The sequence below is a fragment of the Chlamydotis macqueenii genome, chromosome 2 (assembly GCF_036417535.1).
Source record: "Chlamydotis macqueenii isolate bChlMac1 chromosome 2, bChlMac1.mat, whole genome shotgun sequence".
Taxonomy (NCBI): domain Eukaryota; kingdom Metazoa; phylum Chordata; class Aves; order Otidiformes; family Otididae; genus Chlamydotis; species Chlamydotis macqueenii.
The window spans coordinates 137,320,267-137,464,445 of NC_141557.1; the positions used below are offsets into that span (position 1 = coordinate 137,320,267).

Below are 144,179 nucleotides of genomic sequence, written 5' to 3' on the forward strand. Positions count from 1 at the left end.
TTCAACAGAATTGTAAAGGATATCTAAAAATTGGGTGGTTCTGTACAGCAAGAGTTTGATCCATCATCTTACTATTCTGCTTTAGATCTGCTCTCTTTCTTTGAGCTTGATGCCGTACTTCTTGCAGAGGTTCTGTTGATAAAAATGTAAAAGAATAGCAATGCCATAACAGTTAAGCACGAACTTACTGTTTCCATTACGAACATTTTTGCTCAATTTGAATAATTTTAAACCCAATTAAAATACTAAAGTTTATGTATTTTGCTCAGATGAAGTGAGTGTTCCACAAACTGTTAGTGACTGCACTGAACAGAAAAGCACCTCACCACACACTGGCACTCAACAAAAATTTGTAGTTCCCACTTGGAGGTGAGGATTTCACCCCAACCAGGATTTCACTGAAATAAAAATGTAACACTTTACCAGCCACAATTTCACAGTGGTGACGACACATTAATCAGGAACATCACAACTTGGAAAACTGGGAGTGGTTTTTTTTTTTTTCTTTTGGGGGATTTTTTGGCTTTGAGTTAAGTTCAGGTAAAAAACTTGCACACACAGGGCACTCTGTATTTTGCACAAAAAATGAACAGGCTGAATACTTTTCTTCCTTAACGTGACAAATCGTGAAAAAAACCAACTGTATCTCCTCTCACGTCCAGCCTTTCTGTTTAACAGGATTTTCCCCTAGTTGAGCTAAAAATACGATTTTTTTCGTAGCGAGGGCCCGTCCACGAGTAACATTGGACCGGCCAGGCGACCGGAGTAAGTAGCTCCGCGGTTATTTTTTATCAGGGGACAGAAACACAACCCGAGAACGGAAAAAAGGCCTCCCTTCCCTGCTACGACCCGAGCTGACGGCCCGGAACGCGCGGGCTTGGCAGCGGGAGAAGAGGCCGCCCGCTCCCGCCGGCGGGGCGGCCACACGGATACTAACTACTCTCAGCGGGCAGCACACGGGGAGGCCCCGTGGGGAGGGGAAGGAAAGGGACGCCGGGCCGCTTCCTCTCTTCCCGACCGAGACGCAGCCGAGCGGCGGCTGCCCTGGGCGGGGCGGCGCTACCGGAAACGCGGCGAGCTCCCGCCTGCCGCCGGGGTCGGGGGTCACGGGCGCCGGTGCGGCGCGGCGGGGTGAGGGCGTCCCGCGGGCGGGGGCCTGCGGGCGCCCATGGAGGACTGCGGGGATGAGGAGCTGGAGGCCGGCGGGCCCCTGCAGCAGCTGGCGAAGCGGCAGCGCAAGGAGAAGCGGGAGCTGCAGGGTGAGAGGCGCCGCGGGCGCGGCCGAGGGCGTGCGGGCGGGAAGGCTCGGGGGTGGGGGAGGGGAGATCAGCGCCCCCCGGCGCCCGCCTCGCCCGGGGAGATGACGGGGAGATACCCCCCCCGCTCCCGGCCGTCCCCTGCGGAACGCTCCGCGGAAGCCCCGCACAGCACCGGGACGCCACCGCAGCGTTTTGGGAAAGGAGCGCGCACCCGTGGGCTGCCCTCCCAAGGGGAGGTCGGTGGTGGGAACGCGGCGTCCTGTCAGAGGTGTCCAAGCCACGCTTTGCTGCCAGGCGTGGTTCTTGTCGCGCAGGCGGACCCCCGGGCTTCCCTCACTGTGGCCTTGGCAGCCTAACGGTGCCTGAGATCCATCACGTAACGCTTGACGCTGTGTTAGCGTTTTGTCACTTTGTTTTTAAGTTTAAAAAGTGTGGTTTTGCAAGGTATTTTCGATGAAAAAGCCTGCATGAATTCTTTTTTTTTCCTATGAAAAAGTCCTTGCTGCCCAGGCAGCTACGTTTCTTCGTTCAAAGTGCAGTTGGTCTGAAATGAGCCTGCACGTTCTGTCCAGGTAAAGTATCTATAGCAGAAGACCTGTGTGGTGTTACAGTGCTATGTGTGAACTGTTCATGAGCCACATTTTACCTACCCTACTACAGTAGATTAATATAATTAATTCTGTTAGCTGGATTCTGTTGAGTTTTAGAGGGTTGGAAGGGACCTTTAAAGTCCAACCCCCCTGCAAGGAGCAGGGACCAGCAGGATCTCCAACCAGATCAGGTTGCTCAGAGCCCCCTCCAACCTGGCCTTGAATGTTTCCAGGGATGGGGCATCCACCACCTCTCTGGGCAACATGTTCCACCACCTTCATTGTAAAAATTTTTTTCTTGATGTCTACATCCTTTTGTCAGGCTACATATTGTCATTAAATGTATAGGAACTTACTATTTTGAGATGTCGTTTCCTCCCTCAAATTTGGTTGAAGTTGAAAAGAGGGGTAGGTATCAAGCGTTGTTTCCTGATAAGTGCAATGATTAACTGTTTGACAGGCAGCAAAACAGTTTGTTATAATTAACATAAGGCACATCTCAGCATCTGAAAATCTAGCGTCTCTTCCAGCTGATGATCCTTGTCTCCAGCACCTCCCATATACTCTCCTTGTGCATTTTTGTGTGCTGCTTAAGTCCCAGATTTCCTTCTCCCTCATTATGTTATTTTTTGTGAGCTCAACTGCTTTTCTGTCAAACTCGGCTGATTCATCTGTGAGGCTGAATGCTTAGCGTAAATCTTTCAGTGTGAGCATCCGTGCTGCCTCCTCTTGAAAAGTTCCATTATCGTTGCCATCATCTTCAGCTCAATTGTGTCAGTCAAGGGTGAAGGACAGGGAAATGTACAGATGATGAAAAGCGAGCAGAGTGTTGAATAATTGGTGCTCTAACTCTGAAATGGTGAATACAGAAGTGGTGAGGGCTAGCAGGGTGTGTTCATGTAAGAGCACAGGCTGTGGAAGCTGTGTTTGTTCAGCCTGGAGAAGAGAAGACTGTGGGGACTCTGGTTGTAGTTTCTACTGCCTAATGGATGGAGCCAGACTCTTCAAAGTAGAATACAGAGAATGGACTAGAGACAATGGCTGAAAGTGATAACAAGAGAAATCTTCATGGGAGGGAAAATAATTTCATAATGAGAATGGTTAAACATTGGAAAAAAAAAAACTGACCAGAAAGGCTGCAGAATATTCATCTCTGGGACTTTGCAGTCATCTGAATAAATTTCAGATCAATCTGAAGTAACATAACATGATACAGCTTTGAATTCAGCCTTGCTTTGAGCAGGAGGTTTAACTACATGATCTCTGGACATCCTTTCTAACCAAACTATTCTATGATTTGCAAAATGGAGCCTTGACTTACAGCCTAAAAGTACTTAGGGAATTTAAGCAAGTTGAGCGATTTTTTTTTTTTTTTTTTTTTTTTTTCCTTCTTGAGTATACATTTTGCTTTTAGAAACTTTGTTTTAAGGAGAGGTAAACTCTATTTTTACTTTTAATCTACTGCTTGTGTAATTAAAAATTCACACATCTTTCCTGTGACAGGATTTGAGATCTCAACACCCAAATAATATTTTGGAAGGAAACAGGCTGAGGTTTGCTGTGTTGATCAAGCTCATAAGTATTTATAGTAGTAACCTGGCACAAGTTTTTCTCTTCTTCTGATGTAACGTTTGCATCTTTTAAGAAAAATATAGCTGCTTTAAAATGTGTTGATTGTAATGGGCAGTCTTATAGCTAAGCTATAAAAACATGCTGATATGTTGATATTTGTAAATTTTTTTCTATATGACTTGCAGTTCTCTATTTTACAATGACTGTAGAGTATTATATTTAGAGGTAATTTTGTATTACTCTACCTCTCTAACAGCAAAAATTCAAGGAATGAAAAATGCTGTTCCCAAGAATGATAAAAAGAGACGAAAACAGTTGGCTGATGAAGTTGCCAAACTAGAGGCAGAGCTTGAACAAAAACACAAGGAAGAATTAAAGCAGCTGAAGGAAGCTTCACCTGAGCAGAATAAGGTAGGTGCCTTTACTTTAGCTGAAGTTGTGCAGATACAATTTGTGTTAGGGCTTCTTTAACTTAAAAATTATAATGAAGTAACACTTCAGTATTTTTCCTTTTCCTTGCAGTATTAGTAACTCTTTTCGTCTTTGGAATGATTCAGCTGCCCATGTGGATGGGCATTACTAGAAGGGGCATTTAACAGTGAGGCTTTTTGTTGTTGTTGAGCAGTATTTAGTTTTGCTGTGAAGGCTGTGTTAGTAGCTCAGTTGTCTTTCTTTTATTTTTTTTTTTTTTTTAGTTCCTGTTATATTGTCACTCTAATTATCTTGCACAGACTACTAGAGTCTTCTTGGCTTTCAGTAGGCATTTGACTGATGCAGAGTGTTTGTCTTGCAATTCTGTCAACATTGTAACTGACCTTTGTGTAAGGAGCCACTTTCTGTGATGATGAGAATTGTCTTCTTAAATGCTGCTGTTCTGCCACATTGGCAACATACCTACATACTTTAATACCTCCAGTTTGCTGTTTGATGGCAAACCACTTAATTTTTAACAGAAGCTTAGCATTATTCAGATTTATCTGTGGGAAATACGACCACCTGAATAAACTAGATATACTATTAAATACTTGTGTGCCATACAAAAGTTCACCTGTGTTTTAGCACTTAATAAGTAAAGTGTTGGAAGCTCCTGTCATAGTGAATTTGCAATCCATAGACTTAATTGTGTATATCCAGTACTGAAAAGAACTCTTATTTTTGTTGTGCACCTGAATTTAAGGACTGTTTGTGCAAGTAGGCCTGTGCATATACTTTCTCCTATCTAAACAGGAGTAGGCCTTATGGCTGAATTGGTGCAATACAGTTATCTGTGAATGATGCTAATGCTTCATGCTCATACATCTCCCAAAGTGTTTCCCTAACAATGTGCGTCTTTTGACTATTTAAATCTTGTAAAGAAAGAAATGAAAACCCATCTGCCTGACGCTTTCCGGACTAGGTGTTTTCTGATTAGTGACCTAAAACAAGAGTGAAAACATTTCTGAGTGACTTTTAGGGAAACAGACTTGATTGAGAAGCATCTGCTGAGAATTCTTGTGGAAAAAAAGTTTTCAATTGCAAGAGTTACAACCCTATAACAGTCTTCCATGGTAATTTTTAATCAGATGCCTAGCAGATGATTAATGCATAAGCATTAAACATAATGCTTCTGTTTACCTGTATCTTAGATTAGTTTCAAGTGTTTCATTTTGGTAAATGAGCTGTCAAAACCTTACGATGGAGGACCTTTCAAGCTAAAATCCTTGCCATGGACATAGCTTTGCCTGAGAAGATTTTGTTTTGAGATGTATGGTTTCTTTAACTTCTCAGCTTTTTAATTTAGATTGAAACATGTCTGTGTTTCCAAGAGTGGCATCTAGTTCATACTGTTATGGAGTTAGCTTTGTCATTTTTCTTGGGAAGTGTCAACTCCCTGTCTTCTCCAACTGCTGGTTATGCTTTGGTATGGAAAGTGGAGCATTCTCCTGCTGTAATTGTCACAGGACTTGATAATGACTGTTTGGGTGCTTCGGTCAGCTGGTATGGTGAGGAAAACTTTCCCTTTCAGCCAGTAAGCCGTGTTCACACTTCAGTGTGGAAGCTTGTAAGCGAACATATACATTAAACTTGACATGCGCAGTTCATAACTGTTTCTTTATTGAGACTACAGAAAAAGTAATAAAATACATGACAGTGGTTTGGGATGTGAAATGCTTTACTTTTGTCTTTGACGGGTTCTGTGCTATACACAGATCTTTGTGGTTAAACTTCGTAAGTATATCGTGGAGTTACTTAGAAACAGAACTTAAAACTTTCAGGAGATGCACATCTCTGTTATCATTTATACTAATAAGAACATTTAACTTTTTTTTTTCCTTTTTAGACAGATTCTATAGCTGATGGTGTTGCAAATTTAGAGCTTGAAGGAGGAGAGCAACAGATTCAGCAACCTCGAATATCAAAAGCGCAGAAGAGGCGGGTATGACTTAACATTTAAAATTTTACAAATATTTGATTGAAGTTATATTCACTTTAACTGTAATATCCAAAGTTAAACAATCTTGCAGGAGATATTCCCTGGCTAATTCAATATTGATCCTGTACCTACTGGGTGCCTTGAAAATCTGTAAAGCCGCTACCTAGAGATATGTAAGCATTTTATAAATAGTTGTACTTTTTTACCCTCAGCCATGAGCTGAGAATCAGAATAGGTCAGGAGATGGGAGCCAGAAAAAACAAATTATATAAAGCAATTGATTTTAAAAGAATTTCACTAAAAATATTAATATAGAAATCAAATAATTGAATTAAAATAATGTAAAATACTACGTGGAAAATATGTGAGAAGTAGAACTTTACATATTTAACAAAAGAACATTGATACTGAAATTCTTGTAAATTTTGAGTTGTTAAGAACCACTACATGGTGTCCAGGCCATTAGGGTTAAATCTTGTTAGACTTCAGTTGTTAAACTGCGATGGATTAACATTCTTCTTGTACCTGCATGAATGTTGGTTCGGGGCCAGAGGAGCACTGCGGGGTCCATCCCCTGTTACATGATCACTGCTGCGGAACTGCCTTGTAACAAACATGATAAAAGGATGTTCTTCATTCATCGCACCATGTCTAGGCGAACTAGAAACTCTGTAGTCTAGTTTTCCTATACCAAGGTCACCTAAACCAGTCTGGTCTTGATTTATGGTGAATTTTAAGTATGAAAGTGGAAAGATCATTCTCTATACTGCTTCCTTCTTTATTTACTTGTTTACTTTGATTCTTATTCTCTTGTAAACTTAAGGGTAAACTTACAAAGCATTCTATAAAAGTAATTTTTAGGTTATATATTATTATGTCCTCTCTAGTATTCTCTGTATGCATTCTTATCTGTCCTCTAGGTTAGGAGCAGTCTTTTATGATGTATAGTACCTAGCCTGAAGGAGTTTCAGTTTCATGACATGAGCTCCATTATGCAATCATGTGCCTAAGTGGTAGATCTCACACTTATTGTGAAAGAGCAATATTTTCTGTTGTTTAATTAAAGTTCCCAAGTTTGAGTTGTTTGCCAATGTGGTGAAACAGGTGAATCCTGAAGAAATAATAGCCTTTGTCTGGGTGCTGTAAAGTGTTATTTTGCATGTTGATGTAATTAAGATTTCTCCTGTAACATAATTTTGGTTATGGTGTCAAAGGCAGTTAGGATACATTGGTCACGTACCATTTGCTAAAATTTGGGTTTAGGAGATCTCTAAGATTTGTTAGTACTGATTTGGGAGAACACTTCACAGATATGAATGTACTGAGGAAACATTTGAAGAGTTAGAAGCAAGCACTAAGCCAAGAACTGTATGGGCATCTTCTAAATTTTAACATTTGATTTAATTCTTACTTGTTTTTAATCTAAGGAAAAAAAAGCTGCCTTGGAGAAAGAAAGAGAAGAAAGGATAGCTGAAGCTGAGATAGAAAATTTAACCGGTGCTAGACATCTTGAAAGTCAGAAACTTGCCTCCCTGTTGGCAGCAAGGCACTTGGAGATTAAACAGATCCCTTCGGATGGCCATTGCATGTACAGAGCTATTGAAGATCAGCTCAAGGATCGCCAGAATTCCTGGACTGTTGCAACTCTGAGGAACCAAACAGCAAAGTATATGCAAAGTCACTTTGATGACTTCCTGCCCTTTCTTACAAACCCTAGTACTGGAGAGATGTATAGCAGAGGTAAGACTTGTGGTATAAGACATTTTAAAAACTGTTATAACTATTTCTGATAATTCTCAGTCTCAGTTACAACCGAATTGGGACTAACCTGTTGTGATGTTTGTTCCTGAAGTTTGTTACTTTGTTGGTTAAGCTGTGTTCTGTGGAACACAGAATTATGGTGTGCTATGAAACTTGGTACACCTGAACCTTTGTAATTTATTTCTTTCTTTATTTTTAAAGGGATCTAGGAAACATTATTCCCCTTAAAAAAAAAAATCAGAATTTGCATGTTACTAGATGTTAATCATGTTTGGGATGTGATTTAAGTTGTATTATAAACAACTTGTCTAACAGGTTAGGGATGGTTTTTTTTTGTCAATTTTCATACTGGTGTTTTCAATTTATATAGAAAAGATGTTAAAAATGTGTATGAAATTCATGCAAATCTGTTTTAGAATAGTTTACATAGATGCTTTTTCTTATTCTACCCTTTATTTTCACTACTTACACTAGGTCTTTTAGAGCCCTTTCTTATAAACAGACTCAACTACAAAATATAAAGGCATTTAGTGTGGAGCAATGGTGTAAGCTGAGTAAATGGTACAGTACATGGTTTATTAATTTCTTACTGTCTGTCTAGAACACCATACAAGTGACTTTTTTTTTTTTTTTTTTTTAACTTACTGCTACTTTCATTTAATGGTTCTTGCTGTGGATTTCATTTGGTGACTGGGGACTATTGTGAAGTAGGAGGTGCCTTTCCCATGTTGACAGAGATAATTGTCACAGGATAAATGTGCCCCAAGAGAAAACTGAAAGCTCTGCAAAGCAGCAGAGAGTTGTGGTTTTATGTCTCTTAAGTCTGTTATAAGCAAAATGTATGGAAAAAATTCTGAGCAGTCTTAAGAAAATCCAATGTTTCTGTGTCAGCATCTATTCATAAAGTTCAGAAGCCTAAAGGGTTGCAATTTATAAATTTGAAAGCTTGGTTTCTGTAGTACAGGATCTGCAAAAGCTTTGTTTAGTTAATAACAGAGGAACTATTGGGAATAAATACTTCAAATTAGCTGCCTTGTTTTTAAACTCTGGAAATGTAAAAAACAAGCAACAGTTCAACTACATACAGTTACAAGATTTTATAAACATACCTGACACCTAGCTAGTGTAAGAACTAAGCACACTACTTGCTATCACATTATTTTATAGAGTCTCAAAACAACACCCTCGGAATCTTAACAGGAAGAAAACTGTATGCAATTTCATGCTTCCTGTTAACAGTTCCCAGAATAAAAAGTTTAAAATACAAACCTGTGCTTCTTTATATTCCCATACTTGTTTTTATTCCTGTTTTCAGTCTGATTTTTCTTTCTAAAACAATTATGGGGTTTTTTTTTGCCTCTAGTGTTTTTCTTTTCCTTTCTCTTCAGTGAATGTAAATATTTTCATGTGTAATTTGTTTGGAGCTTTCAGGTTCTACTTGTTCATTGTACAATCAGTATTTTTCCTCAGTTGCATGTTCTCAAATAAGACAAGTACTAAAAGTTGTCTTTTTCTATCCCTACAGAGGAATTTGAAAAATACTGTGATGATATAGTGAATACAGCTGCATGGGGTGGTCAGCTGGAAGTAAGTATTGTATTGATAGTTTTTATTTGTGAAATTCCGAAGTGGGTGAATATACCTTCAAAAAATGGGCTTCTTAAGAAAGAATACCTGAAAGCATAAGGAAACATAGTCATAAATAGTTTATCAACAGCTTTTTCCTATTGTCATAAATTGTTTTCCCAAATTAGCAGCTTTTCTGATAGTGTGCTGCTGTTCTGATGTATTTGACAACATGTTAATTAACTAGTAATTCTAAATATCATTGCAAAGACTGACAGTATGAGAGGGAGAAGACTTTCTAAGGAGAAAGCATTTTATTATGTAGCCTTATGTGGTTGCAAAGCTGACTGGAGTGGATTTTTGTAATGTAAACCAGAACTTGAGCAAACGTATTTATTTTAGTCTTATTTATTGTTTTATGAAAGAGTAGTTACCAAATTACTGAAGCTAGCCTGATGTTGCCTGTGTTGTATCATCAAAACAATGATTAATTTAAGGCAACCCATTTTCAATTACAGTTTTAAACGTTAAAATAGTTGTGCTTATTTTAATAAAGTTTATTTTCTAACAGTATTTGAAATGTTATGCCCGAACTCATGTCTACTAAAACTAAATGCCATGTCTTCCTCTTTCTTCCCTACAATGGATTTAATCCTATTGTTGAATTGTTTTTGTGGTTTAAAAGCTAAGGGCTTTGTCGCACATTTTGCAAACACCTATTGAAGTAGTGCAAATGGATTCCCCTCCCATTATTGTTGGTGAAGAATATTCAGGCAAACCAATAATACTTGTGTAAGTATGTAATTTTATCCCTTCTTAAAATTAGTGCACTTATTTCTGTAGCAGAGGGCTCTGCTTTGATTTTCATATACTCTTTTATATTGTTATGTATCTGATGTCGAAACGCTGCTTGAATAATGATCTTGCAGATCAGAAATTATGCTTGTGATTGACACAATTAGTTTAAAGATATTGTAATTAGAGTTCTTAAAATACTGACAATCAGTCTGAAGTGTTATTCAATCACTGCTTTGTTGAATGCTACAAGGTCCTTTTACTTGTTAGATAATTACAAAATAATAGTGAAATTTATATAAGATGCAGCAGGAAACTTTATTTTTCTCTTCAAAGTTTATGTCAATCTGTGCTTGGAAGTCACCAGAATTAAAAACTATCTTTATTAATACTCTCCTATTTAATGACCCGATATGTTTTCTGTGATAAAACTTGAATTTATTTAAGCTGTCTTCCGGTGCTGTTAGTGTTTGAGATGACGTGTACTTTTAGTTAAACTGAACAATAATTCTGTAACTCTTTTTTTTTTTTTAGGTATATGAGACATGCCTATGGATTAGGAGAACATTACAATTCTGTAAAACTTCTAACAGATGCTGCTGCAGAAAATAGTAGCTAGCATACAGAAGTCCTAAATCCACATGGAAAACAGTTGCATCTTGCTGTGTTGGGCTTCAGACAATTCCCAGACAGACTGGAAAGTAAAACTAAATGGAACAGATTTAAAATGAAAAACAGACATACAAGGTTTGACTATAGATCAGAAACAGCTCTTGATTTAAAACAAACCAGACTAAAGCCACACAACACTATTTTGAATGTGTTGATATTAATCATGTTCAGAAGATTTTCTCTAAAGTAGTGGCTGTGTAGATCAGAAAATTTTTTTAGTAGAGCTTCATCCTGTACTGGAGTGAAAATGCTGAGTAGTATATGTTTTGGTTAGTTTTAATTTCTGATGAAGAGTTAAGGTTACCTGAATGTTCCTGTTACATTATTCTGAAAGATTTTGTTGGTAGTGGTAGAGTTAAGGCATTTAAAAATAACTGATTTTATTTTGATTAATGGAATATCCTCTACAGTATTTCTTGTGTTCTGTCAAGACCTAGCTTAATGCTGTAGTAGGGATCCCCTTCTTTACTTGGGCAGAGAAGAGCTGGAGGCAAATCCAGCAGTAGAATATCTTACTTGGCTGAAGGAATTGCACAATCTTTTTATTTTAAAGAATTTTGTCTCAGATTTTTACCAAGGTTTGAGGACTTGACTTTCTTTTTGGTTGGTTTTTTTTTGCAGTTGATAGTAGGAGCTGAACACTCGATGCTTTTCCTAGTACTGAATCTGTAGGAACAGCATTGTTGTTTATGATTATACATCATAACATTGATACAAGTGTGCTGTTCATCCTTTCATTTGTGCATTTCATTGATACAGAAATCTTAAAAATGGGAAGCTCCTCAATGTCCTCACTTCAGGTAGTAAAACTCATCTGAACTCATCACTTATGGATTTGCTGACCTAAGCACTTCATGATCTGAAGTGTAATGTTTTATGATGCTTTAAAAAGCTGGTTGCAGACAGGTGTAAAAATAACCACCTTGGGTTTTGTCAGTAACTTTAAAGGTGATCTGCAGAAGAATTAAATTTATTTTCATTGCTCCTTATGATGCACAGGCACTTGAAAGGTGGGGTTTTTTAATATGGCTTGACTTTTTACATTAGAAATGTAGATGTTTAGCCTTTAAGTCGCTGTAAACGTGACTCCAAGATTAGCAGCATACTGAAACCAAAGTTGTAATGCAATTTTTTTTTTTTTTAAGAGCCTTCATGAATAACATGATAATTGTCTGTATTTTAGTGCTGATGAGTTGGTTTGCAGAAAAGCAGTTCACGTCAAGTTTAAATACCTTTGCCCTGATTTGAGGATTATGAGCTAACAGTGTGCATCTTTTAGTCCTTCAGTAAAGCTAGCCAGCAGATTGACATTCCTGGGACTTATAAATTAGAGAGAAAAATCTACTCTTACTTAAGGAGGAGCAGATAAGTGTTCACTTTATGGATCAGATTATGTCTGAGTTAAAGCACTTTGAGAGAGGGGTAAGGGAAAAAACCCAGACAATTATAGCAGGTTTTGGACAAGCAGAATTTGAATTATGACTTCTTTAGACTAGTGCCTGGCAGGAAAACAAAGTATTAACCAAATCAGGAGTTTTTATGTCCTTATTTATCTGATACGGTATACCAAATACAACTGTATTTCTAGCAGCTGCTTTACTGTAGAATTTGGTTTACTAAGTTGATTGTATAAAACTATGTTTTTAATTTCAAACAAAAAATTGGATACAACAGTAAGAAAAAGTGTCTCTATTCCCAGTACCACTATGAATTCACTAAAAATAATAATCAGAAATACTGTTCTCTGTGTTGCTTAGACTTGATGTGATATGAAGTGCACATGCTGCGTTTTATAGATACCTTGTGAAGAAAGTTCTTTGGTTTATTGAGTTTTCACTCTTGTTTGATTAACTGACAGAGAAAAGATGCCAGAATCGTGGAACGCGTGTACCAACAGTTTGTTCTATTGAAGATGTTTACAATTTGTATAAAGTGAAATAATGTTTTAATATAGTGAGTGAAAGATCCTTGCTCACACTGTATGGGACTGGCCAAAAAGTAATAAATTGTTTTATTTGTGGCAAGTCTTATTGTGGTTGCTCTTTATTTTGTGCTTAGATTGTTCACTGCTTAATTCCTAGTATTAATAAGCTTACTCATTTAATTTTTGTTGCTTTAGGGTCCAACTGTAGTATGAATTCTCCAACAAATCAGTATTCCTACTCAAGTAGGCAAAGCTTGACTCTTTATGAAATGAAGTTGTTTCTAAACAAAATTTATCCTCAGCATTTTAGCAGTTAAACTTGAACTCTTCTGAAAAGCTGTTATTTGAAAATACTGTTGAACTTCTCCGTACATAAAAATGATCAAGTGAAACAAAGAGGTTTTTTTTCGGAATTTAGCTTTTTTTGTCAGATTACATTTTCTCTGCAGAAGAGCGGTACTTAGTTTGAGTGTACATGTATTTAAGTGGCTTTTCTTTCTTTCATCTGCAATTCATAGACATCAGTTTCTTCAGCCACTATTTGTTTTAGGTCTGTTAGGTAATTTTTTTTGCGAGTAGGAATGCTCACATGAATGGGAGGGAAACTGTCTAGTCGTCTGCATAGATTGCGTACGATATTCTGAAAGGGAAGAACCTACTTGTTTTTGAGAAAGCAATGGGTACAGAGGTGTAGGCCCTGAAGTCCCAAGGCGTCTCTGGGTTGATATGGAGCAAGCCACCTTGCCGTGGTAGGTCAGGGCGTAGAAGAGACCAATCTTCTCCCCGAGTCACACACGATGTTTAAGTGTTCATCCCTGTCCCTTCACTTAGTCTGCACCCACTCTCTGCTCTTCTGTGTGTCCCCAGTAGCTTGGGCTGCAGTCAGCCAGCCCCAGAAAGTGGGTGGGAGGCGGGTGACGGCAGCAGGGAATGCTGGACTCTCATAAATTATTTAAATATCCCATGGTTTTAAGGATTTTTAAAAAGAAATAATATAAAATGCAATAAAGCAGTAATGTTCCTTGTGCACATTTGTACAAATCTCATAACCTGTCGTGTTTGCATATATTAAAATATTGTACCAAAGCTAAAACACTATGAAGAGGGGAATTTGTTTCACAACCACTTGCCTTGGGGCAAAATTATCACTGTCCTTTTTGCCTCCTGTCCATGCTCTGTCCTTCCTGTCTCATCTTTTTAACAGGCAGTTTAGCAGGAGCTGTGACAGGCTTCAGAAAAAAAGCAATGCTGAAATTTTGGGTCTGTGCAGAGCACATTCCCTGTGCTCCTGCTCTGTCTCAAGGAGAAAGAAATAGGTGCGGGCAGCAGTGTGACTGGACAGATCTGATGCTGTGGGATGGTGCCCCCCCCCTCTGCTGTGTTATCCCCAAGTGTAGTGCTGTTATGAATTACAAAAGTGAGAATTATTGTAGCCATGTGTGCTGGTGGCTGGTGCAGCAGGGACACTACCTCTTGCAGTTGCTGTTGGGGCTGTGGATTTTGCCCATTTCTCCAGCCTTCCTCCACCACCGGCACTAGCCACCTTTCCGCTTACAAGTTCATTGATGTGACAGTTGAGTAAGCGGAGATAGGCAGCTGCGTCTCTTTCGTAGGGAGACTGCAGTGCAGACGAGTTGTGATGCGTGTTCTGGGAAGTCCAGATCAGACACAAGGCACAGGTATGCCTTGGAGAAGTGACATCTTCAGGGGTGCAGCAGCCTGCATGCCAAAGGAGGGAATGCTGAATGTCCCAGAGACACCCCGAAGGCTGTGGTGAGGGTGGATGTCAGAATGTCTCATCTGGGTAGTCTACAAGACCACGCTTCAGGCTATCAGCTTTCATAGGCCATGGAAGTGCAACAACTTTTTATTTTCAGTCCTTAAGATGCAACCTGCCCTCCTCTTTCCCAGCTGATCTCCTGGGATGTATTTATGAATGATAAGCAGCCCACGTTGATTACTTAATCTATGTAAGTAGCTGAGCAGACTTAAAAATAGTATCTGAAATATGGAAGGTATTTTCTGGGCATTTCTTGGCTCTGGTAAGAACACTAACCCACCAGTTCCTTTGTTTTGAGAGACTAATGAAAAGAGCAGATGGGTTATGATTAATCACAAGAGGCATATGGCATACGTACTTTTGAATACGACAAAAATCCATAGCAATTGCCTTCGTATGTTATAAACAGGTATATCATAAAAAGAATTGTTCACACACAAAAAAATCTTAATTAAAATTCCGAATAAGCAGATAGAATTTCTATGTTCCAGATTAAATAAATACATCAAAGATGTTGATGAAAAGATTTATCCTCTTTGCAAACTAGAAAATTAGAGTGCATTAGCTTAAATACTAACAAGATAAGATATGTTCCTAGGGAGCTACATTTTCTGCAAAGGCTCCCTGAACTTCATCAGTCCTGCAAATATTTTGTCATGATATCAGAAGAGATTAGATACATGAAGAGTCTGAAGGTGGTGTGTTTGTCCAGAGATAAACTTAAGGATCTTCCAGATAATGCTGTTTTATTTTTTCAAGCTTCATTTTTATTTTCCTTTTGAAGAATAATGTCTTATGAAAATATTTGAGCAATAAATCTTTTCTGGAAATGATTATGTAAGTTGTGAAAATGCACTTTAATCATTGCATTCTGGATGTTATCTGAATACTCTTTCGAGGAAGCTAAGGATGTGGAGATGTTAAATGAATAATTCTTCCTTATACACATACGTATCCTATAAAACTCAAATTATTAATAAAACTGCAGGCAGAACCAGGCAATAGTTTGTTGTTAAGTCTTAATAAGGCTCCCTTGGGTTAGGAAGCAGGAAGGGACAAAAGACAGCGTAGCAACTAAAGAACTATTTTTCTTTTAGCTGTATGCAGAAGGTTGGAGCACAAAAAGCCAAAACCAGAATAGGGAAAGTTGTTGCTAACTGGGGATACCTGAATGAAATACACGAAAGTATCCAGGCTAAGATCGGTGAGGCAAGAGAAAATCTGAACATGAGGGCTGGAACAGCTATAGCAGTAGCCAAGCTGAGAGATGGCAAACTCAGCTGGCAGCCTGTTTTCCAGAAATGAAGCATGAGCTGCCCAGGTGGGTTGTGTGTTACCCACAGTGCATTCATTCTTCTCATGGTGTAATTTCCTTAACCTAAGGTCCTCTTTTTATTTCAACAGAAAAGTTTGCAACAGTTAATAACTAAGCAGCTTTGCTGCTTCAGTTTACATCAACTGTTACAAATTAAAAAGCAATTTAAGGATAAAGAAATAAAGACATGCTCCATGCAGTATGCTAAGTTAAAGCTCATCTTGCTCTGCAAAAATTTAGGAGCACATGGTCTCCTCGTGCTTCTAATAAATAATTGTTCTATTTTAATGAGACAGCTAATCCTCATTTGCTCTACTAGATTAATCTTGCTGCCTGAGTGACAGGTTACTGGAGAGCTAGAAATTGTCAAACTCAGACCATTTAAGACCCAAAAGATGATCAGAATATCTGAGATTAACACATAAAAATGTCTTCTACCTGACTGATTTTAGATGTACTTTGATTTTGTTATCTATAAGTGTTTCAGTGCAAATCACAAAGCAGTTTTAATAGTACATTATCTCAGCAGTAAAACACTTCTTGCCTGCTTGCTTCTCAAATGAAAGTTGACAAAGTATGTATTAAAGCACTGTACGAATTAATTAACATTTTCCCGTGGCTGGGCTCCTCAAAGAGACCATACTTCTCAGAAATTCTTTAACTGAGTATTTCCTCAGTTTGAGCCAAGTTTTATAGCTTCTTCAGGTTCAGCCTTCTAGGTTATAGCAAGGGAGATGTTCGGGGTTTTCTGCTCCCTTCATCATTGATTGATAGTGCCAGCTGACAAACTAAAAGAGCTTTAAAGGTATTTCTGGTTATTCAGTCTATTTATGATGGTGTGTTGTATTCAGTAGGATTAACTCACCTGATGCTTATTCCTTTAGACAAGTCTTCCGTTCCATTCTTATCCTTAGCAGTGCATTTCTCCTATGAGCTATCATACTCAGGACTTTTCAGATAAATCATCTTACTGAAAAATAGTTCATCATGGCAGTGATAGACTGTAGTCTCTTTCTGCTGGGGCTGGGGACTGTTGGACATGTTACTGAGGAACTTCACTTGTTTGACCTCAGTCCTTACTTGAGACTCCCAGAGCTCTCACCTGTTTATCACGGAGGTTGTGAACACACCCCGTGCACAGAGGTCTTCTTACCACATTTGAGCAGACGGTGAGCAACGCACTCTTTGTTTTCCACTTGAATTTCAGTTTGTTATTTTTCATTTGTATTTCCAATGATCTTTTAATGATCACACCTCCCTCTGCTTTAGCAGCCGCTGCACATCTCATTAAAGCATCTTCTACTTCTTGCACCTCATTAAACGAAGGTTTATGTAAGACTGGACTGGACAGCAGTAAGGTACTTTGTCACACAGCATTAGCTCTCTCGCTCAGCGGATGCCTTGGCCTTTTGGAATTCACCCTGAGTCTCTCTGTGTCACAGGGTGCCAGTCCCAGCAAATACAGGCCGTTTCTGGCAGATTTTGTTTAGTGCTATCAGATACCTTGCTGTCTGTTCGGACCCAAATGACAACAATTATTACACAGAAATCACTCATTTCATAAGCGTTTCTCCTCTTTTGAAAGAACTTCTCCCTCTCAGAGTAGGTAATGATTTCTCTGCACGTGCAGTTCTTACTGCCTCTGCTGCAACTGCCAGTAAGCGTCCCAGCTGTATGATGATTTTTAAAAATCTGGACTTCATCCATGAGTATCTGGATTCAGGCCAGGGAGCTAATGTCAAATAGTTTGCAGTAACAACTCTCAATTATTACTCATGGAATACATAATGAAAAGAGTGACTTGGAAATAGAAGGTCTTAAATTCCATTGCCATCTCCCTCAGCCATCCAGTCCTCAAGACACACGTTCCTATATATTTACTTTCTGCAGCTCTGATAAACCTAGCTTTTCCCTAGATCCTCTTAAAGTTAGGGAGTTTGGGGAGTAAATGATTTGTGTGTTGAATAATGAACTTTCAACCCTGTGTTGAATGATGTAATGCAGTTAAACACTTCTCTTGAAAGGGACTGTGGATATGCCTCATTCCAAATGTGTGTGACTTAAAGGATCCCATTATGGAAAAATAAATGCAGCTTCAGAGCTATAATTACTTTAGCTGACATGTTTAGCTGAGCAGCAATAAAACATACATCATCTTAATATGTATTGTTAATCTTGCCAATGATTTACACCATGCCAGCTAAAATTACCTCACCAGGTTAGATAGAATGAAGTCAGTGAAAAGCAACCAAGCTTGGTAATTAAGCTAGATAAAGCGGCAAGCAGGTTTTTTACTGCTTTATATATATATATATAAATATATATATAATTTACTGCTTAATATATATATTATATTATATATATATAATTTATTTAAGTCCTAAAAGACTGTATGAAATTCCTTTATTTGAGCTATGATTGGCCTTGCTGTAGATGTGTTCAAACAAAACAGATATTTTAGATATTTTGTAACAGTAAATACACAGGTTCTTATTTCTTCTGGAGAGCTGCATTTAAATGTGCTACGATTTTAGGTTAAGAAATACCTCCAGCCTTGAAATTCTTCTGATAACTCATGGAAACAAAGCAACAAACAAGAGCGCTTCACTGTTTGTCAAAGGTTTTTTAATATGTTTCTGTCTGTAGTGCTTGGGAGAGGACATTTTTGTTCAGGGGTTTTTCTTGCTATCTTTTCTCATCTGAGGGAAGTCAGCCCGCTGATGACAGGAACTGGGAAGCTTTTTAATAACAGAAAAATTAAATTGTGTATTAATCTATCTTTTCCATTTGAAGATAATTATTTAGATTAAATGTACAGCATTTATACTTATAATGATATTTTCAAGCACTTTAGCATAAAATGCTCTAATTATATTTCATCAACTAACAATATCTTTTTAATTTGGCCTTCGGGACAGTTTTGGTAGTATCATTGTGCAAAATGGGCTTGTCAGATGAGCAATTTCATTTTAAAAAATAGAAACAGTAATGCAAACCTAAAATTTGGAGGAAAAGAAAATCCATATGGTTTTAAATTTTTTTGTCATTGTTGTTTGACATTCTGTAACAACTTGGATAAATATCTTGGTCAAAGACTTCAAACAGAACACAGTTGGCTTTTTAGTCATGGCTACACAGTCACTTAAGGGCACTAGCACGTACGTTCTATATGCCAGTGCCTATGGGAAAAGAAAAATCTCTTCAAAACAAAGGGCTGGTTTGATAACCTATTGGCAGTTAACTCTTATTTTTTGTTTATGACTGTGTTGTAAATGGTGTGCTCTTATACAAACCTAATCTTTATGAGGTGTTGTGAATTAGTGGTTGCTCTTTCAATGCTATCAGTTGAACACAGGTGCATCTTTGTGCTTGTTACACAGGCCACAGATCTGCTGTGGTAGATAAGGTCACAGAGGTTAAATGGTTTGCTGTAATGTGATGAATTGTACGACAGTAAAGAAAATTGGGTTACATGCAGGTGTGGGATGGGAAATTGAGATGGAGTTGTAATTCTCTAGGAAGCGTTTGGATGTGCAGTACTGAGAAACAGAAAATCCTGAACGTATCTGGTTCAGCATAAGCATATATTTCTTCAGAAGTAAATGGATTTTAAAGTGTCCAGAGTATTTGCATTTTAAAACTCTGTTGTTTATGATGTTTATGTTACGATGATCCTAGATAAGGATTTCATTGGAGGACTTAATGTTTTCTTGGTTTCTTATACAGCTGCCTAATCAAAGGCCTTACTCTGTTTTATAATTAATAGGTTTATAAGGCATTCTCAAGACGTCAAATATGAATGCATTTTAGGTCCCAACATAGGGGACAGAAATGAAGGTTGAAGACAGTCAACACCTTGGAAAACCAAATCTCTTAAGAGCTGTTTGAAAGTGGAACTGCTCCCAGCTAACAGTAACCGCTGGATTTCACAACAGCTTAAACAACTTCCCAGCTGGATGTTGCTTCTGCTCACATTTCTGTAGATGCAGTTTAAAAAAGAATGAGAAACCTGAGGATCAGTTTACAGCATCTGTATAGTGCTTACCTCGTTATTACCAGCAAGTCATCCATTTCATGGAGCTGGAGAACAGGAGAATCGTCTTGGTTGGAAGGGCTCTCCTGAGATCATCGAGTGTAACCCTCTGCTCAGGCAATTGAAATCTCTTGGTATGTTAACTACGGATAGAAATGGGGTTAAGTTTTTAAAGATGTTAAATTGAATGTTGAACAGGGAGTAATAGTAGCGGCACCTTGAATTTTGAAGGGAGCAGTTGCTAATCTGCTGGATGCATCAGGTAGCTGGACCTTGATGGGAAAGGCAGGGCAGAAGGCTCCTGCAGCCCACTGCCAGGAGTCCGCGTGGTCTTTCTGTGTTGCCACTCTGACTGTTTGTTTGTCCATCCTGTCTACTTAGACTTAGGCTATTCAGGATCAAAACTGCCTCTGGGTATATGGGAGGTCAGCCTGTGGCTGTGAAACCAAGTGGCACAGTTGGCTTTGGCTCTCTGCTGGGCCCCGCGCTGTGTGCCTGAGGCTCTAGGAAACCGCTGCTATTCTTTGTATGCTTCTCTCATTTTAAAGTTTCTGAAATAAATCGAGGCCTGCTTCTCCAGCTCACCAGGGCAACATGTTATATGATGGAAGTGAAGGTATGTAAGCATGTTTTAAAGTGCAGCACGAGGATTTTTAGGGTTTTGTGAGGATGGAAAAACAGTAGGACAGGATATGCAGAAAACGATAGAACTGACGTAACCTTATCCATACTGCCTTTTGGCCCTGGCCTTTTGAGGTGAACCCTCCTTTGAACTTTGCTCAGTTACTTGGAGCAGCCCAAAAGATTCAGGGAATGAGCAAAAAATGAAGCAGTATGGACACTGAAGTGTCCGATGCAGAAGTTCAATTTCTGTCTCTCAGTTATTTATTCATGTGGCAGTTTTCCATGAAGTCCAATCCCAGTTAATACAGGGATTTGTACTGCTGTACAAATAATGAATTAATTCCTTCTTCCTAAGTGAAAAATAATCTAAGTCACTTGCGTGGTCTTGGAAAAGGTTTGTTTTCTGCAGCAACATTACTGTCCACTCCTCACTCAGTGTTGCGTATGACATGGAAGATAACAGTGGTTCCTGTCCTAAGGATTTTTACATTTAAATATTAGTCTTGAAGAAAAAATTTGACATTAAATTGTGCCCTTGGAAGCCTTTGTGCCTTCCAAACTGTTTGAAAAAAAACCTTACACTTTACAGGATGTTTGTCAGAAGAAGAATTCAGCAGTATTTGTGGAAAGTAATTTTAAAATATGGGTGTTACAGCTTTTCTTCAGAAAGTATGCACAATGTCTCTTATTTGCAGGAGAAAATGAAAATAAGCTGACATATACACCTGCTACCTATAGGGACAGTGCTGTGTGCCTACCCGGCGTGGTCAGGGACTGTTGCTGTTTCTGTGCCGTAGAGCAAGCAAGGAATACACTCAGTAGATCAATTTGATTGCTCTCTTTGGTATTGTTTACAATAATTTTTAATTAGTTTCCTAAGATAGTACCTCATTTGTGGACAAAATAAAATGTACACCAGATGGAGAGAAAATTAATTCCAAAGTAGTAATCTATTCATATACGTAATTATTCCTTGCAACTCTGTAACGGTGGTGGTTTTGGCTGTTTAAATTCCAGCAACAGATAGATCAAGCAGATGACATTGCTTAAACATTATTCAGGGTTTTATTGAGTAAACTACAAACAATTGATATATGATTGCTTTTTGAACTGGCTTCTTCCATGTGTTGTAATGTGATATTGTGATTAACAATTTTTTGTTTAGAAACTTTGAGTTCAAATTTTAAAGTTGTAGAAAATGTTTGGATGTACATAAAGTGTTATTTCTAGTGTCTTTCAGCATTTTCATTATAAGTCTTCCTTTCCCTCAGTTTTGAAAATGGCTTTTAAATTTTGATGTATCGATGTCTTAATGTAGAAAGAGATAAATTCTTAAAAATGAAGAAAAAAGATCAGATTTGAAAAGTTTGGAAGTTTTTTTTTTTTGTTTTTTTTTTTTTTTTTTTTCTGGAACAACTTTAAACTTACAGAGGCTTTTGTACCTCATGGAAAACATTGAGAAACCATTAATTACTTTATATTTAGAAATTCTGTATTTATACTCTGCCTTTGTTTTTATTCTTATGGATGATTAAATGTGGAAGCAAGATTATTGTTAATTTCTTTGATGCTAAGAACCTAAACATTAATGTCATTTCTTTCTCCTGTGAAATTACAGTTGTCTCTTATTTCTCACCCTTTTGAAAGGATCATGATGTTACAAACGCAAAGCTAATTCAGGAAACAGTGGGATAGAGTGCACCCTCAGCAAGTTTGCTGATGACACCAAGCTTTGCGGTGCCATCGACACGCTGGAAGGGAGGGATGCCATCCAGAGGGACCTTGACAGGCTGGAGAGGTGGGCCCATGCCAATCTCATGAAGTTCAACAAGGTAAACTGCAAAGTCCTGCACATGATGGATCAGGTCCATCTCAAGCACAAATACAGGCTGGGCAGAGAATGGATTGAGAGCAGCCCTGAGGAGAGGGACTTGGGAGTGCTGGTCGACGAGAAGCTCAACATGAGCAGGCAATGTGCTCTTGTGGCCCAGAAGGCCAACCACATCCTGGGCTGCATCAAGAGGAGCATGGCCAGCAGCTCAAGGGAAGTGATTCTCCCCCTCTACTCTGCCCTGGTGAGACCCCACCTGGAGTACTGTGTCCAGTTCTGGAGCCCCCAACATAAGGAGGACATGGACCAGTTGGGGAAGGTCCAGAGGAGGGCCATGAAGATGACAAGAGTGCTGGAGCACCTTTCCTATGAGGACAAGCTGAGAGAGTTGGGGCTGATCAGCCTGGAGAAGAGGAGGCTCCAGGAAGACCTTATAGAGGTCTTATAGTACCTAAAGGGGGCCTAAAAGAAAGATGGGGAGAGACTGTTCAGTAGGGCCTGTTGTGATAGGACAAGGGGTAATGGTTTTAAAATAGAGGGAGATAGATTTAGATTGGATATTAGGAAAAAAATTTTTACACTGAGGGTTGTAGACCACTGGAACAGGTTGCCCAGAGAGGTGGTGGATGCCCCGTCCCTGGAAACGTTCAAGACCAGGTTGGATGAGGCTCTGAGCAACCTGATCTAGTCAGGGATGTCCCTGCTCCTTGCGGGGGGGGGTTGGACTAGATGACCTTTGAAGGTCCCTTCCAACCCTAACTATTCTATGATTCTATGAAACATATTCCTAAATGTAAGTACATAATTAGTCAGTAATTTCAGTGGGATTCTCAACACACTTGAATTTAAGGATGTGCCTAGTGAGCTTCTTCCTGTGATCCAAAGTTACTTATTTTGAAGTAACCCTATGACATCTACTAGTCCTATAGTAGATACTTGTAAGGCTTAAGAATAAGTAAATGAAAGTTCCATAAATAGGTGAGATTAAAAATAAAGAATCACTCACTGGAATGCAAACATTTCTGAAGACTTTTGACTGCATGATGGAGCCAAGGAGACTTTTTGGCATGATCTTTTAACTTTGAACAAAGAATGGCTGAGAAATTATGAACTTCTTTTATACTGCTGTGCAAACTGTGAGGGGTATCTTGGTAAGGCTCCAAATATTCTGACACCTTACTGCATCTGGACATTTCTGCAAGAGGATGATTTAAGTGACAAATTGGTGTTAGTACATGTTGGCAAAATTAGTCTTGTTTCTCATTCAAAATGTATAAGTAAGCACACTAGATTTCTTTGAAGTCTGAAAAGACACTCTCTGAATTAACCTAAGTTTCTCCCTCTCATTCTGGTAACTAGGTTTTCTGTAGATATTGTCCCAAGATGTGTTTTAAAGCAAGATTTTTTTTTTTTTTTAGTTATTGTATCTTGGAGAAAGCTTCCCCTCTCTCCAGTGAAATCCTATTACAATTTCAGCTTTGGCAAAATTAACTAAAAGTAATTACAGTTTGAAACAACAAATCTGTGCTACATATGCCTTACTTTATTCACTGTTCTGTCTAATGTCTAACTTATAAATATTCCAAATTTCTGAGTGAAAGATTCATTTGAGGGAAGTAATTCTAAACTGTGAAAGTGCAAAAGTAATCTGTGATAGAAAAAAAAGTCAGTAAATAATTGCATCAGCACATTTGAGCACATGGGACAGGTTTTAATGGGGTGGAAGGGAAATGCCTATATAGAGTTTGAGAGTTAGAACGTAGAAATCTTGCATAAGAGGATGGAAATGAATTGTCAACCAGTGGAAGTGGAATCAACATGAGCTAAAAAGTCTAGATTTCAAAAATAGCAATAGAAAAGGAACTATGAGGGGAAAAACCAAAAGAAATGATTTGTATCATTTGTGAAAATAAGGAGCTAAACAAAAGCAACTGCTAAGCACCAGAATCAGCAAACTATCCAGCCATACGCTCAAGTGCATTTTTATTTAACAAAGCACTCCACAGTCAATTAAGCAATCACTGAGGTCAGAAGAAATCTTTCCATAACTGCTGTAAGAATTAGTTTAATCTCTTAAACATTTTTTTTTAATTCAGTAAGATGTAGGTTTTGAGTTTCCATTGTTTATGAGATTACAGAAAATGAGGCTGAGAAAATTATAAAAAAGATTTTTTTGAAGTTTATTTGTAAAATTTTAAATGCATATGCAATGAAAGGCACAGTCTTCCTGATTAATTTCCAAAACGTATTTGAAAAATTTGCATATAATCAAGTCATGGTTTCTGTTTCGGAGATACATCTTAAAAATACAGGTTTTAAAGTATTTAGGAGAGAGCACTGGCATGGAATTATCTCGGTTGTCTGTGCTTCCTCACTATGACAAAGGAGGGTGACAATTTAATAAGATTTGGAGCTGTGTAGGGCAGATATTGATTATTTTGAAAAACAACTGAAGTTCTGCAACTGTTGTCCAGTAGCAGTGGTGTATTTCTCTTGCCCTGATGAGCACGTTTCAAACAAACTTTTCAAACATCTTAAAAACATTATTTAATTAAGGTTTGCACGATTCCGTAATGATAATGAATTGACTATTTCTTTTTAGCGGACCATGGCTGAAGGTCTTATTCTTCCTCCCTACTTCTTCAAGCAGGATGGAACAGCTTGCAGCCATGCCAAGCAAGTCATCCTATCTTTATCAGCTGTTCTCCACCCTCTAGTTGGTGCCATTTTCATAGTCCTATAGGGAAAACAAGATGTACTGTGTTGTGCAATGATGTAGATCATTTCTCTAGAACCCCAAGAAAGGCATCATGTTTTAAAGTCATAAGGCCTTTACTGAGACTACTGAATTTACTACTATCTAATGTCAAATTGTCTAATCTGAGTAACAGCCGATAACGTAAGAAAGCAGCAAAATGACAGCATTTTCTTCATCAATGAGGTCATTAGCAATCACATCAGAAGAGAACAGGAGTATATATTAGTATGTGAAGCAGAGGCATAAAGACAGAATGCATTGCTCAAGATCACCTAGAAGAGATTTTTCTGCAGTAATTATAGACTGGTAACTATTAGGACAAAAAGTACAAATGACAGAGTCCAGGCTGTACAAGTCTGATCATACAGGGAATTACTTTCTTGCATAATCAATTGCATAAAATATACACGATTGCATAAAATTTGCAAGTATCTGCATTGGGTTGGGTTGTAATCTCAATTATTCTGTATTTTTAATGCAAATTAAAATGAACTGTGTCTTGGGAATCAGGGAATATGGATCTGTGTAGTGAGAACTTTGGATAAAATTTACAGACTCATGTGGATGACGTCTTTGAATGAGCAGTCTCTCTTTTATGTATTTTCATGGCTTCTTAAGGACCTGGCATGCGAGGCGCTGTGTTCTGAGTTACTGTACACAGATTGGGCTGGTTTTACTCCTGACACTTAAGAAGAAAGTGCTGGAAAAGTAGAAACAAGGTTCCTGAACACCTGGCAAGTATACCAGGGGATTTAGTTTGACTTATTTCTAAACTGTTGGAATTTGGAATTTTTTTTTTTTTCATAAGCTGTGGATGCGTGTATGCGGTAGTTTAAAATACTTAATTTCAAACTCAGATATTTTGCGTGTGTCTAGTTCACTAAGTCACAAGCAAGGATGAGACTTTATTGAATTAAGGAAGATACTTCAGTACAACTGTATATTGTGTGAGATTTCTGAGGTTACTGTCCTTTTTAGTAAAGTTGTTTAGAAAAATAATGTTCTTATACCTCTATATATCTTTTCTGGAAACAGTAAAAGTTGATATTACAGTTCAGATGATTATTAGCACAGATGTTTTTGCCCTTCTCTCCAACTTCTTAGCCATGAGGGTGGCATTGTGTACAATACACTGGATTTTTATATGTACTTGCTGATGATTATTAAGTCAGTTTGGCAAACAACAATTTTGGGGAGGAAAAGTGCTTAAGTCTTTTTGGGCTCATGTTTGGAAAGCATTTATTTAGTGCTCACTGTGCATTTTTCATGTGAAACTTTCTGTAAAGTATGCAGATTACAAGGTAGTAGTCTCATAAAATACCTTTTCAGATATTTTAAAATAAAATGAGGAAACAAAGGATTATGTGAACTTATTACTGCTTTTAGATCGGGTTTTTCAAGAACTGTTTTAGCTGTCCCACAGGCTTCATGGAATTTGCTTGGCTGTGGCCCTGGAATTCCAAGGGTTTGCCGTCTCTGAGGGCAACAAGATACTGGCTATTTAAACGCCAAATTTCAGTTATTACACTTCATAGGCTTTCCTTGTTGAATGGTTGTATTTTCTATCATATGTTGTAAAATCTGTTAGCATTGTGATTTATATTACGACAGCCTACAGATCCGGATTGATATGCTGCTTTACAAATACATTGCTAACTTAGTTTCCTCAGTGAGGTGATTAAGCATCCATTTCAGCTGGATGAAATTAAGCCAATGGGAAAGTATATAGACACTCTAAATTTGTGGGTTTTTCTAACAAACACTTCACCGAACGCTGTGTCTGTAAAAGAGTGAGCAGCAGTCCAGTGCGTAGTAAGAGTGAGTAGAAACAAGGCATTTAGAGGCTTTCACACAGAGGAAAAGGAGAGTGGTAAGATTATCACGGGGTGCAAAGGAAGGGATTTTTATCTGCTGAAGGGCCTGGAGGCAAGGCGTTGCTGGTTATTCAGATAGTGGTATCTTCTGTCCGTAAGCGTGTCAGAACAAAATGTTACTACTGAAGGAAGGTTACCTAAATTAGGATAATCTTCAATTTAATACCTGTTCCTCTGCCTTAAAATGAAGTAACACTCAAGAGAGAGAATGTGAAAAACTTTTTCTGTTTTTCACAGCTGTGGCCTGTTTTCTAATAAGACTGCCTTATTTTTTTTGAGTCCGTTTCAAAGTGAAGTTAACTGAGGCAAAGAACTCTCATATCCGAGGAGCAAGTAAATGAAGTTAATTGAGAAAACAGAACTAGGCTGTTGTCAGTGTTGTATAGCAGGACAAGAGGCAATGGTGACAAGCAGTAGCAAGGGAAAATCTGTTTGAATACATACAGGGGAGAAAAGTGCAATGAGGGGATTAAGCACAAGAATAGTTTGTCCCAAGGGTTTGTGGAATCTCCATCCTTGCAGATTTGCAAAACACTCCTGAGCAAGGTCCTGAGCAACTTGATCTGGCTTTCAAGTTATCCCTTCTTTGAGAAAGTGTTTGGATGAGATGGCCTTCAGAAGTCCCTCCCCTCTTAAATTATTCTATGATTCTAAGGATATCTGGAGATAAAATTCTTCAGGAATGTTTGTTGCATTATAGTTGTTCCCAGATAATCCTCTCACATGACAAACTGTAATCAGTGAGCACCTAAATGTTCTCTAGTTTTGAGAACATTGTATTCATTCAGGTGAAAAGTAATTTGGTGAATGAACCCTTTGGTGGCTTGGGAACAGTGGGCTGTGCGTTTTGAATACAGTTACATTTTAGACCTATCTGCTGTTTGTCTAACTTGCAAGGTGATTGCACTTGAATTCCAGGAAAAAAATGGGGCCCTGTCATGGGAGGTCAGGTTTGGTCTTCCCAGATGCATCAGTGCCTCAATGTACCACAGCCTTTGGTGGGCCAGGTCCTTTACAGATTAGGTCACAGACACAAAGATGGATACTTCTTAAAGATGTATTTAAATGCTCAGTACCCACCAATTTGAAAAAGAAGGAGATCTGGAGTGAGCAGAGGTTTTGAACCTTGTTCTCTGGTGTCAAGGCTGGAATCAAAACTGGTGAAGAGGTTCCTCTGCAGTACAGCTGCTCCATTCCACACTCTGCCGAGCACACATGAGCCCATGAGGTATGCAAGGGAAGGGGCCATTTGAGTTTGGATCTGTCAGTTCTCAAAGTAAAATGGTCTCCTTTCATTATGTGGTTTATAGGCTGGTTTGTGTACTCAATAATTTGAAAATCTGTCTTATGCACTCTGTCTTAACATTTGGATAAGTGAAATAACATCAAGAAACTGATGCTTGTGATTTAAACATGTTTTCAAGCTGCATTTTTAATGTTGAGACTTTAAACTCCATCTCTCTTGGACAGATGAGTCTGTGTCAAGGCTAAGCGTTACCACAAAATATTTCTGTGTTTAATGTCAGGGTATGTATTTTGACTATGAAGATGCATTCTCAAATGTATGAATTAGCTAATTTCAGTTTACAGCCCATTCTGTGACACTTATATCTAGTTTAAAATGAAAAAAAAAACATTTCTTACTAATTTGAAGGTAAGCTGACCTTCAAATTGCTGTTAGAAACAATCTTAAAAGTAAATGAAAAATAGTATTTTCTTTACAGTTGTTTTCCCCAAGATATGGACACTGTTAGGTTTCTCATGCTTATTTTAGATGTGCTAAAATAATTTAATCTAATTTCACAATAATTTTAATTTTTTTTTTTTATTCATTAGCAACTGTGGAAATTTATTAGCAGATGGCTGTAAGGAATGGAGTTTAAGAGGATGGTTGCATCATCAGATTTTTTTGAGTCTGTTCTGCACCTGCATTTCTCATTTATTAGATGAGCTGAGAGCAGACTGTACCTAAGCATTAGGATCTCCTGTGATTCAGGACCGTGCTAATCTGTCAGTTGACCTCCTGTCTTGAATTTCTGACCAGTAAATACATTCGAAATGTAGTGATTAAACTTTTTATTGATGCTACAGATCTTTGATTTTTAACATGTTATTAAACTATGTAGTTAACATTAGGAGTTCGAAAACCATCACATCATGAGGCAGTATCAGATCTAGACAGTGCTCTTGGACTCTGCGAGAACAGCAGAAAAATACCAAGTGAAGCCACTCGATGGCAGTGTTGCTTCACGCAGTTCTGTAGAGCACAGCATCATCCCTGGAAAGGTTCAAGGCCAGGCTGGATGAGGCTCTGAGCAACCTGATCTTGTCAGGGATGTCCCTGCTCCTTGCAGGGGAGTTGGACTAGATGACCTTTGAAGGTCCCTTCCAACCCTAACCATTCTATGATTCTATGATTAACTGTGCTGAAAGATCTATTTACAAAGTTGAGCCCAAGACATCTGAGTTAGAATCTGACTTCTGTGTTGCCTGGATTTTCTTTATCTTTATCTTGTGATAATTCTGATTAGTCTGTGGCAAAGGAGGTATTAGTGTCACTGTATTGTCTCCTAAACGTCCTGTATGATGAAGGGATGGAAATTTTAGCTTAATCTGTTTTGTGAAGGGCAAGAATAATATCTTTTTCAATTTAGGTCCACATTTAAGTATATGATAATTGAAATCAGGAGTACTTTTACAGTTAGATATTACTGAAAAAAAATTCATTGCATCCAACTTTGGAAGATGTATTGGGAAGATTTGGAGTTTGTGAATGATGCGTGGATGTTTTGGGGAAGTTCCTTAAATTTCAGTAGCAATTAATTTGGATACTTAAACATGCAGATTCTATGGCCTAGTTTAGTATTTTATGTAATGCATGTGACAGATAACTATATTTTTTCAAATTCTCAAAATTCAGGAATGTTTTGTTTAAAACGTGGACTTCTGTTGCTGTTTTTGTGTTGTTCCATTTTTGTCACTCTCTTATCATCCCAGTAGCTTGTATTATATTCTCATGCACTGTGTTCTGCAATGTGTGAACTGCACAGATCGGTCTGTTTGAACTAGTACTTATCAACCCTTATTTTAAATCTGACTTTCGTTCCCATACAGCTGGGTTTTGTTAAACATACTTGGAATTTTTCATATGATTTCTCTTGGAATTCTATCCATCTTTCCTAAAGACACAATCTTTGTGTGACCAAGGTTTTTACCTGTCTTTTTTTTTTTTCTTAAACCTTTCATCTAGTATCCTCTGAACCCTTCAGCCATTTTTATCTGCATTTGACAGAAAGATAGCAGTCTCAAAACTAAGTTCATAGAAATCGTTGGTCAGGACAGAGGACAAGGATGAATGGAAATTTTTTACACCACTGAAGAAAAGTTAAGGAGAGCTCTATCTTTACTGGGCAGTGGCCGGCCAGTCAAAAAGATGCATGTAGCTTCGGATTAATGCTAGCATGTACTTTCCCTTGCCCAGGGAGGGTATGAACTTGGATGTGACTTGGATGAACTGAATGTTCTTGGGGGACAAATGATGTAAATCAGCAGGAATAGAGCAGGATGACACCAAGCTGAGTGGTTTGGTTGATACTCTAGAGGGAAGGGATGCCATCCAGAGAAACCTTGATAGACTTGAGAGTTGGGCCCATGCAAACCTCATGAAGTTCAACAAGGCCAAATGCAAGGTCCTGCACCTAGATTGGCACAATCCCAAACATTAATAAAGGCTGAGCAATGAGTGGATTGAGAGCAGCCCTGAGGAGAAGAACTTGGGGATACTCGTAAATGAAACTGAATAAGAGACAGCAATGTGCACTGTGAGCCCGGAAAGCCAACTGCGGCCTGTACCTAAAGGGGGCCTACAGGAAATATCGGGAGAAACTCTTCAGCAGGGATTATTGCAATAGGACAAAGGATAATGGTTTCAAAATAGAGGGAGGTAGATTCAGATTAGACATTAGGAAGTTTTTTTTTTTTTACACTGAGGATGGTGGAACACTGCAACAGGTTGCCCAGAGAGGTAGTGGATGCCCCATCCCTGGAAACATTCAAGGCCAGGTTGGATGAGGCTCTGAGCAACCTGATGTAGTTGGAGATGTCCCCGCTTCTTGCAGGGGGGTTGGGCTAGATGACCTTTGAAGGTGCCTCCCAACCCAAACCATTCTATGATTCTATGGTTCTACCCTAGTTGATCAGAGGGCTGGAGCATCTCTTCTGTGAAGACATCTGAGAGAACTGGGGTCATTCAGCCTGGAGAAGAGAAGTCTCCAGGGGGACCTTATTGTGGCCTTTCAGTACCTAAAGGAGGCCTACAGGAAGGATGGGGAGGGACTCATTATCAGGGAGTGTAGTGATAGGACAAGGGGTAATGGTTTTAAACTGAAAGAGAGTAGATTTAGTTTAGACATAAGGAAGAAATTCTTCACTGTGAGTGTGGTGAGATGCTGGAACAGGCTGCCCAGAGAAGCTGTAAATGCCCTGTTCCTGGAAGTGTTCAGGGCCAAGCTGGATGAACCTGGCTGGTCTGGTGGAAGGTGTCCCTATCCAGGGCAGAGGGATTGGAACTAAATGATCTTTAAGGTCCCTTCCAACTCAAACCATTCTGTGATTCTGTGATTCTATGAATATACGTGTAGTTAGTCCAAATTGATTTAATATTGGATGATTGCAAATATTTGATAATGGTTTGTCTTCCTGAGAAAAATTACAAACAGCAAGCCACATTCTTTCCATCATAGCATCTATGTCTGCCTAAGGTATGAATAACTTCAGTTAACTATAAATGTGAGCATATATAAACAAAATTATTATCCTTGAACTTTTCTGTCAATTTATGTGAAGATTAAAATTTCTCATGCAAGAATCCAGTGTTTTCTTGCAAAAGCTGCTTCCATATAAAGTGAGGATTATGATTTCTATCTCAGAGTTTGCCAGGCATTCTTTTGTTTGAGGTCTAGGTTGGAGTAAGGTGTGATGTGTTTTTTGTTTGTTTGTTTGTTTGTTTGTTTTTTAATATTTTGAGGACAGAGTCAGAGAATAAAACCTCCTAATTCCGTGTGTCCACCATGCATGCAAATATCCAATGTATGTAGATGTTAGAGGAGCTGATGAAAGTACTGACTGTCCCTACATAGGTTACCTCATTTTTCAGTGAACCTATTATAAACAATGTTTGAAAAGACCACCAGATCTCAGCTATGATGCAGTAATTTCCTTTTATGTACTATCTGTGTTCTAAATTTTGACTTACAATGGTAATCTTTTTAGCATTGTACATATATACACTATTAGAATGATGCTATTGGGTATTTTCTAGAAAAAAAAACAAATAGGCTTTACTTATATAAGCTCATCAAAAGAGCTAGTTGTAAATTACCTAATCTTACAACAGTATGTGTGTGAATAATGCACTAAATGCATTAAAAAAGAGGTTCTTCATGCTTATCCTTTGTGTTCCAAAGTTTTATCCACCTGTTTCAGGAAAGGAGAAGGTCTGACAGTCCTGGTAGCTCATGTACATCGTGATAGAATTTGAAGTATGACAAGTCTGCATAGTTTGGGGGTGTTATAGATTGTAGGTTTAAAGTTTAATGAAGGCCACCTGTTGGGAAAACGTTTAAACACTGTGTGTGTGATAGAGTATGTGTTTCAGTTAGGATATTAACGTGTTTTAGGAAAGTGGTTTTTGGTGTTTCTTTAAGATTCAAATGTTGGATACTGTGTAGAAGGTATAGGTTTACTGTTATGCATACATGTACACTATTTTCTGTTAAAATTTTAGATTGCTTTGTCTGGGTGGTTGTTGCTTTGTGGCATTGCTAACTAAAGGGACCTTATTAATTTCAAAATTACAACAAGAAGCAATGTTTTTCAAGACTAATGACAACTTTATCAACTCCAGATTTAATTATAATGCAATTTTTTTCTTATCAAAGTAGTTAGTGGAGTAAAACAAAACTTCCACATAAGTTCCACATCACCACGGATATAAAAAAGACTTTGCATGTGCTGTTCTGTCTGTGTCTAACAGGGCTTGTTTTCAAGTATTAGTTGTAAGATGTTTGCCCTCACACATGCACTCACCCGTAGAGAGAAACCATCCCTTGTTATTGGTGACGGACAAAAGTCTGTTGATTTGGCTGATCCTAGGAGTTCAGATACTAATCTAGGATTGAAAGTCCAAAGTTACTGACTCTGCAAATATGAGGTGGGAAAATCTCAATTGCAGAATTTTTCAAACAGCTTAAGCATTTTGATGTAAGAAGCTTGAAGAATAGGGAATATATTCTTGTGTGTTTCATGACGGTTCTTTGGTTTCATAATGATTTTTTTTTCACTATTTCAGAATATTCAGATCTTCTAGTGAACCATGTTTATTTTTTTTTTTTTAATTGGGCATTAGTCTCTCTTACACAAGTACTCACATTTGGGTGCATTTTTGTACATGCATATCTATGTGTAGAAATGTATTTTTTTTTTCCCCAGTAAATGCTATTACAGCTAGAGGTACTGAATATTTTATCAGAACTAAGCAGCCCCTGACAGCTATGTAACTCTCACTGTAGCTGGAAGGATTCCTGTCCACTTCTGATCATTGAAAGCAGAGAAAGGTCTGTGTTGTGAAACACTTGGCCATCATAAAAGCCTTGATTCTTAAGTCCTTGAACCACACTTTCACGCTAAAAGCAGAGACACACACACACAAAAACCTCCAAAACACATACCAAAAAAAAAGAAAAAAAAAAGAAAAAAAAAAGAAAAAAAAAAGAAAAAAAAAAGAAAAAAAAAGAAAAAAAAAAGAAAAAAAAAAGAAAAAAAAAAGAAAAAAAAAGAAAACAGGAATCAATGCTTAGAGATTTATTCTAGTGAACGGAAGTAAGGTAAACATGTTTCTTCTGTTCTACAAAAGGTGTAAATGGCTAAAGGGTGGGCAGGACAAAGAATAAGTATGGCTGGAACAGTTAAAAATGAGGATCTGTCTAAAGCAATCTTTTCCTCTATTTCTTTTTTCCCTTTGCACTTCTAAGGGACACAGCAGTGGACACCAAGTGTTCATTTACTCACTAGAATGAACTGTGGTGCATTTGCCCTTGCTGTTTTCTCCCTGTTGCATTTGGAAACAAAGTCTCATTTTTCTAAAGTTGTTTTGGGTGGACAATGCTTCAGGTTTCTCATCTCAGTCTAAATAACAAGTCGTAAAATAATTTAAATAAATGAAACTGAAATATTTGAAAAATATATTTATTTTTACTGCCTACTGCAGAATAGTGATTGGGAAGACACTTCACCTATGTGATGGATCTTACATTTTAACATAAATTTCTTTGCCATCAAGAGATACAAAAAACTTAGAGGAATGCCATTGTGTCCTTGTTCCCTATCGGATAAGGTATTTAAATGTCTTAATATTTAAACCTTTTCCATGCTCTTTGTATCTATCTGAGCACTTTGTGTCATGCACAAGGTGCACGAAGTTCTAAAAAGATTGAAAGTTACCTGGTGAACGGTCTCCACTGAGAAACCCTTTTTCCGGGTGGACTGCCAGAAGCAGAAGGGGGTAGCTTTGGAGAAAAATGATCGTCACAAACGTTTTTGGCGCTTCCCATGTGGGGATGACAGCTTACAGTCCTTCACTGCACTTTGAGCTTGCTACACTTCAGTCTGAAGCTTCAGCCCACAGAGGGAATCTGTATATGTTTTCAGCAGGACTTACTGCTACCTTGTGTTCTGAATTTTCTCCATAAATAAGCTTTTTACTCTCATTTAGAAAATATAACAGTGATGGGGTAAAACAAGTTTGCTAGCACCAGGGTTACTGAGGACTTCATGCCCTCTGACTGCAGCCAGAAAGGGTTCCCCCAGGAGAGCCAAGGCTGCTCTCCCGGGCTTGGCAGGGAGACGTCTGCTCCGCTGGGCACTTCCCGCTCATATTAGCATAGCCCAGCCTATATCGCACACACCCCCAGTAATACCTCATTTTGCCACTGGACTGAAGCCAAAAGCACAAGTATTACAGGGAATATAAAGCGGGAGGTTACTGGAAAGTATCACAAACTAACATGAGACTAGACCACAGTTTTGCAAAGAGCAGAAAATGTGATCTTTGCTAGAAAAGACCCTTGCATTTTGTGTAGCTGTTTATACAATTCAAGCATTTAATAAGCGTTTTTATTGAGTATAGTTAGAGAGCAGCTGCAGAAATCCTAAGTGCTTCTGTTTGTTTTTTTTTCTCTGTAGTTTTGGAACTGCAAAGTCTCAGAAAACAACTGGAGACTGACACAGAACAGGGTGATTCCTCAACTGCGCGCTCTTCTAGAAGAGGAATTGCTTTTGTGGGGTGGGAATGATGACAGGAGCAAAAAAGAAAAGAAGTGCAGTCTGCAGGAAGATCCAGGCTATTAGCTTTGAAGATATCAAAGTCTGGTGCATGAGAAGGCTGCCCATCTTGAAATGGGTGCCTGTCTACAATTGGAAGGAAAATTTGATTCCTGATGCGGTTTCTGGAATGATGCTAGCCATCCAACAGGTGACTCAAGGTATCGTTAACTCACTTCAGGTTCATATTTTGAAATCTGGTTGTGCTGAATTTGTCCAGTCTTATTTTTCTTTTTTTTTTTTTTCTTTCTTGTTTAATATTATCTTAAAGTTTTGGTTAAAACAAATATAAGCTTATATATCTAATGTTGATTTAATCTAAATAAAAATAGAAAGAAAAAATGTATAGTCTTAACTCTTACGTGTATATAGTGGATGCACAAATGTGGATAGAAATGCCTTGTGTTGTTGTAGCTAATTTCTGTGAGCTGGAACTTTACTATATATCCCATCCTTTTGACAGTTTTTCAAAGACTTAATATAGGAGATAGAAGAGCCGTAAACCTATTCACACAGTGTAGGGTTATATACAATGTTTTGTCAGTTAAATGACCATCTTTCCCTATTTCACAAGGAAAACAAAATACATCTACACGATAACTGCATTGTAAGACACACTGTTCTGGAGTAAACATTGATGTTATACTGTTACCTGTGGAAGCCCAGAGCGTAGCAGGAAAAAGTAGCAACCTTCTATATATAAAGGGTGTCTCTTCTACCAAAGACATTGCCCACAGAGAGGGTCTGCCTGCATCCACAGCTTGCGTACTTCAGCTTCTGTGTTGATTTAGTGCTGTGTTACTTTCCTGACCACGTCTCTTTTCAAGCAGCAATAAAACGTAGAGGTGGAGCTAGAGTCCATTTGGCAATTGAAAAAAAAAAGAAAAAGAAAAAGAAAAAACTTCCCAGACTAAAAGCCTGCAGAACCTGTAGAAACCTAAAGTCCCAGTAATCCAGGCTTGTAAAGTGATTGCTACTGGGAAATAAATGCTTTAGTCTGATTTTGTTGTGTCTTTGATAGTGTCATTTTCTTTTGGCAATATTTTATGTTTGTCTCAGGCAAATCACAGCTTATCTGCCTCAGATGGACTTTAACTTCTGGCTGATGTAAACTATATATATTATTTCTCAACGATTTTCCATGTTAGCTATGCTTAACTAACATTCATGCTGTTAAATTGTAAGCACTCTTTTAATTTAATTATGCTGGAGCTGGAAACAACCAGTTTGTATAAATATTTGTGCTTTTAAAGTAATTAGGAACATCTGCATTTGCATGATTTAACTTTAAGAACCTTAATACTGTAACACTGTATGTGTGTATAAAAGAATTGTAATTAAAATGCTGCTAATAACAGTATGTTGAAATTCATAAAAAATATTAAGTTAAAGAGCAGTTCTTCACTGCCAGGATTTTCTTGTTTGAGTCTTGTACCAAGAAGTAATTTAATGTAACAGATAAATTTAAGAAGATCCAGTGAAAACAGAAAATATTAGTTTTGTTTTACTAGATTATTTTTATGTAATCTATAAATAATTTTATCTTTATTTTATGCTATTTAAAAACAAATGTGTTGAAACTCTTCCCTCTTGCTGACCTGTTTTTTTTCTTTCTGTCTTTCCTCACTGCATCTCAAGATTTCTGAATGATTTTAGGGGATAGAAATGGAGGAGAGTTAGATACCAAAACATTTTGTCATGTTTGTGGTGCTTTAACATGGACACAACATATGTGTTTAGACCCTGCTTGTGTTAGCTCTTTTCTTAATGTTGTAAGCCTTCCAGTTGCCTGGACTATCCTTTAATGTTTTCACAGAGAGGATTATGCAAGAAAATCAAAAGTCCCTTTTGTCATATAGCATGAACGGAAAAGACTCCAAATTTTGAGAGGTCTTATTGTGTCTGTTTCTTTCACCCACAAAATAAAACAATAAATTTTGTAATAAAATGAAAGGCAGAAATTTTAGCAATGGTATGAAAAAAATAGTACCCAGTGATAACAGATATGCAGAGCACAGTGTAATTTGGTGTTGCAGCAACGTATTTAAGTAAATACAAGCATATGGCAATAAACTTGAGATAGGAGGTATATGGAAAAATCTGCATTATTCATATGCAACAGTTTTGTGAGTGATGAAAGATGCATACTCCAGGGTAGATAGCAGTCCAGTAGCTTTAAGAATAATTAAGAAAGACCTTCCCACTGAGCTGTGTTTTTCACAATTTCCTACTGTAAGATTTCTGGCATTGGCCATGTTTAGACTATTCAGGTTGGCAGCTGGTGTAATGTGTTGGTGTTCCAACTTCTGCTCTAAATTTTAGATTATATAGCTGGTTTCCCCTTGTAAAGGAAGGAAGGAAAGAGGAAAGTCACTGTCCTTAGTGTGTCATAGTGAATGCAACAAAGGCAATGCTCATAGCTGCTCCTCACTGACTTTTCAGGAATTGTTTCTGGAGAATTCCTATGCAATAGGAGGTGTCTGCTTTATAAGGGAGAAAAACAAAACAGTAAATTAATAGAAATTCTAGCAATTGATGTATGCAGATAATGTTTGCGCCTAAAGTATTTTATAAAGGCATAGGATAGCTAGGAGTAGCTGTTTGTATGCCATCTTTTATTTCGGACAAAATTTTAAAGAACTACTACCATTCATCTTCTGATTTTCAGTGTTAAAATTATCAGTTTCTCAAGATGACTTCAGCTTTCAAACTCCTGTAAGGTACCTTGAAGCCAGCTACTGGAGAATTGAAACACTTGATCTCATATATCAGTTTAGGTTTAAATATCTTTCATCACGACACACATAAACTAGAAACTATGTTCTATGGTGACAGACTCTAGGAATGGCGTACAAGAAAGGGATGCTACCTGAGTATTTATTTATCTTTACTTCCATGTACAGTGTGGAGGAAACGACTCTTTAGAAGGTCTTTCCTTGCCTAACACTGAGCTAAGGTAAAATGATATGCCTCTGTGCCTAAGGTGTTATCCTTACTCTCTCACTATATTGTCCAATGAAGAATATAGTAATTATCAAAGAATCCATATGAAATTATGTAATAATTTTTTGCAGAAAGTGAATTTTCTGACCTTGCTTTTCAAATATTTTTGCAACCTGTTTAAAACATGCTCAAGTTTTATTTGGCCATTCAGAGGGAACTCATTGATCAATAGCATTTGATACAACTAATGGATTTGGTACTGGGGCGGGGGGCGGAGAGGAGACTGAGAAGTGTAGAGAGATGGGAAGGAAAAGCATGAGATTATCATATTGTACTGCTTGGCATATGGGATGAAAGAGTCATTGCTGAAACCAAGCAGTCGTTCTCCAAGTGTTCCTATTTTCTGCTAAAAATGCCAAGTTAATCTTAATTCATGAATCCCAAACTTCACTGCTGAACTCTTCTGTCCTATTCACCTATTGAAACAATACTTGTATGGTCTTGTGTATGTGCTCTAATTTTAGACTCCTTTAGCTAATTCCACAGAAGATGGAGAAAGAAGTGTCAAATATAATTATGTTTCTACAAATTGTATAAAAATGGGCAATGGAAGCAGACTCTACAAGTTCTAAAAAGTTATAATAGAAAATCATATCTTGTTAGGCAGTAGATAATCTGGGGCTGGGGGGCGGGAAAGCCCTTTCAAATGGACCAGTTTCTGGAAATGTTCATCTGGAGCTTGCACTGTCTCAGGCTGCAAAGTCAGTCAACTGTGAGTCAAAAACAGTAAAAGAAATTGGACTTCATTAGTTCCTGTACAGAAAACTATCATTTAATAATACAGAGCTCAACACCTCATTTTTCAGACATAGAATCTCTATTGTTACTCTGATACCTAAGGCTGAAAAACAGACTTTGAATCTAAAAAGAACTTTGTCATCTGGTCTTGAAGTTTGCTGTATACTTTCATAGACAGTTAAGAAATTTGAGCTTTCATGTTTTGGTGATCACTACCCTAATTTGTCTGCGTTTCTCAAAAATCTGGTTTTTATAGACTAGAGCAAGATGTCTCTAAATTAACAAATAAATCCTTAATTTTCTTCTTGAACTACCTCAAGAAGGAAATTCATTCCTCTCTTCCCTTTTGCTTTAAAATTTATTAATACCCCATCAACAGTTACCATATGAAGATTTTTCTTTCTGTTTCATTCTGTGTTCCTTACCCATACACATAAATCTAATTACTAGGTTCATGCAGATGTCTCATAAGTGCCTAATCCATTTTTTTTCTCTCTGAATTGAAATTGTGCTAATTCTCAGCAAGCCACACTTGCATTCCTTACCAGTCAATGGAGATCTAGTTGAAAGGATTTAGTAAAATTTATAGTTTTCCATCTCTTGGCAGGAGATTCTTTTTCTTTCATTCACTTGTTAAACTGTCTTTATCTTGACCCACAAGTTTTCTCAGTTTTGCTTTTCTGATTCTTTCCCCCATCCTTTGAGGGGGAGTGGCTGAGTGGGTACTTAGCTGCTGGCCAGGACTAACCCACCACAGGCATGATTCATCTGACTAAATCTAATCATCTACTTTGTCAAGGTTGGGTGATTATATTGGTAAGATTTCCACTGAGTGTAACAGGGAACTGGCTTAGGTGTAGACACTGATGATGTAGACATCAAAATTTAGGTGAGATGTGTCTCAGTCATTATGGCTGTGGCATTGAGAGTAATAAACAGTACATGTTCAATGTAGTTAAAGGCAGATCTTACTGTTTTCTTTCTAGTCACTCATCTGTTGACCTGTCACAGTAACACTAGCTTTCTTTTGTTGCTTTTTCATGTGATCTGGACACCATGTACTTGTATGAGAATCCTACTTTGATCAGGGTGTGCCTGAATTTTTCTGAGTTTCCTTGCATGATAATATTAAGACGCATTATGATGCAGTCTTTCCATGGAGATAAATCTCATAAATCTGTCATCCTGTTTTTTCTTTAGCCTCCTGAACATGTGCTGTAGCCACTTCATATCTGTTCAGAATGCAGCTGCTTAGCTCACTTTCACAGTCTGTGGTAACTTTTTATTGCACCAAGCAAATTATTCATCTTTACTTCCAAGGCCTTTCATAGGTGATCTTTGCTAATATAATTTATTCATTACCAAGCTGTTGATCCATCTCTGATTAATCCATTTTATTAGACTTCTTCATCTAATCTTGTCTTTTCTAACAAATAAGTTTGTGCCTTCTCTCAGGATTTAAATTATGCAATGTGTATAACATCTCAGTATTGGGTTTTGGATTGTTATTTAGAATGAGTTTCTCTGTGGTTTGGGTTTTTTTTTTGGCTTTTTTTTTTTCTATTTGATTGATTGGTTTGGTTTTGTGGTGGTTTCCTCCACGGCCCCACCCCCAGAAGAACTATACATACTGTCCACGCAGACTAGCATCTATAAACCATGTAGGTAAAACTGCAACTCATTAGCAAGCTTCTTTGACTGCCATGGACTGTAAAAAAAAAAGTAAATATGAGCTTATCTGAAAAAGTCTATGCAAATATACCCTCTGTTATGCAGTTGAGTTCATCGCCAGAGAAATTATCCCCAAAGTTATTCTGCTTGAACATGTGTATTAGTGTATGTAACTTATTTAAGTACGTCTATTCTCTGTATAGTTAGAGGACACAAATGTATCTGAAGTACTTTGCTTAGGACATTATATAATGTGAAAATTAGGTGCTCTGATTAACACCTGAAATTGCCTTACTGTTTCTGGAAGAAAATTCCTAACATAGGTACCTAATTTCAAATAATGTCAATCCATTCATCTAAGCTCCTTCCAAGATCTTACTTGATGTTTTGATAAGTATAATCCTCTTCTGCAAGCTGTAATAACCAGAGAGACTCCTGTTTAGACAAATACATGACTTAATTTTTGCTTTGTCATTCACCAGGCAATGATAATACTTGCACCCTGCACTTTTCATTATGGCAACTTGGAGCTCTTTACACTGTCAAATAAGAGAAACGTATATGGGGAGGGAAATTAGAAACACAAAAGTGCTTGTTCTTGAAACACAAAAATTACTCATTCAATACTGTACTGGCAGTTTATGATGCAAAGAATACAGATTTCAATTCTTTACTGCTAATATGAATGTCCCACATCACAACTGAGTTGGACTCTTCCAAAAAAACCTAAACCCACAGAGGTTTTTTCAGCCTTAGGAAAAAAAGAGGGCAAAACAAAGTCATAGTACTTTCTGGATTAAGTATTTGATCAAAACTGAAGATATTCCTGCAGCCTCAATACAAAATTAGTACTTTGTCTCAGTTTCCCTGAAGGCTGATGACTTTGTCCAAGTGGGAAATGGTCAAGAGCACGGATATGTAACTGAGATAAATAACAGAAAATTAAACACCCTCAGATTAAGGGCTGAGATGGGTAATCATAATCTCAGAATTCGGAAAGAATAGGTAAGTGACATTGCAGAACCAGTAACAAATACCTTTGATGATTCTGTCAAATTTGGAATTATATCCTATGGTTGCATCATAGTGGGTATAGTGTATCTGAGTGACAAGCCTGTAGTGCAGATGAGGGACTAGATGAGATGTAAGCAATAAAGGTGTATTTCCCTTTAATAATAATAAAACAGTATTTGCATGTATAGCAATAAAGGATGCCAGAGTGATTGATTCTGCTACCCAATTCTGAAGCAAGGATCTAGAACAGATAGTGGGTTTTGCTTCAGATTTATATATGCATTCTAAAGACAGCTCTGCTGATGCTCTCAGTTAGGGGTGGTTTTAATAATCTGTTGGAAAAGAATTAGCTTATTTGAAAAAAAAATTAAAAATGTTAGGTGGGTTAGGAGCTGCAAAGAAGCTGATGACAACAGGTAATCCTAACTGTTGATCCAGTATCTGAAAGATAGTGTGTAATTTTTGTTGCCTGTTAATGGAAGATGATTTCAAACTTCAGTAGAAGAAGAAAAGGCTAGGAGAAGGATCTGAAAAATAAAGATTATATTTGGGAGAAGACTTAAATAGCCTGGACAGATAAATTAAAACCCAAGAAGGTAGATGATTGTTCCTTATCAGGAAAGGCGTTTAAAGTAAAAGACAGTTGCAGCACATGAACAAATAGGTATAAAGGAGCATGAGTAGATTTGGACTTAAAATTGGAAGTAGTTCTAAAATATTCCATTAAAATCTTGGGATAGGAAGCTGTATCTCCTTATCACACAATTCCATTCACGGATGTACTAAATTACGTATTTGCCTCTTGTAAGAGGAAACAGAACACAGGGCACAAGGAAGTTCCTTCACGAGTTTATTTCCTTTCAATATCTACTGCTGCTCAGAAATACTGGGTAGTTTTAAACTGAAGTGTGTGTATTAATAAATTAAGACAAATGTGGGGGTTTTTTTTCAAATTAAAATACTATCACTATATTTATGGATTCAGTCTTTATCTTGCTAAGTTCCTGGTATTTGCTCGGATTCATAAATACTATGCTATTTGTTTTGAAATAAACGTCTGTCAATGTGCTGTACTACATATACTGAGAAGTTGCCCATGTGGAAGCATGTAGGTATAAGATCTAGACTTTCAAATCTATCAGATTTGGGACTATGGCAGTGTTTGTAGTTTTTAAAAATATATTTTTTTTGTGGTCAGCTAGCACATGGATATACTTCATAGAGAATTTATATGTAGTGTTATACATTTCTTGCCTTTCCTATGACCTGTCACAAACAAGAAATGCTTTGGCTCAAACGAGTTTTGGTGAGCTGTTTTTGTGGGGTGGAGGGCCCTTGAGATGTGTTTCCTCTATAAGTGAAATACGTATATGGCATCTGATAAAATCAGTGTTGTTAGCCCTGCCAACTTCTGTTTCTTTTCATTTTTGCCATTCTACAAGCCCAATAATAACTCACTGAGGATTGGTGTGTTTTGTGTGTTTTAATTAATGTTAATTTAATCTCGAGATGGATTTATAGCTGAATGACTAATTCCTTAACATTGGCTGGAGACCTTGCCTTTAAAAAAATGAACTATATTGCCTCCATGCATTCCAGAACTGGTGCCCAGTGTTTTGGAAGGCATGATGCCAAAACCTTAAACATTTTAATTTTTTTTTTAGCTTTTCACAGAGGAACCCCAGCTATGTCTTCTCAGGGTTCATGGTTGCTGGGTTTTTTTTTTAAGCTTTGACCATAAATGTAGACTTAAATACACTCTGAGCAGACTAACTGGAGCTAATAATTTACTAAGGGGTAGATCTGTCTTGTAAATATACATCTGGCATACAGATAGCATGTGTAGATGAAATTGAACCAGTACATTTGGAAACAGAGCCAGAAAAATCTCCTAAAAAATGCACTGGAGAATCCATGTAGTTCATAAATGACTTGTGAGCGTCCAGCTGAACTCTGTTACAGTTCTGCCATGCAGAAAATAATGATGTAAGCTGATCACGAAATGTAACATGTTAGTGAGTAAATATAGGGCAATGTTTCATATTTATACAACTTTCCAACATATGAGAAAGGCACTGATGCCACTGTGCATGCAGTATTTCATTTTAATGTCTATTAAAATTCTTCCAAGTTACACATGTGCTAACAACAGACCTGTCTGACAGACTACTAGAAATGTGAATTCAGCTTCTGAATGACCTCTGAATCCTTCAGAACCTTATGTGCAGGTGCGCTTGTCTTAGTATGACCAGATAAGCTGTGCAGATGCCCGATCCCTGCGCCTGGGAGGTGCCTGAGCACCATGGACAGAGACTGGCAAACCCAGGAAGTGTTGATTCTCTGAAGGAAGAAAAAGAAATTACTTCACCTATAGCCTCCCAGGTCAGAGAGATCAGGAAAACTCTTAGTGTTGAGATCCTTGGCCACCATTTTGTCAAAATAGATGCCCTTTTCATGGATTTCATAAAGTTCAGGTCATCTTGATTAGAGCCTGTCGTCAGTCATGATCGGTCTTTGTTTCTCCACAGCATTGATGCTTTTCAAAAGGCTACCTCATAATTACCTGTTTGCCAGAAACTTCTTATAGGTTTCATTCTTTATTTGTTCTTATTGAGATACAGAGGAGTTTCCCTATAATCCACTTTCAAAATGCTACTTTCATTTTATTTTGGAGATGGCCAGATTTGTCAGGTATTATGGCTGACCAGTGTGTAATAGTTTATAAAATTCTCAGTATAATAGTTTTCAACATCTCTGTGGTGTTCAGATATTGTGTCAAATTCATCCTGTAGAGGTCTAAACATTTAGTATCTGATTGTCTGTCAATAGCTTTTTTTACAGGAAAAAGAAAAAATAATACCAGATATTTTTTCTCTCAGCTTTTTTTTTTTAATGTACAGAAGGGTCAAGCTGTCTTGAATAGAGGATTCATAAATGGATTGCACAGTTCACTTGTTTCTTCTACCACAAAACTTGGATAGTCTTTCTTTTGAATCTGTGAAGTGGCAGAATAGAACAGTGCTTTCTCAAACACATACCTTCACAGTAGTTTTCAGATGGTATACTGGAAGAGCTGCATTTCAGGCACTGTGAAGTACTGTGGATTCAGATATGGTATGACTAATACAGCTGGGATGCTTAATTCTCACCAGACTGAAGGAGACAGTTGCATGGGAAGGCACTGCACTGAAGCATCCTTCATAACAGAGAGATTGGTTGCTATCTCAAAATTGTGTGTGAAAGATTTATTGTATGTCTTGTAGCATCTGTTCTCCCATCTTGCTTTTAAATTCTTTATTTCCTTCAGACTTTGAATGACAGAAGAACTAAGGAATGATTTTAAGCATTTTGTACTTTGTCTTTAAATGAGTCAGAAGCTACAATCCACACGTGCAGCTCCAGCAAACGGTGCCATTAGGAAAGAGAGATCTTGCAAGCGTGAGGTGCATGTGTGCACCATCAAGAGAACCAATACTGAGCTTTCCAATTTTTGGAAGTAAATGGCATTATTTCCAAAGGATCATTTTGTGTTAATAGCTCTTTAGAGTCCAGTGTGAAATAATCTTCCAGAACTGTTGGTTTGTATAGGAAAATTGTTATTAAACATAATATTAAAAATATTTTCTGTGGTGGTTTTTTTTTTTCCCTTCAGTAGAAGTTAGCTATCCTGGGGTTAGAAATTACAGCCTGCAATATGAATCATCGAGTGTCTGATGACTCTCCAATAGGGATTATTAGGATACTCATTAAATATGTGTTAGTTCTGCATTTTAGGACATCTACTGGAAATACCTTTCTTACTGCATAGTTCAGCTTTGTGAACAAAGGGAGAAGTTGTCTTTTCTGAAGCATGAGAGATTGACCACAGCTGCATACAGCATTTTGAGTAAGATAAGATGTATTAGTGTCATTTTAGGTTCTCTAAACTTGGGGTCCGACCATCTTAATATATTCACATTTAAGAATAAAAGGTTGCAATAACAAAAAGTTGTTGTAATAACTTTGAATATACACTCTACCAGAAAAGCTTTTACATCTATAGCTTTTCACAGTAAATAGTAAATGATACAAATTTTGAAACTCCTCAAATTAATTGTAGACTTACTACTTTACCTGCTTCTTCATTTAAATTTCTGATTTGCTTATCATGTTTCCAAAAGACATGGTGTAGCTTTCCTCAGAATATATATGTGTATCATAAGCTTATTCCGAGATGAGAAAATTGGTAAATAGTTGACCTTACTCTGACAATTCATAGCTCTTTCTATGGAAAATGTTTTTTTTTAATTGCTCTAGTTTTTGTAGTAACCTCATTAGCAGAAACTATCAACATAACAAACTGAGAACTTTCTCCTGTGGTAGGACATGGCCTTGTTTCTATTTGTAACAGACTTGTTTTCAGTAGTTGTCTGCATTTGATTTTTACCAACAATGGTGCAACATCTCTTACTTTTCAGTGCAGCTTACCAGAAGATTGTTATGCCCCTGGTGCTAGTCAGAGAGCACGGTTTTCAATGAAACTGTATCACACAATGTTGTCTTATGATAAGGAGGTAGTTATAACAAAGAACCACAATATTAATGTACTGTATCTGAACTTACTGTTCATTCTTTGTTTGCATTTCTTTCCATGGAATTTATTTTCTTATTTGAAAACCTTAATGTCACTGCCATGGAGACTTCTCCATATTACCAGTGAAGATTATGTGGGATCCTTATTTAATGATCTATTTCTTTTGAGTATTAATACTGTTTGGAACAAAAAAAAAAAAGTTTCCTGTCTTTTGACTAGTTCTTGAGCATATGGAATGCATTGTAGCAAAGTTTAATATGAAAACTAATGAAGTGAGATGAAATATACTACTGATTGTATCTTTAAAAGTATTTGAACCTTGAACATTATATACCTAATCAGAAAGCCTGAAGTCTTTACTAATTCCGTTTTATAATGCCCCTCTGCTCTTGCACATGATTGACATGCCTCAGTCATGGGAACAAAAAGCTAACAAACAGAGCCAAGACCAGAGTCCAAGACTGGTAATTTAGCTCTATCCTGACTACCAAGACCTGACCATGAAAAGAACAAGACACTACTTCTAGAAATGTAATACAAGAAGACTGTGAAAGGGGAAAAACAAGGGCCAGATTTATGTTTAGATTATCTGCCTGTAAATAAGAGATATTTCTCAGCAGCAAGTCTGTGAGCAAAGAAAAATTCCTGTTGGACGCTGGGGGTTTGCTGTGCAAGATAACCCCTTTCCCGCAGTTTGACAGGAGTTGTGTCAGACTTCTGTTGACCAGTTCTTCTGGCCATAAAGTTTCATTCAGTTGTGTCCCTGTTCCCTTCAGCCTTCAGAGAGCTGAACTGAAGTGTTGACACAGTTTCTGTGTGCGTGATCTAGGGCTGAGTTGAGCTGCTTGGGCTCTACCCAGTTTATGCTGGATCAAACACAGTCTGGCCATAATTGTCAAATGTTTCACATTCAGAAGGTCTTAGGAAACATAAAAACAAAGTAAACACATGTAGAGGGGTGAGAACAGGCTTTTAAAGCCAGATGGTGACAGAATATTTTGCGGTAGCTGAACCCTTCTTTTGCTTGCAAATGTGAAAGAGGAAAGAACTATGTATACTGTTCTTGATCTTGTATTAATTGGAAATACTGAATAATAAAAGAGCTGGTGGTCCCTCTTCTGGAAATATTTCAGCTTAGCCTGTGGTATGTTACTGTACCCTTCAGTTTTGCTTTGTACAACTTCTAAGTTAACCTCTTAGTGAACTGGGTGATAAAGTGACTTAGAGTGAAAACCTGTTAAAAGTGAGCCGTGTAGATTTTATGAGGAAAGCTTCAACATTTAAAATTAACACAATGCAAACACAAATTTTAAAATAATATGAACATAATCTGTTTTCTGCAAAATTTACTTGATATTTTAAGACATTTATTTAAAAAATGTTAACCTTCCTAGCAAAGAGGGAGTAATAACTGATGGAGTTCAAACATTTTAAAAAAACCAAAACGCAAGGAGGAGAGCATACAAAGTAAGTAACCAAAGTGAGTTCCCTGTGCATTGTGTAGCTGTTCTGTAGCATGTGAATAGGAATTTTTTTAAAAAACGAATGTTTTCAGATGAAAATGTTCTATATTTGTAATTCTCTGGTTTAGTGTTGGAGAATTCCTTTCATTTAATGATTGTCTTAAAAATATAGAATTTTGCAGATCATCTTAGCCAGGATTTATAGATTTTTTCTCAAGAATGCTTTCAAAGGCAGTGGCTCAGTATTCAGTATCTTTTATATTCCACTTACTCTTGTCCACTCAGAAAGGCCATTTCACCTCTGTTATGTAGGTATAATTAAAGTGTGACTGAAGTTATATTGGTTTTGCTGGTTCCTTTAATTTTTGGAGAGAAATGTAAGCCAGCCTTGCATAATGCTTTGTTGTAAAATTGAAATGCATGTGTGAGTGATATTCTATAAGGTAGTTAATTATGAAGTGTTTGTTTGGCTTTTGTTTTTGTTAATAAGATAGTTACAATGGAAGAAATTTTCGGTGTTGAATAAGCCTTAAAAATTTCATTTTCCTTATCTCTTTCTCCCACCCTCCTGCTCACCTTTTTTCTGGATAGGGTCATGCAGTTCTCTCCTGTGCTGTTTTTATTCTCCTCAGGCACACCTTTTTGTGTTGTTCTTAGGTTAGAATCTTCTTTTATATCTATTGATCATGTGAACATCGATGTAGAACTATAATTTCCTTTCAAATATCTTTCTGGTTCTCGATAATGGTGTGCTAAAGAAGAGGAAAAAAGCAGAACTGATGATCAGTAGACAGGCTGATTGAAAGGTGAAAGAGCAATTAAGTTCATTTCTGTTTAAAAGAAGGCATAACAGTTTTAAAACAGAAATGTTTTAAAATATCTCCTCTCCTTTTTTTTTCTCCTCTTCCTCTCCTCTGCATGTCATAACTGATAGTGCTGCTTTGTTGAGCACACTGTGGACGGAGATGATCAATGTAAGATTGATCTCAGCAAAATCTTCACTGTTATGTTCCTGTAAGAACAGGTAAACTGCTAGGCCTTGTCTGCTTCACAGAGAGCCTGGCACTTCTGGCCTTTTGGCATTTTATTGCCTCCCCTCACCATGTGCTCTTTGTCACAGACTCAAATCCAAATTCAAAATGTTCTGAATTGCTGCTGAAAACATATAAGTAAAGTTACTCTTTGGCACTCTCCATGCTATTAAAACCTCACACACCTGTGCTTCATGTAAAAAATGCTTTCTGGAGCAGTCAGAAAAGTTTGGTGAGAACAGTGAATCCTACACACTTAATATTCTTTGGAGATTTCAAATGTACACAGAAGGCGTTTTGGTTTCACTGATATGAATCACCTTTGTCACAGACTATGTGTGGTCATTCTCTCAGTACACACATGTACACACCAGCTTAGGCTGGTCACTCAGGTTGAAGGTGGACTTCAGAAAGGCACCCCATATGTTTCACAAGCCAATCCTGTCTTTCCCTACTGCACAACACGAGATTCACCTAGATTTGCAGAGGAACTGTCCTGAGCAATCTCTCCTACTCTTAGTTTCTAGGAGAAAATACCATGAAATGGCAGTAGAGGCTGCTGTTCTAAGGCGTACTCTGAGGAGTCTCTCTTTCTGCTACCATGGAAGATGTCAATGTAGACTTGCTTGCTATCTTAGGTATCAAAAGTTGAACAGCAACAAAAGCTGCTACTTTGCAGGAATGTCTCTGTTAAAAAATGATTTCTTGGCATATTCTGAGACTTTCTAAGAAAAAGTTGGATCCTGTCTTCTATAGCTAGGCAATGAAAGCAACTAGTAAGTTTACAAAGTTAAATCCTAACCAATTCAGTTCATGCTCCACTTCAACATAAAGGTCAAATATTTTCAGTTTCTGGACCAACAGCTTTACATAAAAACAACAACAACAAAAATTAATATCTAAAGGATTAAAAACCTCAGGCACTTAAACACAATGAACTCTGGAATATTTTCTTGTTTAAGAAACTAGAAGAAAGCAGACTGAAGGTGCTCCATCCAAACCAAAATTATAGGTTTTGAACTGTTTGTAAGAAATAACCTTCTGACTGCCTGGAGCTCTGGCAGTCTCAAACCCATGTTTGTGACGATGAGGGTGAAATGGTGCTGCCTCCTCCTGTAAGAATTTTCTCTTGAAAAAAGACTTTGGAACCACTGATGAGACAACCTGGAGACATGGTAACTGATGCCATAGATCATATCTGTGACTCATTTGTTTCTGCTGGTGACAAAGACTAAAAAAATTGTGAGGATTTTGATGACAGGCAATAAATGAAAAACATTTCACAGTTCTTCTTGATCTTCATTGTACAGTGGTTGGCTTATGCTCTAGGTTTTTGTAAATTAAGGGGGTTTTTTTAATAGAATTGTAGACGTTTCCTCATTAAAAAAAAATTGAATGTGGAACAGTTTTGTTTTATCTTCATGCAGTGAAGTAATTATTTTTAACATTCTACAGGGCTGGCCTTTGCTGTTCTATCTTCAGTCCACCCAGTTTTTGGTTTATATGGCTCTTTCTTCCCTGTCATTATTTATGCCATATTTGGAATGGGACGTCATGTTGCAACAGGTAGGTGTCTACTTGCTAAAAACATTTTAAGAAATAAGGAATCAGAAATGGAATCTTTTATTTTTTTTTGTTATAATATCAGTGAAAGGAAAATTATCTAAGACTAAACAGAAATAAGATGTTTTTGTACTTCTCTTTCAACTATTTTTTTCCAGTTTAAGTACTTTAAAGAACCTCATTAAGAATATATTAGAGGTAATCCTGCCATTATAATTTAATATTCCATTGACACTTACTTTGTAAATGTAGTTTACTAAGGGCTTTTGTATTTTAACTTTACTTTAGAAATCTGCTTCCGGCTAAGATATTAACAAAGGGCTCAGCTGATGATGCATGCAAACAGGAATAAAAAAGACTCAGCTGCTTCTTAAACTATAGAAAATACACTGTATCACAGCATCATAGACTCATAAAATGGTTTGGGTTGGAAATGACCTTAAAGATCATCTTGTTCCAACCCCTTGCCACAGCCAGGGACATCTTGCGCCAGAACAGGTTGCTCAAAGCCCCGTCCAATCTGGCCTTGAACACTTCCAGGGATGGGGCATCCACAACTTCTCTGGGAAACCTGTTCCAGTGCCTCACCACCCTCACAGTGAAGAATTTCTTCCTTATGTTTAATTTAATTTAACTTTTTCCAGTTTAAAGCCATTACCCCTTGTCCTATCACTACATGTCCTTGTCAAAGTCTGTCTCCAGCTTTCTTGTAGGTCCTCTTTAGGTACTGAAAGGCTGCTATAAGGTCACCCCAGAGACATCTCTTTTTCAGACTGAACAGACCCAACTCTCTTATCCTGTGCTCATAGGAGAGGTGCTTCAGCCCTCTGATCATCTTCATGGCCCTCCTCTGAACTTGCTCCAACAGGTCTATGTCCTTCTTATGTTGGGGGCTCCAGAGCTGGACACAGTACTCCAGGTGGGGTCTCAAGAGAGCAGAGTAGAGGGGGAGAATCACCTCCCTTGACCTGCTGGCCATGCTTCTTATGATGCAGCCCAGGATGCGGTTGGCTTTCTGGGTTGTGAGTGCACCTTGCCAGCTCACGTTGAGCTTTTCATCAACCAACACCCCAAACCCTGCTCCTTAAGGCTTCTCTCAATCCATTCTCCACCCAGCCTGTATTTGTGCTTGAGATGGACCTGATCCATCATGTGCTGGACCTTGCAGTTGACCTTGTTGAACTTCATGAGGTTTGCATGGGTGTACCTCTCTAGCCTGTCCAGGTCCCTCTGGATCGCATCCCTTCCCTCTAGTGTGTTACTTCTCACCTATCTGAAATACAAACCTTGCATTTCTCGGAAAAAAAAAAAAAGCTTTCTATGCCTATTACCTGCTATTATAGTAAAGCCAGAGACTTTCCCAATGAGTTCAGTACAACTCCTGTCCACTTAGGTAGGCAGCAAAAGGTGCTCCCTGGCTACTGTGGTATGTGTTATTTGTTTATCCTCAACAGAGCCAGCAACAGCTACAGGAGTTGAAGGACTTTGATCTCCTAATAGGTTGACAAATGCTCTGTTTCTGACTCCAAAGAAACCAAATTATAGATGGAAATTGGAAATAATACTAATGAGATGGAATCACGAATTCTTTGGTGTGTAGAAGTGGGCACTTGGTGGCCTCTGACTTTTGCATAAAGGATGAGACAGGCCCAGTAATAAAGCACGGTAGGACTGGATAAAGGGAAGCAGTCTCTGTGATCGCCAGAAGGTTTAAGCAGGGAGGAGATATATTTTCCTTGTGAAGGAGAAAAACTCCTGAAAGAAAGAAGGATGGTACTGGGTAATTGCACATAAAATGAACTCTGCAGCATCCGATTGCTTGGGTGTATGCACTCGACTATATAAAATGTTTTAATAAAACTTAGCCACATATTTTGAGCACCTTTGTTGTTCAGAAATATTCAGTCCATTTATTAGAAATTGCTGAAAAGCTACAAATTGTCTTAGAGCAAAAGGAAAGTTGAAAGTGTGTTTTCCCTAGAGACATAGAAAATATTTAAGCCTTTTGATGTCTGAGAAGGATCTGTGGATGCTGTTTAGTGACCTGATGCTGTAATGAGTGATGGAATGTACTGAGCTCATGAGAAAAAGAAAGGCATTTGAAAAAAAGTGAAAATTTTCAATTTGGAAAATAGTTTTGACTCTTGAGTAGAGATAGATTAGTACACTTATTAAAACATGAACCTATATTTAAAAGCTGTTTTAAACCGGAGTAATTTAGCACTGTATTGTCAGCAGTTTGTTGGTGTAGGATTATTATTATTAGGAAGACAAGAATCCATCATATAATCATAACTAGGAAAGTAGATAAATAAGTATCTGGCTGATGTAAATTCTAGTAATGAAAACAGGTTATAAAATGGGTAAGTACAAGCTGTTAAGTCTGATGTTTTACACTCGAGAGGGAATACCATTCAGAGAATGATTTGGTGAGTCCCACAGCTCCATGGATGTGGATTCCTGCACCAGCCTTGGTGTGTAGCTTTCACAGATGTCTATTCTAGAATTTAATCTTAAGAAAAAAAGGAAACAAAACAGTTCTCTTGAAGTAATTTTTTTTTTTTAATAAATACGCTGTTGATCCTTTCATTAGAAATGTCTCATGTACTGATCTCACCAGCCTTGGTTAAAGTCTTATGGTGTGCTGGCTGAACTGGAGCTATGCCACCTGCCTTGGGTCCCTAAATGCTCCATAATTCCTCCTGTACATTGGTGACAATCTCTTCAACTACTAGCATTTTGTGTAAGATCAGTAGGGCTCTCCGTATGTATACAGGCTATAGAAGTGCCCTTTGTTAGTGAAGTCAGTCATGTTAATATGAAATGGGAATTTCGTCAATAGCCCACTTCTGTCAATTTTTACTCATTTGAAATGTCTCTTCTGTGAGGCAGGGGATCTCCTTAAAATGATTACTCACCTGAGCAACTAACCCCTACACCTTTTTCTTGATTTTTTGGGGGTATAATTGACCTTGTAGCATCCTCTGAGACTAGCTTCATATGTCATAATACCACATATAGATCTTTGTATGTAAACTGTTTTCAAATCCAATTTTATGCAGATTGTTGGTTTTTTTTTAAAAAAAAAAAAGTAAAAATGAGAGAACAGGTTTAAGGGAAAAAAAGAAGCAAAATATCTACAACTATACTGAGTGTTGCTTGAAATGAATGTGGTTTAGGCCCAGGTAAAATGTGTATTATGAATAAAAAAATAAAATGTGGTCAAAACCCCCCTTCACGACTCAATGGGAAAATTAAGGTGACTGTAATGGGGAAGAGTTTGGCACTTGAAAAATAAAAAGCTTGGCTAAATGAAGTGAGCAGGAAGCCATGAAATGTGGCAGGTCAAACATACGCAGGAAGTTTAGAAGGCTAAAAGAACGAATTTGAAGGAGGCCATAGAGAGGATGATCAAACTGGTAGTCAAAGTTTCTTTAAATACATCAAAATCAGGACACTGGGAAGGTAACTGATGGGACACCTTTCTGACAAAGGTGTAACAGGGACATTCTGTGACAAGGCCCTAGGACTGTCAAGTTACTAGTGTGATTTCACTGTCAGAATGGCTCTGGAAGGAATCCTGGGAACTGCAGACCTGTGTATAATAAAAATAACAATACTGAAAGATATGTGTGGTATATATATATATATGAGTCTGTGGGAGAGAAGTTAATATGACTCCTGTAAAGGAAAATCCTACTTCACTGCCCTCCTAGAGTACTGTATGACTGTCAGTAAGCACATGGAAAAAGGAAATATTTTGAATAGAAGATATCAGAATGGCCAAACAGCTACTGATAAGGTTCCACACCAAAGGTTACTAAAGAGACTAAGTTGCCCTTGTGATAGAAGAAAAGTCCTTTTATTAATTATTAGCAAGTTAAAGGATAAGAAGCAAAAGGTAGGACTTAGTGGTCATTTTTCAGGGTGGAGGTGCCTCTGGTAGGTTCCCAAGTAATTCATGCTGGGAGGTTTACTCTGTGAAGGCCAAGGTGAAAGTAGAACTGTGCTGACCAGATCCTGCAACCGTAGAAATAAGGAGAGCTCAGTGAAACTGGTGAGAGATCACGTTAAAAGTCTGCTAAAATATAGATAAAGAAAATACTGCATCACATGGTTAACTGCTAGAACCTGCTCCCAGAGACCATTGTTGAGGCAGAAAATACAAGCAGGTTCAAATAGAGCTTTGACAAATGAATGCTAGTCCATAAACAAAATCTAACAGTTAAAAGCATTTTTGATAACATAATATCATTGTGAATTGTTGCGTTCAAATCTCTTTTGTTAATATGTCTAAATGAATGTGCTCACAAAAGAAATTACATTTAGTTCATCTGTACAAATGGTATTTTACATGAAGAAGATTACATAAAAAGATTACCTTAAAAATTGTTCTTAGCATGACTGGAATGCAAAAAATGGCATTGTCACTCATAACAGCCAAATCTTTTACAAAAGAGGCTGTGAGTGATGAGTATAGACAGATATAAAATTATTGGTGACTAATATGTGGCTTTTTTTATAGGAACTTTTGCTTTAACTTCCTTAATATCTGCCAATGCAGTTGAGCGTCTCGTTCCTTCTTCAGCCAGCACTAATTTCACTACAAACAATAATTCAGGAGTTTTGGGCCTATCGGAATTTGAAATGCAGAGGATTGGAGTTGCAGCAGCAGTTTCGTTTCTGGGAGGCATCATTCAGGTATATATATATATACACAGATTCTATATGCTACTGATGCATTGCATTTGTGACAGTTATGACTTTTGCAATACATTTTTTTTTTCACTTCTCTGAGAAAAACTGACCATGGATCTGATCCGGTGGTCGTGAATGATGAAATTAATGTGTTTTAAGAATTTGCTGCTCCTCTGTTGAGATGTAGTAATTGTCTGCATACATGCTCTTAGTGTGTTGCAATATGGAGTAAAACCATATTCAGTCAGCTCTACTGTAACATTCAGTTACTGTTGGTGCTCCCTTTCTTTCTCCTTCAGAAACAAAACATGAATCAACTCCTGGTAAGCATTGACATATTCCTGAGGTTTTCTATTGCTTTTGGCTTGAAAATAAAATACTATATAATATTCCATAATTAAAAACAGGAGGAAAAACATCTTAAAACTCTCTTTACAGTTCACACACCCATTGTTAAAGTGAAATAAATTAGTAAAACAGATGTTTTCAAATGATTCTCCAAAGCTTATTCAAATGATCAGAGGTCTTTTAAATTTTTTCTCTTTTCCTATTCTGACCAAAAATGCTGAGATCCCTTATCCATTGCCAGTTGCTTAGGTCTTCAAAGAAGCCTTCCCTCTTTCCTTGTAAACATTAAAATGAAAGAAATGTTCCAGCACTCGACTTTGCAACACCTCCTGGGTACCTGGCCACCTGAAAGAAAGTTGGACCCCTGTGCTTGGTGATTTGGATCACTCTACCATGCAGAAGATGAGCTAAGGAGCCAAGAATGGGATCTCCAGTGGCCCACACACTTGGCAGGAACTGGGGCATATGCTTATGTTAATCAGTAGGAAGTATCAGGAAGTATCAAGAAGCATGGTCTTTTGTGTTGCATTTTTTTTTCATTTTTTTTTAATTGGTTACAGAATTATGATGGGATAGCAGCATGAGAGTAGCCCTGCAGACAGCATACGGAGTAGAGCTGATGGTGATGGCGCCTGGATGCTGCATGCGCTGTCCTGTTGCACCAGGGTGTGCAACACAACACTGCATCGCTTGTAACAGCCGAGTCCTCGGAGCGTGCCAGAGCTCTTCATGTTGGAGTGCTGTGCTTACAGCCTGACAAGCTCTTACGTTGTCCCCAGAGAGCTTTGCATGATAAAGACCAAAATCCCTTAAGCAGGAAGTTGGTGCCTGTATTTGATCTAACTTCAAAATATGATGCAGAAATTTCTTGCTTAGCTGCTGCAGATTCCCAATGGTAATGGTAATTACCATGACCATGTGTAATGCTAATTTACCATTTACCCTGGATAAACCCTCTGGACATCTTGCTCTATCATTCTGAAAAGTTCTGCTTTTTCATATGCCTTCAGCTGCACCAGCTGATTTATCTCAGGGTATGTCTTGTTTAAGCCTGATTGGAATGAGAAGAACTAGAAAAACTTCTGCCTGCCTCTTCAAAGCAGGTCTGATAGGGAACTGTGCCATGGGCATTGACTCCTGTCCCAGGTCAGTAACCTCACTTGCATTAGAGTCATGCTAATACAGCTGGTGCTTGTAGTGCTGCCACCAGTCCTCTATGAGGGTTTAATGGTTAGAGACTAGATTAAAATACTTGTTTCCTAGAGGAGTACCTTGAAGACACTGATCCACGATATTCAAGTGGAAGTCTGGATGAAGGCTGTGATTAAAATTTGCCATCATCCCAGGTGCTGTTAAGTGTGAGAATCCACATTTCTCATTATAATTCCAGTCTCCTGGCTAACAGTTGCTGCAATTCCCAGATAAGGCGACAGGGCACATCTTGCTGGTAATGGAGAGCTTAGTCAGTGACATGCTTCTACTTATCAGACTAAACTAAATATTAATGAATAGCTTGGAATAGATGAGGTGCCATGGGACAAGAACAATATGATGTATTTTGAGGCAACAGTTTTCTGTTGAAGACATGCTGGAATACAAAGTAGAATTGTCAGTGTAGTTAGGATGGTACTTCTCTGGGAGGGGAGCAGTTCTGTGTTATGGTGTCTGCCCATAAAACTGTTTCTTTATACTGAAAAAAAAAATGTAGTGCTCTAACCAGCCACTGATTACACAAAAATGACTGATGCTATGACTATTCCATACCTTGGTCAGCTTCCACAGGAGGATAGAAAGTCCCTTTCCAAAATAGCTTGTTCCTTCTCGGAAAGAGTAGGTAAAGATCTGAACCTCCTTGGCCAGAAAAGCAATTTGATACTATTTTTTTTTCCAGTAGCCTAGCTAAGTAATCTAATTAGCAAATAATGTTAAAGAAAAAAAGGAAAAAGCATATAAAATAGTGAGTCACAGAGGAAAGGCAAAGGGAGGAGGTGTGGTTTTGAGCCGAACTGCTGTTGGCTGCTTTGTTTTGTGAAGACTCTAAGTGTGCATTTGTGTGCGAGGCAAGCTCTCTGAGCAGGCTCTGTGAATCCCAGTGCTGTCAAGAAATGAAATAAATTGGAACTGGTTTCTGATGACTGGGAGCTTGCAAGATTTGAAATTTTGGGCTTAGTTGCCTAAATTTTTCAAGTAATTAATTTCACATTCCTGGATGTTCATAAAAGAAGGAAGGTATTTAGTTATCTTAAGAGGCATTCTGAGGAAGAGAACATAGTATTAAAACAGAAAATAAGTAAATATTAAAAAAACGCTACAGTTACCAAAAGCATTTAGTATAACACATTCACAGAGACAATTTAATTTTTAAAAGCAGAATGGAAAGTATAATGCAGATTTTTTTTTTAATGTTTATGCAACTACTACTCTACAAAGATAAATAAGGCATGGAAAAATAATCAAGTTAATGGAATTATTCCTTGATATTAAATACCTCAGTGGTATTGATGGGGAGAGGAAATGACAGAACATAACAAATGTCTACAGAATTATTTTATAATGAGAATTGGATGATGCCTTTACAGCATCAAAAAATCCTCAAAAAAAGCTTTCGGGTAAGATTTTTTTTTCCTATTAGTACACTATATGTGCAAGAATGCTTGCATAAATATATGTGTCTATAAAAAATCCCAACATACTAAAGTGAAATTCAACATTGAATTTGCTGAATAAGTAGAGTAAAGCTGCTTGCAGTTTAAAGTGAGAAAAAAAAATCCTAGGGAAAAAAGTTATATTCTCTTAAGAACCACAGTGTTACAAACTTCATTTCTGCTGCTTTTCTGTAAATGAGAAATAACTGGTTATTGCCTTCCAGACTTCTACATTTTTACTGGTAAGATTTTCAGCTACGGTATTTTGAAATATTAGTTGTTGATGCACAGTATTGGAAATAAAAAAATATTTCTGGTTATCTAGAGAATGAATTTACATGATCTATTATCAGTTTGTTTAATAATGAAGGAGCACATTTGAATACAAAGTGTGTTTTTGTAAGGCTAATAATCTTGTCCAAAGCTTTGTTTTTCTGTGGGGAAAACTGTGCTGCACTATTCTATGTTATACATAGTTATTCATGAAGTACAAACATGAGTCTTTATTATACAGTGGTAATCAGGAAAACAGTTCATTTTTCTTTCACAGTAGAAATAACTTCTTGCACGCTTATATTCCCTGTCTCGAAAAGGACAACCAGGCTGGATGGGAGTCCTGATTCCCACAATTGCAGTACACCATGCTACGTGTTAGTCCAGAAAAACCACATAAAGTATTTTTCAGGTACTAGAGTCAGGAAAGCTCACTCTACACACCATCAGAAGCTACCAAACACTCCCAAGGCACTCACAATGAACTTAAGAGCTGTAATTCAAAAGACCAAAAGCTTCTGATACAATGTCTGTTGAAACAAGCCATAAGGAGTTTTAAATCGGTGACTCAGTCAAGTTGAACTGTCCTTGTCCTACTGTTGGTCTCCAGACAGTCCATAGATGTCTTCCCTTTTGCAACCTCCGATTTTGAGATAACCAATACAACATATTGAATGAAAGGCTCACAGTCTGTACTGTTTCCTTCCAAGAGATGCTCCCTGTGGCTGACCTTGTCTTCTTAGCCTGGGCAGAAAATGATCAGAAAGAGTGCCATCACTTTTAGTTTGGTTTAATGGTGAAAAAAAAAGCTGCACCTTCCAGAATGTGGAGTTTTGAGGGGTTTAAAATTCATGCTCCCAAGCTGAATTCAAGCAGCAAGTAACGTAATACCAGCCTTTCAATTGCTGTGAACAGAAGGTTTGAGATTAGTGATTTCCAATAAGCCGTTACGTGATAAAAAATTTTACTGGCCATAAGGTTAGACTGACTACACAGTGAGAGTGGAATTTTAACAATAATAAACTGAGCGTGTTGTCATGGGAAGAAAGTATTGAAAGTGGACAAGAACCAAAAGAACTTGAACTAATGAACATAGAGGGCTTTGCTTTTTGCAATTACTCATTTCTTTTCTCAGGGCTAAATCCTCATTCTCTTCTTCTACTTGTCAGAGTAAAATTATAGAGCAGTAAAGACGGCAAGCAAGAAAAAGTTCACTTTACATTGTCTTTTTTTTTGCATTCTAAACTTTAATTTTCACTTTTTTTCGAAATTTTTTTTTTTAGAAATCCTGCCCTCCACCATTCTGTCTAATCACTTGTTTTTGTAACTTGTTTCTATGATGTTTTCTCCTTTACTGTGCATTAACTGCTTTCCCTCACCTTCTCTTGTGTTTTTTTTCCCTTATCTGACTGCTCCTGATTTCATTCACACTAATTTAATCAAGAATGTATACCTGCTAAAAGCAAAATTCATCTCAAGAAAGTTATTTGTTAATGAGCCTTTTTACATGACGTGATGTACTGAAAAAGCCTCACAAAGGAACAGTATCCGTGCATCTTTCAAACAATTTTTGTTACTGTGATTGTTTTCTCTCTGAAATATTCCTTCATCCCCTAAGAACTAAATTTTGAAAAATGAAGAATTCTGGGGACAATCCCAAAATATGTGAAAATTTTGTTCCTTTTACAGTTTAAGAAAAGGTCAGTATTAGTACAAATAACAAAAAGAGAAACTTATTTGCCTTCACTATTGTTTTTTTTGCTTTTTATTTTTTACTGTTTTGACACTTCACAGTCAATATTCCCTGTGGTTTTTCTGCATCAAGGAGGAAGAAAAATCATCCATTATATTAGATCAGAAGATGGGAAAATTGCTAAAATAAGCATCATGAACACAGCAAAGATAAAATAGATTATCAGAAATTTCTTTAAGAATATTGAATTTTCTACGTTTTTGTTATTGCTTAGTGGATGAAAGATTTTATGACATAACAGAACGTGATGCAATTGTGTGCTGTCAGCTCAGTTTAGTTTCAAGTGGTGTTTGCAGCAGCAAACAGCAGTGGCAGCCAAGCTATGTGCCTGTTGCATAGCACAGAGGGTTAACTGGAGAGATGATCTGGGCAGGTAAAAATGCTAAAAAATGTAAAGTATATCTGCCAGGGAAACTCATGCGCAACTACATGTGAGAAGCTTGTTTCAAAATAACTTTTTGTCCCCTCTTGATCTAAGCAGTTTCATTACGTTACTCATGTTGCAAGGACAGCAGGAGTTTCCCATACCAGCCTATGCTGAAAATTGCATCCTCCTCCCTGGATGTTTTCTGTTCTGGTTGTTTCATTGTTAGATCTTCACCATGGGTGCACATTATATTTATTTAACCATAATGTAAATAAAGTGTAGGATTATACTGATGAAGCATTGCCTTTGTTTCTGGAAGTCCTGAGCTACCCTCTGCAGTAAGAGACTGGGGACCAAGCGTAGGCTGCTGCTTGTTTAAGTCAGTGGGTACAGACGTTGTCTACCTGAAACCATACTCATGGTTTGGATGTGTTTTACATAACCCATGGTTATAAACAAACAATAACAACTATGTTTAAAATGTGACATTTTAGTTATTACCCGTGAAGTATCCGCATAAAATGCTGAAAATTTAAAACAAAAAAGTTAAAAAACTCAAAGTAACTGTGAGAGTGATGCTGAACTTATTAAGTTCTGCAATCATGACACCATTTCCCTGTAATTCACCATAATAACTTTCTTTGAAATATTATCTAATATTTCTCTGTGATATTACATAGTTTACAGAATTTCCTCTGGTTTTGATTCCACAGCTAAATAAACATCTATTTAATTCTCTGGAAATTAAGCTATTACACAGTTAGAAATTCCACATCCATACAATACAAACTGATCTTATAAAACAAACAGAAGTTGACTACGGAAGGGAGAATTTAATTCTTATTGAACTTTGCTACTGTGAACAATGTTTTAAATATGTGAATAGACATAATGTTAGAACAAACAGATAAACAAAATATCTGAAGTTAGTAATTATTGAGTTTGGGCCTAACTGACTAAATTACTACTCTCTGAGGGTATAACAGTAATTATTATTACTGGGGTCCAATCTTGAATAGCAATCAATATTCTGATTATTCATAGTGCAGAGCCGCTTGCATGTTATTAGTGGGAAACAGAAAAAAAAATTCTCAGATTTCATCTCTCAGATGGAAAAGGAAATTGCTCACTAGAGGTTTCTGTGGTAAATTAAAAGCTACTCACATTGGTATTTTTATTTCTTTTGTACTATTATACTCATAGCTCACTGCATGCAGGTGAGAAAAAATGATGTTCAGGCATAAATAATTCTAACATTTGGAAATTATTCTTTTAGCTTCAGAACAAAACAAAATAAAGCAAAGGAGACTGTAATATATTCCAGAAGGATGATATTTAGTATGGGAAACACAAAATCATCCTCTTAGAAAGTATTGTAACAAACAAACACCTCTGTGCCAAGAGCATGTAACTTCACAGGCAGAAGAATAGCAAATGCAAAAGACTATAGAAATAAGAAACTGCTTTTTTTTTTATCTAATGAATCTGCAGAACTCATTGTAAGGAGAGATAATTAAAATGTAGCTTAAAATCTTAAGACAGATCAGAAAAGGATTAAGTGTTATGCAAACCACTGTAGGTATGAAACAACCTTGTTCAAAGAATTAAGAGCTGTCAGATCTCATTCTTCAGAGGAAAAAGAGCGATTGCTGTCTGGGATAAGGGGCGAAAACACTATTATATATTATATATATAAAATATATATACAAGAATATTTTGGATATTTGTCCTATATTCTTATGAAGTGTCTACAGTAGTTGTAGATTCAGGTCTAGTCCAGATTGCAGGATTAGAGAGGAATGTTATTCTTTCTGCCTGTACTCTGAAATAACTTCTGTAAAAGTTGCCACAAAACTGAAATAATCTTCAAGGTCAAATATAGCTGAGCTAAAGTCTACTGTTTTTTTTTCTAGCAGAGAAATCCAGTTTATATATGGGATTATGTTTATGAAACTGGATGTTGAATTTTTCTTCCTGTTTTAAATTTTCTGATATATACAGATATTCTACTTTAAGTTAGTTCAAGTATTTATCAAGTGCACAGGAAGTAGATTTTAAAGGTCTTTAAAATAGTTTAGTTTTACTATAAATTTATAAAGTTTGTTCACACAGAACACATAATTATACAAACATCCCTGTTTCTCTGTAAAGAAGATAAGTATTTTTATATCCTCCATCATCTGAAGCAACTTCTGTCGCTCCCTTACCTGAACACCTGCAAACCCAGAAACCTCAACGTGTGAAACTGATGTAAGTAGAGGTAGCGGACTGGTGATACTTGACATATTTGATATTATGATATTGTAGCATCAGAGCACCAAGTATCACAGTATATCAAACCAGATGCACCTGGTCAGTGGGATATCAGGAGGGTAAGGGTCTGCCAGAGGAGCAAAGCAGTTGTGTGACGGCGTGGGGAGGGAAAACTGACGGTGCAGCAGCCTGGAGTGGGGCAGGGCTCTGCAGGACGATGGAACTCTCACCATAAGACTCACATCTCCGTAGTTCTAGCGCCTAATAAATCGGGTAACTGTTGAAATGACTAACATTAAGAATCTTGATATCGACATGTCGGCAATCAGTAAGCTGAACCAAGAACAGTCCCTTTGCCTGCTCAGGCTGAATGGAACTGAATGGAGAAGGAATGAGTCCTAGCACCACCCTCACCTTTGATTTACTTCACGTTCCTGTGTTGAGTTGATGTTTTTGTAGTGTTTATTGTGCTCACATACTCGAGGGGCAGAGAACACTAAGCATTGCATGAAGACAATTTTTCTGAGTCTGTTTTTGTTGCTAAACTAATGTTAGAGTCTGGTAAACCAATGATATGAATAAGACAACGCAGGCCAACCCACAGAGCTTCAGTGGGTTCTATTTTCAGCTAGAGTCATCCTTCAAAGGAATTCTGGTTTTTATCTTTATCTCACTTCTACTGAAGTTTATTAAAGTACCCTGGCTCATTGTCCTGTCACCAGGAAGCTACATTTGATTGTAGTTGCTAATATTCCTACCTTTGCCTTTTAGGTAGCGATGTTTATGCTGCAGTTGGGCAGTGCCACTTTCTTGTTAACAGAACCAGTGATAAGTGCGATGACAACAGGAGCAGCTACACATGTTGTGACTTCGCAAGTGAAGTATCTTCTGGGAATGAAAATGCCATATATATCTGGACCATTGGGATTTTTTCATGTGAGTTCAGTAAAAGAGATGGGTTATTCCAGTGGCTAACATTTTATTCAATCACAGCTCTATTTGGCTATATATAAGTGTAAGAAATTTGTTATGCATGTGTGTGAATGAATAGAAAATGTAATACCAAAACCTTCACCTTGCTAGGTGTGTTTGTAAGAACAAGGTAGGAAAATTTGATGAAGAATGGGTCTTATTTTGAAAGGATACAGTATTCAATTTAAAGTATATGTATTACACCATCAGTAATTCCATTCATTAGCTTAAGTAATTACACACTTGCACAGGGAAGGTTAGCTCTTTCTGGATCAACATGTGGGAAGGATATATGGTTACATATTCCAAATGTCATTCTAAGCATATTTTCTTCATATTTTGCTGAATGAAATCTGAACATCATTGTGGTAAAAGGAACATGATCCATGATTTGTGGATCTCCTAGGCAAAAGTTACCCTAGATATGTTAATCATTGCTTTATGACGTGATATCGCTTTGCCATAAACACAGCAAGTGAATAGCTTTAAAGTATTTTTTTCTAAAATGCGTCCAGCCTTTCATACAGTATAATGGTTACTCCCTTTGCAAGGTAGACAATGTTGACTGAAACCTTAAGGGCAAAGTTCTATAATCTTACCGCACAAAAGACATGAGAGCATATTTTTTAAGGTCACTTATTCCAGCACATGCTGAGTACAGGTGTTGTGAGCGTCATCTCTTTGCAGAAGCATTAGTAGTATTACAATAGTATCTGTCAGAATGATATTTTGCTCATAATAAAACTTTATTTACTTGCTGAAGTGATATTTACATTGCACTGATAGCAATTAGTTAATTGATTACCAGTTGAATTGAGGCTTCATCCTGTTAGCCACTGAATTAAGACACCTTATTTAAAAGTATGGACTATATATTCTTGCACTGCTCTGCTCTGTATTTTTTCATATTATTTTGGGAAAATTGTTAATGTGAACTCTGTGATAAGAAGATGCTGCTTTTTAGCATGTTATTTCATAGTATTTTATAAATTGGATAACATTTCACATAGATAATCCGTTGGTAAGATTTTACAGGAACAATTTATCAATGAGCATTAGCATGGAATAAACGGAAGTAATTTATCTTATAAGTAAGTCCATAACTAAAAGCATCATAGCCAATATTATGAGTAGTCAGTTGGCCTGTGAGACTATTACAAATGATTCACCATATATTAAAATATTTTTTTAATTATTTAAAAACCTTTTCATAAATACTTCTTAATATAAAATGTGACTAATCTCTTTTTCATGGCATTTCCATGGAAACTATATTTACATATAGGAATATTGTCATCTTGTAGAAATGACTGGTGTTAAGTACCACAGCCAAGACATAATCAAAACATACATTATGAGCAATAATAAAGAACGGCAGTGATATGAGGAAAGATTTCCACATTGGTGTGTGGATGATATCATAAATGAGGTCATTCAAATGCTTTGAAGGAAATCTATTCCCTTATCCCTTGTATTTTTTAATGTATCTGAAAAAATTATTTGCCTTTCACTTCACTTTTGAAATCAAACCCCTTTGAACATTTTCCAAATAAAAATATTCCTGATTTTTTTAAGGTTCTCTAGAATTGTGTAAAAACAAATGAAGAAACAAAAACCCCTATGTACAACTTAAAAGAATAGTTTAAAAGTCTCCATATTTAGAACGGACAATTTAACCATACAAGTGTTTTAAAAAGTTTCTGGTATCTGTTCAGACTTATGGATTGCTTTTAGAAGGTCCAGTATCTCAGCCAGAAGCACTAGATTCAGATTTTGACAATTTTTTTCTGTGGTGGTAGTTTTATACGAAAATTATACCAATTAGCTGTATGTTAGTGTGTACATGTAGCTAGAGAGTGAAATGCAAATTTGACATGTCTCCCCAGACAAGTTCTTTACTCCAAATTCTTGAAACTCGAAGACTGATATTTTTGCTTACAGCTTTTTTCTTTCTCCACTCCAAAACACCTCCCACTCACAAAGCCAATTGCTTTGCCTCAGGCAATCTTTGGGTTGGCAAAGTAAGAATAAGAATTTTTAATAAAGTGCGATAGGAGAGTTGAAAGTAAAGTAAGCCAGTGAAATGGATTATTTTATAGCAAGTGAGATCATGATTAAATATGTAAAAAACAAGCTCTGTGTATGGAGAACAAATCTACTACACTGGCGTTGAGTCTATGGGATTTTTGTGTTTTACACATAGTTTATGTAATTTTTTAAATTGCTTTTTCCCTGTACATGGTTTGTAACACTGCAATAGAGCTGCACATTGCAACATCAATTGGTATTTTGCAAATAGGAAAAGCAAGATGAAGGTGAAGAAGAAAAATGATGAGTGAAGACTACATGTGAGATCTAACTTTCACAAGGGATAAGAATAGTGTCAAGTTTTACTTAGCATCTGAAAACAGAAAAATATATCTATATTTGCCCTTTATCCATGTGTAGATATATTTATCCTTCCACAATTTTCTGAGAAAATGTATTACTGCAAAATGAACTGTAACATAACAAAGCCACTTTGCAAAATGAGATCTTTCGTGGTTGTGATGCAAGTTTGTTGCAAAATCCTTGTGATTGTGCTGCACTTAGCTGAAAAGAACTTTCACGTTCCTGCTATCAGTCCTTTCCCCTTTTTTTTTTCCCCCATTTTGTTCCCTGTACACTTCACAGTAGCTGCCTGTACTTTTTTCACACAGTGTGTTGTATTTGTCTAACAAACATTAGAATGAAACATTTTTGAAAATGCAATGAGGTCATCTATTCTTAAAATGTATTGAGTGTTTTAACTAATATGTTCCTTTAATTCTTTTGTTTGCTTCAGCCTCTGTACTAATTTTAGAACTAATCTTTTGGATTTTCATGTACACATTATGAAAAAAGAACTTGGAGAATTTAATTATTACATCAGAATACTCATTCTTTCTAGAATATAAACCATTACAATGTTCATTATTAGTCTAGGAAAGCATGTGAAAATATAGTGGAACTCAAAGTAATTAATTTCCCATGAGAGTAGGGGCATTCAGTGTCTGTATACATACGTGTGCAAAGTTAAAATATTGCTTTTTTCACTTTCACTTTGCACTTTTCACATGTGCAAATTTGCACTCATTGCCAAAATGTTCGCTGATTCCTTATAATATTGCCAGATAATTTCCATTAAAAATCTTAAACAAAACTAGCAATAAAAATAAAAAACAAGAGTCAAAGAACTCAATTAATATTTTATTACTGTATTTTTAAATTTTGTTAATTATGTTATGACACAAAAATTGCTTTGTACACTGCAATGTCAAACTAAATTCTGCTACACAATTTCTAAATTATTTCAGTTAGTGCATCATAAAAATATATAAAATACTGAATTTGTAATGATGTTTGTGATGAAAACATTTGAAAATATTTCTTTTGAATCATATGTCAGGGCTATTACAAGCTTGAGCTTTAGATTTTTACATTTAGGATTGACATTTTAACCTTGGATGAGTACAGTAATGGACTGGACAGTATAATGCATGAACAGCATAGTATAGAGAGATAGCTATAGTATATGTTAACTAAATTCATGTTAAGCACCAAATGCTCTTTTTTTTTTTTTCTGAAAAGTCTGAGAGTCATTTGTGAAATCATCTCCTGACTTTGCTAGTCATATAATGAAATGGGTCTTTTTAGGTTTTCAGAGAATGGTTACTCAGAAACATACTAGTCGTGGAAGCTCTTTAGTCTGATGTAGTAATTGATTTAATATTAATGAATTACTGACAGAATTGTTTCAATGTATGCTGCAGACACTTTGGGGATAGGACTGTTGGTGCTACTGAGCTCATTCGAGCTACAAAGAATTGACAGTCTTATTCTTTTTCATTTATTGGCTGATGTAGACTACATACTGAAGGATATGATTTGAAGAGAAACACTAAAGAATACACTAGGAAGTTCTTACGAAGTGTTTGTTGAAAAGTCTGAAAAAGCTGTGACGAAGGTCCACAAGATTTGGCTATATATTTTAAAAATTAAACGGAAGTTTTGTTTTAATCAATTTGTAAAGACAGACATTCTAAAAGGTTATGCATATTTCTTTGTAATCCTTCATTCAGATTATATTGGTTCACCCAATCTCATGTGTTACTTTGTCTAGGAAAATTAAATTAAATGCCATAAACACAGATAGCTAATGCTGACACTTCAGTAAACACAACTCACTTCAAAATAAGCCCACATCTCTTTGTGTTCAACAATTAGGAATCAATCAGTTTCTTCCCTTTTCTTTTTACTTCACCTTAGATCTATCTCAGCCTTTGGTGAGTTTAGGAGCACAGTTTGCTATATGGTTTTCCAGATTGCCTCCTTTTGTCTTAATTAATCATACCTTCTGCTTGGGCACTGGGCCAAGTTCTGTGCTCTCTTGCAAATGCATTCATGGAAAATTATAGGTACAGAAACTAGTCCCAATCCACTCAAGACACAGTCAACATATTGTCTGATTACAGTGGGGCAATATGTGGTTCAAAACTGTGGTTTGATTACTATCCTTCATACGATCTACATGATCTACGACGTATGTAGATCATGTTATTTAACAAGTTGATTTTAAAATATTTTCCTCAGTTCTGACAAAAGTTTGTGCTGAGTTATATTCTACATTCTTAATGAAAAGTTCAAGGGCTGAATTTCAAAGGACTGGACTAAATCTTCCTCTTTATGAGAAAAGTTACATTTTATCTTGTTTCTGCAACCATTTTTAGAGGGTTTTTTTGGGGATATTCTCCCCCCCCAGTTATTATTATGAAAATATTCTTAGAAAGGACAAGAGAGGAACAATCAGGAAGTTATTTTAATTTACACATTCTTCATAGCAAGCATCATCTCTTCAAGGAGTGGCAGAATCAAAACAGTGGGAAAATAAATTATCGTCGTATTGACCTTTCTGCTAGAACAGGGATTTTTCCTAAGATAATTTTTCTAGTACTTTTTCCTGTCCAATATAAATACATGTATTTAAGCTCCAAATTGTCAAACCTTGTTAGCATTATATATGTATTTGAGAATAGGTTCTCTGGGGCAGAAAATTATTAATCTGTATTTTGATAAAAATACAAGTGTCACTTTTCATTTATTTTAATGTTCGTCTTAGTTGTTGCCCGAGAAAACACCTTTTTAAATATATTATTATATCAACACTCAGTTACTTGATTTTATTATCCTTAATGTTATGGTTTAAAAAGAAGTTAGTTGTGATGCAATCTAAAGCTGCATCCTAGATTTTAACTTCTGTTCTCTCTATAGTTTACATTTAAGGCTACACAATAGTTCCCAGAATAAAAATGCAGAATTCAAGAGACTGAGTCTACCTTGACTTTTTATCCCCTACAGCTTTAGTAAGCATGTGTATTATAGCTATTTTCATGCCTCTTTGTTCCTCCAGGCAATAGGCTATTGCTTTTACTCATGAGGCCTAAAGATGACCTGTAATAGGTATCTTATTATTTCTTTATTTTTTGGAACAGAAGTTCCCCCTAACTTTCTTCAAATCTTCTAACCATTCCAGTAAAACTGTAAATTTTTTCATTGCTTTCTGTTAATCTGTTATCATACTGATTTATGCCTCATTTTCTGGACCCTAAAATTGACAGTAGAATTGAAATTAGAGTTCATTGTGTCATCTGTGCTGGTGTGAAGGCAACTGCATTTTTCTGAGTATGTTACTTACAACATTGTATTCGTCATCAGAGATCCCTGTTACTCATCACCATTGGTCATTCTATTCCTATTCCATATTTCTATTCCACATGTTCCTTATATTTAGCATTATATTTCCTTTCTTCGTCATAGACCCAACTATATTTTTCTAAACATGTTTTACGGCATGTTGCACCACACCTTCACCTTTCAAAAGCTGAGGGCCTCCCGTCTGCAGCTCCATAGCTCTGCTCCAGTCTCCTCTTTCTCTTTTAACACTGCAGTCTGCCTCTCACTTGCAGTGATGTAGCCATTCCCCAACACCCCAGAGCCTGCTGTGGCACAATTTTGAACCTTGTGGTTCAGTGTTCCCCATCTCTTGCAACCTTGCCCCTGCAATTCCTCCACTTTGCCATGGAAAGTTTCCCCTGGAAAGCACTTGCTGCTGAAGTGTGAATCACTCCTTCTTCCCCTACCCTCTTTTTACCTCTTGCTTTGTAGCTTTTAATTTACAAGTTTACCCTAGGGAAATAAACAGGGCTTAGTAGATAATATTAGTTATTTGAATAGCCAATATCACACGTACAAAAAGCTTGACAGCTAATTAGTGTGTGCAGCATCTGGACCTGATCAAAGTATGCTCCATGGAGCACTGTTTGTGTAATGGACAAGAGCAACAAACAGGGAAACTGAGTGCGCCCTGCTGAAGCTATACAGTTACTCTGCAAAAATACTTGGACAGACCCCCCTCATGCCCTGGAGAGGATGCCCTGAAAAGGATGTTCTCCTGGGAAGATTCCTGTTGCTTCTCTTCCCATCCAGCCACTACTGCATTTTTTCTTTCCTTTTTCATTTTTCCTCCCTCTCCTTCTTTCCCCCCCTCCTTTCTGTCTTTTAAAATTTTTACTCAGAAGTAACTTTTACTATTAGAGTTGATGAACGTTACGAGCTATGGACGCTGAAAACAAATCTTTGTGCATGGAAGCTTCTCTCAACATTTTTGTAGAGCACTCATTTAGCTCACTGAATTTAATGAGACGGAATAAGAAAAGGATACATATAACATTTACTGGGATTTTCTTGCTTGCTTCTACTGATAGAAATCTGTAAATTCATATATACAAATATTCACTGCATTTTTTGAGTTTTGAAAAGTCCACAGTATTTTAGCAATAGTAAATTTGTGATTTTTCTTCCTTGCAAAATCTTAAGTGTAGGCCCATCTGTCAGATGACTCAGTTCCTGCAGTATTGATTTAGGCCTCACGCATTGTCTGAGATGTCTGAAGTTTTGTGAAATATGCCATAGGATGTGACCCAAAATGATATATTTTTGATCTGTGATTGTTATTTGTCATTCATTGTAGATTTATGCCCACATATTCGAGAATATCAGATCAGTTCAGCTGGAGGCTTTACTTCTCTCCTTGCTGAGCATTGTGGTGCTTGTTCTTGTTAAAGAGCTGAATGAGAAATTTCAGAGAAACATTAAAGTTGTTCTTCCCATTGATCTAGTTTTGGTAAGTACAAAACCAAACATCAGACTTTTTGCTTTACAAAGCTTTCGGTGGTTCAACTAATCTGTTGCAGTTTGCTGTTGTCTATAGTTACCCACAGCCACACCTGTCTCTTACTAACTGGATAGCTATTTTTCATGGCTGTATGTTAAATGTAAGAACAGGAAAGAGTTTGGCTAAACAATTAAGAAACAAGGGACATATGTTCCCAATTGGTATAATATTTTTCATGTATTTACTACTTTTTTTTACATAATCACAAGACCATGAAGCCTAGAATGCTAAAGTGTAAGAAGTTTGAAATAGAAAATGAAAAGTAACGGGCACATTGTAACTCCAGACAAGTCTTGCGCTGAGTAGTTGTGGCTTAGATGTTGCTTGTTATTTATCTGCAACAAAGTCAAATACCTAAGCTATTGCTTTCTATAATTTTACTTAGAGTTTTCCTTCCACATGGCTTATGCTAAACTTAAATTGGCTATTGCATTGTAAATCCTTGCTTTGAGGATTATGCTGTAGTCAGATAAACAGCACCAGGACAGAAGATTTCTTGTTTTCTCTAGACCTCTAAAAGAAAATTTTAAAAGATGAGGGGCAGCTGCTTTTCAGAGTGGATCATCACAGAGTGGATCTCTTCTTTTGCTGGAAAAAAAGTTAATTACAAAAAACCACAATTTTTCTTGGGCAAAATGCTGGAAAAGAAGGTAGTGTGGTTGTGGTCCCTGCTCTAAGATCTATTTCAGTGTTGCCTCTTAAAAAGTACCAGCTAAAATGTACCAGCAAACTGAGAATCACAGACTGGAACCTGTGCCTGTTCTATTGGGATTTGTGTATTCACCTCATAAAAAACATGAGAAGTGAGTCGCCATGTCGGCGACATGAACAGTGGGATAGAGTGCACCCTCAGCAAGTTCGCCGACGACACCAAGTTGTGTGGTGCCGTTGACACGCTGGAAGGGAGGGATGCCATCCAGAGGGACCTTGACAGGCTGGAGAGGTGGGCCTGTGCCAACCTCATGAAGTTCAACCAGGCCAAGTGCAAGGTCCTGCACCTGGGTCATGGCAATCCCAGGCACAAATACAGGCTGGGCGGGGAATGGATTGAGAGCAGCCCTAAGGAGAAGGACTTGGGAGTGCTGGTGGATGAGAAGCTTAACATGAGCAGGCAATGCGCCCTTGCGGCCCAGAAGGCCAACCTCATCCTGGGCTGCATGAAGAGAAGCGTGGCCAGCAGGTCGAGGGAGGTGATTCTCCCCCTCTACTCTGCCCTGGTGAGACCCCACCTGGAGTACTGTGTCCAGTTCTGGAGCCCCCAGCACAAGAAGGACATGGACCAGTTGGAGAAGGTCCAGAGGAGGACCACGAAGATGATAAAAGGGCTGGAGCACCTCTCTTATGAGGACAGGCTGAGAGAGTTGGGGCTGTTCAGCCTGGAGAAGAGGAGGCTCCGGGGAGACCTGATAGCGGTCTTCCAGTACCTCAAGGGGGCCTACAAGAAAGATGGGGATAGGCTGTTCAGTAGGGCCTGTTGCGATAGGACGAGAGGTAATGGTTTTAAAATAGAAGGGGGTAGATTTAGATTAGAAATTAGGAAAAAATTTTTTACGATGCGAGTTATAGAACACTGGAACAGGTTGCCCAGAAAGGTGGTGGATGCCCCATCTCTGGAAGCGTTCAAGGCCAGGCTGGATGAGGCTCTGAGCAACCTGACCTAGTCAGGGATGTCCCTGCTCCTTGCAGGGGGGTTGGACTAGATGACCTTTGAAGGTCCCTTCCAACCCTAACCATTCTATGATTCTACGAGTTTGAATGTCCTCAGGGACAAAGTTCCACTCCCTCAGCAACATTTATACCTATAGAAAAATAAATGTTAGAGGCAGTCACATATTTGACTCTGTTTTGTGCTGAAGTCGACACTGCCAGTCTGGATTACACGTGCTCAGAGAACATCAGCTGAATCAGGCCAATCAGGAGCACCTAAATGATGAATTATTTTAAGCTGCTCACATGAATGGCAGTGATCTGGGGCACGTGCTGCATAGAGGCAGTTTGGACACCGATTGGCAAGAACCTTGAGGCTTTACAGAGACTTGTACAGATCCCTTTCATTACCACAGAATGTCCAAACTCCACCATAGTCCTTCTTCAGTCATCTGTTCTAAATTCATTACTGTGTCCAGATCTTCGTTTCTTTTTACTCTCTTCCACATTTATAAAAATATTCATAATAATATTTCTCTGTCTTACTGGATGAATCTAAGGATAAATGCATGAGCACTGTCATGTGCTTAAGTATGGCAATAACAGAGACCATATGAGAAGCTAAAAACAATAGAAACATAATATCTTTTTCTGTATTGTATCAATAGATAATTGCTACATCCGTTGCCTGCTACTATGCTGATATGGAATACGTCTATGGGCTAGAAGTTGTGGGACATATTCCTGAAGGGTAATGTGTTTTTTATTAGCTTGTGGCTTTTAAGTATGTTTACTTCTGAGAACAATCTCTGAAGAAGTTAAAGTAATATTCTGAAATAAGAAATGGCAAAAAGCTACCATGTTCTTTTCCAAGCTCCTCAAATACTCTGTCACAATTCAACCCCATGTAAATAAGGTATATCTGTATATATATCATAATAAAAAATCAGATTTTCTTGTATATTTCCATAGCTTTTTAATTGCTTTACATAGTGAAAAGTAGGTACTAAGTACCTGATGATGGCTGATGGATGTATAACAGGAGGACAGAGCACTCTCTACAAGATTATTGCAACCTGCTTTTTGAGGGTTGCCTTGGCTTATTGTAGCAGAAAGGACTTGCAATGCGATAAGGCTTGTAAATCACTACACTTCATTTTTCTCCACTCATTTTAGAAAATGTGGTTTCTGAGGAAATGTAAAGGATTTAGATACGCTCAATCTAGAAAAGAGCATTCTGACTACAGCTAGTGACTCATTTTTCTCCATGGCCTTGAAGTGAAGGAAAAAAAATATGCAGTATAATTAGCTGGAAAGAGAAATTAGATTAGAAGTCAGAGAGAATGTTTAAACTCTAAGGGCTGGTAAGGAATAGCACAACTGTTGTGTAATCTCCCTTTTGGAAACTGTACAGTTTCCCTAAATTTCACAAAGTACAAGTCCAAGACAGCATGAGTGCATATGTGGCAGCTTGCAGTGACAGAAATAAAATAAGGGAAGTCACCGAGAAATAAAATTGTTTTTAAGTATTTAGGGGATGTTATTGCACATTATGTATCTGAGATTAAACAGGGCTAAGCATGCCCTTTCAATATGTGTTAGGAACAACTAAACTGTACTGGTGCAGGTTTAATTGGGAGCTTATTTTCTGTCTAACTTCACAGGAGAAGATTCTGTAGTGTCGAAAAACACAAGCAGAAGCCAGGATCATTGCTATATATTTTTAGGCACTTACCTGAAATATCTAACTAACTGCCTTGTCACTGGACAGTGTTAGAAACCTTCAGAGTGCTGTTTGGCTCTTAGGTGGTGTGATTTGTGCTCTGGAGAGACTGAAGTCTATTCAAGGAGTACAGAGACAATCTGAGGTGATTTGCTTCTTACTTGAGGCATTTCATTGCAATCCCCATTAGAAGGTCTCCATCAGATGGATCAAATGTCCATACTGTCCACAACCTACAGAATACTAAATTGTTTGAAAGGTTTAAACTTTGCAGGAAAGCCAACTATAAAAAAAAAAAAGAAAAAATATACAGTAGAGCTTCTTTTATTACACATTACAAAATTAGGGAATGGTTGCTGATTTTATCTGTCAGTGAGGGAGGATTTATAAGGATCCTTTCATAATTTCTCAAACTGAAGTTTACAAATGGAATACTCCGTCTGAAACTATTTCATCTTCCTGTACAAATTATCTCCTGCAGTTCTCCACAGATCTTATAAATATAAAATCTTGAAAAATGTCACCTTACAAGTATTAAAAAACTAGCTGTGTATGCAAAGATTGTGTCTCTTGTAATTCCATGAATTCCGGATATGTCAAGGTTATGTTCCAGACTTTGTAAAAAGGACTGTTTTGTTGGGTTTTTTTTTAATAGATTACCATCACCGAAAACACCACCAATGAATGTTCTGCCTGCAGTAGTCACTGAGGCTTTTGGAGTAGCACTGGTTGGTTATGTAGCATCATTAGCTCTAGCCCAAGGCTCTGCTAAAAAGTTTAAATACACTGTGGATGATAACCAGGTAAAACTCTTTCTCCTCATTGTCAGTAAGCCTTGAAATTGCTTCACCATTTTGGAAATGTATTATAGATGAATGCCCAGTAGGAAAGGGTGAGTTCCATATGGCATCCTGAGGCCTTCTGGTGGTTACCCCAAATCTAGTCCAAATCAGCTCTGCAGAATGCCCTAGGTGGTCAAGTTGCTCCTTTTGGGGAAGCACATCCTTCAGGATAATCTCATAATACCGCATTCAGTGCAGCCAGCAGCCAGTTTGGGTGTTAATGCATTTTTTTTCAGTGCTCTAAGACAAGGCAGTTTCTCCTCTGGCAGCTCAGCTCTTGAAGACCAGCTAAGATGTTAAATCAGGCACCAATGAAAAAAACAAAGCAGTTTTAAAAATAAACTAGATACTTCAAGCCCCAGGACACATCTGATACTATAAAACAAAGCTTATGCAAAGTAGAAGTCTCATCTGAGAGAAAGGTTTATTTGTATAAAAGAAACAGAGTAGGTTCAGACAGTGCTACCAAATTTGCAGCTGTAGGAGCTTTCTGTGCAGAGTTCCACTTTACAGTGGACAAGCTTAAATAAGAGTGGGATGTTTACTTTCTCCACTACCCCACTGCTGGTCATAGCGGGTGGGTAACTCCAAGCCAACGGGAAATCCATGGAGACATTTATTCAAGCACTGCAGTAAGAAACACTCCATTTTAGATTACTGGCAATAGTGCTATGTGATGAAAACGCTGCCCCCACCTTTCTCTTAAGTGATTTGGGATAAATGACGTAAGGTTGAATGAAGAACAGTTGGGTTTGTAGCTGAAGGTCTATTTGAACACCTGATCTAGACAGGTCAGTCTTGCTACATCAGTGCATGTCTTCTGCAACTCTTGTGTTGTTGGAAAATACGGTGGGAATGTTCTTGTCTAATCAGGTCATTTTTAAGAATGAATACATTGTGCCATGAATTTCTGTTCATGCTTCAGAGACACATTTTCTAGGGAGCAGAGGGAAAAAACTTTGAGCTTAATGCAGGCCAGGCTTCAGGGTGATAGGCTGCCTTGTCTCAAAAACACTACATGGAGCACAGCAACCTCTGTGTCTTTCTGCACCTTTGGAAAACTCATAGCTTACACAGCTTGGCTACTGAGGTGTTGGAAACTAAGTGCATGTTTGCATCAAACAATGAAGCAAAAGAGCAAAACCTCCATAGATGAGGCTACAGTGGCAGCAGGGTGGTGGAGCTGTGTTTCATTCAGGGGCCAGGTGCAGGGCTTAGCGTGGTGGCACGTGTGTGTGCGAGGCTCTCTGGTGCTGTCCCTGCTGTGAAGCCAAATGTGTGATCAGGTGTTGCCCTGGCTGGATACAACACTGTTTGTGTCCTAAGAACTTCTATCAGTATGGAGGTATTTTCTTAAACATCACCCTCAGGAGACAAGTGAGCTCCTTATAGTCTGGGGAAGAAAACTGATGCTGGGGACCCAAGCTGGGCTGCTTTCTTAGAAAACACTGTTCAGCTCAGGCTGCAGATACAAGGTGGCTTGCCCACTTTTTCTTCTACAAATCTTTCTTCAGACATGTCTGCATTTTGACTGTGAATAAACACCAAAAAACTTGCAATGAAACACAGCATGCAGATAGTATTGCTACCATACTTCACTTTCACTAAAGCGTGCTGTAAAAGAAAAAAAAAAAACAAAAACCACTGGCTGTCTTTTTTCAGTAGAGTCATAAGCCAGAAAATACCTGGACACTGTCCAGATGCCATTACTGGAGACTCTGAATATTAAAAAGCAGATGTGGATCAAGATGTAAATATTTTGGCAGAATTTCATCCTCAAAACTTAGCAATACCCTTTATTCTGTGAACAAAATGTGCCTCCTGCTTTTGATGAATCTGATTCAGCAGCTCTGTCATTCAAATTAGTTCTGAGTTGTGAGAAGATATAGTACATTGGGAGATCTTTTATCATGTACATGGGTGAATTTTTTTTCCTTCAAAAACATGGCCATCCTTTGTCATTGCTAATATTTACATAGGAGACTTCTTTGTCGACAAGAAGCATTGACATGACAGGAAAACAGCAAAAAAACATGTTCTGTTTGACAACTTTGCAGGAATTTTTGGCTCATGGCCTCAGCAACGTGATTCCTTCATTTTTCTTTTGCATACCAAGTGCTGCAGCGATGGGACGGACGGCACTTTTATACAGCACGGGCGCCAAAACACAGGTAATGGGTTACAGTGAAGTACGCAGGAGAATTAAGGCTGATGATAGTGCTCATTGAAACTTGTACTGATTTATCCATTGTATTTCCCTGTTCTCACTTTCCCTCTGTCCTGGGAAATTACTTTGCCCTGTAATTTTAACAATCTGCATGGAATTGCAGCTGATCAGCAATTGTCTTCCAAGAAAAGCTGGTGGTTCCACTTATATATTTTTACCTGTTTAATTCAATATAAACTCTAAAGTCTGTGACAGTAAGGAGGTTAGGAGTTGTTTTTTTTTTTTTCAGACTGCAGGAAACTGCACACAAGCCCTTTTGGTTTTATGAGAATTTGTCAGCGCTGTAACACAAGTGCCCTCTAATGGTGTTTAATGGATTTAATGGTACAGGCTAAACTGAAGTTTTAGGAAGAAAATCAGATTTAATTTAGTGCTTCTATCTGATTTTCAAAATAAAGTGAAAGTAACTTTAAGAGCTACTTGTTAAAAGAAACCTAGTCATCTCCCAATTTCTGCCTTGTGACATAGTGTACTTGTTAATTACTTGCTAATCAGCCTACACAGTACTCTGAACTTGATTAGTCATAATGAATAATTTATCCAATAATAATATTTAAAAGCATTTTATGGAGATAGTTTAGCCACCACTTTGCTATTAGCTATTTTATATCTTTAAGTCGGATTCAACGACACACCATGTGCCCTCGTCCTCACAGAGAGTCTCTTCCATTACCTATTCACCTATTGCCTGTACAATTTGCAGTTGTTCTATATCATTGCTTTTCCAAGGAACTTTAAGGTAACCTGAAGACGTATACCTAAAAACCTATACCTGAAGACCTATAACCTGAAGTCATATAGGGTTGTCTGAGCACTTAGGCTCTGGTACATGTAGGCAAAGGCCCCAACAGAACATTGTTCAATATATGAAATGGAAAAATAAACCACTATAATTGGATTTCAAGGTAGGAACTATATAGTAAAAATAACAAAGATCTACATCCAAAAGTTGGAGTGTTAGTGCTGGCACTATGAGAGTATTTTAATAAACATAAAATTCTCTCTCCTGCCTTCTTTTTTGGAAAGCAACACATCCACTCAGTCCTTTACTTTGGAGACTGTCTAGGCAGAAGGAAGAGATGAGAAGAACATCACTAATAAATGTTGGTCAGATCATAGGCAAAAAGAAGACTGAGGGGTTGCTTTGACTGAATAGAGAGAAGTCAGTTGACTTTGGCATACATCATGAAAGAAATGCAAAGAGCCTTTAAGGGGCTCAGAGCAGCTCTTACTTCTCCAATGGGCTTTGATGACAACAGTCATCTCCAATGACCTGTGATGTAATTTTGTCTTCAGTGACATCTTTTCCAGGGAGAAAACAGAAATAAGGGACTGTATTATGGGCTAGAAGTGTCCTTCAAGTAGAATCAAGACTTTTTTTTTTTTTTTTTCTTTCTGGGAAGGCAGAAAGAGGGAAAAGTTCCTTGTGACTTTACCAGCAGATTTTGTGTCCCTTTTTCTGTAAACACTCTGGCTATCCTTCCTGATGGTATTTTTAAGTACACCATGGCTTTAATTTCCTAGTGTTTTAACAACTTGTCTGGTTTTGTTTTTAACAACTTTTCTCTTAAAATGAAACTGAATTATTTTAGTAAAGAAACATATTATCGATATAAAAATAAAGTGAGCATCTGTCTACTTATCGTCAAAAACCTTCTGTGAACCTGGACTGTATCTCAATGAGACTGGAAGTACCCTACTTTGTGAGCAGAGTGGAGTAGGAGACTGCAGTTTTACTGTAGATTAATACCATATAATACTGTGAAGAAACATAATTCTTAGATCATATATTTGTCTGGATTCATGTCACCTGCATTAATTATAATTTTTAATATATTTTAAAAAGTTGTTCCTATATTTTCTAAAGTAGAGTCCACTAATTTTAACATGAAATCATTGGTGATTTCTGACTTATACAATAATTTCCTTTTAGTGTTGATCCCCCCCAAAAAAAAGTTAGAAATCTTCTCTTGTGCAAAAATAAAACACAGTTCTCCATATATTATTTTTTGCTCAGTGCTATGATAGATCTGTAATTTAGTACAACATAGGGTGCATGGCTATAAATATGCCACAGAATGACAGTGGGCGCTGCAAAACTTCTGGGGTGAGATATTGTGCACACACGCTTCATTTGATAACCGAGTGTGTAAGTGATACTGAGTCTGCACTGTCAGCAGGGTCATGCACAGATGCAGAGATCTCTTACAATGTTTTCACATTAGTTGGCTGAAGGTAGTTACCAGAGATTAAAACTGAAATTATATGCATCTGCAGTCCATAGATACGTTAATATCTACCATCTTAGACATCTCAGTCTTGACTTTGTCTACAATATTTGATAATTAGTCTTTTTCACATATTTTAATTTTTTTTTTTGTTAGACTGAATGATCTGCTTCTCTTGTTTATTATTTTAGGTGGCTTGCCTTATCTCCTGTGTATTAATTCTTGTGGTAATCTATGCAATTGGACCTATGCTGTACTGGCTGCCTATGGTATGGTACTTAACTTTTTTTTTTAAAGATTATGTCAATCATTTTCTAATTACTTAATTTATTTCATTGAAAAAGAGCTCTATTTAATTTAAATGGGAGAAAGAATAGTAAGGGCACAGTAAGCCTCAAAATAATAAAATACAGAGCTGACAACATAATACATACAATTTTTACTCATATATAGTTGCATATATAAGGTATCATATAAATATATAAGAAAGCATTTCTCTTCTACTTACTTTGGTGCATAGTTTATGAAAAATATATATCCAGATTGCTGTGGATTTGTAAATTGGCAAAGTGTGGTAGAATTAATGAAGATCTACAATTTTTCTCCCGTTATGCATATGATATATGACTTTGCTTTTGAAATAAATTTGACACAAATGATTGTAGATAATGATCTAAGCTTACTTACAAAGATTATGAGGTATTCTTGTATCTCTGTCATGGAATACATCTTCTACACTAAGACTCTGTAAAGCAATGTGGTGTGTTTTCACAGAAGCTATATCTAACTTTTGGTATTACAAATTAAAGGCAAGTCAAAGATGCAAAATATAGCTCCAACTCACACTCAACTGTGTTTTAAATTTACTTTGTGCTATTGTTTACAAAGTGTCACATGAAGGTTCTCACTTTTCAAACACAGATCCTTCCAGAGCTTATTTTAACCACACGAAGTGAGGACACTTGAAGACAAAATATGTCCTTGTTCTTACTACACTGCTTTCCTTTCTTCAATTTTATATGGATTATATGTAATTTTGGCTGGTTTCCATATTTAAAAAAAACCCTTTTGTATGTTGCTTTCTTGAGATTTTATTTCTTTTCTAATATGCTTTTTCAGCCCTCCCCACCTGTGCACTGCAAGTACACCACTTTGTACTCCATCCTTTTTGGCTCCAGATGATTTCTTCATCCGTCTTGTCCCCCTTTCTGATTTGGAGGATAATAAATTATTTTGTTTGCCTCAAAGTTAATAGATTTTTTGCTCTAGAGGTCTTCTCTAGGTGGTAAAGAAGGGGAGTTAAAATTCTTCACTGTGTAGAAGCTGAGTGCTGATTTGCTTCTGAGTCTCCCAGACTATGGCAAAATTTTGGTCTGGTGATGCATGGAGAATCTTGGGGAGTCCTGAAGTTTCTGTCATTTTTCTCACAATTAAGTGACCTATAGATTGCTTCAGGAAAATTGCATTTGATATTGTTATGTTTGTGTCACAAGGACACCTGTACTTATCTCATTTTTTAACCACTAACTTTAGGGTTTTTTTTTTATAAGTTAATTATAATATTGACTGCTAAACTGAAGAAAGAACATTAATTTTCACTACCAATTCTGCAAGTGGCTTTTGTTTTTTATTTCTTCACAGTGTGTGCTAGCAAGCATTATTGTTGTGGGCTTGAAGGGAATGCTAATGCAGTTCCGTGACTTAAAAAAATACTGGAATGTGGATAAAATAGACTGGGTAAGTGAAACTTAATCTAAGGAGATTTTCCTGAGACCCTTTAACAAATATGTGCTAAATAAACTTTAATAGTTCTGTGGCCCTAGTAGAGATAAGTGCAAGCCATTATTCTTAGGGGTTTTTTTTTGTGTAATATCGACTTATTTCCTGCCTGAGAACAACAGCATCTGTAATGTCAATTGTATTACAAAAATAGAATTTTAGCAAATGATAAAGAAATAAATCTAATTTAGTGCTAAAGACGTGTATACAGACAGATCAGGTTAATCTGAGCAGATGTGTGTCTAATTTTATATGCCTTCTCTAGTTGGTCAGCATGCCTTTGCTACTGTAGTCCTACTGAAGAGATCCCGGTATCTTTGTCCTCTGGGGATACAGAATGACCGTACAGGACAAACAGAACTGGAAACACTAGAAATGCAGAAAGATACATGTCCTAGGGTGCTGTAGGTAAATTGCCTTAACTCTTTCAGGTTTTGCGAACAGACTATCTACTGTTTAATCATAATGAAAGATTCTGCAGCATGAGAGAAGGAATACATCAGAAAAAGCAGATAGATGGAAAGAGACACAGTACAAAAATGTAGTTTGATGCAATCTCTGAATAGTCTGACATACATTTGCCTAGAATTCCTGGCAAATATTAAAGATGAGTCCATGTTAAGGAAGACTCCTAGATTTCTCTTCTGTGGGAGTTTTTTAATGTATTGCCCAATTAGGGGAACCAAAACCTCTAAGCACTTACATAAATACACACTGACATCCCGTAAAGCTTTTAGAACTTCTGCTTCGGTTACCAAATATTCAGAAAGGTATTTTGGCCATATCCTTCTCCTCTATGGTGGGACATATAGGTTACTGGAGGTAATATTGGACTTTATTGAACTCACCAGTAACCTAGTATTCTACATACCATAGTAATGGTAAGTCTAGACTGAATAAAGCATTTTTATAGAGTATTGGATTTCAGTACAGAAAGTAGAGCTGAGTAAACAACATCAAGTTTGCCTGTGTTAAAATATTTTCTACCACTTGTAATGTATCTGGTCTTCAGCTTGGCCTAGATTTCCAGTGTCCCAAGGGGTGGATGATGTGGATCAAGAATTATTTCGGGGACAGCAGACTTAAGAAAATTGGTAGTTATGAAAGAGAGATATAGCTTCTCTATCAGTGCATTGAGGTAATAAGTAGTTAAGTTTTCCAGCAGGATATTCTGGACTTGATGTGTCTTCATAGGTAGACTAGCTGGAGTGATTTTTGCTTTTGTGGTTTTGGCAGAAGAGGATGGATAAGTAGTCAATTACTACATCTCAGGTATCTTTCATTATTTCTAAGAAAGGTTATAAAGAGGGAGAGTTTGCTGAGTTTATCTTTGTGACTGGATATACCTGAACAATGGTTTATCTTCGAGTAGTTGCATCATAAGTCCTTAGCCTGACAGGGTAAATCGTCTTGTTTTAAATAGCACCATTTAAAGTAAGGCTATAAACGTTGATCTTGCATTGCTGCCTGATCTGTGGAGCCCCACCAAGCCCAGTGATTTGAGTAACTCAGTGGTGATGATTTTGGCCTGAAAAGATTCACTCAAGCAATTGACAGCACATTGGAAATGAATCAGTTCCATTACCCAGGTTATCCAAAGTGTTTTGAAGATAGAAACTCTAAAAAAACATTTGGAAATAATTAGCTGCTGTCCTTTCTGGAACTGATTCTTTGAAGGGCGTGTGTCATGTAACATAGAAGTCAGGTTTGTTATGCTCATAGGTCTGGCAAACAAGAGTATGGGGAAATAGAATACTAGAGCTTTTGTTGTCTTTTCCTTTACACTTCTTTAAGCTTCTCATTGAACACAAACAGGATGAGTAATATTTATTTGTTGGTTAGTTCTTTATATAACATAATCCTGTTAAATTAAAAAGCTCAGGAGTTGAACTGAGCTCAGGAGTTGAACTCCTCAGACTTATAGACTTGTTTGGGCATTCGTCACAGAAGGACCCTGATTCACGAGACAGCACTGAGGGCTTTGCTGTATAAACAAATTTCCAAAGGGTAGGAAGCTATCTCTTCAATTATAATAGTTTTAAACAAATGCTTCCAGCTTATGACATCCTAGGGAGATTTTCTATCCTTCCCACATTAGAGAATATGCTACCCTGAGTTATATTGGTTTTGCCATAGTTAGTTTCAGTGAAGCAGGAAGGAATTTGCAAATGCTTAATCCATTGAAAATGTGATTGCTTTATAAATTCTTTTTAAAGAATAATGTTTATATCAGTCTATTGGTCTCCAGGGCAGTCTGTGCAAACAAATACTTTCTCAACCATTGCGTATGGAATGTTTGTGAAAAATTGTATTAAAGAACCACCGTACCACTTCACTATTAAGCAGTTCCTGTTCTGTGGCTGTAGGGGTCCTCCCTTCAGCACTTGAATCACAAGTTTTGACAAAGAGTGCCCTGATAATGTATGCACCCATCAGCCATTCATCTGCAGAAAGATGTGGGAGCACGGGCATGCTATGCAGCCTCCCTGGAGACAGAGCCTCCTCCTGGACTCCAGAGTCTTCCCTGACAAGGCATTCCCTGAATGAACAAGACTTTTTGGCTATGTGCTGGTGACTGCAGCATGGACCTCTACTTGAGCAAGTCATTGCAGCCTCACCTTACGCTCAGTACAGAGCTGATCAGTTGAGTCAGGTTAGGCACTAACATAAGCAGGTAGGAGTTAGACAAACCACGTCCTAAATTCCCCTCACTGTAATAACCAAATCTCCATTGATTATGGTGGGAATTCAGACAGCTCACCTTGTTGTAGATGTTTGTGCTGTAGATAATGCCAAGAGAAATGAACTCCGCCCATACAGGCAGTAGCTGACCATCTTCTCAGTTGAAATGAAAAGGGAAGTTTATAATCTGGTTTCAAAGTGATACAGATTAATTTAGTATCACAGAATCTCAGTATTGCGTTATTTAGCCATTGGCTCAGGGAGTATTCTCCCACTTCTCCTATTTATATGCTTCTTTCCTCCAACAAGTTCCTATTTCACACTCCCCTCAATGGTGGATGGGTAGACCTTACAAAGTGAAAAAGTCTACATGCAAACACACTGTCCACAGAGCTTCAGAGGCAGCTTCTATATGTACAGTCACAGTACCTCTCAATGCTTCTGATACTTTCTGTTATATGCAGAATTCAACATAAACCCATATCTGCTACTTGTTTCTCTTCTCCCTCTTTAGAATTTTTTTAAATTAATATAGTACAAGCATGTTTTGAAATTGGATTTTGCTTTGACTTTTGAGAATAACATGTGCCTTTAATATATTATTGCTAAGACTTGAAGAATGATTAGTTTCTATCTGTCCTGGAGTAGAAAATAACCATCTTGAAGACAGCTGCCAAAGAAAATATTGATATTTTTATGACTTCTTTGTTGAACTTTGTGACAGCCCATGAATTTAAAAAAATATCTATCAGATCAACTTCTTTCTACAAGTTTGATGCTACCCTACCTAAAAATGTACTGACTCCAGGCCAATAAAAAGAACTGAAAGGGTGATTGACAAATGAGAATATGATTGTTTTGGCTCATCCTCTCCAACAATGGCAGTTCTCTGGTTACCGTTAAGATGTAAGATACTAGGCTGCTAAAGAGGCATTAAATTACCTTTTTCAGTACTCAGCAGTACTTAAACATTTTTGGCTTTGATTCTTCCTATGTAGACTTTGCAGAAGAATTTTGCAGGACTTCCAGCAGTAATTTAGTTAGATGTGATGAGCACCAGGTGTGCAATGGAAGTGGATTGCTTGATCTCAGCTGTTGTCAAGGGTTCAGCCTTTTCAGAGTGGGCTATTCTTGATCCCATCTGAATTTCATGTTTGTAGTACTTCTGTTAGCCCTTTCATGTCCAGTGAGCTCCTTTATAAATATATATTGGATTTGTAAATCTTAGAATTATTTTCTTACTGATTAATCAGAACTCAGCGTTTGCTGCTTGGTGTCGTTGGTGAACTTGCTGAGGATGCACTCTATCCCACTGTCCATGTTGCCAACAAAGATGTTGAACAGGGCCGGGCCTAACACAGACCCCTGAGGTACGCCACTCGTGACCGGTCTCCACTTGGACATCGAGCCGTTGATCATCACTCTCTGAGTGCGGCCATCCAGCCAACTCCTTATCCACCGTGTGGTCCATCCATCAAACCCACGTCTCTCTAGTTTAGAGAGAAGGATGTCATGCGGGACAGTGTCAAAAGCTTTGCATAAGTCCAGGTAGATGATGTCAGTTGCTCATCCTTTGTCCACCGATGCTGTCACCCCGTCATAGAAGGCCACCAAATTGGTCAGGCACGATCTGCCCTTGGTGAAGCCATGTTGGCTGTCACCAACCACCTCCTTGCTTTCCATGTGACTTAGCATGGTTTCCAGCAGAATCTGCTCCATGACCTTGCCAACCACAGAGGTGAGGCTGACCGGCCTATAGTTGCCCGGGTCCTCCTTGTACTCCTTTTTAAAAATTGGGGTTATGTTCCCTCTCTTCCAGTCATCGGGGACCTCACCAGACCGCCACGACTTCTCAAATACAATGGCCAGTGACTTGGCAACTTCAGGTGCCAGTTCCCTCAGGACCCGTGGATGGATTTTATCAGGTCCCATGGACTTGTACACCTTCAAGTTCCTCAGATGTTCCCGAACCTGCTCTTCCAGTACAGTGGGCAGTTCTTCATCCTCGCAGTCCCTGCTTGTGCCTTCCACAGCTTGGGTGGTGAGACAAGAGCCCTTATCAGTGAGGCAAAAAAGTCATCGAGTACCTCAGCCTTCTCTATGTCCTGGGTAACCAGGACACCGGTTTCCTTCTGGAGGGGGCCTACATTCTCCTTGGACTTTCTTTTGTCCCCTACATACCTATAGAAGCTTTTCTTGTTGTTTTTTATATCCCTGGCCAGATTCAATTCCATCAGGGCTTTAGCCTTCCTCATCTGAACACTGGCCACTCGCACAGCCTCTTTGTAGTCCTCCCAGGCTACCTGTCTCCGCTTCCACCCTCTATAGGCTTTCTTCTTCAATTTCAGTTGGTCCAGGAGCTCCCTGCTCATCCACGCAGGCCTCCTGGCCTTTTTGCCTGACTTGTTCTTCGTCGGAATGCACCTCTGCTGAGCTTGGAGGAGGTGCACCTTGAATGTGGACCAACTTTCCTGGGCCCCTCTTCCCTCCAGGGACGCCTCCCATAGCACTTTGCCCATCAGGTCCCTGAAGAGGCCAAAGTCCGCCTTCTTGAAGTCTAGGGCAGAGAGCTTGCTGTGTAGTTTCCTCGCTGCCCCGTGGATCTTGAACTCCACCGTGTCATGGTTGCTGCAGCCAAGGTTGTGCTTCAGTTTCACATCCCCCACCAGCCCCTCCCTGTTGGTGAGCACAAGGTCGAGCATGGCACCCCTGCTTGTCGGCTCGTCTATCACCTGCATCAGTGTATCCACAGAAGTGAAAATACTTTCCATTCTTCTTTAACACTTTTTATATAAAGATTAGATGGCAGTCTTTGCTTAAGGCTCCCTCAGATAGAGAAATATGTGCTGACAATAAGTTGTTAAAAGAAATAAAGTAATTTGTACTTTTCTCCTTTTAATTGTAAAATCTGTATATCTCTCATATGCATCGTTGTCATATGAAAATACGAGTAATTGTTTCTGTTTAGAAAATAATTAAGAAAAAAATTTGAAATGTTAAAACCTTTTGGTTTTTTTAATATTTTAAATTCCTTTTCAAAGTGACTTCTGTTTCACATGTGCTTCTTGGTATTTTTTGAAATTGTATTTAAAATGCATCCAAAGATTTATTAATCAAATATTGAAAGATGGGGAAGTAATCTGAAATCTTACCATTTCCATGTGAAGAAATTAATTCCCCAATAATTTTTATTTGTTATAGAGCTGGTTTAGTCAGCTGTTCTCTGATGAATGCCACTTTTAATTAACCTCCTTGCAAATTAGATTTCCCACTTACAGAATTAGTGGAGGAATAGCTCTCTGTACATGACCCACAGGGTACCTCATTGTGTCAAAGGAAAGGTGGATTTTAAATACATGCGGTGAAGAAGGTTGGAAAAAACTTGCAATGTGAAAAACAAAATATAGATTTCACAAAACAACTGACTTCATTCTGAATTATGCTGTTAGCACAACTACATACGCTATTTTAAGTAACTCTGAAAGGAACCTCTGTGAACATTGGGATAAGTAGTCCCATGTCATACGTGTTCTCTTATGGGGTGGCATTGTAATCACTAACTCAGTCTTCAGTATTTGTCAGTTCAAAAATGTTCACCTCTGTGGAACTATTTTCGTTTTAAAAATCTTTATTTCTGATTCATAAAATACACATTGTTACAAAAATTGAAACTAATCACCTCTTTCTGTTTCCGTCCTTAAAGAGCATATGGGTTAGTACCTACGTGATTACAATATGCTTTGCTGCTAACGTGGGACTGTTGTATGGCGTTGTCTGCACTATAGTAATTGTGGTTTTCCGCTTTCCCAGGTGAGAAATAAATTTATTGAAATGTTCTAGTAGCACATCATTATGCCTTCTTCCTGGCACATTGCTTCACAATCAGGATAGACATACAATACACTAAATTTAACAATGAAATTTCAGTTTTTTGGCTGCAGAAAATTACTAGATAAGACAATTCAAAGGGAAAAGTCACGTCTATGCATTTACTGTAGACTAAGGATCTCTAAAGCATTTCATACTATGCCATTATTCTCCGATTAGTCTTAGCATTACACATCTCTGTGACTCATTACGTGAAGGTAGCGTAAGATCAGCAGAAAAATCAATAATATAATTTTTTTTCCATTACATATTTATTTGTACGTTAAGGAGAAAGTTGTCTGGCAAGCCTTAGTAACTAAGAATCTTTATAAATTCCTAGATGCTCTGTTGCACAGGAGTTTGTAGTTGACATTTGCACTGTTGATATGTATTAATGAAACATAACTGCACAACTATTCTAATGTCTAATGAGAAATACAAATTCTGTGTATGAATTAGAAAAGAAACTAGAGCTAACACAAATTCATATATTCTTTCGTGTATATTACAGTTACTACTTTGGATCACGACTAATGGAAAATATCAGCTGAGGTTCATGATTGTTTTGTGCTATAAAATTAATCCACAGCTCACCAGTTCTGGAAATGACTTGCTGCTCACAGGCAGTTGTTTGCATGAACACTGCATCCCACTGAAATTAAGCACAATATATTGATTTAATGCTTGTTAAAGTTAACAGGTTAACCATTTGTGCATAGCTCTGTTTTCATAGAGTAAGTTGCAGAACCAGCATGAAAATAGCTCAAAATCACAAGGCAATTACAAATTACAGAAGATGGTTTCTTCTTGAATCAATCAGTACCTTTCTGGTAACCTTCTGCTGCTCAGCAATCTAAAGTTTTGGTAAATTCTGCTAGTAAAGGAAAAGGCAAGTTTTTGTGTTGTTTACACCCTGTGCCTGGATGTCTGAGGTTCTCCAACAGCAGAAAGCGAGGGATATGTGACACAAAAGAGCATGATCCTCTGTTGTCTGACCTGACAGAGACCTTAGTCTGAACCTGCACTAATTAAAGTTAGTAAGACTCTTCCCAGTGATTTCTTTGGCCTTCACCCAGGTTGCACGTGATTATCCATACAACCCAAAGGCGCTGAGCAAGCTCACAGCCTTGAAATCTGTGCTGCACACGTGAGGTTAGCAAGACAACATGCCATAAGCCACCCAGTTTTGGGCAAAAGTGTCAGCAAAAGTGAATCAAGAAAAACACTGTAGATGATGCATTGTGAAGTTTCTGTTCAGAAGACAAGAGTTGGACGTGGTGTATGGATCAGAATGCATTAAAACCAGCAGCAGCTACAGCTCGCTTCATGCAAACAGGAGAGAACAGCTGACTTGTGCAAGCCTCCTTTAGCCAACCCCAGTACCTACAAATACTCCCTGCACATTGACGCATCTATTAAATGTTTGTTCTCTGGAATTATTTCCATTGCCTAGCGTTAGGCACAGAGCTCAGATGACAGCTAGTTTTGTAGACTTCTCATTCTGCAGTTAAATATGCTCCTGCAAGTGATGTGTTAAAGCAGAAAGTCCTACACAGAGCTACCTTTTCAAGGCACCTTTCTCTTTCTACTGACTGCATAGAGGGCATAGGGATACTGGCTTTTCCAATTAAGTCTTCCACTTTGATAACTAGAATGCAATATTCTGCTTCATCATACAAAGACACATCAATTTTAATGACAAATAAAATATCCTTAGTTTTCATAACCCACAGCTATTCAATATATTTTTTCCCTTTCCTTACAATATGATTTCACAGGTAAAAAATATTAATTAAATCTCTGTACTTTTGAAGTTGTAGAATATATATTAGCTACCTTGACTTAAGAATATCTCTCTGTCCAGCTACAAAACAATAATGAAACTTAAGATTTTGTTTACCAGAAATATCCATTATTCATATTTTCAAAGTGATATATTATACTTTTAAAATGTACTTTTTAATTTTAACTAGATCATTATCACAAAAAATAAGCTCTATGTGCACAAAAATACATACGGATTGCATCATTGCAACTTTAAACTTCTGCACTGTAGTTTTGCAATATGTCTCTTCCTATTTCTGTTCAAGACTACTAACGGTTTGCCTTATAGATTTTCTCTGTGTATTGATTGCAGAGCAAAGACACTGAATTTGAAAAATGTGAAAGAAGTGGAATATAAATACAAAACAGAAGACAATTGTGTAAGTTAAATTATCTTTGTGTGTGTGTGTGTGTGTGTTCCACTAATTCATATTTGTTTATTTTCTTTAGTTGGTTGCCAGGCTGTAATCAGTGAGTCAAGGGAACATTTTTATGATATGACCACTTGAAATCTAAAGGCAGTATGATGTAGTAAATACAAAACTAGTCTGGGCATCTGAAATTAAAATATTTTCCTGGTTCTGCTCCTTGTTCACAAAGTAAAGTTAGGCAAGTCCTCTTAGATCTGTATATCTTAGTTTATTTGCTACTTTTAAGTTAGGAATTGCTCTTTGTAAAAGTTTCCTAATTCCTAAGTTTAAGGAAATATCTCGGCACCAAGGGGAAGAGCCATCTGAGCAGACAATAGCTGTCCCTATATTCTTATCAGATTTCCTCATTTCCTGAAAGACCTTTGATACTCTCATCATCCACAGTCTCTTTTCTGACCCCTGTTCTGCCACCAGCCCTTTGGGATCGGACTGTCCCAACAGGATACACTGTGTTTCTGGGGGAGGAGGGACAGCAGCATGAAGTTGTCACAGACTATTTCACACAGCTCACCAGCCTGTACTCCAACAAGGGTACCCTCACATGAAAAATGGATGGAAGTATCTGTCCCAAATACTATACTTTTAAAATCTGGCTTCTTACAAATGTAAACCTACCAGTCAGAGATGTTAAATTATTTCATTTATTTTTGTTGCAATTATCATCAAGTTGCTTGTGGTCCGGCCTATGGTAAGAAGAGAACGGTAATGACCCAGAGAGGTGAATTCCCTCCTCTGAGATGAAACAGTAGGTCAGCAGCCAAGAGAGAAGTAGAACCATGTGTACTTTCAGCACAGAGTCCCATCACTAGGACATCCTGCCTTCTCCACTGTGGCAGTTTCTACTATGTCCACTTTCCTTTCCTAATGCTTATGAAGGGTCTTGTTATCAGTAAGCAACATGCTCAGCAGTTATTACCTCACCATCAAGAAGCCCTCCTCTAAGTAATTTATTTTTTTCTGCAAATGTTTTCCATTAGAGCTATCTTGGGCTCAAAATCTGAACTTGGCTCCTGGGGGTTTACTGTTTTGGCACGCTGAACAACACTGGAATGTGAAAGGTACATGAGAATGGGGAGGACTCTGAAATGTGAATTAAAAACATGGTTGTTGAGGCTGGCCCAGCTGTCAATTATTATATCACTTTTCATTCTTAAGAAAAATGTTGGAGTAACTTTGTCAGAGATGGGTAACCAAAATTTGATTTGCCTGCTTTTTTTTTCATATCAGTTCATAAAATATTTTGTACAAATCCCCATGCGTCTTTTTTTTTTTAAGCTAACTACTCCCCTGCTTTTTTTCCTTAATCATTAAGATTAATGCCAGTAACCAAGTAATAACAGACTAGTGTCTGCAGACAGTGGGGAAAATAACATTGTGTTAAGAAAGCAAATTGCTCAAGAGCTTATTACACAAAACAAAGGAGGAGAATATTTTTAAGATTTAGAAAAATGCCTTTAATTGAATTTAGAGTCACTGGGTTGCAGCAGGCATTTAGGGTAATTTTTAATGTATGAATGTTAGACTGATCCAAGTTCCCCCAGTAAATAACAGCTTAGACATAAACAATAGGACTTTTAAACATGAAAATATGCAAGTTTAATGATCTAGCCTGTCATTAAGGTCTGTGGATTTATAGGGGTTATTTCATCAATAGGAGAAAAGACACTTTAATGTGGAAAAAATCAAGAGGGCATTTAGAAGCTTATGTGAAACACATTGCATTGACAGGCCTTCCCTGAACTGAATTCCTACCCAAGCCTCGACAGTGCTGTGTAGAGGGCAGAAGGCAACTGCCGCTGTCCTTTTAAGTGACAGCAGGAAAAGGCCACCTGAGATTTTTTTTTTCTTTCTTAGCAAGGACACGACAAGGAAGTCCATTTTTCTCAGAACATTTCACATTAAGCGAGGAGCTAGAACCAAACCAGAGCCAGGAATAACTGAGCCAAATTTGGCACAGTTGTCCTTGCCCATTGTTGACAAAAGATTATAACCAAGTCTGCCATCTACTTGATCTGGCCTCATGATTTGAGTCTTTCAAGATTTCCACCTTGTATTTTTGGAAGCTTATTAGTTTCTTGATCATCACAGGCTTTGATCTTTGCACATCAGTCTTCCTTTTTCTTAGTTTTCATCTTTGACTTTGCCAGTTCTGGTACGGCACCAAAAAGTGACCACTTTTCTCTGCACCAAGCCATGTACAGTATTGTTTTTAAGGGAATCTGTGGGATGTTGGAGTATTTCTCCACTCAAGCATATATTGCCTCCATTTTGTCCTTATTTTAGAGCTCTCTTTCATATAATCTTAGCCATTTTAATTGCCAATTAGGCTTTGCCACTTCACTGACTGAGGTATGTTAGTGATGTGATATTTCTCACATTCACGTTCAAAGGTAAATTGCACAAAGTCCCTATACATAGTCTGGGGTTCATTTCTTCAGTTTTGGATGTTTGAAATGTTTCCTTGGTCTGTACAATGGTTGCTGTGGTGGTGTCTGAGAGATTGTCTGGTTCCCACAAGTCTGAATAGCAGTCTACAATAAGGAGATAGTTTGTGTGGTTTGTGGTGAAGATTTCCATTCCTATTTTTCTTGAAGGTCTGTTGGGAAAACTGTGTATCTTCAATGCAATCCCACACTTTTTTGAACTACTTAACAAACAATCTGTGTGTAAGCTCCACTTCCTTGTGTTTGAGTGCGACCTTGTTACATGTCTCTGACTTTTGTCAGGAAGAATAGAGGCTTTTTGAACCTACATTCCCTTGTGAATTCTTGGTTTCTACTTCCAGTTGTCACAAGTAATTAATTTTTCAGAGCTTACACTCACATAAATCAGACCTTTTATTTCAGTAATAAATGGATATTTTCTGTATCCTGATCTATTTTACACATGGCGATAGGATACTGTATTGCATATAGGAATTTTGTGGACTGAAATCCTTTTGTAGAACTTCTCAAAATCAGATCTGTTGATCTGCCCTCATGGTTTGCTGCTGAGGCCTTGTCAGCTGCAGTGTTTACCCATTAAAAGCAGCAGAATGGTATCTCTCATCTTGTTTTTATTCTTCCAAACTGGGGAAAGTTTTTTTTATGAGACTGTTGAATCTGACACTCGGTGATACCATGTTTTGCAGGTGAAAATACCTAGCGGGAATCTTTGCTGTGCAGTGTTTAGGTAGTGCATTCAAGCATCCTCATTTCCTTTCACCTGGAAGGAGAACATTGAACTTCCACATGTAAACTAGAGATCCCCAGCTTCCATAGAAGACTTGCCTGAAATGGAGATCAATCCTATTACATTTTTGGCACCTGGCACTTATGAGCAGTGCTGTTCTGACTATTTGAGATTCTCTAGTGGCATGCATTCTTGTGAAGTGAAAAAAGTAGAAAATGGGTCTGAAGGTTCTTGTATAGATTATTTATTGTATGGGTTGTAAATATGTGCTGGCAAAGTTTTAAATGTGTCACTCAAGCTTTGTCTGGATCCACTAAGTATTTCCATGGACAAATATTCCTGTTGTACTAAAGTCATCTTTAGATCATTGAGATGAACATTTTCAGCATTCCCCAAACCTCTTGCAGTATTTGCCCCAAAACCTTTTGTACTTTTTCCAAAACGTGTGTTTGTCTAATAAAAGATATGTCCTGTCTGCAAACTTTGTCTTGCCTATGTTTGGGGATCATACCAACTGAAACAGTGCTACTATTATTAGCAGATATAGCTCTTAGTATCATGCATCATAATGAATATGATGTTTCTTTCATGCTGACTTGAATTAAGGATGCTTTTCCTTATAGGTTACTTATATTTCCTTTTTTACTTCAATTTTATGTGAAGACTGATCAAGACATTTATCTGTTAGATTATTCTCACAATCCAAAGCTCCTTCTGTGTTGATTTACAGTAATTTTCAGGATATTTAAAGAAATTAGTTTGGTTTTTAGTCTCCAAACCCAAAATAATCTTTTCCGCATTATGTTTCTTTCATTCCACAGGAATTATTAAAACAGCTAAAGATAATTTCAGTCAACAACCCATTAGTCTTTCTGAATGCCAGGAAATTTCATGCTGACCTGATAAAGATAATCCGAAAGGATAGCACGAGCAGCCAGCCATGTGAAGATGTAAACAAGGTAGGATGTGCTATATACTTCAGTAATCATAGTGACAGTGTTGACGATGCTTTCTTTGCATTTCTTAAAGAATGCAATCAGATACTGAAACAGATATTAAAAGATAATGTTGCAAATGATTAATTTAGAATAGAATAAAGTTAAACCTTATATTAATCAGATTCAATATGGATTATTTTCTAATTATTGCTTGAAAAGAATATCTCTACTATTTCTGTATATGATTCTGTAAGAGACATTAAAACACTCATTCAAAACTCTTCAAAATTTCTGGTAGAACTTACATTACCTCAGCTAATATGAGGTTAATGTGATTTTAAAAAGACAACGAGTAGCTGCAAATTTACTTGAATAAAATGTGGGGATTTTTTTCTGGAGATGACTCCATGAGAGATAGACACTTCATTTCTGTTTCTAACTATAAATAATTCCAGGAGAATTAGGAAGAAGGTGCAAACTGGTTAAAGTTTTTCTCAAAGGTAGTGTTTCTTTTTGATTTTCTGTGCTGATTATATTGGAGAAATAAACAGTATACAAATTATGTATAACTTGCTTTTGGAGAAAATCTCTGTAAGTAGAGTATTTTTAAATTTTATCTGCACATAACTACTGCAACTTCCTACAACACTCCTTAAAAGGCAAAAAAAAAAAAATCTTATTTTTTTCTGTCATTACAATGAAGACATTCCAATAGCATACAATGCTTACTGTAGGTAATTTCATCCAGTTTGGCAAAATGGACTGAGAAAATCACAGACATTTCTTAAATGGTCTGTTAAGACGGTGTTCAGTAGTATGTCTCTACCACCTCTGCTGTCTCTTGACAAAATGCTGTGCTACTGATACCTACTTTGATGGGTGGCTTCTCCTCGTTGTTCAGAAATTCAACTCAGAAATTGTGCTGGTTTTTTTCCTTGGTTCTGCTGGGCTAACTGATTTGGATTAGGATGATAACAAACCTCAAAACAGAGAGAAATTACTTAGGATTTGCATGGAATTAATTTATGAGTTAATTTAATAAGTGTAATAAGTTAATAAGTTAATTTAATAAGTTAGTTTAAAAGTTACTTAGGAGAGAGATTTTATCCTTTGTCTCTTCTGTAACGTTCTTGGCAGTACAGCTGCCTGAAATACTGTACATAATTAATTTTTTTTAGTGCAATAAAGATCTTTCTGTAGCACATAATGGTGGTGGAAAAAAGCACTGAGGATTTTGGTTTTGTGCTGTATTTCTGGTTTTAACTCGTATTTCTACTGAGAACTTAACATTCATATTGAAATAATTATCACAGAATTTCTCCAGATAAAGGTAATTCTTTAATAAATTTCCATGTCAAAAATGTTCTCACTAAAATGTAACTGTAGCAGATGAGTTTGCAGCAAGTAGAAAATTAATCAAAATTTAATCTTATTAAATCACTGGGCAGAATTTATCTTTTCAAGAACATCTTTCCTGTCTTTTTGACCACTTCTTAACCAACCTCTGCTTCCCCAAAAGCTTCATGTTCATAATACGCTTTCTAGCGAATCCAAACAAGACAGAGGTTGAGTCATCTAAGATGAAAAGCAAAATACCAATTTGGTATAACTTTAGAAGACTATTGAGAGACATACTCAGCAAATATTATATATCTAATAGGCTGTTACATACAACATGATTTTGGAGGGAAGGAGTTAACTTCGATATTGAGAAATAGAATACTTATGTATTGTATTGATTTTATCTCATTACTATGTATTGGACTAGTTTTCCACGGTATGTTAATAGTTTGTTGCTTTTATTTCAGTGTGAGCAGAACACATTGCTCTGTTCATTTTCCAATGGAAGTTGTCATGGTGAGTTTATTATCTACAAATTATATTAAATATATTAGTGTGCAAAACAGCTCCATGCTTTTCTGTTTATTTCTAGGTGAACTCAAGTTTTCTGGAGACTAATATTTTCAGTTAGACCAAACATTCAATGAAGCATGAGTGCTAAACCGTTTCGAAATCTATTAACCTTGGCCTAATGGGTCCTATTTTTATTCTGGTTTTGATTGACTTTATAAGATTTCAAAAGTAGGGAATCCATGAAAAAAACCTTTTCTGCAGGAATCCCTGCTTATTGCACAGGAATCACTGTGTGTACACTGAGACAGGGATGCAATGGCGGGAACCACTTCCCACATTATTGCCTGGACTGGTCTTCAGACAAAGGCCTAAGAGGCTGTTTTGCTGTGCTCTGGTCTTGTTTTTTTTTTTTTTTTTGCATTCACAGTGGGACTCAAATACTAGTATGCAAGAGTAAAAATAGGATAAAATTAGAGCCATGTTAAATCTTTATGATCTTTAAAGCCACTTAGGAGAAAATATCAGAAAACATCAACTCAACTATCAGTGACACTGTGGCCACTGATATTGTACTGTACAGGAACAGAGGAGAGAATAAAGAAAAAAAACTAAGGATTTGCTTTCAATTAAGGATTAAGTCCACTCTTCCCACATTTTATAACACTTGAATCAAACCAGAGCACAGACATTCCCATGGGAGAGCTGCAGCAACCTTTTGCAGAAGATACTTTATACAGGGGACTTCATTGTGGATGGAATTAAAATATTGTGTTTATTTAAAACACTTGTAAGCATTAAGGCCACAGTAAAGAATCTGATTTGGGGGCTGTTGTCTGAATGTTTACATTTATTAACTAGACATGACATTTTTATGATACCGCAGTGTTTAGTTTACTTAGGGGTGATGGAGTGCTTTGCTGTAACACATAGCAACGCAATGATAATGGCTACTGAAGACTGTACAGGGCTATACTGTAAAATACCAAAAAAGTGCGAAGCACTTTATATATGAAGAGATTTTTGGAAGGTCTTAGCAGTACATATTTCAGTCTTCTTTTGAATGAACTGTTTCCTCATCTTACTGAAGTGATAGACAGCAGAAGACCTCTTCTCTGATTGCTTAAGTTTTGATCTGAGGACTTAAATGCTGTGTTATTGTTTGTACAAACCAGTCTATGGTGACTTTTCATGGGAGATTTACAATAAAAACAAGAGAGAAAAAAGAAAAATCCCTATAAAAATTTAAACAATATGGGAGTCTTAAATTTTTAGAAAGGAGTAGAGCAGGAAGACATAATCCTTAACCCTTCCTGAAAGGTGCGGCAATGTACATCTTTGTCAAAATCTTTCCTTTCTCCGTTTGGGGGATACTGATTTGCCATTGGTCTGTATCAGCACCAAATTAAACACCTGCTGTTGCCTTTGACACCTGTTCAGAGAAGGAGCAGGTCTGTACCTACCCCCCATTCAGAAGCCAGAAAGCCTCTACTGCGATGCAGGGTGCTGGCTGGGTGGGACAGTGGCACAAGTAACAGGGAGAAAAACTGAGTTGTTTTGTTTAAGAGACAGAGAAGGTGCGTGGAAAAGATCAGTGAGTAGACTTGCAGATCTCAAAAATCCTTGCTGGTTTTCCATCACAGTAATGTCAGGCAGGAAGTTTCCTTTGAAATTCTGTATTTTTGTTTGAAATTTATCTATTAATGTACATTGGACAGCACAAAGCCAGCAAACCTCTGGAGCTGCAAGTCCAAAAGGCTCTGGCTCTCAGACTACTGTCAAAAAGGAATTAGCACCATTTGTAAATCTGCACCATGGGGAAATTCTAAGGGCCCTCAAGAGCTTAAAATCTTTTCCTCTACTCTGTCAAAACCATTCAGCTTATCCCGTCTTTACATTCAGAATTTTTTTCCTTCATCTTTTTTTTTTTTTTGAGTTTTGTGTGCTATGATCACTAGCATTTGTTCACAGAACACTGTAAATAAGATGTGCATTATTTTCTAGTTTTCCCTTTCTGAAAGCCAGGAATAATTATCTATGTGCTAGTTCAGGACACATTTAGTACAGAGTGTCCTTAGTTCAAGCACAAGATGGCCTGACATTGAAGAATGAGTATAAGTCCTTCACAAATCTTACAAAGATCTTTTTTTTCTCTAGGATCAATACATGACAGTATATATAAAACAAACAAACAAACAAACAAAAAACAGCACAGTAAAACTTCAGGAAAATGAAACACTCCACTTTACTTATTTTTCTTCCTTACAGGAGGATATCAGCTAAGCCATAGGCAGGCATTGAGGTACTACAGGAATGAGTGTCGTATCAGAACTTAAAAGAGAGATACATTCTCTGTGTCTCCCATGTAAACTTTTCCAAACAAGCCAAACTATTATCCTAACTCATTTAGAAATTCAAATCTGAAGAAGTAATTCTTTAATTCTTGAGAGACTATTCCTGTCTAAACCATCTCACTAATAATATGTTCTGCTTGACTTCACTTCATCCTATTGCTCTGAAGGTCCTTCATTTGTGCTTCTAAAACATGCCATTTGCTTGACTGATACCCTAGTACATAATAGTAAAATTTTTGTCATGATAGTTTGGGCTTATTTTGTTGAACTATCATTTGTCTTATAAGCATTTCTTAACTATTCTTCCTTTTAATTAAAGTTTTTCGTTTATCAAATGTGTAGGTGAGTCGTTGCAGTCATGTCACAGGGAGCGACGTGTTTTGATATTAGACTGCAGTGGACTGAATTTATTTGACTACACTGGAGTCTCAGTGCTGCTTCAGGTACACATGGCATCAGACAAATTCTGCACGTAGAAATACAATTACACATACAAGTTATTTGGGCCAGCTGCTAGTCACCTCATCTATATCAATGGATAAACATGTTACTTGTGGAAAAGTTGGACACCTATTTGGTATTAAACTGCATTGTCTTTATATATAAAATTGTAGAAAAAAAAATCCTAAAAATTTTAGGTGACATTCAGTGCAAATGTAAGTATCTGTATGTAATGGAGACTAGTTTCTGAACTTTTTAATTATTATTATTTTAAAGCTATTTTAGGTGATATTTGACCCTACCATGTCAGTTATGTCAGTTGCAGTGGAGCTATGCATGGATTTACCCCTTTAAAATTTCAGCTTTTACTTCTGTGATTTTATCTGTATGTTCTGCTTTCCACTAAGCTAGAGGTCTTAATGATCTCCATGTTTTCCCCTGTGGGCTCCATACCTAGCAGGCTGGGTTCCTCAGGCATTGCAGGAGCTCCAGAAAGCTCCCAGAAGACAAAAACCAGCAACCACATAATTAGCAGTTCTATATAGTGGATGAAAAGTTACATTCAGAAGCTATTTCTTATGTTTCCACTGGGTCTGGCATTTAATATTGTGTAGTGGGTACAGACTTAAGTGGGTATGCAAGGTTTGGTTCATATAATTTTTCTGAGTAAGGCTGAAGACCAGATTTGAACTTGGGTCTCAGCCAGGCCTTTTCTTATCCTAACTCAATTTACTGCAGTGATTAAGCAGTGAAGTAAATTTTGCCTTAAAATATTAAATTAAAACTATATATAGTTTTACATAAGAGGAGTAGGAGTTACTTTATTATGTCGCACCTCAAAAGGCAGAGCACTCAATAGAATTAGTAGATAATGCATTAATTTAAAAAAAAATATTTGTAAAACTGATTTCCAAAGCATCTTAGAGACCTCAGAACTGAAAATTATATCAAAGAAATGTTATACAAATTTGTGAGAGAAAAGTCTATCATGGGCTGTGAAATGCATAGGTTGGGAGTGCAGCCTTTGATAGAATGACTGGTCCAAAACTGAGTTACCCAGAAGAAGAACACACAGAATGTGTCCACTTCATCGCACCCCCTCCTGAATTACCATCACCGTTGTTGGAGTTACAAGGGATTTTTAGCTGAGTCTGGCTTTTGGTTTCTTCTTAAAAAGGGTATTCTGATGTAGTTATCAATAAATCTCTTCTCTTAGAATTGTTCCAGTTTACATGGATTATTTAAGCATTTTTTGAAGCAAGGACTGCTTTGGATCCTCCATCTCCAGAAAAGGCCTGACTCTGATTCTAGAGATATTTTCACTTATTTGTTTTACTTTATAGCTTATTGACTATTTAGTTGCTGTGAAGTTTAACATTTTCAAAGAAAGAATAAAGGACAATAACATTTTCAAAGAAAGAATAAAGAACAACTTAGTGCAGCATGTAGCATGACGGTTATGGTGCTTTTCTGACAGACTTCTAAAAGTCTCCGTTTCCCAGGTCGTATTCCTGTCTGTGGACTGGTAGGTAAGCGTGTGGAGAGGAGATGGGGAAACTTGCTAGAAAAGGAGAACTGGAAAAAAAACCAACCTTTAAAATGTAGTAAAAAAATGTAAAATCAAATTCAGACGTAATTCTCAGCAGGGCTGTAGAGTATCTTGGGGAGAGGGGAGGAAATCAGTGAGGGTTTGTGGGGTTTGCGCTGCAGAAGGGCCCGCTCTCGTGGCTGCCTGCGGCATAGCAGCAGCAGCAGCGCTCCCTGCTCGGCCGGCCTGCAGCGTGTTCTTGCACATTTTATTCTCCGTTGGTATTTTAAACACTTTGGTTTGTTTGTTTGGTTTTTTAATTTCATGTTTTCACATGTATAGATTTACACGGACTGTAAAAACAGACACATCGATGTGTTGCTAGCCCACTGCAAAGGCAAGTATCAGCTTACAGCAAAATTTTTAACCTGATGATTTGTATATCCTTGCTACCTTACCCGTATGTTCTTTTTATTACAGCTTCCTTGATAAAAGCAATGCAGTATGGTGGAAACCTCGAATCGGAAAATCCTGTCTTCTTTGAATCTATTTCTTCGGCCATTGATGCCGTGCAAATTCACAGCGTGAGACTTACAGCAGGGGTAGGTGAAGTCTGGAGCAGCCATTTGTTAAAGTCTGGGGAAATCTTGCTTACCTAGCGAACCTTTTGTGTAGAAATCTTTTATCTGTCTGTTCTCTACAAATGGTCCTCAGCCTGTGGACTGCAGTTACCAAGTTTTTCCTACTAGCACTCTCTTCCCACCACTGTCTCTCCTTTAGCAACAACTTGTCTGTTTTCTATGCTAGATCCAGTGGTGCTGTGTTGTGCATTAATCTGGGTGCATTCTCCCCTGCAAAGTGTAATGTCATCTCGAAACACCTAGTGTAGCTTCTTGGTGAGGCAAAGTAACTCATGCCCTGTTCTGCATTACTGAAACTGCTCCTCCATTCCTCAGCCCAGGTTGCTTAAAGCTGCTTCAAGCAGCACCGCACTGTTCCGATCATAATGCTTCTGGATCCTCAGCAAGTTTGTTTCAAGCTTGTTCAATAATAATTCTTGCATTCCTTGTTAAAAGGCTGTAAAGCTGAGTTTTCCTCGTAAACCTTGTGAGCCTTTTCCACTGTAATCCCAGCGTAACTGAGCATGCATTACAAGTAATGTGCTTTCCCATGGTTTTATTTATGATTCCAAACATGGCTAGGGCTTGGCTCAGAGCCTTCTCCAAGAGACATTAAACTCATCATGGTCTGTGGTTTTGATTTTTTTTTTCTCCACGTTGTATTCTACTAATTAAATTAGAGTTGCCTATGGACAGAATCGTTTTCCATTCATTTATCTGGATAAGGTGAGTTGGCACTGTTAGTCTAGTGGATTGACCAGAAAAACATGTTCTCTTCAGAGCTTTACAATATTTTTCATTTTACTGCAAAAAATAATTTACTGAAATGGTAACTGAAGGGCAAAAATAATGGGCATGACTATTGTATATTTTGCCTGGGTCTGATTAGATGAGTTAGGATGATTGTTGTGTTATAAAATGTCTATATTCTTTATAGACATTAATTAACTTTCCTAACATTCTTATAAGATACTTACTTATTGGCATTCCCATTTTATGGAAATGGGACATGGAAAGACCTGGACAAATATCCAAAGTGAAAAAGGGGAGTTAGAGCCCAGAAGCACCGTTTTCTAGGAACTGATCCCATGTTTCTACCGGAGCTACTAAACAAATCAAAACTCTGTATAGAAGCTTACCAGATTAGTCCAAAAAGCTTGCATGCAGCCTCAGTTTTTAAATGTAATTGTGAACAGTGTATATCTGCTGCTGATGCCTCTTCAGAGTGTTCAAAGCATGTGATCTGTGAAGATAGGAGAAGATGGACAGGAGTATAAAGGCAGCGTGCCAGCAATAGCAGTGCCACACTGCAATGGACACAGTTTGTCTAAGTACTCTTCTTGTCCCTTTTTAAGATGCTGAGGTCACAGGAATTTTGAGTGTTTACAGGAAGGAAAAAAGACAGGTTAGGCTGGGATAGAATAGGATAGGATAGGATAGGATAGGATAGGATAGGATAGGATAGGATAGGATAGGATAGGATAGGATAGGATAGGGTAGGGTAGGATAGGACCGGACCGGACAGGATAGAAAAGAACAGAAGGAAGGAGTTGGAGATTTATGGAAAGTGATTTGTTCAGATTTACATTTCAGCTTCCTTCCACAGCAAAAAATAGTCTTTCCTGGCAGAAAGGTAGAGGCAAGAGGGCTTCATGGTTCCTTTTCATCTCTGCTGCTGTTCAGAAATGCGAAGGTGCTCTTATTTACATCCTCCAAGGACAGTGTCATGTAATTCTAATTTTTATGTTGATAAGTTGATAAGAGACTCATTTGTTGCTTTGTGCGGTTCATCCTCATCATAAATAATTTTTTGATTTATAGTCTTTATAATGGTGCCATTTTCAAACTAGCACTGTTTCATCTGCTAATTTTGTGTGGCATTCGAGGAAAACATTATAATACACTTTTTTCTGTTTCTCCCAATTTAGAATTACAGCAAGTTCAGTGAACAGAGTGAGGTCTGATGTCAACCCATTGAATATGGCTAGTTTGATCTGCTCATTTTCAGCATGAACTACACCATTGTTACTCCTTAGCTTTTTTCTCCAGGGGATCTCATAGATGATTTTTGTATGCCGCATATATTTACTACATTCAGTAATGACAGATCTGCCATTCAGAAAAAAAAAAAATCTGTAAACTGCCGTCACTCTGAGACTGTTTATACAATTGTTCTATAGTGGTTTTATGTAATATTTTTATACATATTTAGGTACAAATTATTAGGAAACAGACATGAGGTACTGACTGTGTCTACCAGTGAAGTATATTATTTTAGATATCTTGTATTTTAACATTTGTTGTAATATGCATCTGTATTTTTGTCCATGGAATAATGACACATTATAAATTCTTAAAAACAGTGTGTTATAATCGATAAAGTATATGCAGGAAGCCATATACCAGTGCATACTGGTTTTAATGGCTTTACTTATCCTTTTTTTTTTCTGTTCAAGGCAGCCATTTGCAATAACAGCATCATATCACAGCTATCATATTCTTGCATTTTACATACTTTGTTTTGTATGCTTTTTAATGCCTGCCAAGGGCAGTGGAAGCCCTGTATATTCAGAGAAGGCAGATGTATGTTGGCTAAGTGCACTGGATTGTCTCTCCGTCTAGTATTTGTCATGAGTTATTATTATGGTTTGCTACATTTTCAAAGCAATGGGTATTCCTTAGCTCAGATTGAAGCAGAAAACTGGTAATATTTGTCCAAAACTTGTTCTTGTTTCCCGCACAGAGTAGTCTGCGTTTGCAGTTTGAGCTGTGATTTGTCTGGTGTTGAAAACTTCAGCTGTGGCAGCTGAGCGATGACAGTGGAGAGACACGTAAGGTGTGTGCTGCCTTTCAGACCAGTTCTGGTGTGAGCACACAAATGGGGTGGAGGAATTCATGGGTTGAGTACTTGGCTTGTAATTATATATTGCCATCAATCCCATTAGATTATGCTATCATATCTGTATCATGCTATATGGCAACAGGTATGACTTTTTTTCTCTTGTCTTTGTTGCCATACATGAACACTAGCAGTGACATGTTGAGCAAAAACCACTCAAAAATGAGAAAGGATGAGGAGCAGGATTTTTCCTTACCAACTTAAAGAAAAATATGGAAGCTAAAAGGTAAATGAATACAGCACAGCCATAATGTCAGCCTTAGTGCTACAGAGAGGAGAGAAGTAGAAGGGTGCTCTGTGCAGCTGGAGCTTACAGGCAAAATCTACTGCTAAAGGTCCTGTTTTCAGCAGCAGTTACATACACATGCTTGTCTGAACTCTCCTTAGTCTCCCTGCCCAAAGCAACTGCCTGCAGTAGATGAAGTGGCTCACAGAGTGGTTTTCATGTCTCTGCACACTTGTGTTAAGACGTCGATAGGCTTTGCTGCTGGTGTCGGTGATGCCACACTACTAGAAGACAACAGGAGAGAGCCATGGGGTTTTTTACCCTTTCAGTTATAGGTGACTCCTGGAGTTATTGCCCACTTTGTCCCACCAGATGACCAGAAGTGTTCTGTACATGTTCTGCTGAGACTGCTTTCATGAATACGATGTAAAGCCTTGTTTAGTAACTGTGAGAAGCTTGTTATACACAGGAGAAGTAAGTTCTGTACGTTGTCCCAAGCACATTCATTTCAGATGCTGTAGTTGATTGCACATGACTCATTACATCCTCAGACTCAGTAACAGGATGTAACATTTGATTAATAAATTCCTCAAACAGTTTTAGTAATTTATTAACACTTTAAAAACTATTTACTTTGTACTTTAATTGTAGAAGCATCAATTGTGTGTCACAGCTGAATGGAGATCTCTGCTTAACTGCAAACTGAATAAATGAATAAACGGTATCTTTTCTACTAAGTTCAGTATTTTTTTCTTTGCTGACTAAATGTTTTTTTCTGAAAATTTACAGATAAGTTGATTAATGAAATCATTAAAAATAGGGTCTTTAGTGAAGAGCATCTACCAGGAGACTTGGTTTTGTTCTAAATGGTCTTGTAAATGGAACAACACAGATGGTTTTAAAATTCTTTGTACTGTTAGCCCTTTATTTTCTGCATTAAATAAAAAAAATTTGTAGTACTAATTGAAACAGCTTCCACTTTCCACTACTCTAAATAGGAATAACTTTTCCACAGCTAAGTGGCTGTTTTGAGATGGATATTTATCTCCCACTAGCTCAAAGACTTTCAGTGTCATCAGTGTGAGACTTCAAATTCAAAATGTCTTAATGCTGTCATTACTGCATGATTGTCTCTCAGGACAGAATCAGAGATTTTTTCCCTTAAAACATGTAATCGTAACTCTAAATTTCCTAACCTTCCAACATTGGGCTTTGGGGTACTTGTAATATTCCTGTAATGTATTTTACCTTACATAATTGGCCTAAATTTCTTCCTGTTTCTGAGACTATATATATTTTAATTAGATTCCCTTTCTGACAAGTGGCACCACTTAGGATAGGTTTTTCTTAGCAGAACAGGGGGTTCAAGGGACCCATGAACATAGTTCACCTTTCAATTGCTTCTAAACCACCTATATTGAGTTTAAACGCTGTCAGACCAGAGCTGCTTTACAGAACCATGGTTCATGGGTGAGGGAGGGTCATTTCTTTTTACTATTGGCCAAGGAGGGCAAATTACTTCACTACTGATGCAGTCTCTGTTTCTCCATCACCCCTCCTCCAACCTGTTGATGTCTACCCAAACTGATGGTTGCACGTTGCCTCTCTTCAAGTGACCAGGATGACACGCCGTCAGATCTCATACACCAGTGACCAGCTGCCATGATCACCAATTGCTTGGCTGGTGGGCTGGGAGTTGCTTAGCATCTTGTCTGAGTTGCTCTCTGTAAATCTCGGGTGCTGGTGTGTTTGCTTCACTTGTAGAGTCAACAGACAAACAACAGCTCAATTCTTGAATGAAGATTTGAGTAAACATCCTAAACTTTCTAGATTAGGTTTTGGCTTTTGCTATCAGTCTCAACGCTTTCCTCAGTGCTTCTTTGTATAGACTGTCCACCAGCTTCCCTCTGGCTCTTTGGAAGAATTACTATGTAAATATACAGGAGCTTATCCCAAAACATCCCAATTAGTTTCACCAGAATAGAATAGAGTAACATGATTCAGTTGAAAAGGACCTGCAATAACCATCTAGTCCAATTGCCATTACTGGAACAGAAGAGAACAGAAGAGAACAGAACAGAGTAGAATAGAATAGAATAAACTGTTTTTATTCTTCTGATTAAGAAGGGAGAAGAGAGACAAACTTGCCCTGTAGCAAAGAGACTGCACAAAGTCTGGGTCTCCGTATGGCGATGTAGACCCTGATCTTGCTATCCAGAGGGAGCTGAATTATGGCCACTAAGAATAACGGGTTTAGTTATTGTGCCCTCCTGAGGCAGACGTTCATCTTTATACCTTCCAGCCTTATTTACCTGAACATTCCTAGGGAGTTTTCAGAGTAATGAAAAGTTTTGTTAACTGTGCTTGCATGTGTAAGCTTGTGGAGGGTTAGCAATAAGGGCCAAGTCCTGAAAAGTGCCGAGCTCTCTCTGTTCCAATTGATGTCTAAAGGTGCAAGAGATACTTCCCACCTTGCAGCAAAGGCTCGAGGAAATGTCTCATTTACTAACAGGTTACAACTAATGAAACCAATGAGTTTACTACTCTGAGTAGTAAGCCATTTTGAAAATCAAATCATTCACTTTGATTCCTATGTATAGTATACCTAGATGCTCAGATTTTACTTTCCTAAATTCAAAATGTATTAATTATCTAGCTTATGAAAATCAATGCTTCAATTTTACACATTTAGGTGTATTCTGCACTTCCTAGGAAAACATTAATACAAGATTGTTTTCAAGAGAGAACTCAATATTTTCAGAGATGTTGTATTTGCTTGATGTGGTTAGGAATTTTTAGCTATTTTTAGGAATTAATTCTAAATGTTAGATAGCACATTATGTGAATGAAGAGTTTTCTGCAAAATTTAAGATGCGCTAATCGGAGTATGTTAAAATGGGAATCTGATCATATGCTTACTACAGAACTTGTGTTTCACACATTCCAAAACAAAGCAAGCAATGAGGAGTGCAAACTGATGTTAAGAAATTAATATAGTGACAATTATAAATTAGGCATAAAATATGTAATAAGGAAAAGACTGTTAACATTACAGTTATGCAAATTAAATGTTTCTAATTCTCATCATATGTCTTTCATTTTAAAGGTTATTTGCCCTGATTCTGTGATTCAAGTGTCACAAGGTCTGACTTTAGCTGCTTTGACGTAATTTATTTGACAGCTCTGTGTGTTGTAAATATATAATGTCACAAGGAAAGGTATCTTCACTGTTGAATGAAAACATTAATGCGTCAATACTGTGTATGAATACTGTTTGACATTTACTAGCTACAAAAATAAAGTATACAGTATGCCTTGAAAATATGGCACTCCTATTTTTGGAAGATACTTTCTTTGTCTACAGAAAATAATGTCTCATAAATAAATGAACGAATGCAGTTCCAGAGTAGATGCTAAATGGTGCTTTCATCATTAAGATGGATTTTTAGTAAAGATCACATAATCTGTATGTTTCCATATGCTTTACAATGCATTTAGTTATTTTTTTCTTGTTTTAATTTTGTGTATTAGCATCTGCAACAATAAATTTATATGGAAATAAATTGGAATATGAGACAATTTACAAGTAGAAGGAGCAAAATGCCCTCATTATTTCAATACTTAGCAGCTTTTTTTTTTTTTACATTCTGTACTAACCAGTCTGTAATGAGATGTATTGCCTTCTTCAACCTCAGAATGTATTAAATCTTAATAATGAAAGAGGAGAAATTGCATTACATTCAGAAGTTTGACTTCCTCACAGTTCTTAGGGTAGTATGGCATCTGACAGACATTTTTACCTTTGCAAGAGATACAGAAATCTTGGGCCAATCTTTCCAATATTGCCTCTATGCATGCACAGTCTTTTGAATACGTCTTTTTTAAATGTCATTTGCAGCTACAGATGGTGCACCTCATATCCAATTTGCACATACTGATGGCATTACTTATATAAACTCTGTGGCTTACCCCAGCAGAGAAGAAATTATGGGTAAACCCTCCACCCTCCTAATAACTGTGATGGCATTAATGGAAAATAGATTGACATATCTTTAAAAATTTGACCTTGAAAGTAGTAGCTTAATTTTTCAAGCCTGGTAATTTATTGAAGCATTTGTCTCTACCAAAATTAAAGTAACTTCTACATTTTTTTTAATTTTACAGTGGCTTGCAAAAGAATAAACAATTTTCTGTACCATAAACTCCTAGTTGCTATACAGCTAAATATTCTTAATGATATTCTTAATGATAAAGGCTATTGTCTAGAGCTATGCTTCTCAGTTACACTCACACAATGGCAAGGAAACAATTTTGGAGTGAGATGGCTAAGCAACTTCATTATTTTCATTCCTGGAGCACAGAAGTCCAGGATCAGCTCTCACCAGGGACTTGAAAAGTCGCTTGGGAAGCAGCTCCTTCCCTAAGGGGAATCCTCTGGGTCTAGGGCACTTCAGGAGAGCATGACATACAAAAGCAGAGAAATGTCTGGTGTTTGGTTTTGTTTTGGTTTTTTTTTTTCAAATGTGTTTTCCAAGAATAAAGAGATCTTTTTTGCTGAGTACGTTTCAGGTGATTAAGGATTGAGGAGAACCGAGGGAATGGTTCGTAGTGCTGCACGTGTTGACATAGAAGTCCATGCTATCACTTTGACTGACTGGGTGATGGTAAATACTTTTTATCCCCATTGTGCTTTAACTGTGATGCTGTCACAGTTTAAAAATGTAGCCCAATCTTAGGAATTCTTAAAAGCTTCACAATGCTGAATGAAGCTGCACCCTGTACATTCACTTAAATCCCACAAAGTATGTCCCACTAATTGGATACACTGCCTTGCATTCCATTTGAGAGACAAAACTGTTTGATCTCATAATTGTTACTTACAATTTATAGTTGTAAGTTTTTGGTGAAGGTACTTTTTGCACATTTTTGGCTTCATTGAGTAAATTGCAGACTTTATATAAAGAAAACTATCAGCATATATGAGACTTAAGCTGCCATTTGTAGACCCAGGTAGTACAGTTAAAAATGTTTGCTGCTTGTCAGTTCAGGAAATGAGGTCTCTGTTAGTCCACAGGCAGAGTGCTGGAGTGTCACAGAGTGATGCATAACATCCCTTGAATTGCTTCAGATTTGTACCTCTTGCAGCTTCCAGTATTTTTTCATTAAACTGATAAAAAAGGTATGTGACTTCAGAAACAGAGGACTGGAAAGGACCTATTCCATCACTGGGTTGTATTTTCTGTGTGATCTGGTAACCATACTTTATAAACTCAAAGAATGATCTTTGAACTCATGATTGCTTGAGACATGACTTGTTATCTCAAACATTTGAAGCCTGAACAGGCTGTAGTAATTATAGCAACAATTCATTTGTGGCAGTCTACAGATGGAGAGAGTTTTCAGAAATGAAAAGTAGTATTACCCAAAAAGCAGTTGTAGATCTCCACCGTGAAGTACATCACAGACTTCTTTAGCAGGGCCTGTTGTGATAGGAGGAGGGGTAATGATTTCAAAATAGAGGGAGATGGGTTCAGACTAGATATAAGGAAAAAATTATTTCCAATGATTGTGGTGGAACACTGGCATAGGTTGCCCAGTGAGATGGTGGATGGCCTATCCCTGGAAACATTCAAGGCCAGGTTGGACGGGGCTCTGAGCAACCTGGTCTGGTTGGAGATGTCCCTGCTCCTTCCAGGGGGGTTGGACTGGATGACCTTTAAAGGTCCTTTCCAACCTGAACTGTTCTATGAGTCTATGACCTCCAGTCTCAATCACCTGCCCTATTCCTGACCGACTTTCATACACACATCTTCCTCATGCAGCCTCTTCAATCTGTAAACTGCTGGGACAGATTGTGAATATACCTATGAGATGGGGGAAACAAGATCCCTGTCTTTTGTTCTCCTGGAGAGAAGCAGGAAGGAGCAGATGATATTTGCTAATTCATTCTTGAGAATAAAGTAAGTGTCAGATCGCATCCATCCTGCATGTTCTCTATAACAAAGGGAGAAGTGCAGTGTCCTGTTTGTCCTGTAGTTTTGAGGAGGACTGTCCGTTTCTATACATCACACACCAAACACTGAACATCATGCCTGCCTTAGGATCCAGCTCCAGCTCGTCTGTGCTATCAGTGAACATTGGAGTATTTTGCTGTAATGTCTGTAGCTGATTTTCCATTCTGCCTCTGTGGACCCGCTGTGTCTACATCTCTATTAGTAAAGTCCTTCTAAAATATGTTTTAAAATAACATAATGACATTTCCTACCCAAGAGAGTTTAGTAGTCACAGAACTGGAATTGTTAATTGATACTCCAGTGTGGTTAGTTTACATCCCAGTATAAACTAATAATTTCAAACACTGAATTTCAAACACATTTTGCTTCAAGTTCTTTTCTCTCTTTGCTCTCTTTGTGACTGTTTTTAAATCTCTGGAACTTCTTTCCGTTCTGTTTTAGCTTGGTTCCTATAGCCAAATTCTTAATTCAGAGTATCTCCATAAAGGAAGACAAGTTTTGAAAGAATGAGAGCAATTCTAACCGATAAGAAAAAAAACCACTTTTTTTTGGTCTTGGAGTGTTTCCAGATTTGAAACAGGTTTTTGGAATATTACACTTGCAATCTGCAATTTGTGATAATTTTCATTTTATTTTCAGTAGTAAAATTGTGTTTAAATCTGCCAATCATAGCTGAGGTTCAGCGCTGACGTGACTCTACTGTTGCCCCCATTTAATGTCTCTCTGGTATGCCTCTTCTCTTCATTTCTCAATCCCATGAAACAGAGATGGTGACTTTCAGGTGACTTGTAATGCTCTGAAGACCAGGGTATGGCTTGCTTCTCTCCTTCCTCTCCCATCAGCAGATAGCCTGCTCCATCAACTGCGTAGCACAGGTGCTGGTGGTAGTAACCAACCTATACATGGAATGGTGCAGATGCAGAGCTGGAGACCCGGGCTAAGATGCTGGTGGCTGTGAGGCTGTGGTGCTGCAGCAGGACGACACTGAGTGGGCAGTGGGGTGTGGGAAGAGAGTATAGAGGGGAAGAAATCTCAAGGGAATGAAATTGTGTGATATTGTGTGTGGATGAAAAAGCTGAAGAGCACATGACGCAGCTGGAATGTCAGGCTGCATGAGGATTCTGGATGAAGGAAAGGTAGACCATAAAAACTTGAACCAATTGCTATTGACAGGTACTTGATAAGTATGCGAGATTATTCTCTTCAGAAGTGCAGTTTGTCTTGCACAAGGATAGTTTCCCCTCACTGCCATTGATCCTGCTAATGTGGTTTTATCAGCATTTAAATTACTTCATAGCAATAAAAGAAGAGAGTGAATTTTTTTTCTAGAGTAAGACTTCTTTTCCAGTCGAAATGCAGCATTTATAGGTTTTTCATCCATATAAGCATGAAGTACACATATAAGCAAGCTCACATCTGCCTCTTTTCAGCCTCACAGATGACACCTTTTCAGAGAGACAGGCAGTCCATAAGGAGGGACAGGTGTATCCTGAGCATCCATGTTATGGACAGTCATTGCAAACACTGCACTTAAAGCACTTTGATCATTTTTCTGTCGATGTCACCACTCAGAACCTTCACCAGGAACCAGCAGGTGTAGCGGCAGCTCTGCTCATGGCATGAGTCCGAGAAAATTTAGGATAGGCCTAGAAGTGTGTTAACCAAAAAAGAGAAAGGTAAAAGGGAAATGCTTTCACCCAAATGGTTAATTTGAAGCTAGGATAATAGTTTTAGAATAACCAGTCAGTTAGGACTAGTCAACTCCATCAGCACGAACGATGTTGATGGAGTTTCACGGGGACATGGCATCCTATATCTTGGCATGTGCACCAAGGTGTGGTCTGAGAGCTCAAACAGCATTCCCTGATCAATGAAACATACTGTGCCCAGGTCTGGGCTTCCCAGTAGAAGAGATACGGCCATATTGAAGTGAGTCCGGGAAAAGCCACAAAGCCAGGAGGAGGAGACACTGATAGAGTTAGAGCTGTTCAGTCTGGAGAAAATAAGGCACAGGGGGATCTCATCCATGTGTATAAATATCTGATGAAGGCAATAAAGGAGACAGAGTCAGATCCTTCTCAATAGTGCCCAGAAACAAGACAAGAAACAATAGGAACAAACTGAAGTACAGGAAACTTCACTCAGACATACTTTTAGTGTAAGGGTGGTCAAACACAGGTTGCTCAGAGAGGCCATGTAGTCTCCACCCTTGCAAATATTCAAAACTCAACTGAACATGGCCCTGAGCAACCTCCTCAGGGAGCTTGGACTAGAGACCTCCAGAGGTATCTTCCAATCTCAGCAACTCTCCGAGTCTGTGTGCCTGGGGGACCACAATGACTTTGGCCAGAAGGGTTTGTGCCCAGGAGCTCCACACTCATTTGGCTTCCCCAAGCACTAAAACAGAGTTAGCCCTTTTCCCAGACAGCCTGTTTCAGGCTTGAACTCTTTCTGGCATAGCTTTGGTGGAAGGTATCCTCACCCACTGATGGGCAGGGTAGTCTCCTGAAAGCAAAATGGTAGATTTGAATCTTATCAGCCTAAGAAGGAGATTGTTTCCATATGTCTTATCTTATATGTTAAAAATTGGCTATTGTGTTGAAAGAGCTGCCCTACCTTATGTCTGAAATGAGGACCATCACTATGTTTTGTTAGCTCTCTGCTGTCAAAGTGGTGGAAACACTGAAAGATCAAGGGGGAGCATCTTTACATTTCTGCAAAGAGTAAGGGAAGTGCCTTGCTGCTTGGCCTGGTCAGTGGTGGGACAACTCTGGTGGCACCAGAGCCTGGGTACTAGCTAAAAACAAACAAATTGTTCTAATGCTGCAGCACCTCCTAAAGTCAGCAGCAACTGCCAAAACCTTTACCAGGCATTGGAGGTGCTGCCGCTGCCTGTGCAGTTGTCCACAGAAATACTATTTGTTTTAGCAAGTATACTAGTAAAAAAAGAGTGATGTTTTATTCTATGATATGTAAAGTCTGTCTGCATCAGCAGTTTCTTCCCCATGGAAAACAGCAGGTAAGTTTTGATGAAAGTTAAGCTTAGGCTTTCCCCCCGCCCCCCACAATTTCCTGGCATTTGTAAATTTAAGATAGGTCCTTAATGTTATATTAACATAGATTTTTATGTGTCAATTAACAGATAAATTCATTATGAAAACTCATTTAGGAAAGGGCTGACACCAGGCAAAGCCTTGAGGCAGCTGTGGAGTGCTGGGATGCAACATCTGCTCCATCAAATTGCACTCACATGCTCTCCTTCCTTGGCTGTTCACTGCTGCTCCATGGCATCTCAAGCAGCTACTTACCTCCCCGGGACATACAAGTTCAGACACAGACCCACAAAGGCCAAATGTCTCCATTAATTCTCCCGGGCATAATCAGCTAAAGAAAGTTGTCAAGACACGCAACCCTTCAACATTGTGAAAGAAAAAAGTATGAACAAGCTACATGCCGTGTTGATTTGTCATGTGAGATTTTCTTTTGTTGATTTATTTACTCAGCATTGAATTTGACATCCAGCTGAAATACTGGATCTACCTTTGGAGACCACCTATTTTCTGTGTCATGAACCTCATTTAGTAATTTAGCTAATGTAAAAATGCCTTCCATTACTGGTGGTGGTGCTTCTTATGACATAACAGAAACTGACTCAGAAAGTAGCATATGCTGTTATCACCCATAATAGATCAGCCACATCTCAAAGATTGGAAGCCAAAATTACCATTTGGCATGTCTGTAAATTCAAATATACCGTCTGTCCCACGTTGAGAATTAATGGAATTTTATCTGTTTTATACATATATCAAAAGCTTTCCTTTCACTACTGCCATAAAAGATTTTTCATTTAGTATTTGTATTATAGTAATTCTCCATGGGTGTTTAATGTTGTTGCAGAGCTCATCAGGCTGCAATTTGTAAAACAGATCCCCTTCTGCCTCCCTGCAGATTGTTTCCTCCACATCAAGGTTCAGTGCTTCCAGAAACACAGAGCTGGGGAAAGGACCCTGAGAGGCTGTTCGACTGTCTCTCCATCCCAAGGCAGGACCCACTTAAACCATTCACCAATAGGTGTTTGTTAACAAAATTAAACTCAATACTGAAGTGTATATGTATATACCTATACACATCTCTCCATATATGTGTAGTGTATGTCAAAAATTCCTCCACGTGTTCTGGCATTATTTAACTTTCGTTTTAAAGAGCCTATAATTCAGAAAAGGACAATTACTGAGGAGGAACCTTATCTGCACACCTTTTGAACAGAAAACTCCTTGACAGCAGGTAGATTTTTGTGCACACACATGGCAGGGTCAGAGCTTTCATGGGTAGCTCATTTCTGTACCTGCAGTCATGGTGCATTTTCAGCCAGCACACAAACTCCTCTTGAGGGTATGTGGTGGGGTTTTTTTTCCCAGTGGAATTCATAGACTTTTTTTTCAAGCAGCCTCTGCCATTCAAGTGTGGTTTTTTTTTTTTTATGAAGACTTCTTTTCGACAGCTACAGTTTCTAAAAGGGACAAATTATGCGTCCAGTCCTGCAAGCCTGCCTGCAATGAACGCCTTTAGAAATCAGTGGAGCTTTCACATGGCAGATGGCTCCCTCGGATTGAGCTGTACATAATTTTGCGATATTTTAGCTGGGGATATTTTAGTGACTTTTTCCCTATGCATGACAGCATGATTTGCTGGCTGCTAGAAAATGTCATCAGACCCTTTCTCATTCCACAGTGAAACCTTTGGATTTTTTTTTTTAACAAGTAAAAATGTTTTCTTTCCCTGTTATACAGAACACTCCTGTCTAATGAAAAATATTTTGAGATAAAAACAGTGGAAGTAGAAGTGTAGAAGGGCAAAATAGCCATGTTATGTTTCAAAACAGACCTAAAGCCAAAAGCAAGGGGGAGAGATTTTTCTAAAAGCCTTTAAACAAATGTCCTACTATTGAAAATACTTCTGTCCCTTAAAATTCTTGCGGAGGACTCCCTCCTGATTTCCTTTGTGGTATCACCCAATTTCTCCTACAATGCAATAAATGCAAAAACACGATAAATTCCCCAAGTTGAGGTTTTTTGCATTCATTCAAAATGGCTAGTTGCTTAAGTGTAAATTCAAAAGTTACTGCAAATCAGTCCAGAGCCAGCCTGCCTCCTACAAAAACACAACAACAAAAAAATGTTAGTGCAAACCTGTCTCTGTTTTGCCAGCATTTATCTCGGTCTCAGAGACAATTAATTCATTATCCCTGGCCAGGCCTATATCTGCATGCAGAGATTGCAGTGGATTACTTTGCACAAGTTTCGTTGATAGATTTTGCAGTGTAGATACTTCTCTTTGAAGCTGGTCACACAAATGGTTAGTCATAAAAAGAAGTATTCTGACCAGTGACTACAGCGCTTAAAACAGACTTGCACACCCAGAGATGTTTAAGCTCCAGAGGCCTGTGAGTGGGTGAAGCAAAGGTTGTCCGGCTCCCTGGGCAGTCTATAGAATGTCATGGGGGGCCTATTCAGACAGTTTACATGTCCCAGCACAACATTCCTGTAGGATGTGTACATAGCTATGACTTACTCTCTCTGGCTAGAAAGATTGATTCTGCTGACAATTTTTTGAAGGTAGGTGTAATTCTAAGCATTTATGTCTGTATTATAGACAAAAATAGGTAGTCTGAATACATCTCACTCCTCCCTAGACTTGGAAGTCTGTAATATAATTTACAGCACACAAAAATACACAACCCTCTTTGTAGATTCTTCATTCTGATCTTGTGAATAATTATTGCTTCCAATGTTTCCACTTACTTTCATTAGGCATTCATTCTTCTTTGACCCTTCACTATAATGGGTATTCAACAAAACTAAAATTATTGTGACTTCCTCATTTCCTTCTTTATACAACAGCGTAATCAATAACATCTACTGATTTCTGGAGACAGGAACTACTAGTCAGCCTTCCTTGCCACTCTTGGCTGAATAGTTGCCTGGCTTTGCAAGGTGTAAGACATTGTAAATTACAGAAAAATAGTGCCTATCCTTAAAAATATGGTGATACAACAGTGATTTTAACAGCAGGATGTGTTGATTCATCATCCACATTCATTTTTCACATAATAAACACTTCAGGACTTGAGTCTAAGCTACTGACAAGGGGTTCTTTTGTTCAAAATAATTCTTAACCATTGGCTCAATGATACTGTGAGCCAGACACTGGATCAGAAAGGTCTGAAGGCTTGGGGGAGTATTCAGAATCCCACTTGAGATCTCCACGCAAATTTCATGTGCTGCCCTGCCTGAGCCTGGAAATACAGACGGGAAAAAACCTCCCCAAAAATCCAGTACTAGGCATGATATGGGATCAGTCTTTCCTTTGCGAGATGATACTGTATTAAACAGACAAGAGAAAGTTATAAGAAAGGAGAACAGATAACAAAGAAATTGCTCTGGCAGTGGAGTCATGAATGTTTTTTTTTTGCATCTGGTAATGAACACAGCCAGGGAGGAAGAGTGCTCGTTACTGCACCAGTGACAAGAAGTCAGTACGTGAAGAGTTAATAAGCCCACCATGTTTAGAAAATTAGGGAAATGGAACCTTGATGAAGCACTCTAAGGCATAACATGCAAAGCCATTTTTGCTAATCAAAGAGACATTGCAAACTTGGCTGACATTTGCTTTAATGAAAGACTTTCATTGTTGTCCAGCTCCTCCACAGAGTTCAAAACTGTGTAGCTGAACTCCAAATTGTCTAACATTTTGTGCTGAAAGACTGGATGTCTTTTGCCAACAGAGAAATCAATGGATTATGATTTCCCATTTTCCAAACTCTGTCCAGCCAGTGTGGGTGATCTCTTGCTTACATTCATAGACTTGTAGACCTAACTTAGCTCATGAGGATAAAAAGGGAATTAATTTTTGTTACAGGATGAGTACATCAGAATTAACATTCTTTGCTAATTACTGAACAACTAAAGTAATTCCCTCTATATGTTTCACTTCAAAATGCTCACTACTTCCTAAATACAAAACCACTGCTCTCCACATTTTAGAGGAACTTGTTTTTTGACATCTTAGCATATTATCATCTAAATAGTAACTTTTGCATACACATGTGCTAAGGAATACTCCAGCAATCTCTTAGTCTCCTTTTATGTTCAAAAAACTAAGCTACATATTGAATTATGACATCAAAACTGATATATCCATTAAAGATACTCTCTGCCAAGGGTTGTCAAAAAGTGTAGTGTAACTTACCTCAAAATTCAGTTCACAAAGGAGAGAAAATAGGGAATACATATTATCAGAGGTGACATTTTTCAGAATTGTCATAATTTTTATAATAATTTGTTTTGTGGAGCCACATCTGCAATAAAGGCAATGGCGCTGTCATCTCCAGTCTGGGATTTAAGGGGAGCTAGTCCTTGCAGTGGCAGAAAAGGCAGAGCATCCCTAAGACACTAGGGATCTTTTTGTTGGTCATCAAAAAATATCATCAAAGAAGTTCTGGATTCATGGATCGACACCTGAAGAACAGTTTATGTGCCTGAGATATTCCCTGCCCTGCCTAGAAGGTGGATTCTAACACTACCCAGCAGCATCATAAAACAGAAATGCTCAAAGAGAGGATAAATATGTCAGAACAAATTAATTCTTATCTTTCATTCTGAAAAAAAAAAAAATCTTTATTTTCATTCTTTTAGGATGGATTCGGGAGGGGAAAGAAGCTGTTTTGATGACTAAAACTCCCTTGTTCCAGCAGTTATATTGATTTGGTACCTAAAATAGGAAAGTAAAGTGCTTTTTGTCCACCAGTTACAGAAAATATATTTAGATTCTCCATTTGAATTTTTGTACCATTAATTAAAAGGATTAACATTCTTGAATTCTTTCAGTGAAACTTTCATGTTAATTGCAAAATCTTTTTTTTTGCAGGGGAAAATATTTTGATAGAAAATTGTAGTTTAACCTGATGTAGATGAGAATTAAATCCTTCCATGTTGGTGGAGAATAACAATGATGTAAATGAAATTGTAATCTATTGGGAAAAAGCGAGTTTAATTAATGGGAGGCAAGAGCCTCAGTGTTGTTGTGCTGAAAATCCTTAACATCATTCCAAAGGCTCAGTCTGAGTTGCATTTGATGTTTTAGCTGCTTACGAGAGCCAGATTTTAATTCAGAAGACAGAGCTGTCTTGACCAAAACTTCTGTGGTGTCGTGTTTCCAAGTTGTTACCGGTTCCAGGAGATGCTAACACAGCCAGATTGTGAAGGGCTGACACCTTCCAATACTTTGATGCTGTTCCATGAACATTAACTGAGATGAGATGATTTTATTTTTAGTTGTTACATATTCCAACCATAATAAGAAGGAAACCCAGTTAATTAATCCATGTATTTTATGGATGGACACTATTGAAAAAATATGAGTTTTAGTTAATAATTTCTATCTAAGTCTTACTAAAATTTGAACAACAGAAGTGTACAGATGCTCTGTTTCATTGACAATGAATTTGAAGTAGGCACAGCTATGCTTGGACACTATTTCCAAGAATGAAATAAAAAATAAAAATGCTTTTAATCCAACAACAGAAACAAAGTAATTTGGTTGCTCTGGCCATTTACACTAGATGCTTATAACAACAATATTTATTATACAATTAACGCATTATTATAAAATTATAATTAATATTATTGATTCAATTAATTTATTAATATTAAGTGGACTCATGTTTGAAAATGTTTACAAAAAGCTGTACTAAATCATAGAATCATAGAATGGTTAGAGCTGGAAGGGACCTTCAAAGGACATCCAGTCCAACCCCCCTGCAAGGAGGGGGGATCCCCAACTAGATCAGGTTGCTCAGAGCCTCATCCAGCCTGGCCTTGAAAGTTTCCAGGAATGGGGCATCCACCACCTCTCTGGGCAACCTGTTCCAGTGTTCTACAACCCTCGTTGTAAAAATTTTTTCCTAATATCCAATCTAAATCTACCTCCCTCTATCTTAAAACCATTACCCCTCGTCCTATCACAACAGGCCCTACTGAATAGCCTGTCCCCATCTTTCTTGTAGGCCCCCTTGAGGTACTGGAAGACCTCTATCAGGTCTCCCCGGAGCCTTCTCTTCTGCAGGCTGAACAGCCCCAACTCTCTCAGCCTGTCCTCATAAGAGAGGTGCTCCAGCCCTTTTATCATCTTTGTGGTCCTCCTCTGGACCTTCTCCAACTGGTCCATGTCCTTCTTATGCTGGGGGCTCCAGAACTGGACACAGTACTCCAGGTGGGGTCTCACCAGGGCAGAGTAGAGGGGCAGAATCACTTCCCTTGAGCTGCTGGCCATGCTCCTCTTGATGCAGCCCAGGATGCGGTTGGTCTTCTGGGCCGCAAGCGCACATTGGCTGCTCATGGTGAGCTTCTCGTCCACCAGCACTCCCAAGTCCTTCTCCTTAGGGCTGCTCTCAATCCATTCTCTGCCCAGCCTGTATTTGTGCCTGGGATTGCCACGACCCAGGTGCAGGACCTTGCACTTGGCCTGGTTGAACTTCATGAGGTTGGCACGGGCCCACCTCTCCAGCTTGTCAAGGTCCCTCTGGATGGCATCCCTCCCTTCCAGCGTGTCGACGGCACCACACAACTTGGTGTCGTCGGTGAACTTGCTGAGGGTGCACTCTATCCTGCTGTCCACGTCGCCGACAAAGATGTTGAACAGGGCCGGGCCCAACACAGACCCCTGAGGGACAGCACTCGTGACCGGTCTCCACATGGACATTGAGCCGTTAACCACCACTCTCTGAGTGCGGCCATCCAGCCAACTCCTTATCCACCGAGTGGTCCTTCCATCAAACCCATGTCTCTCTAGTTTAGAGAGAAGGATGTCGTGCGGGACAGTGTCAAAACCTTTTCATAAGTCCAGGTAGATGATATCCGTTGCTCGTCCCTTGTCCACTGATGCTGTTATCCCGTCATAGAAGGCCACCAAATTGGTCAGGCACGATCTGCCCTTGGTGAAGCCATGTTGGCTGTCACCAACCACCTCCTTGCTCTCCATGTGCCTTAGCATGGTTTCCAGGAGAATCTGCTCCATGACCTTGCCAGGCACAGAGGCACAGAGGTGAGGCTGACCTCTAAAACTGAATAACAAACTGTATGGGAATTTCACTGAACAATAAAACTTGTGTCTTGCTATCTAAGAGCAGCACTGCCTGAAAACAATTTTATAGAACAGCTTCCTGACAAAAACGCAGTTTCATTATTTTCAAAATATTTAATCTATTGATTTAGAGAAAATGTACCACGAAAAAAGGAAAACCAACTTTTATTACTTCAGTAATTGGTTTCATTTACTATCCTATTCAAATGAATTGAATATCGTATTATATGTAATTAACATTTTAATATAACATAAAATCTAAACAAAATATCTAACTAGAAACTCAGAATTTTTACAATCTTAAGCTGAGGGATTTTTTTGTTGTTAGAATGATGTTACTGAAGTCAGAATAAAATAACAGTAGATAGATTGCTAAAATAGATTGCTTCAATGAGCATTTATTAAAATTTTCTGGAATTCTTATTCCATGAGAAATTTTGGAATTTCAACTCACCATTTCAGTTAATTCAGAGCAGATAAAAAAGGAAAATACAAATCAAAATTGAATGGCACTGTACAATAAAATGAATTAAAAACTATGAAAAAGAAGATGGAAAATCTTGGTCTGTGAGGTTGCACTTACATACATAAGGACTGGCATTATTTATTATATTAACAAATCTGCATATGTGCATATATTAAATGAAAACAAGGATTTTGACATGACAGTTAAAATATTCAGGGGTTCATCCTCTGCCTTGCCTTACCTTGTAGTATATATTTGTAACTTTTACAAGGACACATAATTTGTAGCTATTCTTCACTTGATCCAAGCCACATAAGCAAGCGGATTACCATCAGTTCAAGTGAGTTTATACAGACTCTTTTCACTGGCAATGCACTGCTCCAGCACAATAACCTAACAAAGGCCCCACATAAAAGACTTTGTAGTGTATTTTTTGATACTTTGTATTATTTTGATCTACTTCAGTATACTTTGCATACCTTCTCCATGCTGATATAATTTGAGTTCTAACTACAGTGGACTTTGTATAAAACTATAGAGAAATCAAACAAGGAATTAGAGGAAAAAAAAAAGAAGAATCCCTTTTATACTTTCATTTGTGGTCAGTCACACTGTACACCCTCTCATTTCTTTTGAGATTTGTAGCCAAGAGCAGATCTACGGCCATCTGTTTTTAATCTCCTATTCAGGATGATAGTCTATGGATCAATGAACTCTAGCGAGAGTCTATAGAGAAACTGCAAATCTTTTTGGGATAATTTCCAGAGGATAATAATATTCACAAGAGACTTCTTTTGCCTTCCTTATCTGCAACTACAGTTTTTCATAAAAGAATGGTATCATAGCTGCCTGTTCCAACAATTGCTTCTGTCATGATGCATTATTGCCAGTGAGCTAAACAATTGAAGTCATAAATCTTTGAGCTTTGAACTATGCTACCACTGCCCAAAGGAGATTTTGTGAGACAGCAGTGAGCTAAAGAGAGTCAAGCAACTAAATGCAAGCGGGTAAAATGGGACAGACAAGCTTTCCTTCTAAAATATTGTTTGGATTTCCTTACAAGAAGAACATAACATGAAATGAAGTTCCTTCGCAAGTTTGAAATTAAACAGAATACACTTGCTTCAGTTAATGTCCAATAGACACTAACCACACTGACATAAACAAATAATTCTACTAACTGTACCTTACACTGAGAAAAACATTTAAGCAGGAAATAAAAACTACTGCCTGCCATCCTAGTGGCCATTGACTTGGCATCTGCCAAAAATAAAATGCACAAATGTGTACGATAAAAAGTGCTAATCTCCCTGGCTGTCATACAGCTTACCCAATTATCACTCCCCTACACGCACACTTCTGTCCATGGCCTGCTACCATCCGGCCAAGGCCAAAAAAAATATGTCCCTCAGCAAACCCCTGAGAGGGGTCTGCAGTGCTGCTGCTTCTCCCTTCCCAGTTTCCCCTTTCCAAAAATGGGGAGTATTTTGAACTGCAGGAGATGCAGGTTCTTCACTCCCCAGCTGAATTCAATACAATACTGCTGGACAACACAGTCCTCTCCATAGAGCTGGCTGAAATCCCTCGACCCTTAAGGATGCTCGATACCACATACACATTGCCATTCCTTGCAGAAGGGCATGAAGGCACAACAATTCAGCCTACTAAACTATTCCAAATAAATATAAATGTGCAGTAGTCCTTAACCATTAACTCTCGCAATATGCTTTGTTATTTCTTTCAGAAATCTGTCCAAAATGAAACCACTGTAAACTCAGGAACATTTTCTGATCTGAAATGCAGATCTCCTGTCCGAAGTGCACCACTGCATGGAAAAATCCTTGTTGATGTGAATACCTATCTTTTCAAATTACTGTTATATACCCCATATAAGCTGCAGCATCCTCATGTCTCTGGAGAAAAACCTAAGCTGAGCAATCTTTCCGATTCTTGTAACATTATTTAAGTACATTGAAATTCTGCATTTTAAATATGAACAGTTGAATTCTCCCTTTAGATCTATAAATGCAATTCCCACTGAAATCAATTAAAGCTGTCTTGAAATCTCACAGAGTACACTAAGCTTTATATCCATTTATATCTTGGAAGTAATAGGAGATATATCATTTGAATTGTCTAATGGAATGATGAATGACCCCCATTTCACTATCTGGAAGGAGAGTTTGGATAGTTGATCCATAGCTTTCCACTTGCTGCAAATTTTCAGAACTGTAGCTTCTCTGTACACCTCCATTTGTATAAATTATTTCAATTTCATGGTGCTAATCCTCTTTCTTTGGGTCCTTATATGGATTTCCTGCCAAGAAAGAATGAACTATGGGGAAAAAAATTGTATAACTTTTAACTGAGGCAACTCTTATATAAGATATTTCTACTCCATAATGTTATGGAGATCATTTTACAGCAGAACAGAATTTATATAGAAAACAGAAAGGTTATGTTTTTAATCTGGGAAATATTTGCTGGGTAAATGACTACATGATAGAAATTAAAATTGTTGGAGATTTGACTTGGCCCATCTGAGTCGATAAGAGTTTTTGCCACTGAATTTTGTACTGGGCAGGATTTCACTCTGATCCAGAGGTGGGACTTCTCTTTTGCCAGTTAAATCTTTAGAGCATCTGAGAAAAAAAAGAATGGAAATATCTTCCAAAATATTATTTCAAGAGCACCTAGAAACACTGATAAGCTTATTACTGAATATAAAAAGACTTTTTACTTCCAAGCTGTCTCTATTTATGTTAAAAATAGTAAGGATTCTAAGCTTATACAAAATGTTCCAAATTGATTACAAAAAAAAAAAATGCCTGAAACAATTTCAGAGATATTACTTTCATTGCTTTAATAGAAAAGTTTTCTTGATTTTAACAGTTTTAACTTAGACTGAACTAAAGATAGGTTGGAGTGGAAAACTCATTTTTAAAGACATATCTGGCTGGGAGATACACGTACAGGTCAGAATCTATCAGCAGCCCTTCTAGATAGCCAGTGCAAAGCATCATTATTGAGAATGGGACTGTGAGGAGTCATATAACCATATAACCAGGAGGTAGCATGTAGACCCAGGGACAGGGGACAGTAGCTTTTCTGTCTTCCTTTTGTTTCTTTCACAGTGATAGTTAGCTTCAGCTTTGCATAAGAAATAGCCTTCCTGATCTTTAATAGAATAGTCATAAAAGTTTAATTAAGAGATAATCTGAACAAAACAGAATATTTTTGTAGCGTAATAGTCTCCTGCTGTCAGGTAGCAAGACATTGACTGAAATGAGATTTATCTTCAAAGCAGAAGATATTGATCATGTGCTATTACAATAACAGTATTATTTATTTTACCAGGTGATTCATGGTGACACAATGATTTTGACTGATGAATGTCAGTGCACAGGAGAGACAGTGGTTTAATGTGAAATTACTCAATAGCAAATCTCTGAATAGTTCAAATCATAATTACCCCTTCCGGAGGTCAGGCTAACAAAATTTTAGAAAACAGTGGATATTTCTTCCATAGAAGAGATTTTCCATTTAAAATACCGTATGATTAGGATACTTGTTAATCAATGGGCTTGTAAGTACTTAACTACAATAATTTTAAATTCTTTCAATAAATGTTTCCTAGCAATGAAACAATTTTACCAATAAAGTATAATAAAAAATAAAGAATAATTTTTTTACATTCAACCTCAGAGTTTCACCCAAGATTCATGAAGTGTTTCTATGAACACAGGATGCACCTGCTGCAGCCATTCAATTGTGTATTTTGGGGCGTGAGTTAATTTGTCCACGAATTTCCTACTGGGGTTTCCAGTGCCCCTTTCCCAGGGGTGTGAAAATCTGAATTATCTCTTAAGACCAGTGAGGAATTGCGTGTGTGTGCATGAGGTGGGGGTGATACTCTCCCTCCTAGTCATCACTTGGGGCACAGCCCTGCCTAATCTTGCTGGTGTGATCCATTTCCCCCTTAAAAACATGGACAGTTAATTCACCCTTTCTCATTATATGCAGAAAGTATATGAAAATATATTCCTTTAAAGATAGGTGGGAAAAAAACAGGGTTTTTTTTTTATGCTGATAATTTTGTGCTGAAAGCTGTAGGCAGGATATCCTTTTCAAGAAAAATTGTAAGAATTCTAGCTGTGATTTCCCCTCTTTTTTCAATTTCTTTTGTGTCCTAGTCCTGAGACTTGGTATATCTCATAAACCATTAAAATTGCCCTTTTGGGCCTTTCTGACCTGAACAAAATAACATAATGATATTGAGTAAAAGCTTTCAAGCATTCTTGTCTTATTTCTACTTTTTATATTCATTTACTGGGATTTTAGCAGCTACGGAAAAATGTTTCCTATAGCCTGTTAGATATTATGGAGGGTTGAGACTCTTACAGAAAAAAAATGAGAAATGATACTCATCTCTGTTTTCACATGTTTATTTTGTTGACTTCAAGTTCTCTGTGTTTTCCAAGAAAAATAGATATGAATATAAATAGGAATAAAGTATTTTTAAAAGATTGAACACGGTATTTTGCAAAAGATGAGGCATAACAGGTCTGGCACTGTCTGCCAAGTGTAGATCTGTGCTGTGGGTACCTAATGAAACAGTTCTGCTAAACTCAGTGCTTGTATTCCCTAAACAGCTGACTGCAAGAAGTAAGGGGCTTTGAGGATCTCTGGAGGCAGATTTTTCCTGGCAAGTTGAAGCATCTAATGAGTAACAGCCTCCCCCTCTGGGGGTCTTAAAAGGAATCTAGGGTTTTGTATTGAATATACAGGATATTGCTTTAGCCAGACAGGCTTACTGGACACCTAAACTGTAGACAAAATTTATGTGCCTACCTTGGGTGACTCTTTTGACTAAATATTGAATCCCTCCTAATCCTGCTGTAAGGAAGGAAGCACAGGGACAAGGACAGTGTGCATGAACTGGAGTTTTGGCTTTCTCTAAGCATTTTCTTGGCACACATCTTGCTCTTCGTGTCTACTCTGGTATCCACCTCAGCGAGTGTGGGCTTGTGCTGTCACATAATAGCTATGCTATAGTGAGATATAGGGATGTACTGAAGATTGGGCATGAAATTAGGAGCTAGCATACAAGTGAGAATGAGTATAGGACTTCCCTTCTATTTTTAAACTTTATTCTCTTGCTTGTAGGATTGAGCAATCTTGGCATTTCAGTCCAGAGTGCTGCATGTTTTGCCTCTCCCCTTGCCCATCTCACCAGGTTAAGGATGCTGGTAGCCTGCACAGGGTGCTTGGGCAGGTTCTTGCCTCCTGAAATCCCACAGCCACCACCCCTGTCTCACTCCTTTCAACCATGGGAGAAAGGCAAAGCAGACAGCTCTGTGTCCTCGGGGAGTGTCGAAGGTGAGGCCCCTCCCTGCTCCTCGGCTCCTTCCCTGGGCTGGGGTCCTCGCTGCTCCCACCGCCTCCTGTGCCGCAGGCCTAGAGCAGCGAGGATGGCATGGGGGCTATTGCCTGGCTGCCTGGCAGCTATGTTGGCTCTGAGGGGCCTCTGGGCCCTTGCATGGGGTCACAAATGCTTCCTGGTACCCTGTCGTTCCCATCTCAATCGAAGCCATGGTCACCACCGGGGAGGCCGCCTCTCCCTTCCCAGCATCTCCGCTGCTTGCGCTGCAGGCGCAGCTTGTCCTTCATTTGAATAAAACCGTCATCAAAACCATTTGGTTGAGTCAGCTATTAAACCGCTTAATTCCAAAATCCATACCATGGATGATTTAGAAAGGACAATTAAAAAGCCAAAGAACAGTCTCTATGGCTTTTTTATTGTGAATTTCATCAGCCCGAAGTGCCGCTTCCCATCCACTCTGCTAATAAATGTCTTGATACACAAATTGAAATAGTGTTTTATAGGTGCCAGCTTTACTTCCCCTCCTCTACTCCAGTCTGTCAGAAAATGCTTTCTTGGATATAAATCACTCTTTTATTTTATTTTATTTTGTTCTGATTGCAGATTTAGGGCTAGAATAAGAGTGACCATGACATAACCAACAGAGAGAGAAAGGCAGTGAAACAATCACCCAGCGGGAGCCGTGTGGCTCTTCCCAGCTGGGTGCAAGACCAACTCTGGTAGTGTTGGGGGCTTAATATCCTTCTGCCGGTCAAAATGAAGCTGCAGCAGGGCTTGGGAATGAGCCAGCTCCATGACAGCTGTGCTACTGTGACAGCAACCACTGGACACACCCCCTCCTCAGGACTGGGTCCAAGGATCAATCTCACCCTTGCCAGTCAAAGGCAAAGAAGATAGGACTTACCTCTGCAACTAAACTGGGCAAAATTCTGCTTTAATATCTATTAATTCCAGAGTAACAAAGCTGAGAGCAGAGTGACTAAAACAAGAGACTCACAGCAGGATTAATCTGAAGTTAATTTTTTATTCTCATGTTGTCCTCCTGGCTGCTCAAAAAAAAAAGCTAATATCATCCTAATGTTCCTTTTCATAGGCATTGCATGAAACTTGCCTGTTCACATCCTGCAATACCTGAATGAGAACCTGGCCCAGATCGTACATTCTGCGTCTCCATCTGTGCTGGTGGGTCAGACTGCTCTGTGAAAAGCGCTCTCCTGTAGCTCCTCATATCAAGCTAAACCGTCGAGAATCGGAAGTGCTAGGAATTTGGATTGAACTCAGCTTTCCTTTTAATTAAAAACAAAATCCAGACAAACACACAAATGAAAAATTTCCCCTCTTTTCCCAGGTGAAAAGGAGGGCAAGTTGGTGGGGTAAGTGGGAAGGGCTTTGCCCTCGGTGTCAAAGTGGAGCCGGGGGACAGGGCCTGAGCAGCATGGGTGGGAGCTGCCTCTCCTGCCTGGAGTGCAACTTAGCAAACAGAAATTCCCCAAAAGAGCTAATCTAGCCCATTACAGGGATCCCTGACTGTGGGCCTTTGTGAAGACACTTTCTCTCGTGTTCTCTTTGGCAATTTGCCATCCCAGACAATTGCCAAGGCAGCGCTCCTTGCTGCAGAGCATTAGCGGAGGTGTGTTTCCCTGCAGTTCCTACAACCGTCTGGTTTTCTACTTCTCTCCCCCTTTCTGTTTCCTGTTGGCACTGCATCCTAAACTCCTAACCTCTTACACACATGCACATTTATTTTTCACTTGCTGGGAGGTGCTGCACAATGAGATCCATGTAGTGAGAGCTCAGTTGCTGTATGTCGCAGCACCGCATATGCTAGCCAGTTTTCTCACCCACACCCTTCTCCGTGGGATTTCTCGGCACACTTGCTTCCCAACTCCTGCACTCAACATGTGGTGCAAAGTGTAGTGGAATATCCGGGTCTGAGGCCCTGCCGTGTACAGGACTCTTCCTGACTTGTATTAATATTGCTGCCAGTGAAATCTGTGGCATTTTGATTGCCTTGGCTCTCCAATGCTGAAACGCGTTTCTCCCTCCTTACCCACGTGACTCTCCTTTCAGCTTTTTGTCTTCACATGAAAGAGAGGGCAGAAAAATTCTTTGACGTTTTTGAGAATATTGCAAGATATTCTGAAGAAAACACCATTTCATTTGCTCAGGCTCTTGTTCATACAGGCTTTCATGACTTCCAGGATTGACTATTTTAATTTGTTCCTGGTGGTGTTCCAGATTGTTTGCTAAACTGGCTGCAGATGGTTTTGAACATTGCGGCTGCCAGAATTGTTACTAGGACTTGATCTACAGATCATATTTCTCCAGTCTCACGTTCCCTCTACCCTGGTGCCTGTTCAGCAGCATATGGCTTTAAAATTCTTCTACTGACTTATAGAGCTTTCAGTGGCCCTGATTCTCTACCTTCCTGACCTTTTAACTCTTTAGACTTTGGCTTAGGCTCATGGCTTATCTGATGTAATGTCCACTGACAGTCCAGAGCAAGCATCCAGAAAACAAGGTCGAGTATGGCTTTGGATTTTGCTCCTTGTCATGCTTTTCTGTAACTTCAGTGAAGTGAAGGGAGCAGGTTGGGGTTTTTTTTTGCTTCTGTTGCCTGATAATTCAAATGGTTATCTCGAGCTTTAGTCTAAGCTCTTCTACACAGAAATACACATACGCACAGACACACACAAAGTCAACATACATACTGCTCCTTTAAAATTAAAAACTGTTAAAACCCCCAGTTTGACTCCAGCTGATGCACAAGAGAACTGGTCTAATAAATTCTGGAGAGCCACTTCCCTGCTACACTGAGTGAAGTGGGAGAGCTTCTCGTATGTGCATGGTGTGAAAAGATTGGGAACACCACCTTTTTTTATTTACGTGCACTTCAAATATTGTGATTACTGAAAGGTCAGGAGTGTCACTGTTAGTTTTCTATCAACTTTGTGTTACCTCTGCAGAAAAGTAGGTGTGTAAAAACACTACCTTGCCTGGGTATATTTCAGCACACTGTATCTGGATGTGCTTTTAGAGCTTTTATTAGCAGTGGTACAGCACAAATGTATGGTGGGTGAAATTTTGTGTTTACTGAAATCTATGGGAATTTTGTTGATGGTTTTGTCACAGTCAACGTTTTAAGGAGCGAGGCTTAGAAGGAGCTTGGATTGCTAAGGTTGGCAAGTGCACAGAAGGAGTCCTTGCTGTCAGCAGCCTAAGTCAGGATTGCTGTGTGGGCCACTGAGGTGTAATCAGAGGGTGTCACACTGTAAACCTAACTTTTGGCATTTATTTTTCAAAGATTAGTTCGGGGTGGATTCCGGCGCTCCTGCTAGCCTTGAGCCCCTCTGGATCACTGAGATGTTTGTCTCCATCTGGAAGGAACTCAGAGTGTTCCCTTCTGCTCCCACCTCAATCTGCAAAACCAAACCACGAACCCCAGTGCATCCCACTCCCCTGCTTTCATTGACTGCAATGCAGTTATTTCTGAGAAGATACATGAGAGTTTCCTCTGTCTGCGTAGCTCTGACTTTACAGATCCCTTTTTCTTCATAGTCCCTTTAATCTGATTCTCTTGGTGAGCTCCTGTGTCTTTTGTATTTATTCCTTTTTGTTCTCTCTTTATACAAGCTCTCTTCTGTTCTACTTTCCCAATGGAAAACCATCTCAGTCTTTTTTGCTTCTCACTTCTTCCAGAGTTGATCGTAGTTGTATATTATATCATTATATAGAAATCAAAAAAAAAAAGAGAAAAAATGAGACCAGGAAAAAAAGGGGGGAAAAAGGAAAAAAAATGAAAAGAGAGAGAAATTTGAAAACTTATCTCCACTGCCCTTTAATCTGACTTAATTCTGGCTGTTGCATTCTGGCTGTTTTGCTTTTGTATTGTTCTGTCAAAAAAAAAAATGGGAAGGAGAGGGAAGAAAGAATGGAAACATCATCACTTCTTCATAAAAATCCTTCTCTCAAGAGAATTACGTATTTTATGGAAAAAGAAGTCAAAGTTCAGATTACTTCTTGGAGCATAGAATATATTAGTTTTATTCCTGTATGGTAAATTTGTCAAGGGAAAATTGTAGTGCTCTATAAAAAGTTAGAGTGCCCTAGTAGAGTTTATGAAGTATATGGAAAGGAATCATAGCTATAGGGCAGGGAACATAAGACATAGGACATGGAAATTAATTAAAGTTCATGACAATTTACAGCTGTGGTGTTGAAGCCAAATGACTTATGAAGTCTCTAGATATACAAACAGGTCAGTGATAAATAGAAATTAGGAGTTACTTTTCTCCTGTGAGTGCACTGGTAAAATTAATATGAGAACATGGCACATGGGTCTACAGACAGCTTTTTAAACAAGATGTTGAGCAACAGGAAAAAAAAAAGAGTAAAGGAAAATGAAGAAAGAGTAAACAAAATTATCCGAGAGCTGGAGAAGTTACTTTGCCTTCACAAATTTGAAGTTCCGTGTGTTTATTCAAGCAAAAAGATGGATGTTGAAGTAATCTTTAATCAAACAGATATGGCCACAACAAGAGTTATGGTTGGAAGTTCTGGCCAGATGAAGTCAGAAGAAAACATGAAACATACTCTGAGCAGTGAGCACAAGTAACTGCTGCAACACAATACCGAAAAAACAGCGGTATTGCCTGAACAGGTCTGAATGCTTTTCTGGAAGACTTGTGTTTACTCAACACAAGTTTTACTTTAGTCACACATATTACTGAGCTCACTCAGTATGTGAAGACTGGATAAAACATTTGTAGTCGGGATGTGCAGGAGAACAGACTAAAAGAGATGTTGGTCTATCCTGGCCTTACAATTCAGCAACCTGGGAGATGACTTAGTGGGTAAAGCCAGGTTTGTGTCACCCCTTGCTTCACATATAAAGATGGAAAAACAACCTGGAGGGATTATTTGTCTTTACTTTTAAAAGGAAGAAAACAATGAATATAAATATTTTTACAGAACTAGTTAAAATGCATTTCAAGAGATCATTTCTGTTCCTTTGATTCAAGTTAAATGCCTTAACAGTTCCCAAAAAGCCATCTAATTTTGGTTTGTTGACTTGAACATTTTAGTTCAGGAGTTAGAGGGACTCTGATTCCTCCTGGGAACTGTAGTTCAAATGCAGCGTTCCCATTTTTCCACTGTGTTTTGGATCTCCAGCTGACCTGAATCTTGTCTGATGTTTCAGCTTCAGGAGCAACTCTGGTGTAGCTCAGTAAAGGACGCTTTTGCAAAAAGAGCAACTGGGGCACACATTATCTGAACTAGACTCCCACGAGGCATTGCTATGACTTTTGTGATCATAAAGTAAAATTTAAATGACCTGGTCTGAAGTGTTTTAACTAACTAAAATATTGCCCAGTGAAGACTCAGAAACTTCAAGGAATATTATTAACATTTCCTTGGAGTAAAGTTCAGTTTTGCAGAAAATGCGTTTTTTTCTATGAGAAAGCATTCATGGAAATTTCCTGGCTAGTTTTATTTAAGAACTAGAGAACCAACTCTTAATTGAAAGGGGGAGAGTGCCAAATATTAACACTCCCAGGGACAGCAAAACTGATTAAATACTTGTCTAATGTTCTGTTTTTAATCCAAGGGAAACTGCATCCACAGCATACATGTTGTTTTACGTTTTTTTCATTTTCATGAAAAAATGTCTAAGTAAAACAGTATGTTCTTTATGCTGAGGTCCCATTCCCTCGGGTTACTCCCATTGTGCTCACAGCGTAAAAGCGCTGCTCTTTTCTCTGAGCAAGCAGATGCACCAGCACTGTGTGGGCTGGAAGCAACCATGACAAAAGCACTGAAGTGGTCCTTGTGTGTGCCTGACTAAGCTGCTAGGTCATGAGCAGCAATGATCTAGAGACCTGAACTCTCTTATACAGGCATGGTTACAGTTTCCGTTGACTTCCCACGTGGTGCTTACTTTTACCCTCTTTCAGTGGTGGCTGTGTCAGTGAAATGATCAGACCGTGCTGAGGCCACAAAAAGACAATTGTCCTCCGTGACTTGTCCTTTCTTGGAGCTACAACTGTTATGAACAGCCCCACTTGATGACTAAAATGGATGGTGTGGGATACTAAAAATGGCAAAATTTTGCTGCTGGAAAATCCAGCTTTTTTTCAGAATCACAGATTGACTAAAGTTGGCAGGGACCTCTAGAGGTCATCTGGTCCAACTGCCCCTGCTCAAGCGGGGTCATCTAGAGTCAGTTGCCCAGGACCATGTCCAGATGGCTTTTGAATATCTCCAAAGATGGAGACTCCACAACCTTTCTGGGCAATCTGCACCAGTGCTTGGTCACTCTCATAGCAATAAACAGTTTCCTGATATTCAGAGGGAACCTCCTGTGTTTCACTTCGTGCGTATTGGCTTTGATCCTGTCACTGGGCACCACTGAAGAGTCTGGCTTCATCCTCTTTGCACTCTCCTTTCAGATATTTGTACACATCAATAAGATCTCCCCTAAGCCTTCTCTTCTGCAGGCTAAACAATTTGAGCTCTTCCATCCTTTCCTCATAGGAGAGATGTTTCTGTCCCTTAATCATCTTCGTGGCCTGCTATCGAATTCTCTCCAGTATGTCCATGTCTCTCTTGTACTGGGGATCTCAGAACTGGACACAGGACTCCAAATGTGGCCTCACCAGTGCTGAGTAGAGGGGAAGAATCACCTCCCTTGACCTGCTGGTAATAGTTTGCCTTATACAGCCCAGGATACCATTAGCCGCCTTTGTCACAGGAGCACATTGTTGGGTCATGTTCAACTTGGTGTCCACCGGGACCCCCAGGTCCCTTTCTGAGGTGCTGTTTTCTAGCTGAGTGTCTCCCAGCACATAGTGATGCATGGGATTGCTTCTCCTTAGGTGCAAGACTTTGCATTTGCCCTTGCTGAACTTCATGAGGACTTCCTTATAAAACTAGGTGTTACCAGGTAGTAATCTTTACTGGACAGACACAAATTACCTGAAAATATAGTAGATAATTTAAAGAAAATAATTCTGATCTTCTATCAACCCTTGCTGCTTATGTATCCACCAGCACCATTATTAGAGTCATTAAAATATCTTACCTCCCACTCTACTAGATCCACCTTTTCCAAAAATTGATCAATATATTCTAACAGTGATGAAAATCTAAAGATGTGGAGCTATTGAGATTACCCTTAATACTGAAATAGCATTACCAAAGCTTTCAAATCTCTGCTGCCAAGAGGAGAAAGCAAACATCTTGGTTTTTGTACCTTGTCTTACTACCATTCCTGCACATGCTGAGCAGCACAATGTACCATCTCTGAAAGCAAATCCACATCTCTGTAGGACAGACCTTTAACTTACTGATCTGACGATGATCAGATGGTCTATTGCAATACAGCCAGGTGACTTGAGGAGATAGGGATGAGAGTCCAAATTGCCTTAGCAGCTCTTGCTTCTCAATGGTTTTAAATTTGTAGGATGTCTGGTAGCAGTCTTATTGTAATAACTGTAATATCAGCTATCTTAATGATCATTAAGTCACAACAAACTACATCTTTTTTTTTAAATATTACATATTTGTATATATATATATGTGCACATGTACCGTTTTTTAAAATTAAATTTGTAAAATAGCCAGCTGACATAAATCTGGGTACAGTGCCACACTTTTCACTAGTACATATTTCCTGGAAATGCTGATGGATAATTGTAACTCTGGCAAACGCATTTGCTTAGGTGGCTCTAAGGCTGAAAGCCATCTTTGTAATCTGGAGTGTTAAATATCTTTTAAGAAAAATACCTCATCCAAAAGTCACATGTAAATGTAGGCAAAGGTTAAATCAAATCTGAACCTCTTTTACAGTACAGAAACGCAGAGCTGATGTCACATTAAAACCACAGTCCAGTTCTGCAGACAACACCCTGAAAAAAAAGCAGAAATTCTCAGAAAAACTCATCCATCCATAACAAGCAGGTTCTTCTCATCAGTGAACACAAAACCAGAGAAGCAGAAAAGACCGGCAAAGCATTAGTTTACTTTTACCACTAATTTGTGGATGACTAATTGGAGAGCACTGTGTGACAGCAAGCAGCAAATGCTCAGTGTTTATATCAAGTAATCCAGTGAAATGGTCAAGGACAAGCCAAATCATTTACAGAAGGCTTTATGTGTGGCAGAGGGTTTCAGAGAGACTTTGCCAATATACAGCTAAGCTCTGTTGGAGACATTATATGTAACTGATTCTCAGCGACTGATCCTGGTCTCCATGTACAAAAGTAGTGACCACGTCTCTCTGCATAAAAGCATTAAGTTTCTGGCCACAGTTGTCTCTCAAACTGTTAGGAACATGGAGTTGGAAACCCCCCCGGGAATGCCAAATACAGTCTCTAGCAATTAAATGCATTAAGTATTTCCTTTCATAAAGATACCTTACATAGAGATAATGAATCTTGAAGTGGCTCTAAATTAAAAATGGGAAAAGGAGGGAAACCTCTTGAACAGCAGCATTAGAATAAAGATAAACATAGTAGTTGAGTGTGATGTGGACAGGTAGTACATCTCGGATCTGCAGTGCCGAAGACAGGCCTCAGGGAGGAAGCGGAAGAGCTGCAGTGATTGGCGTTTGCTTCCAGATCTGCTCCTGGATTAGATTAGGACTGCCGTATTTGTGACAAGCATTTCCTGGCCAGAAATATGTGTGCTTGCACCGCCCAGATGGCCTACACGTGGACTGGAAGTGCATCCCAACCTCAGCATGTCTGATGGACCGTGCATGTGCTGTGCAGCTGTGCTCACATAGTCGGTCAGACGGATCCAGTACACACCGCATTTACATTGTCGTCGTACAGTCTGTAAACTACTGGGAGAATACAGCACATGTGCACAATGTGAGACCTCTGGTTGCTTTTGGACTTCCTACATCCTAAGATTCAGCATGGGGGTAAAAAGAGGACATGCCTGGGACAACCCAGACAAACAGGGAACGTTCTTTCTTACCTATGATTTACTCAAAGGGTGATTTGTAGAAGCTGCGTTTACAGACTGGGACACAGACAGTGTGAGTAAAACCAACGCTTTGTTCATCCAATGCAAGAAAGTAAGTGTTTAATTCGTAACGCCTGGACCAAGCTCAGAATGAAGTAATATCAAAGCAAAAATGCACCGTTCAAGCAATGCAACATAGCTCCCAGATGCATAAACCTTTGGAGTAAAATAAAACCACATGATCCCCGTTCATAAAAGCAACCTTTGGTGGCATTTGCTCTGCCTTTGACTTACAAACATTCCAGTGTGAAAGCTTTTGTTCCTGAGGATATCTGCAGGGCTGTGAAAACTCCTACACGTACACTACTGGTATTAAAAAGTACATATGTATGCAAACCTCTGTGTAAATAGGCATCTGCTATAGTGACTGTCTTGAGCACTCCTCTTCATTTTGGAAGTCAGGAAGCAGACGGTATATGATTATGATAAGCAAATGTAGAGTTGGAAGAATAGAGCAGATAAACAATTCATATAAACTGCTATTATACAGAATTATTTGAAGAAATGTATGAAAAACAATTCTGTACTGTGGTAAGGCACTGTCTAGGACAGAGAATATAATGGAGATGATATATTGCTCATAGTGATGGGTATGCACAGTTTTCAGCTGTGTGTAAGTTAAAATTTTATTGTGCACAGAGATGCTTGAGAGATTTACAGAAAGGAAATTCACAATAAAAATGCAGTGAGCATTTTTGCCAATAACAGAACCTCTTGCGGAACGTTTCTTTCCCTTGTCATTTCAATTCAAGACCTAAATGTTATTCACTGACATGCAAACTAACAATGACATTTTAAAGCTTGCACAGTGCACATGCATCCAGCTCCCCTAGGAAAAGTCAGGCAAACACCTGACGCCTGCTGGGAATTTCGCTGTGGGTGTCAGACAGCTGCTGCCCATCAGTGTTTCCAGGTGTGCTTATTCGGCTGGGAGGTCGCTCCAGCTGCAGACACAATCGTAGCAGGGACCCAGGCAGGCTGGAGAGACAGAGGACATGCTCAGATTTTGCTGCTTGGGCTGCCTTGGTTTTGCCCTGATTTAGAGCACCTGGCTTTGTTGCAGGATGCAGATGTTTGCTCTGTTGCCCAAGAACCAGCACTTCATTCCCTTTATAATGAGCACTGTGACCTGGGGGAGTTATTAAATCTCTGGTTCAACACAGTCGAGTTTTCCTCTCTTTTTGTTCCTCAGTTGACAGTCTGAAGTTCACAAACAGATTAGTGGAAGGAGTATATAGAAATTAAAAACTTAATTTTCAAACTCCTCTGAGTCAAATCTAATTGACAATTTGAATTATAGCCTGCGCTGTTCTTTGTTTCATTTTTCTTCGGGGAAATCTCTAGTTATAGTTTTGCTTTGTCCTTTACTATAGTTTTACAAGCCTGTATTTAAAAATTATTCTGAAGCAACTTCTAGAGTCTGAAGCAATTTTAGGACTTCTGCAGCGCTGGTGTGAGACCAGACAATATTCAAAATTGAAGAGATTATGCCTTACTCAGGAGACTAGGTACCTTTTTTAAGACCATCAATTTAATTAAAAAACACAGGCACTGTATTAGCAGCAAGCTTATGGATCACCATATGCCAGTCAAACATAATGAAATACATGCAAATGTTAGACTGCATATTCTTTTGTCTCTGAAATTAGCAATCTCAGTGAACACTCTCCACGCCGTGTGGGGGGATTTACTTATTAGTTTGGCTTTATATTAAAAAAGAAGTTCCCATCCAAGTGTGTACCTTTTGAATGATAAAAAAGGTTATAAGTAATCCACTGGCAACAATGCTTTCTTTGTAGCTTATGGTTTGGCATTCGCACCTTCCATCAGCGGTGTCTGCATCCTGCACAGCATTGACATCGAGTCAAGGTGCCCCCTTTTCTATAAACACACTTTTGCCATTGGAGTTTATTTGTATTGAAGGGCAAAAAAAGTCATTCTTCATCATTGTCACCCATCCACTCAGCCATTTGTGTTTGGGAAGTCAGGGGACAGGAGAACATTTGCTCTTTGTATTGCTGCCACCGTCAAGAGCTATAGCAGAAACTGGAGAGCCATGATGTAACAGTTCCAGTGGCTATGTGTCTCTGGGAATCTTAATAAAAGCAAACTAAATTTAAGTAAGGGACAACCTCACAATTAAGAAATATGCATAAAGCACAAAATATATTGGGAAAAAAAAATCTAGAGAATGAATCTGGTATAAGGAAATTTGCAGAAATATTCTTTCCGATTTATACATCTGAAAAGAAAAGAGTCTTAAGATAAGCTCTTAAGGATGTCATCAGTGTATCACATTACGTTTAGGCCAAGAGGAAGGAATTCTGCAGTTATTTTCTCCTATAGATATATGATTTTAATTCTATTGCAAGGTCTTTGTGGAATTCTGTTGGCATCATTTTTGGTACATTATCAAATTTTGGTACATTATCATTATACATTATTATTAAATTGTTACAGCTCTGTCTAAAGATACTATTTCTATCAGTACAGGATCATCAGAAGTTCTGTAATGACCAAAGTAATATAGTTTAAAAGGGTCTCATGTGAGGAAATTACTTTTTAAATCAATATATCAGAATAATTTCCTTTTATTTTTGTCTTCATGAACATGACCATCCTTCGCTCAATTATTACCTTTGCTAGTGCTCTCAGCTTACCCTGGAGATATGCCATCATATTCTGATTAACGTTTGTTACTTCAAATACATTCTGGTAACAGTGGTAATCAATGTATTTCCAAAGATGGTACGTCCTAAAGGCGTTTATGACAGAAAGGGCTAGATTCCAGTCCTAATGTGACTTTGTTTTTTAAAAGCCACTTTTCACATCTCTTTTTAAATTATTATTGTCTAAATTATTTTCTGTTATTATTGTGTATTTTAAAATAGCCCTAGTCTATTTTGATTAGCATGAAACTAAGAATAAAATGTCACATTTATTAAAAGTCTGATTTTCTAACACTTCTAATCCTACATACGTAGAAAGCTTAATGCACTTGTAAAGTGCTGTTTGGGACTATCTAATCAATAAGGGTTTTCATAGCCAAAATTCAGATTGGTTTTGTTAAGTTATATAGAAAAAGAGAAATTACATCCGAGACAGGGTAGTGACAAAATATACTCTTTTCCTACAGTTGAACCACAGGATGTCACTGTTTCTCTTTCACAAGAAACAAGCTTCAGATACAAAAGTAGACCAGATTCTTCTTAAAAATGATAGAAATGCACAGAAATGACATAAAAAGCACAGAGATTAAGTCAGACATTTCCTTTTGTATGTGTGAGTCAACCTAGGCAATGTGTTGCCTATGTAGAATAACAATTTAATATTCGATTCAGTCTCATAATGTACCAAGATTGATATATTTTTGGTACATCCCTCCAGACAGAACTGACACATATCAATATGTCCCATATTGCATAAAGAGTCAGGCAGAGCTGAATAGAGTTCAAGAGAAAGTTAATGTAAGACATAAAAACTTCTTGTAGCCTTCCCTATTTAGCACTGAATTTCTAAAATTTAGCACCCTTCACTACCACAAAGCTGGATCTTGACAAACACATGCTGCTTCTTGAGATTTAATATGATCCCTCTACAAGATCCTTGGTTGCCTTCGTAGGTAGGGTTGCCCATCCTAGATGCCCCAGTGGGACGCTGGAAACTAGCGTAGAGAGGCTTTAAGAGGTCGGTGTGCTTCAGGCAGTATTTTTCAGGAGTCTCTGAGGGCATTGCAGAACAGTGCTCTTCACACGTTCATCTAGATGCTTCCCTTTACACATGGAAGACTTTCCTCAGTGCAGTACATGAGGGAACTCCCTCACTCTTTCTAAATCTCCTTCCAAAGTACCTTGTCTATAATTCCAGTAGTATGGGTCTGCCAGCTCACACAAGCGAAAATGCTCTTTATTTATTTTCTGCTAGCTGTTGATTCCACTTTCAGATTTCTTGGGCTTTTTTGGGCAGCAGGCTTGTTCTTTCTGAATTTCTTCTCTATCTTGAGCGCACTGCTTGCACGTAATAAATAATGAAGGCATTGTATTAGTATCGTAGGCTTTTCTCCCACTGTAAGGTGTAGTGGCATAGGACTTAAGGAATATTGGGTGTGGGAGACAACAGCTCCCTGTTTTTTCTGGAGTAGCTTGTGTAAAATGGAGGCATACTGGCACACTTTACTCACCTCTCTGATTTCTATCCTCTTCTTCTCACAACTTCAGTAAAAGAGACTTTTCTATTTCCATTCCTTTTGTGGGATAGCATGAGAAATATATGGAAAATGTGTAGGAAGATTTTTCACAATCGCCAATTTCATCCCTGCAGCCCACTGAGATCTCGAACTGAATCACACCTTCTACATGTCTGAAATAATTCTCATGCTATTTTAAAAGGTAGCCGGGAGTCAGTGAGAGGCGGATGCATTGGCATGAAACAGAAGAGAGTGCATACCTGCAGAAATATTTTTTTCTGAAGTCAGGGACTAGATCATCTGATATCACTCTCTGAAGTCTAAAATTTCGTGTCACTGAGCAAGTCCTAAAAATAATTATGCTTTTAATCTTCATTATAAACAATGAGGGTACTTTGCATGAATCAGTCTCACTAGTTTTCCTTCCAAAAAAAAAGAGGAGTGAGCAGTTTGGGGTGAGGGATTGTGTGGTGGTTAGCGAGACATATGGTGTGCGGCATAAGAACTGTACTGGATGCAATGGAAGGCAGTAGCAAAATTCCCAACCACATCAGCAGATCTGAACCTGGCCCATAAACACTTTCTTTATTTGACAAACCTTTATTCAACTTTCCATTTTATAAAAGGACTTTAAAGAGGAATTACAAATGCCACTGAGCTCTCCTGTGCCAATGGCATCCTCATTGCCATTGGAACTAATGTACTTGAAAGGTGGGGCAAATGTAGGGAGATTAAGAAGAGTTTGTGGGACAAGCAGCTAAACCAAAAAGGTGTTGACAAGCATTCTCCAGAAAAATTTCCACTGTTTAGGGGAATATTTATCTGAATTAGGTAGTAATGTCCATAGGCTGGAGGACAGGGTTGTGGTATTTTGTCTGTTGATAAGAACTGACTGGATGACACATTTGTTCCTTAAGTTTCCTATTTCCACAAACTGCAGTGAAAACTGCCTCCAGACACTAAAACTGTGCTTCCACTGAGTCAGCTTGTGCTACTCTGGCAGAGTAACTGGGGATCTGACAGCAGTGTGGATAGACACATCTTCAGTAGCCTCAGCAGGGCTAGAACATGAAGCAGCAGAAAGGAAGATACAGCAGCATGGATATCTGCATAGGCTACCAGCTAGCATAGGCTACAAAGTGTAACCATAGTCTTCACTACAGTGTTACTGTGGCTGGTCAAAACATGGCATCTTTGCTGCAATCCTATCTTTGGGTGCAATAGTAAGTTGCTCTGTGACAGCACTTTCATTGGAGCTTCTCTCCAGATACGCTGCTGACAGAATATGCAAACAAACCAACCAACAGCCTTAATTCACACCAGTGGAGTTATGGCAGTAATAATTTTTGCTTTTTCTGGACCATGTGGCAAATTGTTCTTTGCTCTGAATGAAAGGAGAATTTTCTTCAGATTAAAAGATGGCGAATATCTTATTAGGTAGGAGACAGGACACTGCAGGAAGAGCGGGGAGGTTTACAAAACTCTCAGATGTCTTCTTTTGAGTTGTACTGAGTTTTTTTTTTCCTAATTTCTATTTCATTTTAAATGAATAAAAATAATTTGTAGGCCTTAGGACCCTCAGGGATACTGAAGCCTGCAGCAAATGTAAGCATATTTACCACTTCAAAGTGAACTGGGCTTTCTCTTACAGCAGACTAGTTAGCATTTCAGGGGGAAAAATTCCAGGGTATTTCTCACTGGAGAGAAGTGTGGAGGAAATGTATTTGGCTTACAGCAGAAATAAGGTGTTTTTGAAATGTTACCTTTTTTGTATAGGTGTTTTCCCTTTAATATCTTCTCAAACCTCTGTCATCCAGAGTCAAACTTCAATCAATACTGAGCTGCAACATCCCAAATCTCTCAAAATTTGGGCAGATGGACACTCTGAGGGCTTCCAGGTCTGATGAGTTCTGGTTTTGGTAATCTTAGGGATTTGTGGAAAGCTGTTCTGATTTGAAGGAACAATTATTGTAAGGTTTATTAACCTGTAATGGCTGCAGTAGCAGATCCCAGTAGAGATCTGTGCCCAGCTGTGCCATATATCTCTCTCCAGGGTCAGATGATAGTAGATGTGAGGTCTTCATCAACAAGGGAGTATCTGAAGCCATGTACTTCGTGATTTCTGTGTTGTTTACATATTATTCTGGTGGTGGAGCAAATTAAGAGCTTGGATGGAAAACTCCAAATTTAACTCACAGTCTAGCTGAGAGTGATGACTGTAAAATAGATTTCATGGGGTTTTAAGTGGCAAAATTTGGAGACCTAAATCCCTTTTTGTGCAGCTGGACCTGTGGTACTGACCCATGGAGGCCACAGATGCTTGATTGCTGCTTTCTTGAGGAGTTCTGCCAGAACTTCATGGACAGAAAATTTGTTTGGCACTGATAGCATGTTGGCCAAGTCCCTTTGTGACTTTACCTATAACTGAAAATTTCACAAATAATTTTTCCCAGTTCCTTCTTCTCCAATATCAAGGCTACATTGGATCAGTAAGTGATGTCTTACAAAAGGCCTGATTCCTGCTTAAATCTGTATGAAGAGCTGAAAAATGCCATTTCTACTGTGCTGAATGAGATCAGTTCCAAACTGGGGACAATTAGCAACGAGAACACAGTGAACATCTTACTTCACTTCAAACCCCATGGTGAAGCCACATCAACCGTTTCTAAAATTTCTCTCCACTTAAAAGAACACAAGCTACATTTCTGAAGATCAGAACTTCACAGGCTTCCTGAAATAAACAGAGTGCAGAAGAGAAGGGGAGAAAATGAGTGGCTGGAGACTAATGTCCTTCTTGCTTAAGCTAGCAGGTCTCATTATGATTTTGCATAACTTTCAGCTAACTCTGAACAAAGTCCAGCACTCAGTGATATTGTGCTCATTTATTTTATGGGCTAGATCTCTATGGGCTCATAAAACAAGGACTGGATAATGCTTATTCTTAGATTTATTGTATTTCATTTTCTAGTACAAACGTACAAGAAAATACATCTAGTACTCCAGGCTTCTTTGTCATAAATCTAAAATAAAATAAACATAAAACTGAACTAATTTCAACTATCAGCAAAAAAAAATATCTTTCATTCATTCTTTCAAGACTTTCCTTGCAACAACCACTGAGTCTTTAAAGGTAAGCATTGCACTCTGAAGATCATTAAAACCTTTCTTTTTTTTTTTTTTTTTTGTACCAAGCAAAGGAAGCAGGTTCAAAGGAGAAGGCTTCCCACAGAGAACAAGTTATTCTGTGAAGAACTAAACTACTGGAGTCAGAGTTTCTACTAAACTGTGTCTTGAGATTAACTTGGGTGTCTGAGAGGGTGCTATTTTGATTGACATTTGGGGAAAATTTTTTTCTTGTTTGTTCGTTTTTTTTTTTTCTCCTTTTCCCCCTGTAGCTAGAGAATCATGAAATCTCTCTCCGGAGCAGATTCTTTGGTTGCTTTCACTTGAGTGTCTTGTAAGATCTCTCTCTCCTTAACTGCTCATATTCTTTAAATATGTTGATTACCTTTGAAACCTCTGCATCTGTGTCCAATTTAATTGAATCACTCCAGAAGAAGCAAAAATCTTTGTGCCTGCTTGGGAAGCTGGACTTGCAAAACATCAGCAGACTCTAATGCAGGAACCCTGATTCTTTAATGATGCCCCTTTCTAAGTGATATGAGCTCACCAGTCTCTGCTGATTGTAACTATAACAATACCACTGTACAAATAAGTGTGGTATGGCTGTGTCATAGCTTGACAAGCTATCCAGGTACAAAATGAGACGTAACTTGCAAGTATGATTATTTTACACAGGAAGCCAAGTTTGCTGTCATTCACATTCACTCCCTTTGCCCAGTTGAGGTACTAAAGCTGACTTCAAAGGTAGCTTTGTCAGGGATCCTCGGTGCTTCCCTGGACTAAATGGTTTCCTTTCCCAAGGAACCTTTCCCAAGCAACCTGCTGAGTGACTCAGACTATGCAAGATCCTTCCTTGTCACTGCAGATGTTGCCTGCCCTCCACACTTGTGTCAAGACCATAATTTTTGAAAAAACTACTGACTTTCTGAACAGCCAAGCAGAAGTCTTCTTTCCACCTTCCAAACTCCCCTGCCCTAATGTCTGTTTTAGAATTTTACTTGCAAGGTTGGGCCAAAGACAAGTACCACCACCTGGCTTCCCTCACGATGTACCACCAGCCTATGACTGGTGTCTAGAATTTGATAACACCTTGTGAGATCCGGCTGGTTTTTTTTTTGTATGGGAAACAGAAAAAAAAAAAAAGGAAAGAAAACCGGCAATTGGGCAAATAGAAGAAGGTGAACTCTGGCAGGATCGTCTCAGGGCTGAGCATAGCTGTTGCCTGCTCTTAAAACCACATCCAGTCCAGAGTTACTTGTTTTGAAGCACTTAAAAATGCAACTGAGTGGAAATTGATAAACAAAACATGTCATAATGAGCATGGTTATTTCACTGAAGTGAGAGATATGTTGCACTCTGTTTTGTCTACTGACTAATGCCACAGTGTAAGGGACAGGCATCACATCAAACAGATGAGAACAAGAAAACTCAGTGCAACTCCCGCTCAGCCCAGCTGTGCTCTCTTGGCTCTGTACTGAACACGGGGATCACAGGCTGGCAGAGCTGCTGTAGAAAATGAGGTCTGGAACATTTTAAAACATTTTTGAGTAAATTCTGTTTATTAAACACCACTGAGACCTTTTATATTAATTTTCAATCCTTTCAATAACTTGTTTTCCAACAGCAGTAAATCACCCACCTCTTCTTCAGATCTTAATTAGGCCGTCAATTAGGTAAATCACATCTGCTTGTCCTTTTCACCACAGTTCCCCATGTACAGTAGCTCTGGGTATTTTAGAGTATACACCCACGTTGGCAAGGCGAGGTTGGCATAGCTCCCACTGCTGTTGCCACCC

General features: G+C 38.1%; 2 protein-coding genes across 2 annotated transcripts; both read left to right on the top strand.

Annotated features, from left to right (window-relative positions):
* Window positions 1-1,103: 1,103 nt before the first annotated feature.
* OTUD6B (OTU deubiquitinase 6B) lies at window positions 1,104-12,652 on the top strand. The gene is made up of 7 exons (XM_086741002.1): window positions 1,104-1,259; window positions 3,678-3,832; window positions 5,742-5,837; window positions 7,262-7,574; window positions 9,121-9,182; window positions 9,847-9,953; window positions 10,491-12,652. The coding sequence occupies exons 1-7, from the start codon at window positions 1,169-1,171 to the stop codon at window positions 10,573-10,575; spliced, it is 909 nt and encodes a 302-aa protein (XP_086597128.1). The 5' UTR covers window positions 1,104-1,168; the 3' UTR covers window positions 10,576-12,652.
* Window positions 12,653-35,114: 22,462 nt separating this feature from the next.
* On the top strand, window positions 35,115-102,880 carry SLC26A7 (solute carrier family 26 member 7). The gene is made up of 18 exons (XM_086742473.1): window positions 35,115-35,307; window positions 50,095-50,205; window positions 54,728-54,903; window positions 63,311-63,475; window positions 70,560-70,712; window positions 73,079-73,161; window positions 74,789-74,936; window positions 77,033-77,146; window positions 79,622-79,699; window positions 81,072-81,167; window positions 87,595-87,701; window positions 89,896-89,962; window positions 94,006-94,134; window positions 95,931-95,979; window positions 98,670-98,770; window positions 100,639-100,693; window positions 100,777-100,880; window positions 102,845-102,880. The coding sequence occupies exons 1-18, from the start codon at window positions 35,115-35,117 to the stop codon at window positions 102,878-102,880; spliced, it is 1,965 nt and encodes a 654-aa protein (XP_086598599.1).
* Window positions 102,881-144,179: the final 41,299 nt, after the last annotated feature.

Coding starts and splice junctions, on each gene's coding strand:
- SLC26A7 (XM_086742473.1), top strand. CDS start 35,115: ATGATGACAGGAGCAAAAAAGAAAAGAAGTGCAGTCTGCAGGAAGATC. Junction 77,147..79,621: donor GCACGGGCGCCAAAACACAG/GTAATGGGTTAC, acceptor TTATTATTTTAG/GTGGCTTGCCTTATCTCCTG. Junction 87,702..89,895: donor GTGGTTTTCCGCTTTCCCAG/GTGAGAAATAAA, acceptor TATTGATTGCAG/AGCAAAGACACTGAATTTGA.
- OTUD6B (XM_086741002.1), top strand. CDS start 1,169: ATGGAGGACTGCGGGGATGAGGAGCTGGAGGCCGGCGGGCCCCTGCAG. Junction 3,833..5,741: donor CTTCACCTGAGCAGAATAAG/GTAGGTGCCTTT, acceptor TTTCCTTTTTAG/ACAGATTCTATAGCTGATGG. Junction 9,183..9,846: donor CATGGGGTGGTCAGCTGGAA/GTAAGTATTGTA, acceptor GTGGTTTAAAAG/CTAAGGGCTTTGTCGCACAT.